Below are 143247 nucleotides of genomic sequence, written 5' to 3'. Positions count from 1 at the left end.
AGAATGAAGCTGTTCCAACATGTAATCAAGTAACTCCTGAGGGCCCCCAGCTGCTGTGTTAATACAGCCATACCTGCCACGGCGACGAGGTGGCTTTCATTGTCAGCCAAGCAGAACAATCTCCCTTTGGAGAACAGCAGCTTTGGAGCATAAATACATCTGGAGCTTTCTCCAACCTAGGGGGGAAGGGAATCCTCACACTATAAACAAATGCAGATTTTTATATCAATTTTTTGTGGCTTAATTATTGCAAGGAATAATTAAAAGCATGCAAGACGTCGTCTTTCACTCTGTGCTAGCAAGCTCAAGGTTTGTGATGATGAGAAAATACGTTGTTCTCCCATCTCTTAGGGGATTTAACGTAGATGTCATTAAGCCCATGATAACTGGGTGACACAGAGCACACCAGCTCTGTGCACATCTATATTTCATTACAGATGTCTGTCACATGCCTAGATCAAAATTAAAAGACACCGGTGCATAATCAAGGTCAGGCGACCCCAACCTCTGCTGACCCTGGGCAACAATGCTGTGCAAGTAATGCACAGCGATGACCAATGGTCCCTTGGTCCTTGGCCTTAGCTGAAACCTTCTATTAGTATTAATTATTATTATTATTATCTCCTGAGGTTACAAAGACTATAGGAGAGTTTAGCTGGCAATGTTTTTCAGATTTCCTGTGGCTGCCCTATTCAAAAAGCAATCTGTTAACTTCTAGCTTCTAACATCCCACCTTTTGCTATTAGGACCAAAGATTTTACCAAAGATTTTTACCCCAATCCACAAACAACAAAAGAACAGGGTCTCAAGGAGTTACCCAGTCCAGCCCTCTGCTCTGTGGTGAGATCAGCTTTACCTACATCACTCGTGATAGATCTTTGCCCAACCTTTTTTAATTATTTCCAAAACAAAAATGCTGAACAGCCACTCCAGATAATTTAGCCGGTGCTTGCCTCCTCTTACAGTTATGAAGTTTCTCCTTGTTCTTTAAGCTCAAGGTTTCTTGTAGTCTTGACAGTGTATTTTTTTCCCTAAGTTTTCTGCAGTCTTTTGTAAATTTTAATTCTTGTCTTTTCCTCTTAAATGCAATTCCTCCAGTTCTGTCCAGCTTCTGTTTGATGTCTAGGGACCTCAAGGATACTAGTTACGATTACGTTCTTCTGACATTTCCCTGACTGTTCCAAGTTGCCAAGTTGTTCTAAAGCATGGGAAAAGTACTTCAGTGGAAACCTTCCTTACTTCCTTTGCATGCCATGGTGGCTTTGCTGCTTATCTGGCCACTCTCTTAACAGTCATCTTCTCTGCCGCCCCAGATTGTTGGTGCTATAATCACTGCAGCTAATGTCCCACTATTTCTGATTCTGGTTATTGCAGTTAAAGTTGCAGAAATAACCTTTCTCTTTCCTGAAAACCATTCTGTTTTGCTAATCTGTCATGTACAGGTCCCTGCTATCCTTGGGGCTTTCACAAATTTTCCTGTTCCACACTCCGAGATATTAACAGAAATACCGAATGCAACTAGACCTTGAACCGGCCTTCAGGGTACCTACTCAATATATTCTTCCAATCTGACAATGATTTCTTTTAAAATACCCTGCTGCATAGTTTTTCAGCCTCTTGCATCCACTGCTGAGTTGCTTCGAGACCAAATTTCTTAGCCTCCCTAGAAGAATGTCTTGTGAGTCAGAGTCAAGAGACTTGCTTCAAACAAGCCATGACAACTGTTTCTCCTCTATCCTTGAGCCTCTTGTCCTGTCATGGAAAGAACTGAGCTTGGTTTGACATCATCTCTTCCCAGTAACTGCATGTTCGTGCTTACTCATTTTCTAGTTATCTTCTGTGGGTTTACACATGGTTTCATTCTTTTATTTCTGTATCCTTACGGAAGCTGAAATTTATCTGCCAGACAGTAATTTCCCAGTTCTTCATCTCCTGCTTTCCGGTGGGTGCTGTGCTGGTCTTGTATTCTGCCAGAACTCTGGCTCTTCGCTGTCCCTTAGGATTTCTCAAAAACGAGTGCTAACAACTCTGAGATTGCTCTAGCTTGTTTCCAAAGTACCTGAGGGTAAATGGTATCAAAACCAGCTGGGTGGAAAAGCCCGTATGAATACATAAAGATACAATAGCTGCTCTAAAGAGTGTGTGTCTGTAAATAGAAGTAGTAGAGGAAAAATAATATAAATACATGCAGGAGTGGGAAAGTGCATGGACAGGGAGAAATGGACAAGCTGGATATAGTCATTGGTTCATCTGATTTTATTTTAATTGTTATAAAAGGGAAATTCTTACTACTTACAATTTCTCAGATGAGGTTGGTTTTTTTTGGTCATGGTGCAGTGGTGGGGTGTAAAATAAATCTGTTCTAGCATGGAAAAATCTATGGTGCAGATTCACCCAGGTCCTCCTAAATCCAGTGAGGAGTCTCTCATTAACTGCAGTGATCTGAAGTGAGGTAAATCCCTGCTCTTGCACTCGTTTGCCCGTTCCTCTGAGTGCAGCTGCAGCGGTGTAGTTCATGTCAGAATGTACTTCCAAACTACCCTGAAGTTTAGTAAAAATCCATTAAGCACCAAGTTTCCTCCTCTCTTCAAAGTGAAATCAGTTTAGCCTAGTACATGCTGAACAGTGAATGCTCTCTTAACGTGTGCAGGGGCACCCATGCTCAGCGGGTGAGGAGCAGCTCCAGCTTTCTGTTGCTCTGACTTGTAAGGCTATGCAGAACTGTAAGGGGAAATATATGCTCTGAACCTAGGCCAAAGCTGACTTTAAAACTCTGTACTGGTCTGAAATAAAACACTAGACAACTAGGACATCAGTCATAAGTAGAAGAGGCTGCTCATTTCAGTAGATCACAAGATGGACAGAACCAAACTACGCACATGACAGAAACATCTCCACAGCTTCTGTATCTGTTTTGTAGTGGATTGGGGCATTTGAAAAATAAAAGAATGGCAAACACGGCTGAGATTGGGGAAAAAAAAAATCTTTTGAGTGTAGGAGACAGCAAGATGCCTACTGGGTTCACCAAGCCGTTCTCTTGTTTTCAGTACCCGTGTTTCCCACAGAAGTGCCATCATCTAGAGCCGTCCTCAGAGAGAAACGGCTGGAAGACCCCTCTTGGTGGGCTGTTGGGTGAACAGAGCTGTGTGGGTAAGGGCAAAACCTCACCTGGCTTCTGAGGTGCAAAGGAAAACCAGGTGACAAAAACACTGAAAAAGCTGGGGACAGGAGATTTTGGACATTTGTCTGCCTGCCATCTAAGTTCCCTACAATGAGTTACAGATGCCCTTGGCAATTTTGACTCTTGTGACCCCAGCTTGTCTCTGAATCATTGGGGCATTCTTGGGTTTTGAGCCTCCAAACAGCTCTTCAAAGCCATGAGTACCATGAGCCCAATGCTGGAGGCACCAAGCGGTCAGTGATCTTTGCTCTTATGGCTGATTTGAGTGCAGCACAAACGTGGAATCACACACATAAAAGGGACTGAAACAACATTTTTATTCTATCCTTCAACTTGTGCTCATTGTTTCATATCTGTGGGCCTCCTGAAGCCTGGAGTGACTGAGGGGGTTTGCTGTCATTGCAACTCAGTCCGCTCTTCATGCTGAGCACTTTATGTTTCTCTTCCTGGAAAATTTCGAATGAAATGTCAGTCTGTGCATCTCATTAATCGGCTAACAACTAAGTTAAAGGTCTGAATGCTTTAAAAATACAACATGGATTTTAAGTTCAAGGATACAGTTGAGGTTAGAATCCTTTGCTCCTATCCATCCATCCTTTTATCTGTCCATCCTATCTGCCAGCCGTCTTGCAGTTCGAATCCAAATAAGCCCAATGGAGAAAGGCATCGAGGTTACACTGGTTAGCTCCAAAGCAGAAAGGAAAGTAGTTGAAGCAAAATCAATACTTTTGAAAGACAAAAGAGTTATAAAGCCTTTTTCTTTGAAGACATCTGTCCATGTGTCACGAGAAACCACCACCACCTTTGATGTTCATTTGGCACCACTGCTGACAATTGCGGCTCAGGCTTCAGCCTACATAAGCCTAAGAGACTGAACTCCATCTTCTCCTTGAGGGGAGGGTCATTGGGTCAGATGAGTGAGAAGCTGACGTGGCTTTGAAAAGCCGAGATCAGCCTGTGCTGTGAATGGGCACTTGGTCCCTTGGGAAGCTGGATTAGCTTGGACAGATGCCTGCTCCACACACTGCGTGTCCTTTCAGTTCCTTAAGCACTCAAAAGACCCATGTATTTTCTTTTTCATAATCCTGTGTTTATAGATTCATGTGTGTGTTTGTGTACACTCCATACTATTATTTACAGCTAACTCTGTATCCCTTGGTACTTCCTTCTCCCTCTTTTGTTGCATTATATGCCATATTTTCATGCCATATGCCACTTAAGCTGCACCTTTATGTGTACAAAATGTGTACCTAATTTGCATGCTCAGTTACTACCATTGTAGACACAGGCACAGAGTGAGTAGGCATATTCGCATGCAATTAACTGATTTGCTTGCCCAATTGTGGTGATTTGCATATGCAGATTGTGTGCACAGTTGTACATTTACATTTTTTAAAAACTAGCCTCAATGGTTTATTAAAATAGCTTTAAGCTTCCTCTTATAAAATATTTAAGATTCTAGAACCCCTCTGGCTTTTCAGTATTATATCCCCTCAGTAAATGATCTCCACATTTTATATTCTCTCTCCCCCTCTCTCGTCCGGTACTCAAGAGAGATTTAGTCTGCACATTTATACATCCATTATTTCAAGGTATATTTGATCTTCTCCATATGCCTCTGTTAATCCACCTTAGCTGTAAGAAGAGAAAAAAAAATACCCTTGCTTAACTTTCGGAGGATATTCCACCTATCTGAGCCTGTGTTTTCCATTTATACTCAGATTTTTTTTCAATGAATTAATTCTGACAGAACTGAAAAGATTCTTTTCCTAATAGAGAATTCATCAGTTGCTGCGGGTAAATCCAAGACTCTAATGTGTGTTCTGGCACTACTTTAGCACGAAGGGACCAAATGTGTCTTTGAAAGCATATAGAAGTTTTTCTGAGAACAGACCCAGTAAGAGGAAAGTTGCCAATTTGGTTTCTGTGCCTTAAGTTCTTTTAGACATGAGATTTGTTTTAGCATAATTTCTCAATCATACTTCCAACACCCAGGGACTTAACTTCTCCCACCTGTGTGATTAGTAAAATCCTTGATAACTTGACTAGCTGGATCATATATCTAGCTTGGAATAAATGGTCCCGTAGTGCTGCACATACCTCTAATATCAGTGAACCATGTACTGATAAAGAATTCAGCTGAGCAATCTCCAGTTTTATCAGGCCACATTGAAACCTCAGATATCGCTTGTGCTCTAGACAATTATTCTATAATAAACATGAGAGAAAGCAAGGAGAAGTTGCCATCTCAACATATACCAAGAAAGCACAACAGGATTTTTTCATCATGTTTAAAGGGGAAGGGAATGAAACAAAAGTTCAACTGCAGGGGTGCTTTATAACTGATTATAATAACCCCGGCTAAAATTTGATTAGCAAAAGCCTGTGCATTTCACAATTATGGTTTTATCCATTAAAACATGAAGCAATCATCTGAGTTACCAGGAGTTCCCAGAAACAAGCTTGTATTTGCCTCACAATGGCAAGGCTGGTCCCTGCTTCCTAAAAATCATCTGAGAAAAAATTCTCCCACGTCTGGCCACTGTGAAAGGGGTAAAACATATTCATACTCTAAGTATTCCACAGCTCTGCTGTCCAATTATGGCTTCTGGAAAAAGGTTTTCTGCAAGGATTGCCCAGGAGAGAAGGGAACAGGAGACACAGCATAGTACCTGGCTGGAGGGAACAAGCAAGGGCTTTGAGGTTACGTATCCCATGGGAGCAACAGAAATTCACATTGAACTTTGATTCTCTCTCTGGTCCTTCACCTGTCACCCACCCAGAGGCTGCAGCTGCTGAGGCAGCACTGTGAGCCCACCGCTGCCACCTCGTCTTGTCCCCATGCTCAGTCGCCGGCATCCTTTCTTCTTGCCAAGAATTTATGGGAACAAAAATCGAAAACCAAAGGGAAAGCAATATTTTATTCCTACAATAACTAGCTGTCCCCTCTCTCTTCAGTGCCTGGCACACGGTGAATCACAGATATCAGTGCTAATACTTAGACCTGAAGGCTCAGAAGAGACAGAGGAGAGAGAAACAGAGGAAGAAAAGCCTGGAAATCACCACCGCCTTGCTGTGGCTGGGATGAGACAGTTGCTCACAGAGCCCACAGGTGGCCTGGGTGGGATGCTCTGGGTTCTGATCGTCCAGCCTTGTGCATTTAGTCCTGTTCTGCTCTATTTTAAGCTTTGCTTAGGCATAGTTTTGAGCCTTGTACAGTTCATAAAACACTGTCAGAAAATTCAGAAATACACCAGTGCATTCATCTAAAACTCTCTCAGGATTTAGAAAATACATCTACAGAGTTTTACCTCTCTATACTTGCAGGCTAACAAGTCCAGGCTGGTATTAAGGCCTCACACAAAAATGTAAATACTTCTTAGAAGGGACTAACACAGCTTTCAGGTAAGATGGTGAACCAGCTCTAATTTTGTGCACTCAGGTCATTCTGCAAATGTTCAGGAAATGGTTGAACAATGTGATTTCCGTGCTAAAGCATCTAGTAAAAGGATTCTTTGGCTCAAACTGGTACTTCTAGAATATCTTAAATAGAGAACTCTAATGCTAGTAATTGTAACACTATGCTGAGACAGTAAAGCTTAATTGCAGGAAACTGTCCAGTGTTTCAGAAGTCCTAGAGATGAGCAGCATCCACTCAACAGCTGAAGCTGATTGAGCTTCCACAGGGAAGAATCAGACCTTCTGACACTGTGGAGAAATGATAGTTTCTTTTAACAAACTCTCTGGGCTGCATGATGTGTGGGGATTGCATTCCTGAACCCAGCTGAGTCCGGGAACCCCAGACACACAAACTCACAAATAACTTTCGGTGCATTGCGCTGCCTTGGGAGCAACTTTCAACCAACGCCACACTGGGTAGATGTAAGTAGAAGCAGTCTGGTGTGACTAACCTGTGCCAGTATGTGCTTTTCTCTACTTAGGGTAGCTCACAAAAAGCTTGACAGGCCTTTGAGATGAGGTTTCACATTAGGGAAGTGGATTCCTTTGGAAGATCTTACAGATGTGCCTTGTCCTTATCTCACTACACAGGTCCCCCTGTGCACATCTTCCCAACAGAGCTATTCCAGCAGAAGGTCTGGAAAAATCTCCTTGGTTTCTGTTCCTTCCTCTAGTTTGATTTGCTTTAAAAGCGCCTGCCCTAACCTCAAATGCTAACAGAGGCACAGCCAGCATTATTCCTTGCTGTTGTTTCCCCTTTGCAGGCTTTTAACAGGTTCTTCCTTCCCAGGGAATCGGCGTCTGCTGTGCAGACAGCTGTTCTGTCACAGAATGGAGAGCAGCAGCTGCTTCTGCGTCAGGAGCGTTTTTATTCTTGGGGAGTATCATGACGCTGATGCTCCGTAGGTGCCATTTATCAGAGGGTGTGAGGAGAGGACTCCTTGCAGACCATGTGAGCAGGAGCTACATTATTTTTCCCAAAGTGACAGATTGGCTTTCCCTGCTCCCGGGTTCAGGTCCAAGCGGTGACATTGCTCACGCCTTCTCCTCTGCCCCACCTGAAGGGCTGCGCTGAGCGGGACTTACTTTGTCTTTACCATGTCACACAGTTTCAAAGTTCATTAAAATCAAATTTGAGGGTTTTTTTAATGCCCAAAATACAGTTTTTAAAGGCCAGTCAGAAATTGCTTGGAAATATCCCTCTTTGTGCAGGAAATTGTATATAATTACAGCATATTACTGCCAGTCCGTGCTTGCCACTTTGTGTTCCTTAGTCCCAGGGGGTTAGAAGACAGGGTTGGTTTATTTGAATTGAAACTCTGATTCTGAAACATCCAGAACCCCTAAATCTCTGCAGGCTACAAGAACAACAGAATGTTGATCATATTTTCCTGGAAGGCCTCTTTCCCAGTGCTCTGCACTTTGAACCATCATCTTTAAGCAAGTGTCTGGAATTCCCATGGATTTATCCCTAGGAAATGTACTAAGAATCTCCTGGCATCAGAACTAATCATACTGAACAAAGAAAAATCCATTTAGATCTGGCTCCAGCAGGGAACCTACTTTGGGATAAACTATGGATTCTAGTTTAACCAGCATCCTGCCTTGAAATCCCTGCTCCATCCCTAAAAATGAAACAGACTATAAAAAAAACCAGTGATTTTTATTGTCCAAGGTGAAACAAAAGTCTAAGTGGAAGGAATGAGAATACCCTGACTTAAATAGTGAAAGGTTTTGGAACCATGAGGGAATGGATAAAAACCAATTCCGGTAAACTCACATGTTCACAGACTGAGAATGCATAACCTATAATTAGAAGGATGTTTTTAAAACGCCTGGAATAAGTGATTAAGAGGGACCATTTGAATTCTGAAAGTGCCACTTCTTGACAGCAGGAGGCCTCGAATTCATATTCCCTAAGGAAAATAAGAATTATTACAGGACACAGGCATGAACTGGTACAAACAAGCATATATTTGTCAGGAATAGGCTTGAACTTAGAATGAAGAGACTAAAAATGTCTGACCACAAGACTATAAGAAGTGCTTTTCAGTAGGAACAGTCAGGGCTGAATCTCTAACTTGACAGGTTGGCAAAGGGGATTTTCGGGTATAGTTGTTTGTTGAGGGTCAGTGCTGTTTAAAGCTTTTGGCAACAGGTGGGACGCTGGGGGGGCCCAAACCGTCTGGATACATCCATCGTAGAGCAGAGCAGCACCAGAACAGGAGGGAAGGAAGGAAGGAAGGAAGGAAGGAAGGAAGGAAGGAAGGAAGGAAGGAAGGAAGGAAGGAAGGAAGGAAGGAAGGAAGGAAGGAAGGAAGGAAGGAAGGAAGGAAGGAAGGAAGGAAGGAAAAAAAGAAAGAAGGAAAGGAAGAAGGAAAGGAAGAAGGAAAGGAAGAAGGAAAGGAAGGAAAGAAAGAAGAAGGAAAGAAAGAAGGAAAGAAGGAAGGAAAGAAGGAAGGAAAGAAGGAAAGAAAGAAGGAAAGAAAGAAGGAAAGAAGGAAGGAAAGAAAGAAAAGAAAAGAAAAGAAAAGAAAAGAAAGAAAGAAAGAAAGAAAGAAAGAAAGAAAGAAAGAAAGAAAGAAAGAAAGAAGAAGGAAAGAAAGAAAGAAAGAAAGAAAGAAGAAGGAAAGAAAGAAGGAAAGAAAGAAAGAGAAAAGCAAGATGTTGTGGTTGTGCCTTTGGCTCAATGCGCTGTTTGTCTGAGTCTTCATCCACATGTCCGTGTCCCGCTTATGTCACCTTCCAGGAGAGGGTGACTCAGTGCCTTCTGGCTGTTCTAGGTAATCATTGCTGGGGAAGATGTGCTCAGTCAGAAGCCCACTGCATCACTGTCTCTTTGAAACAGAGACTTCCTGTTCTGCACCAGCATTTTAAAAAGCTTTTCTTTTCCCTTTCCTCTTGAAAACCCTTTCTCTCTCTACCACAGCTTGGGGGTCACATCTATCCTTGCTGTAACTCCACCAAGGCTAATTTGGCCCCTGTTTTTCCATATCTCTCAGCCAAAGACCCAATTAAAAGAGATCCTGACGACTCATGGAGCAAAGGGAGTTATTTCCTCACTAAATGCTCTCCCTGGGCTACATCCTTTATGTGAACTGCAGTCTTTTGGCAGCCCATGGGAAGCTGGTGGCAAACACATCTGATGTGTCTGCTTAGTCAGAAGACCTTCTTATTTCAGCAGGAAATATCTGGACCTACTTTTCCTTGCTATTGCTCCTAAATATCCCCTTGTGGGTATCTCAGCAGCCATTACATGGAGCCAGTTCTGAAAGCAGACTTTTTTCCTTTTTTATAATGGGAGAGTTCATTTATGCTGAGAATACAGTTTTTACCAGACTGCCTGCAGGACAATACAATAAAAGATTTATCCTTAATAGCATTTCACTGAAGTTTCACCACAGGAGACAGAGTTTTTTGTTGTGCTGTGTTGTTTTCCCCCCCCCTTCAGCTGCTATGAAAGTCTCTGCTCTTAGTTCTTTTTTACAGAACATAATCCCTAATGTCCTCTGCCACCTTCTCTCAACTGAATTTTTCTCCTCCCTTCAATCTTTTCTCATCTTTGACACAACTCTCTCCTTTTTGCTTTGCTTTTCTTCTCCTGTTCTACAGTAAAAGGAAATTAGTAAAGTAACTGGTTATGAGTACAGTAACTCTGAAGTTGGACCAGTTGTCTGTATGAAAATCAGCATGAAATAGGAACTGGCCTTTGCTCACCTGCAACTTCATGTTTGCTTTTCCCTCTAACTCTCAGTTTGACACGATCTGTTGATTTACAAGCTCCAAATTCCACCTCCGTGAGCGTTCTCCACTCCTCCCTCCAGGTCACTGCTGAGCTCAGTGTGCACACCCATCGTCTTGCCTTTTTGAAGGCGGTTCCCCTGCTCCAGGAGCTGTCTCATCTCTTGTCCAGGTGAGGTGCAGATCTGCATAGTCGTTCCCAAGTCCTCTGGAGTGCAGTGATGTCTAGTGTGTGCCTACTGGGTTGGCTGGAGGGAGACTTGGGATAATATCCCATCTCACACCCGTCCTCCCTTGTCTGTCTCTTGTTTCTTTGCCACTAAATAAGCAGGATGGTACCTACCATCTTCCTAAATTGCTGCAGAACTCAGGGTTGCAAAGAGCTGATTGAGCAGCATGTCTCATAATTAATTGTTATCCTAAGCTTCCTCAGGTGCCTGACTGCTTGAATATCTAAGAATTTATGGGCATTTGGTAACGTCTAAAAATGAAAAGAGTCTCTTTACTATGCTTATGATAAGTATTTGCACTATTTTAGAAAGCTATTTTCATTCCACTCAGACACTTGTTAAATAACTTTTTAGAACCTGAACATTTACTGCTCATTTTATATGTGAAATAAATCAATCAGATTTAACAAAGAAAAGAACCTGATTTGCCCACAGCCCTGTCTGAGCACAGAGGTGCCATTTTGCAATCTAATGAAGCTTTCAGTTAAAGAAATGAAAGGGGGGGGAGGCTTTGTTGCCTTATAAAAATGATTCAGCATCCTCATAACTTTGACAAGTAGTGTGACTTATGAACGTTCCAGTGGAGCAGTATAACAATAGAGTAAGAACTTACAAGTCTAGACCACAGACATCACCTACCAACAATGATGCACCCTTCCAAAATCCAAACGAGCTTTGAGAAATGAAAGGTCCACAGGCAAAGCAATGAATATAAACAGAATATAGTGCCATGAAGAAAACCCATGCCATGGATTTGGACTTATGGCAAGAAAGGATTTCTACATGCACTCGGCTTTCAGCAATCATGCTTGTCCAAGTTATTAAGAAGATACTGAGATTACAGACTTTTTAGGAAGGGGACTACTTTTCTGAGTTTGCATGTGCCTTGCACAAAAATGGGATACTACACCATGAAATGGGGCTTCTTTGTGGTTAATAACACATTCTGGAAGGAATAACACATTTTGAAACTGGTGCAGTTGTTTCAGACTCTGCCTTGCTCAAGGGCACGAGTGAATACAGTCCCGACCTCCTCTGGTGGCAAACACAGCCCCAGCCCAATCATAATGGCAGCTCTTCAGCTCCATGAAAGCGAAGCGCAAGATTTGCATAGGTGGACTTCACCTCGGGGACAGGATATCCAGACTTGCTAGTGTGGCCTGTCACTGCCTGTCTGGGCACTTGTGATGGTCGCTGACTGACAGGTAAGGTTAGTTACCATTTGCTTTGGCCTCGTGTGTGCTTAACTGAGAGCAGATCTGCAGGGCTACCCAGCACCGTGTGCGGCTCTAGCGTGGCTACGTTCTCTTCTTATGCATTGCTCAATTCTCTACTGGTTCTAAAACAATGCATTGTTTTTCCTTTTTTTTTTACCTGGTGCTTCATAGTTAATCAGTACAGAGTTTAAACAGGGATTTTTATATATACATATATAAAAGAAGAGTTCCTTAACACCTTTATAAATCATCCATACTTCACAGTCTGAGGTTATTACCAGATGGTTATCTGTCAAGGCCGGTCTGAAGAGACTATCTGTGACTTTTATGTATTTTTCCCATGCTACTAACAAATGGGTCACAGCCCAGTTATGTGATTATACAACATGTTTACAACGTCTGCCATACTCAAGATGCACAGAATATTGCTTGGCAGGAACCGAGACATGCATCTTGCATGATATAAGAAGTTCTGCCTCTCTCTTCCATCCCTCTGCATACACAAGGAGTCTCACACAGACAAAACTTCTGTCTTCTTGTATTTGAGAACGGTGGGGCTGAGTCTCACAGGCAGAAAGTCTCTCAATCTTTAATATGCTTTCAAGTTCGGCAACAAAAAAGGATTAAATTTGTACTGTGTGAAGGCTTCTGTGTTATGAAGTATCATCATCCAAACACTTTAAGTAGTATTCTATAACATATTCTACCATAAGTTCAATTTTTACTCAATCACTTGAAATGCACTTAGGAAAATTGCTTCTTTTGCTGTTTTCACAACAGCTCTGGAAGCCAGCCTCTGGTTTAATGATAACTGCTTTAATCACAGTTTGGCTTGTTTCATTTTGACAGCATTGATGTAACAAATTATTTATTTTCTGTATGTTAAATATACTGTCATCGCAGCTACCAGAATTTTGTTACTGGTGCACTAAATGCAAACAACAAGGTTTGCATCTCATTAAGGTAATTTGTGTGCGCATAATTTTCAGTAAACACAGTGAATGAAATCACATATCTTCTCTACCAAAAGTGTCATCTGAAACGATTGCTGCTTGGTTTAGTAGCAGAAGTTATTTGTTCAAGCCCCACTTTGTATAGCGAAACGTGTTTTCTCAAACAGCAGAGCCAGACTGTAAGGCGAACAGACCATCCTCAAGCAGGAATTGCATTAAAAAATATCGTTACATCATTACGCTGAACAACCCCCCTCTCATTTGCCTTGAATTGCTGCATTCTGCTCCAAGTGCAGATTCTGCAGGGTCTGCAAGGAGGACAAGATGTTTGTTCCTGCACCCGGAGCAAGGGGACGGGGGAATTTTGTCACTAATTTGTTCTCATCCTGCTGCCTCATTAGGGCAGTCTGTAAAAGATGGGAAATGTGCACCATGTCAGTGAATGTGAACTTTTTGCACGGAGCTGTTAACACAGTAAATAGCTCAGGAGGAGGGAGGGAGACAGCTGGAGTACATTGTGTTTCATAAAGACTATACCGGGGCCTTGAATCTTCATTTAACCCATCACTGAGGTGACAAATATCCACCGCTTTGCTGCTGTGTGATGCCGCTGCTGCTTGCCTGTTAATTTATCTGTTTTCAGGCTGTCTAGACATTGTTTGGGTCAAAAAGTGCTGTCTCTCCCCTGCCGTGGGATTTGCCTGCTCAGCTCTTGCTGCAGGCTTCTGTGCCAAACGGGCTTTCCAGAAGAATGCTCCCTCTGTCTGGATGGCTTATTAAACAGGACTCCAAATATATGGAGAGGTTTTCAATCGGGCTAAGGCTTCCTACAGATAAAGTTTATTTTAACCTCTTCTCTCTAAAAATACACTGTCGGGGATAAATAATTCAAATACTTTGGGTTTTTTCCCCCTTGTGATTTAAAGTCTGTCTAAAAGTGTCCTTGAAATGTTTTCTTAGGAGGTTCAAGCAGGTTTTGGATGGTCCAACTCCAGACTAAACTAAATGCCAACCTGGGGCCCATGCTGTGCGTTCCGCCGGAGCGGTACTGTGCCCAGCACAATGGAGACACTGGTGCTTATCAGGAGCCCTTGATGTTCCTGCCAAATAAAAATGGTTCTTCAGGTTAAGTAAAACTACTCGTGAGTGCTCTGGCCATATATTTCCTGGGAACGCTTGTAAAGATGTTGCCCTTCGGGCCACTCAGCTGCAGGGATGTTTTTTATGTGAAAATATAATCCAGCCACCTTACCCAAGTTGTTACCATGAGATTCTCAGTTTGGTTCAGTAAGAGATAACCAGAAGTTCCATAAAAGCCAAATTCCTGTTCACTATAAAATAATGTGGTATTGAATTGTATCTTCAATATGGGCATCGATTTCCTAATGTACCTGCTGCGATCTTAGACCATAGGAATAATGTCCTATCTGCAACTTAATGACAAATCTCTTTTTTTTTTTTCCTCTCCTTGTTTTGATCAGAAAAATGGGGTTTGGATTAATGGAAAGATTTTGCAAGGACTGCTAGGACTATGGAAAACATTTTTTGATATTTGAAGAAGCAAGGCTTAAGGAAAGGAAACCGTGGGGAGTGGGAGGGATGCTCAGCAAAATTAAGACTCCCAGTATAATTTGAACTCAGCTAAATTGCAACCTTCTATTGCATCACTTGAAGGTCTCCTTCTAGAGGCAACTCCCAGATCCTATTCCTATTGTGTGACAAACGTCATCCTTCTTTTTCCCTTCACTGTCCAGTTCAAAATGCGCCTCTGGCATTGTCTGAAATGGTGGAGGGCTCCGCAGCTCAGTGTTAACATGGGAGCCACCTGCACTGGCCACTCTTGGCTTATTTTCATGTCCGGTTTCTCTTGCTGTGCTCACAGCTGATCTACTGCAGTCATGATTTTAATGACCTTCCTCTCTCTAAATCAGATGCTAAGGGCAAAGGAGTATATTTAACTTCTCCAATTTGTAATTAGCAAGCAGCAAACCTAAGTCAGGCCATGGTTTTCTCTTGCCTTGGCAAAGATTGGGAGGTTCGGCCCTGTTCGCTTATAAGGGCACCCAACTGCACTCTGGACCCCTGAGCTCACCCGGCTCTGCCAGGGATCTGCAGGGTAGGTTTGGGACCGTCTCCCAAACATGTTTGTAACTCTAGAATATTCAGAGCCTGTAGGCATTACTGGCTTACACACAATCAAGCATAATGTCATATTTATAAAGCATAAGAGCAAGTGCCTCCCCTTACTCTGCTGTGATGTCTTGGGCAGCTCAGGAGTGTGGGCAGGCAACATGCCCTAATGCGGTCAGCCCCACAAGGTGCCCAGTGTCAGAATTGGACAAGATTAGATGTGGACTCACCACTCCTTGCTTTAGGTGCGTTTAAACACATACAGGATATTTCCAGTAGGTCTGTGGGGCGGTTTTCAGTTTGATAGCAACATTATGTTGCTTTTTAAGAACAATGTCTGTTGATGGCACCCAAGAAGTTACTCTTCCCTTATCTCAGCACTCAGAGGTTTTAGATCCATAGAGACTGCTGATCCCAGCTCAGCAGGTGATTTTGTTTGATTCATCTTGGGCTGCTTTGTCTGCTCAGGTTCCCTACAGCTTGCTGTCTAGCAAGTGCACAGAGACAGCTTACTGACTGTATTTGGGGTAGGTGGACTTGATGCCAAACATCTGTCATGGAGAAAGCATCTGTCGTCTCTGTTGGGCTTATTTTGAATTGGTAGCCCTCATGTGAAGAAAGCTGGCCTTCCAAGCTTGTTCCTTGGCATCTCAGATCAGTGCTATGATGGCCTTTACACCTGAGACAACATAGCGAGTTAACAATTCTATCAGAACATGGTGGAAGTTTGGGCAAGTGGAAATACACAGCAAGAAATGTTTGATTCTCTATCAGCCATTTCAAGTTCATAGAATAAAAAACCCAGCTGTGCAGACATGCAGACATTGCAGGGCACTGGTAAAAGCCCCACACCCATTGCCATATTCCACTTTGGTACTGTACTGGTCTTTCACAGATTGCAGCATGCCTCCCTCTTTTAAGTATTAGTTCCTTTTTCACTTTTTGAGATGAAGTTTCTTCATTATGCCCAGACACGCACTGAAATGAAATACAAATGCAAGTAGTTTTTAGGGGTATTTTCTACAAGTGTTCCCCAGTCTCATATAAACACTTTGTTTGCCTTGTAACCCTGGGATGGCCAGACAACAAACTTGAGCATGAAGTTGTTGATAATTTTGTTCTTTTGTTTATTCCATCTGAAATCAGTTTATAGTTCAGCCCACTTCTCTTCCCGTTGGAGTTTTTGCTCCATAAACTGTATGTCTCTCTGGCTGAAAAGTCAACAGTTACTGCACTTTCATTTCCTCCTGTGAGGGTGAATCATAACCAAGTAAGGGCTGTCAGACCAAAAGAAAAAAGAAAGGAGAGAGATGTCACGCAGTGGATCAGCTTCTCCGGGCTGTGTGAGCTCCGCAGGGTGCCCTTTACAAACGCAGTCCATGAACTGAACCTGAAATAGTTTCCTTCTCAATGGCTGGAGTAAACTGACCCTTGAAGGTCTGCCTGGCGATTCCAGTCTGCTGAACTCGAGCTGTCGAGGAGAACAGTCCCACAGTCTGCCCTCCCTGCTTCTTGAATGTGCCCTTTCGTACCCATCTATAGCGGCACCAGATGGGCTTGATGACTTAGGAGGACCTTCCAAGCCCACCTGCACGGCCTCTGAACGTTTAGAGATGTTCAAACACGGGGAAAACATGAGCCCTGGGCTGGGACTGTGAATGCCTGTGTGCAGTGTGGGTTTTTTGAATCCCTCCACTCTGAATCAGCCTCTACGCTGATTGAACGTATGTGGTCTTATTAGCAGCTTTTCTAAAAAGTCTCTTTGGAGGGCAAAACTGCCAAAGCAGCGGGGTTTGTGTGACTTTAGTATTTCCTTTTAACATAACTTATTTTGATAAACCACTTCCCCATGCCAGCAGGGTAAGGCTGTTGTGGAATATCATGCCAAGTTTGGCTTATACAGAAGATGGGAAGACAGAATATATGCTTAAATCAACAACATATATATGTGCGTGAGGAAAAGGAATATTTTCTCATCAGCTTCAGAGTTAGAAATAACCTGAAATTGATTTCACTGAGAAACTTGCTCTGCTTTTTCCCAGTGCAATTTAAAGAAAAACTACTAATAATAATAATAAAAAAAAACCAACAAGGTCAGAGATCTGGCATGGTTTTCAAAACAAATGGGTGTTCATCTGGGATTATGATCAAACAAAGGGAGCCCATGAAAGTATTAAATCATCAAACTGCATGGTGATGTGGGGGTTGCTCAAATGGACACACTGATGAAAATGCCAAACAAAATGCTCCATCCAAGGACGGCGAGGAATCACTCGTGTGTTTTCACTTAATCTAATGCAAAAAGGAAGCACTGTTAACCGTACTGCAAGTCAGATTGAGGGGAATGTCAGTCCAGAAATAATTTATACTGAAGGACTTCCAGTTTGGACCTTCAGGGGATGCCACCTTACTTGAATTTGCAGTTTCTCTGGATTTTCTACTGTAAGTTGGCCATGGCACACGTACTCCCTAAATGGAGGTATCGAAAACTTGGCGGGATTTGGGGAAAAGATGTTCTGCAGTTGTTGAGTTTTGCTCATATTTGAACCCTTTTGTGTCCTCTGCGGCTTGGTCCAACGCCCATCGGCGTTCATGGAAAACTCCAGTTGAACGGATGAGTTTTGCAGGCCCGGTTCTGTAATATGACAAGTTGCTTCCATTCGTGCTAGAAAGAACGGAAAGTGCTAAACAAACTGCAGGAGGTGGGGGACCCTTGTCTGTGCCTTTCCCCAGGTTCTGCCTCGGCATATTGAAAGACAAGACAGAAAAGCCAGTTTCTCTGCAATGCCTGATTTCTGACCCAAACCAACTGTTAGGCTCACGGAGGCTTTTGAAAAACCGTCATTTTTCTCTATGAATCACACGTGGGATTTGCATCTTACGTCACACACACATTGAATAGTGGAAAGAATATGACTCAGTTATATTATTTTTTTGTGAATTGCACTCTAAGACAAGATGTTTTGCGTTGTTTTGTCAAGAAGTCTCTGTTTTCCTCCTTTATACCTGCTCCAACGCCCACCCCCCAGCGGCGCACACACGTACACCCGCACGGTACCACACGCTCCCTCCGCTCCTGTGCCTTCACCCACCTCCTGGACGTTGTTTACCGCTACCTATTCCCTTCAGTGACAAGTCACTGCTGTTATTACCGTACAGTTATTATTATTTTTGTGCCAGTCACTCATCTGGACGGGAAAGCTTTAAGAACCTTAATTACTTTGTGGCCAGACATGGAGCTGTATTTCTAAAAGTAGCTTTTCTCTTTTGGATCAAGTTCATTTCCTACAGTGTCTGGTTTTATGAGTTTGCTAAAAGCTTTCAGGTTCTCAGGAACTCCTGTGCTTTCTTCTCAAACACACACACAAATATATATAAAGAGCTGAGAATCTGAAACAATTATTAATAAATTGACTTTACCTCCTGTCAATCATCCACATGGAGTCACTTGCAGTTTCACATACGTACTCTGCTTTCACTAATGGGGTAAATACCTCTCTAAAATGATCTTTGTGATTATTATGTATAGTTCAGGACCCTTCCAGCTGAAATAGTCTATAGAAAATATCAGTGTTATTCTTGAACTGTAATTTCTGGCACTCTCCAACAACTATGTTAATTTTTATATTTTTTAAGAGAAATGCAGCAGAACTGGCAGAGAGATAGTGAGTAATTCCCTTGAAGCTATGTCCCCACTGATTTGATTTTTCCTTGACAGCTTATCCATCACGCTATATGCTTATTTAGACAAATAAATAAGAGGGCTGTTATCTGCCAGCCTGGCCTGAGGGCTTTTAACACCACCAGAAAGTCTGCCGGCTTTCCTTTCAACATTCAACAAGACGATTAAAGAACCACATCATGGTAAACGTGGATACTACACGCTTGAGTGGGAAAAGAAGAGCTGGTCTGAAACTTGTGAATCCATGATAAATCCAGCGTTGATTGCACAGTAACGTACATCTGACCAGCAACTAAAAGAAAGACCCTCTGAGCAGGGTTCAGAGAGGTGGCTTAAGAAAACTTGAGCCTAATTCTGTGTGGTGAACAGAACAGTTCTGGGATTTATCGCTAGCACTGGGAGACATATTTTGATCAAACATCATGCTCTGGAGAAACAGATTGGGGTCGACTGAAACATTTTGTGAATTCATGTTCGACTTAACAAGTTGTTTCATTCTTAAAATTTAAGCAAGTCAAAAGGTTCCCTTTCAACATTTTTACATGAAACACTACATCTTTCAGAAGTATACCTGGTTTTGTTTTTTAAATGCTTACAAGTGAAATGATACCTTTTACTTCAAACTAAGCCACATATTTTACTCATCCTAAATGATTAATTTCATTTGTTTAAAACAAGGGGTGAGACTGGGGAGGGGGGAATACATTTATTTGTGAACCTACCCTAAAATGTTTTTTCTCCAATTTTTCAGTACAATTTTGCAAATAACTCCTTCCCCTTCATGAGAAACCCTTTAGTTCACCCACAGAAAGAGCCATTCCCCCACCTGCCCTCCAAGGGAAATTTCCTTTCCCTCTTCCACTGAGAATGAACCAGCTCTTCACCTCCCGGCTGCTGATAAACTGAGGGCAGACTGGGGGCTCAAGTGACCCTGCTCAGCTTTTTGCTGCTCAGTTGACAGCTGTGTCGTCTGAACACGGACCGGTCGGAGCTGCTCACAGTCAGAGAAGCTCCGGGTGAAACCACAAGCATCAATTTGTCCTCTCCTAAAACTGCAGGCTGGATTTTAAGAAGTTAGGCAAATAAATTCATGCAGCACTGTATGTCTATTTGCAAAGTAAAATTCTAGAAAAGCTGGCATGAAATTGTAATTCATGTGAAAGTCTCATTTGAGTCTAGCTCATTTGGTCCATATTGTATGTAAGCAACTCCCTTGCACGGGCAAAGAAGGCCCACATACACTGTCCCAGTTTTCTGCAAAATCTAGATTTTACTGCACACTTCACCCTGGAGGTTTTCGTAATGTGGGATAATGGGATAACTGGGAATTAGGTGGAAAATCAGCTCTGAGGCACAGCCTTAATATCTATGTGAAACTCTGCATCTTCACCCAGGCAATCATAAAAAATTCCAAGTTGAAATAAAGCATGGAGCTGTGTCTGTATGCGTATGGGTGTCTGGAGAAGACCTGATCTCATCTGACCTGATGAAACGTTGCCACCAACTTTATAAGGCTCTGATAAATAGTAACTTTCCAAGGATGACTTCATTTCTCTCTAAGCTGGGTTGGAAACCTGGAAAAACCCGCCTTAGAAAAGAGAATGGTCTCAACGAAATGAAGATCTCCCCAAGTTCAAAGACCTTAAGGAGTAACAAATTACATCTTCCCTTCGCTTTTTTAATAAATTCATTTCATTAGGGAAAGTTTAAAGTGACAGCTTTTAAAAATCACTTTCCGTTCTTTGCTTGCTCTCTCTTTCAACAACACAATCACACCCCAATTAACTAACCATACTGCTTACAATAAAGACTAATGATCCTCCACTGGCCCCCACCTCCATTAGCAGCTTCAGAATCCCACCAGAATCCCAATTAACACATTGATTTGCTTAAAAGGAAAATAGTGATCTTTGGCTGTCCGTTCCACCAGCTGTGTGTTCCACCACCCAGTCTCCAGCAAGTCCATTGATTTCCTTAAAATAAAACCAGCAAATGTCCATTAATTCCCCTCCCCTAACTGGAGGAGCCCACTCTGATTCTTCTTTTTTGCCAGAGTTCACCGGGACATTTTATCTAAGCAGCTCACAGACTAACGTGCCGTGTTTCTCTCCTGCTGACCCACCGGTTCATCAAGCTGATTTCAACTGACTGGCAGTGTGGGACCGAAGGCGAATGCTCAATGAGGATGTTAGCTGCGTGCTGCCAGTTCCAACTTGGTGAAGCATCCAGATAAACCGGGTAAAGAAAAGGGTCACAAAAGCCTCTATGTTAAGGTTGTGTCCTCTGCAATCACACTCTCATAATTAGACTTTGTAATGAGGGAGCCCTCATTAGCGGAAGCTATGCAAGGAGTCTGCAAATGTTATTCTTGGGGCTGGCTGGGGGTCAGGAGGGGGCACAGCAGGACGCTGACTTGCCCCCAGGCCCAGCGGTGGTTCCTGTGTGCCCAAGGGGACTCCGCTTAGGGACTCCTCGTGAGAGAAAACAGCGGAAGTTTGATGCCCAAGAAGTTTCCTGTTTGAGAATACTCATCATGCTGTGCAACACAGTGCACATAGAGGTTTTAAATAATTAGGAATGAGTGACACGATTTGGATAATAGAACCAACCTACCTGTAAGCTCTTTAGAGCACTTGCCTTCTGCCGGAGCTGTTAGAAACTTCTTCAGGACATTCAAGAAACAAGAATGCAGATGGCTTTTTGAGTAAACAGCACCAGGCATCTTTTGAGGTTTCATCACAATGCACAGATGGAAAATACCGACTTCCACTGGCCACCTCAGTACCTGTTTTTCACAGGCAGGCTGTAGCGACAGAAACCTGCTCTCCAACTGCTAACGCCGATACCCACAAGACTCCTGTAGTAAAAAGTGCAATAAAAACCACTGTGAAATAATAACCAAGTGGTAAAATTAGAAGTAGGAACACATAAAAAGAAATCACATGCACTGCAGGAACAATGATAAAAGCCTGCCTCTCAACCTGTCTAATCTCACACACAAACCACACCCTTGGGTATTGCCAACCAGTTGAAAGCAAGAGTAGGAGCAGAATAAGTGAAACCACATGAATATGTGATGGGTAGCAACCATTCGGAATCCGTACTATAGCATTTTACTGCATGTAGGAGATTTCTTGGGAAGTTTGCCTCCCCAGCTGGATTTGAGAAACAGAAGTCAATGGGACGTATGTAGACATCTCAAAGTATTCCACAAAATAGGCTTGAACATACTGTGGAGTTATTACTGATAGCTGTGCCAGAATACTTCTGCAAGAGACTGTGATACTTCTCTTAGGAAGGTTTAGGCTGTACTTTGACACGAGAAAGCTTCTGAAGGGGAGAGAACAGAAAGCATAGGAAGGGTCTACTTAACAGGTTCAAGGAATAAATACAGTCGTGATGGACACAAAGTATGTTCTATGGATTTTATTGTAAAATACATTTTTTTCTTGCCCAGTCAGAAATTAAGATCTGCGTTAGTCTTCAATCCGAGTTGAGTCAGTCTTAGCCTCTTGCTCTACATCTCCTGTGTCAGTATAACAGGTTAAGGCACAAATCGTCCAGCAGCGATATCTTCTTAATGAAGTCAACAAAAGGTTTGCTAATACCTTACGCAAAGTAAAGATTTCATTAGCCTCATCTTCCTGAATGCAAATTTCTCACCCTACAAGGGTGATTTGAATAATGTTCACTTTCAGTTTTTATGGAGAGAGCACATTGGGGCAGGCCAAACCACATGTAGTTATTGAATTCAAACCCCAAACTTGCATCTGTTTTATTTTAGTTTTGTGCTGGTTTTATGTTTTTCCTTTCCTAGCATTTACTGGACGTCAAATGCAAACATAGAAAAAATACATATAAAACCTTCTTGTATTCATCTTTTCAATTAGAGAGATCATTCTACATACTGAATGAGATTAACATGCTGCAACTTGAAAATCTATGCAGCTTTTAGGTTCACTACTGGATGCCGGCATACTACTAGAGATTCGGAGATAAAAACAGGGCATTAGACAGCCTCTAAATCACAGCAATTATTTTTGATGAGAATAAAATGAAGATAAAGCTGAAAATAGCATTGCACTTTCAAAAGAGGGATTACAGGGCCTAAAACCTGGGCAGCAAGGTATATGCACTTCAGCAATATGCAAACTGAATGCTAAGCAAAGCCTTGCACTTGTTATCATTGCAGCCAAGCCCCAAACCAAGCACCCATAGCACGCACGTTTTGAAACTCACTGTTAGCGGGATGGATATGATCCCAGCCACACCGAACCAAATGCAGCGTATTTTTGCTTGGTGGATGAAAGCGCAGCTTCTGCTTTCTCCATTCTTCTGTACACCCTCATGTCAAGCCTACGGATTCACCAAAGTGCCAACTCCAATTAGGAAGGCCCAGCCTACCTCAGAGTCTGCCAGCATACCTGGATCTGGGGCTGTTTCCTTCTCACTCTTCTTCCCCCCTCTTTAACACTAGAAAATTATTGCCAAGTGATTAGCATTTGCTGTAAGAAAATGGTTGGGTTAAACAATTCAAGTTTTAATTCTGTTCCGACACATGCGATCATTTGCAGAGCTTAAAGAGAATTACAGACACTAATTGAGTCTGACAGTGTGCGTGTGATGGCAGATAAGGAATATTAAACCCATTTCACTGATCGGTAAACAGAAGTAGGTAAAAGTAATACAACTTCCCTGAGGTCACACAGAAAATCGGTTATGAGGGTGAGACGAAAACTCAACATTTCAGATTGTCTGGTATCATGTCCCGTATAAAAGCTCTCCACGACATGGCAATTTCTAGTTATTAATTTCTGTACTGTGAGGACTTGGGATCTTGTTTTCAAAATAACATCTGCTAAAATACACGGGCTAATAGATACATCTGCATTCACAAGGAATAGTGTAGCTCCACATTCAGATTTCCACATGCAAATCTTGAATTAGTCTTCTAACAAGTTCATTATGTGAACGGTGTCTAATTTGCACATGCTGTTTTGGCAACTGTCTGTGCAATTTTCAACAAGCAGAACTGCATGCCTGCCCTTTGGAAACTGAAGCTCTTTAGCAACCCTTCATGTAAAATTCCCTATTTTTATTTCATTGAATTAAGCTGATCTGAGAACTGTGAGCTCACTCTTTTTTTTTTAATTATTTAGAGGGAACTAGTAGAGAATGTTACGAGCTACATCCTTAAAAATGAGTTAAGAGTGTCATTGACTTTGAAATCACTTTAGTCTTCTAGTTTTTAAAGAGGTTTATTCTGATTAACTGACCTGAATGCTAAGAGAACTGGAATTTTAATTTGTATTCAGACTGTAAGAATATCATCCACTCAGATGAGACAGTGTTGTTTAATTAGGTCTAGCAGTTAACTCAGAAGAAAGTAAATGTACTGCTAGAGGTTTGGAAGACTGCTACAGGCTCCTGGGATTTGCAGGAGTTTGGAGAAGCTTAAAACTAAGAAGTCAGTAGTTTTAGGAATTAGAAATGAGTGCTTAGAAGGTATCAGCAAGGTTCTGCAAAGTCTGTAGTCAGCATCTTTTAACCTTGTGCTTCCCATCAGCATAACGACCTTGAAATATTTAAAATTTTGCAATCAAGTAAATAAAGTAAATCATCTATATTTAAGGTCCAATGTCTGTGATTCCAAAGAAAGCCCTCAGACATTATGACAGATATGGTATCTACAGGATCTTCCACAGGATTCTTTGTGTTTCATTTATGATGTGAATGGGCTGTGAAAATTAGAAGTAATGTATAGACCACAGACACCTGCCATTAATGGTGATAGGATGTTATCTTCACAATTACAGTCTGAATCTTTGCAGTTTTCACTACAGTTGATAAATTATACATATTCTTTCCAATTACTGTGCTCACATAGTTTAATACATTGTTGAAACTTTGTTTCTGGCGTCTTTTTTGTTGTTATTTTGGGGCATTTTGGTTTTAATTGAAAGAAACACTGCAAATTACAGACTGATGTATTTTTGATGAAATGACAAGGCAAGCACAAAGCCATACAGAGTTGACAAAATTAGATAGAAAGCTGGAAATATTATTTAAAGTTATGAATGTGAAAATTGATTCAAGAACACTGGCTATTTTCAATTTTTTATTACCACATATTTTAAGGACACCCGTGTTCTTACAAACTGGAGTTCATGTCCTGATATGAAAATATAATTAACACTTAAATTGACACTTTATGTCCTGTAGAGTGGAATTTTTCTGCTCTCAAGCATGAGCAATTTGTAAAGAAACGTGGTGGCAGTAAAACATCTGAACATCTTAAATTGGGGTGTTCTCCTGTAGGAGTCACTGGGATGGGTGGTGGATGGGGTCTGCCCCAGTGTCCCGCTCATGGCTGGGCTGCCTGGAGCTGCCACGGAACTGCAGATGCTGGAGCCCCCCACAAGGCGCTTTGGGGACAGGGCTGGAGGGTGGCAAACACTGATGGGTTTGCACGTTCAGTTCACGTTGCTTTCAAAGTAGAACAAGTGCTTGGTAGTGCATTTTGAGCATCTGGTTGTCTGCTGGACATCCCTGTCACATCAGAAGGGTATTTGGAAATAGTCATATTTTCAAATTCCCGGTTCACTTTCATTCTCTATGTTCACGTATATTGCCTATAGTTCGCTTTAATGGCTGGCTTGTATGAAAGCCTGTACTGCAGAAGATACTTGCTTGACCAAATGCTCTTTCTCAAACTGCCTGAAGTAAATGGAAAGACTCCCTGTAGCAAAGCAGCACCAAAACCCCCTCCAAACACAGCTGTCCGTGTTATTACAGCAATGCTGAGAAGCTCCGCTGGCTGAAGTCGCAGGCGAGATGCATTGCTACAAAGCACACAGCAAACACCCTGCACAGCCAGACCTGAATTCTCTGCACAGAGAGTGTGCAGGGAGCGCAGGGGCTTCAGCACAGCGCGCTATTTGTCGCAACAGTAAATTTCCAAAGCCAACACAAAATGTCTCTTCAAGAGCTAGAAAGCTCTCCAACAGAAAAGGTATTCTTGCTGTTGCTTGTTGTAGAATCAAAGAATACGGACTTCATTGTTGTTACATTATAACATCACACGCTTCATTGTCAAAATCCTTGAACACTGTGTTAAAACAAATGACACAGTATGGCTTTTTAGATTCAATCATATGATTGTACAGTAGGTTTATCTTAATACCTCTGCTTAGGTAGTAGTGAAATGATGCACTGTTTCCATCAAGGTAGCAAACAAAGCCTCATTTTGCTCAGCAGAGCAAGGCAAGAAATCAGAAGTCATTGTTCTCTGGTGGCAACAAATTTCTACCAACTCAGTACAGATGACAGACAGGTTTCAACTGAGAAGAATGACCAAGGACAGACTGCATCCCACGCATTCAGAAGAATGAAATTAACTGGTCACACTTTACACAACCACAGACTGCACGGTACCAGAATAGTGCTCAACTGTGGTCTTCATTTCCCATAGGTTTCCATGGGTTGCTACAAAACCCCTCCCTTCCTTACCATGTTATGACAATAATCTGATCAACATTTACGAGATATTCTGGCCTCACCATGCTGGAAAGTCCGTACAAATGCGTAGGTAGGTGGTGGCACATGGAAAGTGCAGCTAAGTGCTGAGCTGTGGAAACTGGGCAAAATTACTGGAAATATTTCCTGCAGGGTACACTGTGCATCGTCACTCCTGAAGCTGAGGAGGTGTAATGTGTCTCAAACAGAGACACTTCTTTAACAAAACGTCACAGAGCAGGAGACCTTCACGGATGACATTTCCCTTCCTAGCTTCTTTTGGCCCATGTTTACAGAAGGAATCACTGCTCTCCTTGCCTGTGTTGATGAGCAGGGCGAGAGGATGCAGCAAGACTTTGGTCAGGAGCACAACATACTAGGTCCAGTTTTCAAAGCTTTCCAAAAAATAGAGACAGAATTGCAGAGAAGGAACAAGAGGAAATATCTGAAATTTAGATACCATGAGTGAGACAGAAAGACTGAAATAACTGGATTGGTTTTGTCTGGGGAAAAAAGATTAAAGAAGGGTATGATAATAGCCTAGTCCTATGAAGAAGGTTGATTTAAAGAGGATGAGGGTTAGTTATTTCCCTTCTCCACTGGAGGTAAGACATTAGTTTAAGAAGAAAACAGCTTAATTTGCAGCAAAAAAAAATTTAGATAGGATATCAGTGAAAGCTTTCTGCTTATTAGAGGAGCTCGGTGGTAGAACAGACTCTCCAGGCTAGTTTTAGATCTAGTTCTCAGAAAGGTTTTTAGGACTGTGTTACTGTCACACAAAGAAGACGATAGTACACCAGGGATAATCCGTGTGTACAAGTAACTTAGACTGTATGGCACAAGGGGAGGATGTGCGAAGTTGGCTTCAGTCCATCTTTGTGCTGTCCTTACCAGAAGAAGTGGAAGTAGTTTGGCCTAGGGAAGATGTGCATGGCTGTCCAAACACACCACTGACCTGGCCCAGTTTCACTGAGGCTTTTATTTCAGTCAAAAATGGGAAGCGATAGGAAAAGTTCCATTTCTGCAATGAATTCTTGCACTTTTAATTTTCTTTATAGTAAACCGTGTATTTTTCTATGTCTTTTCAAAAGTCTGCATCGAAACTAACATTGTGGTTTTACTGAAATAAAATTTAAAACCTAAGCAAAAAAAAATCATATTTACCCATCGTTTTTGGGGAATTTCAGGAATTAGGTTCTTGTTTGGAAAAGAAGCAAACCTCAGAAGCACTAAGTCGTTCGTATCTTGGAACGGCTCCGCTCTCCACAGCACTTGTGTGATCTCTGGCCTCTGGCAACTGGCCGGGCAATTCGGGGTGCCCAGGGGAAGTTGGGGAAAGTCAGCGGTTCCGAGCTGCAGAGATGTGTGTGCTGGACCCAGCTGCTGCTGCGACATCAGCATCTGCAGGGGACCCGTGGGGGACGCCTGCCAGCATCTTCTGCAGCTCCCATTTCCTCCTCCCTGGTTTGACAAAAGCTTTAATCGTCCCTGTGGGGTTTGTGAGACTGTTTCATTTAGGGGGCGATGAGAGAAAGGGATGAGAATCTCAGAGGATTCTGTGACTGAATCATGGCTGCAGTTCAAACAGGCTCCTTAGTGCACGGGGGTGGCCGGGCAGCTTCAGGAGCTGCAGCTGCATTCCTGCAAGTCCTGCAGCCTCAGAGCTTGGCAGGCGAAAGGCGACGTGTTCCTGGGCCGACCGGCATTGTGGTGGTTTACGCAGATTCCTCCAGGGCAAGCCCAGGCCGGAGAGGTCCGTTTAAGACATCATCAGGTATCTCCTCATGAAGTAATCAGCTAAAGAAATAAGACTGGGCAGATGAAAACCTGGGAAGGTAATAGAAGCTGGGGGAATGGAAGTTGGTGCCTGAAACAATTAAGAGTTCAGAGGTGAGTCAGAGAAAAAAACAACTGCTTTTTATTAAAAATTCATTTCAATTTCATGGGCAGGCTGGAGAAGTAATTCCAGCACAGTTTGACTTCAGAGAAATGCCTCCCAGATAGCAGGGTACGGAACAGCTAAACAGGACCAAGAAAACACAAGACAGAAGTGTTATCATTAGAACAAGCTTCTACCGGCTAGCTGCGTCCCAGCTGAAGAACACCAGAGAATTACAGCGAAATGTCCTTGGTGCGGGTAAATTTACAGTCTCTTCTGCAAAAAATCCTCTCACCAAACTCTCCAAAATCATATCAAGTCGAATATCTCCGGAACCAATGATGCAGCAGGTTTGCAGCATTACATCACCCGCACCGGCTCCATTGGCTGCGCCTGCCCTGAGGACAAGACATTCCTGCTTGTACCTTTGCAAAGCTGCTGCTTCTCAGGAATTAACTCTTCGAAGGGTGTCACCTACAGACAACTCTACATTTTTGACTGATACATATATACACATATTTAATACAAGCAGTTTCGTTAGCCACGGCTTGAAGCTCCAAAGGAACAGCCATGTCTCTTCAGTTTGTATTATTTCTCAACCTTTACCGCAGAAAAATGAACTATGTCTTTTGTGTCCTTCAGGAAAAAAAATCAAGTTGTCAGTGATATTATAAAAACCAGAATAGGCTGAATAAAGAATACTATGCAACCTTGGTAAATAGGGAATTTATAAGGGAAAGAGAAGGGCTGCTGCAGTTTGACAAAAAATCCCTCTAACTGGTTAACTGAATTAATTGGCAGTGCTGCAAAAAAGATGCTGCAGATGCAGGTTAGCTCTGCCTTGCTTGAATTCTTATTGCTCTATTTCAGTTTGCATCCAAAAATAGCTGATAGATGTAGACAGTGTTGCAGGAAAAAGAGTGGGGTACATCTGTGCGTGGATAGATTTTGCGTGCGTGCGTTCTTTCCCCTTTCCAAATTTCCAGTTTGCCTACTAAGTGTGAGAAATCAGTTTCATAAGATTACTGCCCAAAATCAGCTGATGAAACCCATTGCATTCTAAGTAATTTGGTTATATAACTTTTCCCAAAAAAAAAAAAAAATCACAGGAAAAAACCAAAATGAAGCCCCACACACAGAAAGATGCAAGGAAGTTTCTGGAAGATCGTTTCTTGCCTAACTTTATTTTTTTTTTCCTGAAGAAATGTTGTTCCAGGGAGTGTCTGACTAGTTCTGCAGCTTGGCAAAAAAGCCAGACGTTACCTCATAGCTGCGGCCAGACAGCCCATTTCTATGCCAGGCAACCACTGCAGAAGCGCACAGCACAGGGCCCTGCCTGATTAGCACTTCTGCTGTTTCAAGAGTCCTGGAGTGTTTTGTTCAAGGTGGGCTGGGCTGCTGAGAGGGGACTCGGTGTGCTTTTGTGCAAACGAGCCCGCAGGCAGGGGGAGGCATGTGGGGTGCGGGGGAAGCAGGGGGAAGGGAGGCAGAGGGACACAATAGAGGAGGGCTGCATTAATATTCCGCATTCATGTTATCTTTGGGAAACAGGATCTGTTTGATCTGACCTGGTCAAGAAAAAATTAAAACAAAAAATAAAACCAACCCGTGCAGCCCCGCATCCTAAAGGGCAGAGTAACAGAAAGACATGGGGAAACAAAGAGCTGTAATGACAGAGCAGGTCAAACTGAATTAAATGTTTAATTGTCTCCCTTGTGCCTCATCAAATAGCTTTCTTTAAAGCAAGAGGGATCTCTTCTTTCAGCAAAAAAATTACCAATTCATCAGTGAGATGGAAGGTGACGAGTGTTTGTAAACATTACAGTCAATATAATTTTCTCATCCTCTCCCTCATTGTTGATTTACCTTGTTTAACTGTGTCATTTACCTAGTAAAGCTGTGTCTATATGCACTATGCCATAAATGCTGGGGTCCCTGCACAGAATTACAGCTGCCCAGCATTACTCTGACGTGCGTTTTAGCAAACGGTACCATTTGCACAAGAGAAGGGCAAATCGCAGGGCACAGAGTGGGCAGAGATGCTCAGCCCTGTGCCGCCGCGGCTCCTCCTGGCAGTGTCCTGGGGTGACTCCTTCCAGCAGCTGGGATGTGGTTCAGTGCTCTGGAATGGAGACAGGCTGCGCAATGAGCTGGGGAATATGTCCGGGAATAGCCCAGCTTCACGTCCTTGTGTCACAGGTAGCTGTAGGGATGCTATAGGGCACGGGAGCTTCGTGACCCATCCCAGTGTATTGCCTTTGTTCTCATAAATAATGATAGAAATTTCTATTTGGAAGAGAAAAAACATATTTTGATAATTTTATTATTGTGTGACATGATAACTACTAATAAACTCACCCATCTATCTGAGAGTAATGCATGATTGTCAGCAAGTTCGATCTCAGAAAACGTATGGGTTTGGATTTTCTTCAGTAGCCAGTTTTAAAGGTGAGAAAAGTTTTGAAGACGTAAAACTAATTGGTTTTGGTCACATATAAAATCAGTGGTAGGATCAAACCCGTAACCACTCTTGACTCTGAGGTTTCTGTTTGACCCCTAATGCAAGATGGGAGGGATGAATCAGCCCTTGCTCGGGACAAATTCTGAAACATCTTCCAAGCCTTTTTTAATTTGTTGGGGCTTATGAAGAAAAGCAGATTCCCAGAGTTTAGGAACTTAAACTGGAAGTTGGAAGAGGATAGGGACTAAAATGTTCTTCTAATAAACTTAGGGTAAGAGTGGGATCCATCTGACTCGGTTAAGACTGAGACCAAGTGCTGTATTACAAGGCCCAATAAATTGTTACAACACCAGGGATAGGGAAACCACAGTGGGAGCTTTTCCAAGATTTATAAGAAGAGATGTGCCCTGGATCTTCCCAGACTCACACAAGCAGGCTAAGAGGCTGGGAATTCCAGTTGTCTCTCCAGTTACAGCACTGGAGTACAGTTGTTCCAGGCAAGTCCTTCTGCTCAGGATGTCACAGGGATCTCCTGGAGGGCTGTGCTCTACAGGTATCACCTCCGTTATGTGCTTGCTAGAAACATCACAAGCTCATTGGGGCCAGAAGAGAAGGAGATGGAGATCCCACCGTGACCAGCAGTTCTGTTATCACACAGCCAGACGTGCAGCTCCTGGGCAGTGGGTCTGTGGTGTGTTCGTAGGCAGCCTGGCAGGTTTGGATGTGGCCCAGTTTGCAAAACCAGCACCAATTACAGCTGGGAAACTGGAACTTCTCATGAGACAGAGGAGGACAGTGGACATTCGCTGCATTGGTCTTCTCGGGGATTTCCAAAGCTCCGTGTCACTGGCTGTCAGACCACGGCGTAGCTCAAAACCATCTGGTTGCTTGGCTGGGTGTATGTATAATAGCATGGCAGTGGTGTTGTGTGTGTCTGTATCAGTAATAACCACAGTGCTAACAGAGCCTTCCAGTGGTGCAGAATACAGCTGATTCCCTGGATGCTGGGGTGCCACATGGGGCTATGTGAAGGCTCCAGTCACAGGGCTGCAAAACAGGAAAAGAAGGAAATTGTTTTTCTTATCCTTTTTGTTAAATAAGAAGTTGGAGCAGTGAGCAGGTTGGATTGCTGGGTGCTGTGAACTGTGCTGGCTACATCCCTCTGCATGCCTCCCAAGCTCTTCTCCAGGTCACTAATATAAATACATTTACAATCCCATTTTACAGTCCCCATAAGAACAAATAATTTGGGGGCCAAATTTCCTTTTTAGCATATTTTAAGTTTAATGTAGAGTAAATTTCCTCAAAGTTTGGCCTTGTGCTTAAAACCACACCAGCAACCCTTGGCACATGGGAGTGAATCCTAAGCCACTCCTGTCTCCTCTGACGTTCTCCCTGGTGTGAGGGCATTTGCTGTTCCTTTCAGTTTCCCGAATCAATGATGACAAAGGAATATGGGTGCCGCAGCCTCCGGGGATGTTCTGAGTGTTATCTGAGTTGTTAATGGATGACTCCTTTGGCTACTTTAGCAAATGTTGCTCAGGACACCCCTGTGGAGGTGCTGACAGGCTAAACACGGGAGTGCATTTCGCAGCTCACGCTGAATTTGTGCTGCACGGTCCTTGCACAGGTTTAGCGTGGAAATGAGAAGGCCTTTGGTCACACCTCTCCATGGGGCACACGCTGGGGACCTGTGATGTAGTTGGGATATGGCGAGGCTTTGCTCAAAGCTGGGGCTGCCCTGAAACAGCTGCAGAGACCTGGCTGAGCAGAAGGACCTGGTGAGGTTCTCCCACTGCAGCGGAAACATGACGCTAAGAAAATGCAGTTGGAGCAATTTAAGGCATTGGAGGTGAAGGTAGACAGTGAAAACCTCAAGGACAGTTTCATCCCCAAGCACGACGTTCATCTTACCAGCCTACACCACAACATAGATAGAAGGACGGTTCTTGCCATGGGAGTGGGAAAAGCAAGTTAGATTTATTAGTATTGATGGGATACTGTAGAAGAAACGCATTAAAAAGTAGAAATTATTGACTCTAACCAGATTCTCCCTTCCAGACAAATTGGAAGCAGTTGGTGGAGACTTGCAGGATGATGGACAGAAATAAGAACCAGCCCTGCTTACCCTGAACAGGAACGGCAAAACCGTCGGTCCTGGATGCGGTCAGGAAGAGGCTCTGTTTGTACAGGGAAGGGGAGGAGGAGGATGCTATTGCTGTGTCTCGGTGTGGATGCGGGGCGTTTCGCTGTACACATAGGCATTGCCTATTGGGAAATAGGTATGGATGGAGCTGCAGTTTCCCTAGAAAATTACAGAGGTATTAACATTAAAGAGTAGAGATTGTTTAGATTGTTTGGGGAGGAAGAGAAGGGAATGAGAGGAGAGAGAGCTATTTGAGAAGGAAAAGGATTTATTAGCCTTTGAAAGAGGGGATCTGAGAGAGGCTGGAATGGGGCTGCTAAGTCATTATGGGCTGCAGTTGGAGATGTTTCAGAGAGTAAACTAGTAATAGAAATATTTTATAGGCCACCTGACCAGAAAGAACAACTGGACTGTGAAATGACTGTGCAAATAAAACAGGCATGTAAAAAGGAGCGGGTGGTAGGAACTGAAGATTTTAACTACCCAGGCATAGACTGGAATACATTAAGGGAAGGAAAATAAGGCTGGAGGTGTGTTTGCAGATCAGACGCAGGCCTGCTTTCTAATTCAGTCTGAGCATCAACTGCACAGCTTGGGTATTACAAAGGGACTGCATGAGGACATGCACAATAGGGGAGAGCCCTGGGGAGGCAGCTTTGACAGGCTCCAAGGGAAAAAAAGATTTAAAAAGTGGATTGTGAAGCAAAGGATAAAGGAAAAAAAAAAAAAAAAGAAATAGTGGTTTTGGTCTGAACGGCCTTAGAGCTTGAATTTCAAATATTCGGGTTTTATTGGGCTCACAGTTCTACAGCAGCAATCAGCGGTGTGTCTGCAGGTGTCAAATCCTGACCCACTAATGAGTTAAATCCTGCAATAACCCAGCTTTACCCCAGGTGAAGCTCTGTCTGCCATTAGTTTGGCCTGGGGAAACAGGGCCTATAATGAAATCCTGGTGCCACCACACCAATAGGAAAAATCAGACTTGATTTAACGAGGCCAGGATTGCATGCCTGATGCTCATCATGTCATTGGGCAGGAGCAGGATGAGGAGAAGTGAGAGCACAAAACTGGGTTGAGGAGCCAGGGTGGCTCCTCTGTGGGAAGATCTGGGGTTTCATTGCTTGCCATGCACACCTCTTAAAGAATCATCAAGGGGTGAGACCCACCATTAAAGGTAATGGTTTCAGATCACTAAGAGTGAAGCTTGAGATCATTAGTGTCTGCATCTCTGAGAGCACAACCGAGAGGATTTGACAAAGGTTCATTTCCAAAAATGCCTTGGGTGACCCCGTTCCAGGTCCTGGGCCATAAGCTCCTGTTGATGCAACCATCTCTGTGTGAAATTGAACCCCGAGTCTGGGGTTGGCTGGGGCTGGTTCCCCCAGTCTGTGCTGCTGAAGGGTCTCGTACCTTGCTGGGGAGCCCTGAAGTAACTCTGCAGGGACGGGGGGCACCAAACCTCAGTACTGCTGCCCATGCAACCCCCTGGTGATTAGAAATGAGAACTAACTATTGAACTAACTATGGTTTGGGGTTTTGTTTTCATAATTTTGGAGACTCTTGCCTTGTGAATTATTTTTGCTGGCTGATTCAAAGGTACTATTACAAGCTACATATGAACATAACTGATTTTTAATTTTTTTTTTTTTTAATTGGGGAAAAACAGATCTCTTCTAGGCAGGGTGCTGTGTCTGCACATGTATAAAATGGACAGGAAATAGCTAATTTTTGAATGTTGTAGCTGTCATGAATCACAAACTGCTTTCTTATGAGATGAAGTCAAGCATAGAGGCTATAATTCCTACCTAATGAAAAAAATAAATAGTATGGCAGATAGATTTAAGATGTTTTAGGAATTTGCAGATGGCCCTGCAATAGCTGCAGGTATGGCACATATTAAGATATGAATTTTACTACAATTGTGGAGCTACTGACAAAAATATCTTTTATTACTTTGTATTTATATATATGTATGTGTGTGCGTGTTTGGGGGAAGCAGAGGGTTGTAAAGAGTGAAAAGAAACCCCCAAGCCCCAGATACCAACAGGTGCCAATGAATCACAGCTCTCTTAGTTACCATTACTGGCTGCATGAATCAATTGAAGACTGACTATTAAGTAAAGATTCAGTCTTTGTATGAAATATTACCTGATAACCAGCCAGTCTGTGTTCAGTAAATGCCTCATGAAAGACTCAGACTGACACCTCCGAAGAGAGGCAGCTCTGTACCTAATCATTTAGCAGGAGAAGCAAAAGCCGAATTTTAAGAGTCTTTATTAAAAAAATCTGCTGTAATAACAGCAGATTTTTAAACAGCAGATTATTAAACATAATTTAAGTTTTTAATTGAATGAGAATGAACACTCCAGTTAAATTATTTGGAGCGCAAAGGCTACCGGAGAGAAAGGTAATTATTTTTGTTTGGAAATGTTTGCTTAGCGAAATGAGGCGTGCTGTGCCAGGGCCCAAACTTCGCGGGAGGCTGCGGGTTGTGCGGGGTCCGGGTGGCAGCGCAGGGTGACAGCGGAGCCAGGAACCCCTGACCGCGTGCAGCTCCGAACAACAGCAACCAGCAATCCAAAAGCAGCACTTTGCAAACCATGTGGGTTCGTATTTGTGCACAGCGATGGATGCTGCTGGTGTCCAGAGCCAAGGGCACATCCATTGCAACGGCTACTTGCAAAAATGTTGAATCCAAGACAAACACCCCTTTCCTCCTTTCCTGTCCCTGCCAAGCTTTTCAATTTGGCAGACAAAAGTCCCCTCCCTAAAATACCACTGAAACAGTGACTATTCAGACAGATTTTTCTTTCAGTTGGTAATATTTTTTGCAGGTGAGGAGGTGTGCATTTGTTCATTAAAAATGAGATTTATTTTTTTTTTTCCAGGAAGAACAAACACGATCTGTGACAATTGTCTCTGAATTGAGAATCCATTTTTCCACCTCCTTCTTTAACATTTGGTGGAGAGTTTTCATCCATTCTCCATGAAGACTACTTGCTTAATGACTCTCCTAGCAGAACTGGCAGGGTGAAATAAAGAGATTGTAATCCCTTTTTACTCCAAACAACATACGGGCAGCAGATATTTTCAGTTTGATTCACCTGGAGTTGTTGTGGGGGCTCTTAAAAATATGGTTGCATTTCTCAAATCTGCTCCAAGGATTTGAAGCAGCAGCTGATGTCCCAGTTTCTAAAATGTAATTTCTGACAATGCTTTTGAGATGCTGAAACTTCCTAAAAGGCTCCAGACTTGTAGTCGGAGAGAGGGGCAGCCCCGATCTGGCTGGCACGGGGGGACGATGCCATCGTGTGTGGTGTGACCGGGCTGAATGCCGTGCTGGCTGCTGCTCGCCGAGACCCAAATCCTCTTTGGCCTCTGCGGGGATGCTGCAGCCTGGGAGAGCACTGGGATTTGTTCTGCAAGAGCCAAGTGTTGGTCTGTACTGCTAATGCTTAGGATAATTAAACAATAGAAGCAAAATGATTAATAAGGTTCTTTTCTAAGGCGCGGAGAAGGCTAAAGGCCTGGAGAGGGGCCACTGAATTTGACTGAATAAACTAAGCAGAATAGGAAGATTTTCAGCAGTTACTGGCTCATTTTTTTTCCTTGGGCTTTCTAACCCGTCGCTTTAACTTATTGGCTTAAGACATTCCTTACACCCACATCACATTTTGCCTTGGGCCATTCTGCTGCCCTTGACAGCTGTCTGGGGCAAAAGGAAATCGCCTGACCACGAATGTTTTCTCGTAACTTTGTAACAAGGCGATCAGAAAAATCAAAACCTTGGCGGTTCAGACCCTGCTTTAAAAAGTGACATAAAATTAGGACCTGAAAACCAGGCATTGCCCTCTGCCACCCCAGCTGGATATCCAGCTGGGCTGCTGTGTACACAAATGAATAGCAATTAGCGGCAATTTGAAAATGGTTACCTGAATTGCTGAAGTCATGGTGGTAATTAGAACCCAAATCGCAGCATCTTGGTGCTGCTGTTTTGTACCTGGTTGGTGATGCAGGTCAGTGGGGAGGGGCTGGGATATGGCACACTTGAAAATGCAGAGTGGGTTTGGATTATTGTGGTGATGTTCAACCTGTGCTCCATCCTCTGCCCATCGTCCTTGTGGCAGGTGGATCAGGCAACAACTAGAAAATAATAAACACCTGCTGTGTTTTCCCACTCAGCCAAGCTATCAAACAAACTGCAGGAAAAGAGAAGCAAATTAATGAGGAGTGAGGGCTTAGAGTCTTTTGTTTTCCCTGCAAATGGGTGCAAGGGGGTCTCGGGACTGCTTCAGGAAGGTCTGGCATCCTTTAAACATCAAAAGCTTGAGGCATCCAGCTGCATCTCACTCAGATGCCCCTGTCTGAAGACAAAGCAGACAATGAGCTGTCTTTTAATTTCTTCATATTTTATTTAGACCTCTTCTTCCTTTGAATCTGCTTAGAAAAATGTGCTCTCAGTCATTCTTCCACACCCCTGTCCCCTTATGCAGAGAGGAGGAATGGGGAGGTTGTTGTGGTTTTAGCATGTGACTCTGCCTGTCTGAACCAGCAAGAGATTAAGCAACGTGCCCAAGGTCACAAATAATTCACTGACTTTCCCTGATAATTTTCAATGCTTGTGCCAAAGCACAAGTCCTCTTTGGAGAGTTTGTATTTCAGTGCCTACTTGTATATGGTGACTTTCCCTTTTTTTTGTACAATTACCAGTGCTCAACCTGAGAGCCTGATTTGAAGGGAAGTTTGTGTGTTGCTCCCAGGAATAAATCTGTCAGCAAATTTGATAATGGTTGAGGACTTGGGCCTTCCTGTCTTCACTGTCTTTTTTCTCCAGACTTGTGTTGGAAAATGTTGAAGGGATGTTCTTGTGGCTCTGAAATGTATTGCCCAGCTCTGATTTCAGTCTGCAGCTCTGATGTGTGGCTGACAGCTCATCTGGACACATCCTGACGCCCTCGCTCGCTGTCTGGTCAAACTCTCCAATCTTCTGGGAGGTTCCTGGTGCCTCTCCGTGGTGCAGGGACAGAAACAAAACTGCAAAGCAGTAGCTACCAGCTATTGAAAAGCATAATTAAAAACTTAATTACTTCTGAAAAGAGTAGTGTCACTGGCTAGGCATACAAATCCCACTGCAGACCAAGTAAGAAGTTCATGTTTCCAGGAGGACCTTTGGTGGGGTTGAGAATGGAGTGAGAGGATGAGATCCTGGTAAAACAGGCAATTGGTGCCATACCTGTCCCAGCTACACCACCATCCCAAGCTGCTTTCCTTCCCCAGCAGTCTGTCTGTCCTGCTGTTTGCCTCCCATTGCTGTACTTATCTGATGGTCAAAGCCACTCACTCTTATTTACATTGCCCACAGGGCACGTTGGGTTGGAGCACATTCCCTCTCTTGTTACAGTTGATGAATGCAGCCCTATTAAAATATCATCTCATCCTCACACTAGATTGCCGTCTAAGATAATGTGTTTTTTCTATATCGTTTATACAAGAAAGATTATGTTAAATGCCAGACCCAGTAAATATTTCAAGATCCACTGCATTGCTGAGAACAGTTTCTCCCCGGGCATATGTTTCAGAGCCAAAGAAAACACTTTAAAAATTTCCTTCCTGTTTAATTTTTTTAAAGGGCATTTTCCCTATATCTATTACTGAAATGACAAGTTGTCATGTTCCATGATCTTATTACAGTTGCAGATGTAACTCAGCAGGGAATCTGCCCAAGTTTACATTTAAAATCATAAGACCCTGATTCTGATCTTTTTATTTTTTTTAATCAGTTTAAATCTTTCTATGGTGTAGGACTTCCAGCTTTACCTCATTGTAATCAAGATCAGAATTGCTCCTAATTATAACACTTAACTCCTGTGTAGTGCTTTACACTTTCCAGGCTCTCTACCTTCATCAATTAATTAATCCCCGAAGCTGTATTACATCCACACTAGAAAGATGGGAAACCAAAGCACGAGGGTGAGAAGAACTTGCCAAAAGGCAGAGGTGACGGAGCTGGTGCTGACACCATGGGCACGGCAGCCCGGGCCCTTCCTGTGCTGGGTTCACACAAAACATCACCCAGAGGGTCCTGGAAGGATCCCACAGTAGGATCTGGGTTCCTCTGGATTAGGGGACTTAGGTGGGGGTTCAGAAAAACAAGAGTATAGAAAATCACCTGTCTCCAGAAGAGCTTGTAAGGTGTCTCACTGGCCATGGGCATTGCTGAGCTTTTATCAGGAGGGGCCAGAGGGTTGGCGAGGCACTAGAAATAAAACCTCAGACCACTGAAACTTCCCCTTAGAGAGAGATATCTCTTTGTGGAAAAGCACATTTAGGAGTAGCTGTATGTCTGAAAAGCTTACACAGAATACAAGCAAAGATGATGGTCTTTAACCTCAAGGGCACCAGATTTGTCCCATAGTTCAAGCATTTGCTCTATGCTCTAAAGATCTCGCTGTGCTTGATGTTAAGCAAGGCTCAGTGATGAGCAAAACAGCTCGGGGAGGAAAAGAACGGCCCCAGTTCTAATCCCCGTGTCTTTTTGCAGTTCATTCCCTCCCAGGTGCTCACTGGGCGGACCGTCCCTTCCCACGTGCCTGTGCAGGGACATCTCCTTGCGTAGCTGTGTCACAGCAGCTGCTCTGTGCAGGCTGCACCAGGACAAGTCCCTGCATGGGATCTGCAACAAAAGCTGTGGCTGCACAGGGATGTGCTTCCAGAGTAAGATAAACTTGATTCCAGAATAATATCCAGGCACCATATTTTACTGGCCTATCTGTGGTGGATTAATTTTTCTAGTATAGCTGTTCTGGCAAGGTATTTCCCTGTAGACAATCCCATGGAGGGTCAAGGGGAAATGCTGGGGGATTGGGCAGAGGGGTGGGATGTTTAAAGGTTTAGCTAAGCTTCAAATAAATGAGTTGAAACCTCTGGAGGTTGCTCCATTGCTTCTCATGGAGCTCAGATCACTTTTATCAAAGAGAGAATAAAAAAGACTGAGATGCAAATTTTTTCTTACTAAGCTGGTTAGTTGGAGGGGGAAAAAGAGAGAACTGGCTTCAAGAGGAAAAGCAGGTTACATGGACTTTAGATTCTGTGATTTTTGGAAGGTGTGGGTCATTAGGATAGAAGAGAGGGGGATAAAAATCATTTTCTCTGGTCGCTATGCCGTAACACAGTACAGTTGTTCCTGTGTTTATTTCTGTGTTTTCCAGCACAGAAATATTTGGCATGCACCTTGTGAGATAGGGATTGTGCAAACTCAAATAGTAGAGAAATATTCACCAATACAATAGCAGCCGACGCCAATTCTAACACCTGACGCAAATATGTTAAACATATTGGAGAAGGAGGGGTTATTAAACAACACAGTGTTCTTTTAACTTTCGTTTCCTGAAGGGTTTTTGATTTGTTTGGGTTTTTTTTTAAGAATAACTGGAACAACTGCCCTGGGCAGGAAGAGCCCTCCAAGTAAGGGATTTCTCCCTTTGTATTACTGATTCTGAAAACAGAGAAAAGTAATTCAGTAAAAATAGGGACAGCAGGAGATTGAATGGTTTAGTCTTCTTACAGTGTATTAATATTTTGATTTCATTAATATAATTCACTCTCACATGCCTTCCTACTTTTTCTTAAGACCAAGTGAAAATCAAATACAAGTAAAACCAGCTGTTGTTTGTGTTGCTCCTGAAGGTTCTTTCTCTTGTGCATGTGGGTGTTTGTCCCTTTCCCCCATTTTATTTTCTTTTTAAACCCCGCGGTTGATAAAAGTCAGATTATCAAATTGTTTATAATGTTGCCTACACTGAAGTCAGCCCTTTTCAAGGAAATTAACTTAAAAGCAGCCAAGTCTGCTGACATGGTATTGTCTGTCGAAAAAGCCTCTGGTCATGGCTGCTTTTCTCAGATTGGTTACAGGTGCATGAATCATTGCAGCATTTTTCTCTTGCTTTCTCTGACCTTGTCTTTTGTGGTTTTATGAGCATATTCGCAGAGCAGATTCACTCAGGAGGGGCTGCAGCATTAACCTGGGTTCTTCGTTCCGCACCTTGTACGCAGAGCGTTGTGTGCTGTGGCTGCTCTGGGCCCTGTTGATATTGTGATCATTGTTATTGCTGGTCCAGCAGCTCCTTGGCCCTTCTCCGCTGCTGTGCGAGGCTCCAGGCTCTCCAGAGCTGGAGCAACCTCAGCACGTAGCTAATGGTTTAGCCTGAGCAGCCCAACAGTGCCAGGGCAGAATCCCTGCCCAGGTTATTGCATCCTTGGTCTGTCCCTCTCATGGCATGTTACCCTCTACCCTGGCACGGATGTATTTGTTTGTCACTAGTCCTTCGATACCTGCGTTTCTTCTCTCCCAAAGTTTAACTCTTCCATAACAGAGGCTCAAATGTTTTCTGTATGTTCATGGTTAGGCTGGCAGAGCCATTCAGACAGGCTAAGAAAAGCCACCCAAGCAGGTCAGAGAAAAGAAAGCCTTCATATGCTTTGTGGATTGCTCTCATGGTTGGTGAAACCGGCAGGACAGAAAAGAAAACAACTGTGTTTGTCTCTGCGTGTGTGTGGAAATCTTTGTAGCTCCAGTCTAGACCTTCCCTGCTGTTCAGGGAATGAGGGAAACTGCAGCCGGAGCAGCAAGGCCGGGTGGAATCATAATAGTCCCATTGACATCCGCCTGCACTCGACGGACGTGCAGACCCAGCACCCTGTCAGAGAAGATGTCTCGCGCTTGTACTGACACTTGGTCGTGGCCGAGGGACCCTGGCTGACACCTGTAGCGCTGCTTTCTCATGCACCAGTCAAAATACCCATCAGAACGCTTCCTCTGAGCTTTCAGTAGATCCAGGAGAGCTGTAGACCAGATCCTGCATAAGTAAAGAGCACTTCAGCACCCCATTTATACAGGAACATGTATGAGGTTTGACAAGAGTGGCTTTTCCTTCTATGGTGCCATCAGTGCTCTCCGCTTCTGATGTGAGAAAATCACATACGCTACCCTGGAGACTGAAACACGTTGAGGTTGGCCAGAGATGGTGTGTTGAGCCGTATGTTGACCCAAATCATCAGACGATTCTGTGGGTTTTGCGTCCCAGCTTTGTTGCGTTCAGGCCCTCCCTCGTGTTTGTCAGCCTTCCAGGGACTGATGTCTGGCCATCCCACCCTGTCTGCCACCCGGGCCCAGCGAGCTTTTTGCTGGAACGGGAGCCTTTGAATTTTCATTTTGAAATAACTTCAGGGGTTGAAATTTCTTTCCTCGGTGTTATTTAAAATTTCAGATGAAAATAATAAAAGCGCCGTATCCAAAATAAAACCTTTTCTGCTGGGGGCAAATGAAATATTTCCCTTTTTTTCTTCTCCCCCCCTTTCCTTATTTCTAATTTGATAATTGTTTAAAACACAAACTGGAGTCTACCGGAAATGATGTTACAGTGCTATTATCTTTTTTCCTTCCTTCCCTTGGCACTGATGCGTCGCACTGCACTTCCCGGGAGCTTCTTTCTCCTTAGAACTCCGACCCCGGCTCCCCAGGTTGTTCCTGTATGTACCAGGTTAATGACATGAACACCACCAGTCTGTATTTGTGGCTGCAAAAACAGCAAGGTGGTGACTCAAAATGAAAAGTGCCTTCCAAGTGGTTATGTCGTACTTAGTATATTAACCACCACCCCTCAGAGGAGGCGGATGAATGTGGAGGAGGAAGAGGTTGTTTTGGAGATGTTGTGTGAAACTTCTTTTGACTGACAGCATTCTGTGACAGTTCCCAAAAGCGGTGCTTTTTACTGGCTCCTGAATTCACTTATCTTTTGGCAAATCTCCTCCCCAGCCGGCTGCCTCTCTTCCTTGGGATACTGACACTTTGCAAAGAAACAACAAAAGAAACACCCGGCAGGATGCCCCTGTGGCACGGGGACGTGGGATGAATGCGGCTCGAGGGTCGGGTCTCGGCTGATGGGCTGGGGACGGAGCGGCAGCTCCTGCAGCCGTCAGAGTCATTTTGGCCCCGGTGACCAGAATTTTGATCGTGTGTCCCTGATTGCGTTCTGAGCTGCTGCTGACTTTTAAGACCTACTGCATGGAAAATAAAACCTTTATAAGCGCTACCGGCAGCAAGGGCAGGGGAGTATCTTATTATGAAAGCCATATCCAGCACACTGGCCTATGCTATAACTGCGTGTTGCAATTGTGCTCTGCAAACTTTGCCCCTGCAGACTGATGGAAAATGGCTAGATGGAGCATGGATTCATTTTCTAAAGGAAATGAGGATATAAATTCATTTAAGAAATGACATGCCAATTTTTCTTGCTCCGTTTTCCTCTCATAATAAATGGTACAGCTGCCAGGAATTTTTGTGAAAATAACACTTGCTTTCTTCTTTTTTCTTCCCTCTCTTTTTAAATCCCGCTCAAATGCTATGAAAGACCCAGAGCCAGATATATTAGATTTAAGATCTCAACAGAGGTAAACCTCACTAAACAAATGAAGATCTGTCCCTGTACCCATTGACTGCTGACAATGACAGCGACATAGCCTGCAACATTACTTCCTCAAAACTTGGAGAAAATATACAACCCATTTACTTAATGGACTGAGCTATAATGTCATCAGCTAAGTGAATCCCGTGAATAAAGAACAAGATGAAGTAATTGTTTCCAAAACATTTCTGGAATGAAGTAAAACTTCGTAGTGACTGGTCTCCTGGGGTCTCGTTGATAACCTCTTTTGAGCAGAGTTTGTTCTTCTGCTATGCAGAGATTCTTTTTTGGGTGTTAAGGACTTAATTCACTAGCCAGCGTTAAAGGGGCTGCTTGATCTAACCCCACAGTGACTGGGTTTGGTTTAAAACACAGGAGCTGGAGTAAGAGCCCCCTCTAACCACACCGATTAAAATTGTTACAGAGGCATAGAGCCAAGTGCTGTTAAGTTTGTAAGGGGCTATAATAAAATCTTAATGCCTCCAAAATATGCTGGTCTAATGACCTGAGCACGGCTCCAGAAGTCAGGCTGCCTGCCCTGTGTCCCATGAGCGCTGTGCAGAGCTGGGAGGTCATTACTGGTTTGGGGAGCCCATGCTGGGTGGTGCGGGCTGAGACATGAGCACCTTCATGAGGTGGCACTGCTGGCAGTCTGGATCATCACTGGAAGAACCAGGGGCCACCACCACAAGTGGCTCTTTTGCCACTGTGCCTGGAGCGCATGTCCCTCTGCTGCCTTCAGCCTCTAACCCAGAGCTCTTTCATTTGCCTTTTTTCTTAAGAGGCAAATAAACTGGAGCAAAAGGGCTAGTGGGCCATCCCACAGCAAAAGCAGAGAATGAAAGGCTTACCTGTCACTGAGTAGCTTGGTCACCTGGCTGTAGAGACCTTCTCTTTGCTCTGGGATTTCATGGGGGCTGAGCACCTGAGATCAAGGTCTAGGTCTTTTTCCCATGATTAAAAGAAAATGCTATCGGAAACGGCATTTTTGCGGTCCACAGGATAGAAGACTTGTTTTCCTGACTCTTTGCAGCTTTTACTTATAACCTGTGGCAGAATCAGAAGATGAGGTTGGAAGGGCCATCTGGGGGTCTTCTAGTCCAAGTGTCTGCTCAGGGCAGGGCTATTTTCAAAATCAGATCAGGTCATATAAAATAATCAGTTTAGCCTTTGATTATCATTTTTTAGAGATTTCTGCCTCTGTAATCACACAAAGAGCTAATCTGGTACTTGGCACAATGAATTAGGCAGAAATTTCCAGCTCCGGAGCAAAAGCATGATAGAGAGGCAAGAAACGCTCAAGGTAGGTCAGCCACGGGCAGGACAGCTCATTTCTTTGTCTATGGCAGATCCATTTGCCAAGGTTCCCACCCCTGATTCCCATCTTTTCTCCTGTCCCCACTGTGGAAGGTCATGGGACCCTCACGGTTGTACAGTGTGTGAAATGAAGAGTCTGTGCCCCAGGGGTCAAAAACCTTGGGGAGCGGGGCCAGGAACAGGAGCGGTAATTGTTCACTGACTGTGCTTACAAAGTAAAATTAGCAGCCCTCCCTTGTCTCTAGCTCTCCTTCCTTATCCTGTGCATAATGTCTCTATCTGCCCTTCTCATGTAATTTTTCATGTAATTTTTCAGTAATATTATTTGCACAATGTTTTGGGGTTTTTTTTTCCCCACATGCTTATTTTTCTGGCTACTTCACATTGGCTGAAATGTTGAGTTCTTTCCATCTGACTTAGAGGTTTCTAGTCTTACAGTTGCTCTGGAAAAAACTAAGTGCTTAATTAACATAGAAGGGAAGAGAAGAAGGAAATACACAATCACATTCTTTTTGTTTGACAGAGGGGAGGGCCCTGTGGTACAACATGCACAAAACCAGGCTTCATCGAGAGATCTGGATTGTTTTCCCACCCTAGTGCCTTGTGTGATTTCCAGCCAGCACCTGATCTCTCTGAGCCTTCTTGCCTACCTCATGCTGCTGTGCCTTGCTTTCCTTTCCCATTCCCTTATTTTCTTACCCGTTGAGGCTGTGAGCAGCTTAGGGCAGGCATCAGCCAACCTCAAAACTCCCTGTGTTAGTGGGCAAAGCACCTGCCTCGTCATCCCTTTGCACCTGGGGAAGAGACACAGCTCAGAATGATTCAGATCTGAAGTGGGATAAATCACAGCCTTTAAAAAGCCTCAGACCCAACACCCTGTCAGAGAAAACGTCTCGCGCTTGTACTGACACTTGGTCGTGGCCGAGGGACCCTGGCTGACACCTGTAGCGCTGCTTTCTCATGCACCAGTCAAAATACCCATTAGAACGCTTCCTCGGAGCTTTCAGTAGATCCAGGAGAGCTGTAGACCAGATCCTGCATAAGTAAACAGCACTTCAGCACCCCATTTATATAGGAACATGTATGAGGTTTGACAAGAGTGGCTTTTCCTTCTATGGTGCCATCAGTGCTCTCCGCTTCTGATGTGATGTGCAGTGGGAACCTAAAACTGCTATGTTGCTAACCTGGACAAAGAAGAACTAGCGGGAACCTATGCAGGCTGGAGCATATGCAGCGTTTATCACAAGCAGCTCAGCTGAAAACTTTAACACTTAACTACAACAAATTATAATGCTGGGAAAAGCTCCTTTTCCTGGGTTTGTTTCACACAAAAAATCTCGTTACAGAATATCACTATCAAAGCAAGTAGAGCAGAAACTACTTGAGCTCTTTTTTCTGTAATAGCAGTGGGGGACTGTAAGCAAAATCAAGCACTGTTCTGGGAATAAATAAAAGAGCAGGATCTTGAGTAAGAGCGGCCCTTATGGAAACTTAGAGGAAACTTAAGGCCTGACACTTAGTTTGCAAGGCAAAGAAGAATAATGAAGATACAGTTATTGGAGTGGGGAGTTTGCCCTGTCGGGTCATTCTTTAGTGGAAGTGAATATTCTGTGTAGCTCTGCGTGATGAGCAGTTTGCCTCGTTATAGCTGATCTGGGTGGAAGAATTACTCTGAAGGGGAAACACACTGCATGGTGTTCAGCTACCTGGCATCTAAACAGAAAAACGTGTAGGATTAAGATAGCAAAATGTTGAACACCAACAAGAAGTCTTGCTGAAAAAAAATAAGTAACCACTTGCCCCAAACTTCTCAATAGGCCAAAGAGGTTTTTGAAATATGCTGTTTTATGTGAGAACTGCAATAGCAATGCGGCATGGAAGTAAGGAAGGAGTTTCTGAAGGCAGTTGCAGCTGCTGGGTGTGAGGACGGAAGCACAGGTCTGTGTTGGCTGATCTGGTGGAGTCACTGCTCTTTGTACAGCCTCATCATTTTCCATACATCCTCACTCTCCCTCCTTATCTTTGCTCCAATTACATCTCTTTCCACTTGGGTTATTTTTGATAGATACACCTTTTCCTCCAAAAAGCACATATAAAGATAATCTGCCATTTGCCACCGTTACTTTGTGTGCTTTGTTTCCCTTCCTGCTGGATGTCTGGGTCATCGTTGGTTTATCTCTGGAGGATGGGAGGGTTTCCTTCTTTTCGTGCTGCCCTGTGCTTGTGCAGTGCCCGACACCACAGAGCTCTCTGCTTATGCTGAGTTATAGGACTGGTCAACCAGCACATGGGTGACAGTCTCTACAGTAGCTAGCATAGCCACTGCTTAGGTAAAATAGCAATAAAATTCTATAATTAATTTTCTAAAGCCTTTTCTTGTGGACAGTTTTCCTGCTACAAAATTACAACTCAGGCATCATCACGTTCAGTGGCCCATTCTTCAAAGGAGGAATGTTTTTCACCCAAAAGGGTATTGCATCCATTCCCTAGGATGTGTTAGGTATTTGTGCAAGCACCCTGTCAAGGTGTTGTTGTTATGGTAACTCTTCTGTATTGGTCTTGATTCTGCATATAGTGCAATTATGAATGCCGTTGTTTGAAAATAATCCGAGCTACCTCCAGTCCAGAGAGCCAGCATTGCTCAGCAAGACCGCACATCCACACTCAGGCAGAGCAGCTTTACCATATGTTGTTAAAGTAAAAAGTTGATGAGGGAAAAGAAATAACACATGGGAAATATTTCTGTGGAAAATCAGTGGAGAAGTCCACACTTCCCTTGAACTTTTCTCCACGGCTATGAGACAGACACCTACTTTTTTTTTTTTCTTTAAATTAATTCAGCCTTAATTCTCAGGTAATCACATGAGACCAAATAAGCAAGACTGCACTGTACTGACTGAAATGATTAAATAAGCTGTGATACTCAAACAGGTGCTTTAGAAAAGCCCACTTCCCCCAAGATCCGTGAGGGTCCAGAAATTGTACACCCATGCTGGACTCTCCTCAGTATTTCCCATAAAAAAGCGAGGGGCGGGAGCTGGAAAGCAGAGGGAAAGAGATGGTGTCCCCAGCTGACTGCCCCAGGGGTGCGGTGACGACCTCCACAAGCTCAGCTCTGAACGGCTCCCTCAAACCCGGTCAGGGGACTGTGACCCTTTCCAGGTTTAATCGGCTTTTCACTCTTCCCGATGTGAAGCAGCTCAGATCTCAGTGCAGTGCTGAGGACACACAAACCCGCTGAGGACTTTGGCTCCGGCATCCACAATTTGCCTCAAGGCTCCAAAACATTGGATATTGCCCAGGGGACTATAAATCCACTTCTCTCTCTCCAGACTTTGAAGGACAGGCATTTTCTCTTACATAGACCTTCTCTGTTTTCATTCCTCTATTTATCTGGAGCTGACACTTTAACACAGTAGAAGCAGCCAAACACTAAAAACAAAGAGAAACTCAAGTCCTTGACTTCTTCTGAGTCTTGCAGCCTGTGCTGAAGAAGAAGAAGAAAAATCTAACAAAGAGCTTTTACAGATTTGCCTCTCTGGCTTTTCTAAACCATGAAATAGGCAGAGCAAAGATTAGTGGTTTCTTCACGAGATACTAAAAAAAAAAAAGAATAAACATTCACAGAATAGAAAAAGAAAGAAACAGAAGATTCAGTACACAAGGTGCTCCTTCGGTTTCTTGGGAAAATGTGCAGTGAGGCTCGAGATTGTTTGTCTGTGCTGCAAACCTCAACATTGAACTTTTGAAAAATGTTTCATTTAACTAGCTACTTGACCTTCTGTGTGGATAATGTGTCTCCAAGATGAAGGGAGGAAAGGAGGAGGGAAGGAAGAAGAAAGGAACTGTCTTTGCTCCTATTATCTTCAAAGACTGCGACATTTCCACAGGGTTTCTAGATAAACTGTGAAGGAGAGCTCTCCCATCCTTTCACGCTCCGGGAGACGTTGTCCTCCACCCCGTCTGGTGCAGGGCTGGCTCCGCTTCCGAACCGTTTGCTGTAGCATGTTTTACCAGGCCTCAGATGCAAACAAACCAGATTACCCAGCCGGGCTGGCCTCAGCAGAGTATTACCACTTCCAAAGACTGAATTTGAGGTTTTCCACTTCACGTTCAACTATTGAATAAGGCTGAAACCGGTAAGAGGGGACAATGCGAAAGTTGCCAAACAGCCAAAAGCACTCCAAGCTGCATGGGATAAATGCTATCTCTTACTATGGCTATTTCCCCTCCTTGGGCAGTTTTGGGTGGCAATGCCGCCTTTGCTTTTGCTGCTAACACAGTGATGATGGCTGTAGGCACGAGTGCTCTAAGTCCTGCCAGGATGTAGAGAGCGATTGTGCTGCTCTCAGGTTGGGCCCTGGGGTCAGAAATGAGGAGACTGGTGACCAGAGAGGGAGGCAGCTGCAAGGACATAATCTGGCCCAAAACAGTCTGGCTGTTGGTTTGGCAAACAGTGCACTAGTCACCCGAGCAGCTGCCTTGCCATTCCCTTCCTACATCAGTCTCTGTAAAACCTTACCGCTTATTGAATAACTCAGATAAGGACTTGGGGGAGTTGATATTTCAGACAGCCAGGTTTGCAGCTCTTGGCCTTGGTCTTGAAGAGGAAAATGAAGCTGGTCCTAAACACGAAGGATGGTTCTCACGTGGGTTTTTCTGTTGCCACCATGTGAAACTGGTGCGTGCATGCACCAGGCACCGAGCCACAGCCACCAAACACATCCAGACTGCCAGCTGGACTTCAACCAGACATCCAAAGGTGAAATCTTATCTCCATGCCTGAGAGAAAACAGGAGGAGATGCAGATGGTCCCAATAAACCATTGCAGGAAACAAAGTACACTTGATAAGGAGCAAGGGAAAAGGAGGACAAGAATTCCTAATGTCAGTGATTCTGTTAAAGACTTTGACCATGCCTTATGGGAAACTGCAAAGTTAAAGTATAAATAAACTGACTTTAAAACCTCAATATTGCAACAGTAGTGGCTGAGTTGAATTTCAATTACCTTCTGTAATTCTTGTAATGTCTAATGCTCTAAGAAAGTGTGATGTTTTTCTTACCTCTTGCATAACTTTTGTTTGGTCAAATTACTGAGGCAATGTATTGATTTCATTATTTTAAGGCAGGGATTATCAAGCCTGTCGTCAGCTGCTTACAAATAAGATGCAAGGCCTAGGCATAAGGAAGGGAACTAACAATTCAAAAAGCAGAGAATTCTTCTTGAAGTCTTGTCCATGGTTCCTAACCCTTTCCTCAAAAGTCCTCGAGTATCGAAGAAAGATATGGATGGAAGCATCATATTACTGGCTGTCATTCTATTTTATTTACTTGCTGAGCGCAGTGCAGAGAGGGAATAATTTCCAGGCTCTAAATTGCTCTATGTCTTGTCCACAAATAGGACCTAAGTGCTGCAGACTACATTGTGCCTCTGCTTTTTGCATTCTGAAAGACCCAGTGGCTTGAGAAAAAGGCAGTTGTGTATCTGCTCATAAACAGTGAAAACCAGACAGCCACATGCATAAGATCTAATTTGAAGGTTTAGTTTTGTCTTCACCATCTGAATAGGAATGAGTATTACATCAGCAAGAGCACAGTCTAGCCTCCTCAATGGCTCAGTGTTTGGGGATAAGTCTGTGCAGGCCTCAAATATTCTGTCTTATTGATTGGAATTAATTTCGTAATAATTTTACACCTCTACTGAACACAAAATGTGGGGTTTTTTCCCTTCTAAAATGGTGTATGAGACAAATAAATTTATGGGACACTCTTAGACTGACTGCTGATTCATTCCTGATTCATAAAAAAAACCAGATAGCAAGACATATGTCTGAGCCAAACAGCATTTACTCTGTGGGAACATGTAAATGTAATAACACTCTTTAACAGGGTTAAACAATATTAGCCCTCTGATTTGTCATTATTAGTGTCACTAATTCTAGTTTCATGAACATCACTGAAAATATATGGCACACAAAAAACAACTACCATAATGTGAGCACATCCATCTGTCTTTCCAGAAGAAAAACAGGCTTGGCAGGGACGGCAGTTCTGCAAGGATTTGAAACAACAACTTTTTATTCATTAAAATGTGGTTATGGTCTGAAAATGGACTTGGGGGAAAGGAGGAGGGAGGGGAAGAAATGATCTCTCACTACAGACAGCACTTAGCCATTCCAGCTTGTCTTCCATTGGCGATCCGCACCGACAGATACAATGGCTTATTGCTGCCCCCACTGAAGCCAACGGAAAAATTCCCTGTTGAGTTCAGTGGGAGAAAGACCAGACCCCAAATCTGGACTGCTGTCAACAGTGGGGAGCCAATGTCAGTCTAAACAGAGCAAATTTGGTTTCTTTTCTGCCCCATGTGTTTTCAGCGAATTGCCAGCTAAGTGTTGCATCCAGACGATAGCTCTTGAGGAGAGCGGCTGGTCGGGCTTTGCCAAGCTTGCGGAGTTTGAGGCTTTGCAAACCTCGTGAAATATTCACTAGCTTTGCAGAACATGACTGACTTTTGCGAGCCCGTTCTCCTCTGACTTCAGGTCAGGGCTCACCTCTTTCTCAGGACACCACCGTTTTCTCTGGGTGTCCGTGCGCCCGTGCACATAAAGGCACTGGTCAAAATGCGGCATCTGCCCAGGGCTGCGCTTCCCCGAACCCACCGCCTGGACCAAGTCCCTTCCCCAGCCTGTCCCTGCCTTGCTCTCCCCTCCTCGCCTGCTGCGCAGATTGTTTGTGCTGCGCCCACGAGTCTCCCTTTGTACAAAGCCTGACGCAGTGGGGCTCCCCTTCGAGCTGCGAGGGGCTAATACCAATAAATAACAGTACCCCGAGCGGAAGAAATGCCTCTGCTGCAAATGAAGGGCCAAGCTGTGATGAAGCACTGAGCCGGAGAGACTGACAGAGCCGTCTTGTGCCCCTGCACGTGCCAAATAGGCCGGTGATAACTGCAACTGCCTGAGAGCCCGCGGGTACGTGGGTACCCCGAATGGTAACCGTACCCCAATGGGCAGCGTGTCCCAACAGGAGCTCCAGCTTTTTCCTAACCCTGCCAGCAAGAGGACAGGCTGCTTGGGGGGAGACGATGGACACACACACCAGATGTCACCAGCAGCATCAGGCTGCAGGAGCTGAGCATGAAGAAGTACAAGATGGAACCAGAAGGGGGTTTCAGAGGGATGTGGCCTCTCCCTCATGAACCTCTTCTGAAAGCCACCAGTGCAGAGAAGGCACCAGAACTGCCCTACCCAGTCTGGTCCAGGATTTCCCTACTCCTGTATGTAGTTAAAAAGATCGTTTCCTAACATCAGTCATCACTGCTGTAAATAAGGTGATTTCGTAAGGAACAGGAAGAACAGTTGATCGCTGTCCTCTTTGTAATGAACTTCTGCATATTCAAAGACTTTTAGCATATCTTTCCTCATTATTTTATTTTCTAGACTAAACAAACCCAATTCCTACAGCTTTACCTTACAGGTCATGTTTTCCAAATCTCTTATCATTCTTATTTGCTCTTCTCCCACCTCTCACCAATAGATCTGTCTTTTCCAAATTATGGTGCCCAAGGCTGGACACCCTGTTTGTATTTTGCTCCTTTGGATATAGGAGGACAGTGAGGCAAACAGAATAGGTGTGAGATCAGGAGCTGAATTTTCATCCCCTCCAGAGCTGGGTAGCACTGCTGCAGGGTTTTAGGAGGAAAAAATAAAAGAGCCCAAGTGGGAGCTCACTGAAGCACACTGAACATCAAATTACATCAATTCCTAGTTATGACCAAGTCTTAAATTATGCCAAGTCCTAATTAGCCCCGAGGTTATTACTTTGCTGAGATAAATATTCACCTGTACGTTCACCTCCGACGGGGTTTCGGGGACAGCATGAGAAGTTTGCCTTGCTGTGGCTCAACCCCTGGCAGCCCCCCTGCCTCCCCGCAGTCCCAGGGCTGCTGGGTGGTGACAGATATCGCTGTGCCCACGGCGGGAGCAGGGGGAGGACGCTGTTGTCATGTCCATGTTCTATCTGTCATCTACTGGTAGCTATTTATACTGCGCTTATCGCTGCGGTGGGGATGAGCACGGGGTAATGGTAACGCATTAGAGAGCCTGTGAAGCAGAGAGCTGAAAAATAAAAGAAAGATGCTGTTGGTTTTTTAATGTGCCAGACTGAGCCTGGGAGGGAAGAGCTACCTGTCAGCGCACGGGCACCGCCGCGCAGGCACGCGTCGCAGGGCCACGGCCTTCCCGCCGTGCTGGGGGCTGAGCAATCACAGCCTGCTTCAGAAGAACGCAAATCCCTTCAGGACTGAGCTCCAGGGCTTTAACAGCAGCATGTTTTATTCAGCCTGTTTCCCCTGTGCTGTATGTTGTCCTTTATGTGTTTTCAATATTTAAAGCCTGGTTTTTATGACAGTGTTTCTTCTGGCATTTCCACTCAAAATTTCTCTTTTTCCATGCCTCTTCATTCCAGAAAAGGTGTGGTTTTGTGCACTATCCTACAGTTGGGAAATCTCTTCATGTCCATTAAGATGAAAAGAGTGACAGAAAACTAAATTACTGTTATATCTGTGTGGTGAAAAGGTGGGAGCCGTGTCTGCTCGGGCTGTGTGGCAGAGGCAGACCCAGAGAGCAGGGCACGGCAGCACCTGGATTATTCATTCTGATTTTTCCTTAATTCTTTTTTTCCCCTCAATTGATTTGTAAGGAACCATCATTGCCTTTTATTGTTATAAACTAAGCTGTGCAGGAGGTTTCAAATGAAACCATTTAATTTTTAAATCCTCCACTTCCTTCATGAAAAAAACATTCCCCAAACACTATGCATTTGGTGCCACTGGTGATGGAAAATCGAGGACCATTTTTAAATAGATTAATTTCTCCAGACAGTCCTGCTGTTAACAAATCCTGTTAATAATACTACACAATTTTAGAGAAGACAGAGAAATGTTATATCTACTCATTCACCCGCAGAATAACTTAACACTGCATGTCAGCATTTAAAGTGGATTGTCTGTAATTAGGCTGCAATAAAACATAAGTATAGTGGTCACAGACAATAAATTCCCAGGAAGTATCTTTGCAGTGTGTCTGGGCAGAGGCGGTTATACACGACAGTCTTTCACAAGACAGAAAAAGAATAACATGTATGTATGTATATGACTGTATGTATACACGAGCATACACACACTACAGGGGATAGGTCTATCGGTTCTATCAGTTATCTATTGCCTCTAGGGAAAATGGAACTTGGATTTGCGGAAATTTAGAGGAATTATTTTGAACTGAAGATTATTATGTTTCCTTCTGTGAGCCTGCAAGACACTGGGGTTTCTCTGTCTTCTGTGTTGTCTCTGGAGACCATGTAGGAAAATGAACAAAGCAGAAATGCAGAGATGTGGTGGCTGCTCTGGAGACAGAAGCAGTGTCTGTTACGGCATGGGAGAGCGGAGCCAACACGCTTCTTCCCATCGGGAACCCAGAGCTCCTTCATAAAGACACTGAGAACATCCTTTGAGGGCTCTGGAGTCACTTTGCAACCCCAGGTTGTTCTGCCACAAGAACAGGGCTGCTTATTCCCTCTGAAACTGGATATCGAGGGGTGGGGAGACCCGAATGGCAGGGGTGTCAGGACTCTTGGGTTATGTGTCCAACTGCACGGCCCCACCGGAGTGCTCCTGTCTCCGAGTCCTCTCCTTTGCCGTGCAGGGACCTGGCACGTGGGGGGCTGCAGAACCAAGGGCTGTATCGGTTCCTTTGGTGCCGCATGGCATGGCCCGGTGCAGAGGGGCTCACGGCCGTGCCCACGGGGCTCGTGCGACCCAAATGCTTAACCTGGCTCCAGACGAGTGGAGCTGCAGCTCAGCTACAGCGCTGGCTTCTCTCAGCTGCACGTTTAACGGCACCGCTCTCCGGAAAGATGAAATGTATGGTTGGGCAATAAAAGAAAAGCTGGAAAGAAAGATTTATAATTTTCCCCTTAAGCCTGTCATTCATGTCATTAATATGGATGTGATTTAGGAGGGCAACAACTTTTTCTTATTTTCTTTCTTCTTTTTTTTTTTGCTAAAAGCTTTGTGTATGTACCCACAGTGTGACAACCAAATGGGTCTGCCTTTCTTTTTTCCCCTCCAAGATGTGGATTGCTTCTAATTCTGTCAGTCAAATGGAGCAGCAGTTTGGGGAGGGGAGTGATTAAGGCTCCCTCCGAATAAAGGACTGCACGCTGTGTGCTGCTATTCATCAGAGCTGGAGATGGAAGAGCGATTCCGGGCTCCTGAATAACGGGATTTTTTCAAACATACAAAACACACCTTAGAAATACTGCACGAACAAAGCTCAAAGTCTCCAAATGCTGTGCTTATTTTCTGTTTATTTCTTTATGCTTTATTTTCACTTTGATCATGTGCTCCAGGACACCGCTCAGCCCGGGCGCTCGCGCGGTGCCTGACGGCAGCCTCGCTCAGCAAAGCACTTGGCAGCTCCTTGATTTAAGCCTGTGCTTAACTCACTACAGCCAAATGGATTTAATCTCATCCTTAAAGCAAAGCCTTTCATGATATGATTTGTTAAAAGAAGCTTCCCGATTGCATCTGTATGCATGGGTTTGGTCATTTTTTGGGAGGCCGGAAATGCAGAGTAGGTGACACTGTGGTGTTTCCCAAACCAGTGTCTGTTTACTCAACTACATGTGTAAGGAAAAGAAAAATATTTAGAAGTCGGAGTGGTTTTGAAGGTGTTTCTAAGCAGAACATTTCAGTTTTGTGCAGACTGTCATTTTGCAATTTCTTCCAGCATTATTTAGAAATGTTTAAAAAACACTTATAGTGATTTAAAAAACTCTTTTATTTTTAGTCAAAAATATATTTTATTTGACTTCAGATAATTTCTTTTTCATTTTTAACTTCTCAAAGATTTTTGACAAACATTCATTTCAAGTTCCCTCTGAAACAGAACTACTGTGTTGTTTTTAGACGAATATTTATCACCATGTATTTTAATTACTATTTACTCTTTGCTACCAGACAAGACTTTGTTTTCTTAGTTAAGCTGTTCTCTTAAAAAACAACATAAAAGCACTGGTGGACATGCTGAAGCAGGACCAGTGTCTGTGCGTCTCTGCGGGCCCCGGGGGGACAGCCCAGGTGTGCAGCTCTCCAGCTGTTGGCAGCTGTTGGAGGAGCTGCAGGTGGAGCCAGTGGGCACTGTGTGACCGGGAGCTGCAGCTCTCTCCAAAGCCCAGGAGACATTTCAGGCTGCATTTCAGGCTGGGAACACTGCAGCTTCCCAGCTCCACCTCCAGCAAACCTCCAATGGTGTTTTCCAGAGACCAGGGAGAAACGGGGAGCTACTTCTGGAAGACACAAATAAAAAAACCAAACAAAACAATAGAGTTGTCCTATACAATAGAATTAAAGTGGGAACACGGGCTGATATTTTTTGCTGTATTTTGCAATACCATTAAAAGATAAGCCCCGTCTCCATGTCATGAGACATGCTGTTGTCAATGAGGGGAACGAGGAGGAACCTGTCCTGGCAGCACCAGCAGCTTGTTCCACAGATGGGAAACCAAATGGCTGTGACTTATCAGAGGAGTCAGGGAGTCGCTTGCAGGGCTGGTAAGTGATCCACAGTCCCCCAGATATCAATCCCGCACCACTGTCATAGTGCTATCATCTCCATGCAGTTAAGATAAAAAATATAGACGACTAGAAATTGTACTCCTACATACCAAGTGTATCAAATGGATGGTGGAGGTCCTCAGGGACCGAGCATGTGTTGAAATGCAAGATATTGCTTCCTGATTCCCCACTATGTTTTATGGTGTGGCAAATTTATTATGGAGATAATATTCAATGCCCACACTTAACTGAATTTAAATCCAGGACAACATATCCAGGTCAGGTTTTTTTCTCATCACTTTTAATGGCTGCAAACATCCTGCACATGTGAGTGACTATAACAGCATGTCCGCTGTGTTTGCTAAGGTACAATGGAGTGAACACTTCGGTACGACATGGTAAATGTTTCATGAAAAGAGTATCAAATGGACTGTCTAAAACCCTCAGAGACTGTCTGCTCTGCATTCAAACGCAGGACATTATTTCATGATTCCCTGTGATCCCTTTGGCATTGTAATTCTAAACTGTGCAAAGAGAAGTGGATGAAGGCGGATTACAAATTCTAGTCCATATAAAGAACCTGTAATTATTTGTTAAACTGTTGTGTTTAGTCTCATGTTCTGCCCTCTTCAGACTGGGCTCTGCTGTAGTTTCCAGTTTAGCTCCCTGACTGTATTACTGGTTCGTAAGAACTATGTGTACTTCCTCCTATTTTCTCACAGGCCTCCAGATAAGATTTCTCCTTCAGATCCCACGCAATGGCCCGAGTGCGTCTGTGGGCAGAGGACGACTGTCTGTGGGACAGCAGCTCGGTCCCACGCTGCGCTGCTGGGACACTTTCTGCCCTGACAGCGGACATTTCTCTATCAGCGTTTTACATCCCCAGACATCTTCTTGTCCCTTTTTTCTTTCACTCTCGTTTCCCCTTGAACATGATAGGATTTGTTTTGCTTCGAGATAGAATTTCCTTAAATGGCAAGAAATTGTCTGCTTCTCCGTCCATCCTGCCTTTCTCAGGAGAAGTGTCCCCTGTGTCATCTGGAGCTGTGTATATGTCTATACCTATGTATATGTACCGATCTATATGTATATTCTTACCCCGTTCCACTGTGATCTAAAATAGCAACACTTTGCCAGTCTCTTCTCTCCCACCAGAGACAGGTAGGGTTATTTTGGTAGGTGCGAGGGCTGTTTGTTTTAATTTTTCTTTAAGTCACCAAAATGGTGTTAAATATAATTTTCATGAAATGCTCCAAACCCACTGCATTCGCCTGGGTGTATTGTTTTTCAGGCTCTCTCCCACCTCTAATTGCTATGATTCGGCACAGTTGGCAGTCTCCGCTCAGTAAGCAGACTGTCTGAATCACAACTCAGCCCTAGAAAGGATGGTCTTTCTAGGTCAGGGCTAAATATACTGAGTATGGGGGTGAGGATGCTGCTCTCCTGTACTGAGGCTGTGGGGATAAAACTCCCCACCTTGCCGGCACATTGGGAAGTTCATTCACTGGGATCTGCAAGGGGAAGAGGTGAAATCCGACAGTGTCCTGCCCCAGCAGAGGGGGGTGCCCTGGGGACATGGCATTCAGAGGTGGCTCAGAGCACCCTCGCCATGGCTCTGGGCTGGATGGAGAAACAGGGCATTGAAACAGCCACCGGCCACCTCGGCGTGAACCAGGTTTATGTCTGAACTTAACATGGCTCTTTCCTAGGACTCCTGGCTGTGGTGGGAGGACCAGGAGTTCAGGGTTCCCCTCCTCTCTGTGCTTGGCCGGGCAGGGTGCCCCACGAATGCACTGGCCTGCAGGATGCTGCTGCTTCCCCAGCAGCTGCCCATCCGCAGGCAGTGAGGGGCAGCTGCCAGATCAATTCCTGGTGTCAGGGATCCTTCCAGGATGGCTGCCTGGCAAGGACAGCAAGCTCAGGACAGCGTGCGGAGGCAGGGCAGTGCTGCGAGGGGAGGGCCGGGTGACACCAGCCGTGCCTGGACGGGGATGCCCCAGCGAGTCCATGAAGCACCTTGGCTGGCAGCGCAGGGAGAGCCGAGTGCTTTCTCCAGGGCTGATGTTTGCGTGATGCCTTCTGAAGCACGTCAGCTATGGAAAGAGAGCACTCACAAGATCTCCCTCCAGCCTGGTCCAGCCCATGGCTGAGCCTTGGCAATCTGGCTGGAAAAATGAGAGCACAAATCCATGTGCTGTTTGAAGTCAGTAATGAAACGGACACCCTTTTCCAGGAGTGGGGCTACATTTCCATTTGGCCCTTTCATATTAATTCTGTAATACCATCTTTCATTTTTATATAACACACTAGCCTTCTGCAAAAGTTTTCTTTCCTTTTAGAAGATGAGGCTTCAAGATTGTTAGTTGCTAGAGGCAACTATTCTGCAAAATCTTTTTATAAAATGTATTTATCTAATTAAAAATCTTTTTAACAGCACCATGCCTGTGGGATCAAATATTTCATTTACACTGTGCAGGGCTGGGCGAGTGTTTCCTGCTTCTGTAGGACCACAGATGAACAGGGACTGGAGGAGCATAAAATGGCTGCTCCAGCTCAGCTAATCCTAATGCACCTTTTCCCATTAAAAAAGTGGGATCTAAGATCTCTCCAGTTTATTACTGGAAGAAAAGTAATGGGGAGGGAGGAGGAGTACGCTTATAATGGAGTCAATTCAATGTAGTTGGCAACGAGAGTAGAACAGCCTTACATCAGTGACATTTTCCAGTGAAACAAACCTGTTGTACAGAGAACAATTTTTAATTAACTCTGTATCTCATGTGTTCAAGAACGTGAGCAAACTTCTTTATGACTTTACTTTTGGCTGCAAAGTATATCCCAGTTTTTATTCTCCAAGAATAGATTCATGAGGTGAGTGGCAGGGAAGAGAGGGTTTCTAAATATGCGTGTGAAACTCAGTACAAAGCAACTTTGCAAGCACTTTATTGATTTTTTTTATCTGCTTCTTTTACGTGATGTAGAGCACGGCAGATTAAACATTAAATGTTACTCAAGGGCTCTTTAAGAAGACAAAGGTTGGTCGAAGTTAGTGTGGAGTTTGGAGAAACCAAATGCTTGACACTCAGCCTTGGCAAGAAAGAGCCCAGGAGGCTGATGTGGCCTGGTCAGCCCCGCAGTGACGTGCCTGGGCATCTCCTGTGGCTCAAGGGACAGCCCAGGGGCTGATGGTGGCCTAGGGTGACCTCCTGCTGCCCTCCTGTCCCCACCGCCCTCTCTGCTGCAGAGCCCCCTCCGAACTCCCACCTAACAAGGGGTGAAAAGCATTTTCTTCCGGCATCGCCCTCTCCTGTGTGTTTGGCTTTTCCCTAACGGGGCGAGAAAGTTGCCTGGTAAAATGTGGGGGACAAAGGTCCGATGGGGTACCTGAGGGGTGACTCTTTTCAGGTGGAATCAGGAAGAAGCTGGAAGTGACTGTGCATGACAAGGTTTCTGCTGTAGTGTGGGAGCCACACTGGAGCACAGTACAATGTCTGGAGATGTTTCTCCAGAAACCAAAGCTACCGAATCACAAAGTTAAAACACTTTTCTCTGTGTTTTTTGTTTTTTGTTTTTTTTTTTTTTTATCTATCCTAGCAAAATAACTTCTGCTCTTAATTAACTTACCCAATCAACACCAGAAACCAATCATCGCTAGCTATTGGCATGTCTGGTTTGGCTGCATTTCTCCCCGTAGCTGAAGAAGTGCACAGAGCTTTGCAAGCAAGAAGGTGGCAGAAGTTTGCACTGACTACAATCTGAACCAGTGTCCAGACAAAAAAACTTAGAGAATGGGATTTTAAAAACACATGAGCATCTCTTTGGCATTGCACATCTTTTGACATTCCAGGAACATGGTTCAAAATATAGATTGCACTTACAGCCACAAAAGGAGGTTGACGATTTCCAGTCAAGCTGAAAAAAATAAAAGAGAATTCAAGGGGAGTTGAAAAGGAATTAAAAGGAACTGTCTATAAACCAACTGGTTTCAGTTGTGGCCCCCAGGCTGACCAGAGCTCAGGTATTTGTCTCAGTGGGGTTCCTTGCTTGGCCTGTACCCCCCATTGCTGCAGAAAGATGGGTCCAGAGAGCTTCTTGAAAACCAAACCAGAATAATAAACTCATCCAGAATTTACCTAATGGACAGAAGGAGAGATGGTTCTCAAATAATGGGCACATCCAATGAACCGAAGAGCATCTCAGGAAGAAGAAATATGATCATGTCCTGAGATGCTGGGGCCTGCAGTGGGACATGGAGGAACTTTGCAAATCGTAGCTGTGTTGGAGAAAGATGCCGATGAGTGGGTAGCAGAACCTCTCTCTTCAATAAGAGAGTCAAGGAAGTAATTTACGTATGGATGAATAATTGCTTTTGTGAGGTCAAGTCCTTCATTGAGGCTAATGGAAAATTTGTCATTGACTTCAATGGGATCAGCACTAGACCCATAACAAGAAAATAATAATGGTCTTGTCTGTGATGCAAAGCCCCAAAAACTCAAAACAAAAACCCAAACCCAACCATTTGCAGCAGCCAAGAGCCTTCTGCATGGATCTAGGAACACTGTGTGTGGTGAATCATTTCTCTGTTAGAGCATTTGCTCTGTTCCTGATTTATCTCCAAGCAAATTTAGACTGCTCAAAATTGATATGCTCATTATAATTTTTTCAATGCCTATGGGCAAACTCTTGGCTTCTGCTGTTTCCTATTGTTTTTCCTGCTGAGCAATTGGTTGCTTCTCTCACATGGATCGGCTCTTGCTCCCTGCCTGCGTGATGCAATGTTAGAAATGCAGGGCTGGTAAAATCACCACTGTCGGTGTCTCACAGAGACACGCGGGCTGGCGCGGCTCAGAAGGGCTCTGTTACACTACCTTTTACATGGTTAACCCCAAAATTCAGGGATTCTTTTGTAGAGTCATTTCAGAGCACCTGTTCTTAAAATGAACTAGGTGCACCTGTTAACAGGTGATACAGAAAGGCAAAGCACGTAAGGCAGTAGCCTTTATTGGGATCCTTTGTTCTGGCAGTACCTTATACCAAAGACAGTTTTTTTGGAAATGCTAAGAATTTGCATAATAAAATCCATGTTCCGTTGGGCTTCCCCCCCCCCCTTTTTTTTTTTTAAGAAATAGGACTCAGTTTTACTATTGTTAATTTTTTTCTTATATTTAAGCAAAATTTTCAGCCATTCAGTGCCTCTGTTGAGATTTTTTCTTTCATTACTTTATGGCAGATGAAAGTTAAGAGGTCCAATTACTAACATTTTATGATAGCACAGAATATTATTAAAGCACTTAAGAGGTTATTAACACCTTTTATGTACCTCGTTATTTAAAAGCCTGCCATATTTAATCATTTTAGCACCATTAAATTGGCATTAACAACAACCCTATGACTTATACACAGAAATGTCACCATTTGACAACACTAATGCAATAAAACATCTCGCAGAAACCTGGAGGCACCAGGTGAACCGCAACATTTCACAAAAGCTGGGCTTTTTTGTGCCCTGCAACCATGGAGAGCTGCAGGGGGTGCCCGGGGGTCCCCGTCTCACCCCGCAGGCACCAGCGCTGGGATGGAGCCGGAGCGGTGGGTTTGGCAGGAAAGCGGCGTTTGGTGAGGAGCATGAGGTTTGTAACATGGGCTCTCCATGAGCAGAGAAGCAGGAGCTAATCCGAATTCCATCCTCTCTGGTGTCCAAACACAGGGCACAGGTCTGGCCAGTGCACTGAGAGCCATTGGAACCCTTTTATTCCCGTGTACCTGATGATGGATGAGTAACTCTGAAGGATAAGCAAGGGAATAGTAGAGAAGCCCTTCATTCCCTGTCCTGCCAGGTCCCTGTGTTTATAGGAGCAGTTACACATGTGCTACTTCCTCTTGTAAAACTGTAAAATTATTTATCCCATGACCCTACTCTTGGGTCCCTTTCTGTTTTCCCCCCTTCGCTGCTGAGCCTGACGTACAACCCGGTGGTTTGCAATTACACACTCGTATCAGCCTCTACCCGTTGATTATCGAGGACAAGAAAACAACAGCCGCGGAGTGGCTAAGTGGAACATCAAGTTAATCAAGTCAGAAATATTATTTTTACAGCCTCCTGGTTATTTCTAGCAACCTGCTAAAAGCCAGTGGGACTGGGTGGGTCAGAACAGCTCTGGCGACACTGGGAGCATTCCAGCCCCTGCTCTTTGGGAGCGAGCTGCAGCTCCAGGGGCAACATCACTTCATACGGGACTTTTTTTCCAGTGAAATTTGGGTTGAATTGTGTTTTCTCTTTAAGGCTTACAAACAAACCCCTTTCCCATAATCATTTTCATAGATGATCACTACTAATGTATTTTTGCAATTTAAAGCACATCATTGAATTTACTCTGGCAACTGCTATACAGCTGAACACAGAATCAGGGGAGTCTATTCCATGACTTACCTGCCCAGACTTTGACAGCATTCCCTTTCTTTGTGACTAACAGGAAAAGAAAAAAAGAAAAAAAGATCCCAAATGCCTCAAGTTTGGAGCCATAAAAGGCCTCCTGAGTTATTTTTCAGATGCTGGCACTCAGACAAGTGACTATGTCAAAAGCCCCAACAGGTCTACGTACAAAACATATCAGTCCCATCTGCTGGAAGGATGCCATCACCACTGTCAGTGTATTAGCTGAGCCATTTGGGGAGAGTAGATGTCGGTATTTGTAATGCAGAAGGGTCACTGCGTTTGCTTTTAACAAAGCTGCCTGTCCACAGCCAAATCCCCCCTGTGTACGTGATCAGCGGGCGCTTCCCTACTCCCATTGCCCTGGGAGGGATGGATTAATATTCCAGCCCAGCCATGCATGGGGTTGTTTTGCTGTTTGTATCACATCTACCTCTGCAGCAGTTAAATGCTGGTAGGTCTTCAGGTCTGTTAAACAAATTATGGGAGCCTTTAAACCTCGTGTGCTGGGCATTATTCCCCACAGCCAGCACACAGATCGCTCAGGTGCGAGCAGAGAGAAGTGTATAAGGTTTTGTGCCAATCCCCCTCTCCAGCAGAACCAACTCCCTCGTTATCTGGAGAGGCAGGGGGTTAATTAGCATGTATTAGCATAGGGATGTATTAGCGTAGGGCTGAAAGCAGTGCCCGGCCCTGAGGACCGAGCTGTGTCTTGGTTTCTCCTCCAGGTCTAGTTCCTCTCTCCCCAAGTGCCTCCAATCTCTCTGGAGTTCCTGCCCCTCCTTCCTGCAGCCCCCACACCTTTTCTAAGGCCTTTTTTTTGGTGGTTGTAGTGTTCTTCACTACAACTCCTGATAACAAATGGACTGAAGCAAAAGAGGGGTGTAAGGTGCTTTAATTTTCAAAACAGCTTGGAAGTGAGCACAAATTGACTGAGATATGAGCTCTTTATTAATTTGGCTCTTCTGAGAAATGTCCTCGTGCTGCTCTTTGCACAGCCAAGGGGTTTATCGAGCCTTCCACCGTGCTGGCTTTGCCGTAACCTTCTCCCCTCTGCCTGTTCTGCGATTGCAGTGGGTGAGGGCTATATATTTACATATATTATGCTATATAATACTGTTCTTAAAATCGCAAAGCCCGGATCCTGCCTAAGTGAGCAAGTTTCATCTGTTACATTAATACAGTTGCAGCAGCATGTAACTGTATTCAACGCTGTAGAATATTAATAGCTCTCATGTGGCTCTTCCTACTCAGTCTTCATTGCCAAAACAGGTGTGATTTTTACTTTATGGGCAGATAGCTAATGTATATAACTATTTTGCAGTAAAATCTAGTGGTGATGAGACTCAAGAGCTAGTGTTGCTAGGTGAGGCCAGCCGTGGGCCACGTAATGTTGCACAAGTGAAATGGTTTAGTCCTTGTGGTTACTTCAGACTTGCTGTTGCTTTTTACCTGCTGAGTTAACTTTTGAACCTGTCTCAGCACTTGTTCTGCTTGTGCAAATGCACTTCCCTGGCACATTCATCCCAGCCCGTGCAGCCAAGCCAGCGGAATTTTCTAGTTGAGCCCGTCCTTCATCGGTTGAAGGGACCGTCCCCTCAGCAAGCGCAGCTAGGCAATTTGGCTGTGTTTTGCAGAGTATCAGCCCAGGCTGGTGCAAACCCAGGATCATTTATCATCTGGGTTTATGATGGATGAGGTGATATAAACTGGTGGCTTTGGTCCATTAGTGTTGGAACCAACTGATCTCCTTACTGGCAGCCTCAGCAGAAAGTCTGGGAAAGACTCCTCGTGCCCTGCGGCACCTTTTCCTCCTTGGAAGAAGCCGCTGTCCTTCTGCAGGGACTGAGCAACCAGCACAGAGACCCTTGGGATTTTGCTGCTTTCTGGAGCTCTTCCCTGCTCCGCCGGGGCTCGGCGGACACTCCAGAGCTGCAGCGAAGCCCGAAGACTGCTCCCCAGTGACTTATTGCCCAGGACCCCCAGGCAGGTGATGCAGAACCCACAGCTGCTTTCCAGTCTGAGATTTGCACGTCTGTTCAGTGGCTGGTTTGCAATACTGTGGTATTCATAATTGTGAATGTGTCTTTTTTTTCCTCACCTGATGCTTGCCACAGGTCTGGTATTTCACGGTAAAGTTAGCCCTGGGTTTTAAGGTCTATTCCAACCCATTTTTTTTGTGAAAAGATGGGAAATATAAAAGCTTATGTCAGCTCCTGTAACTCACAAAGTAAATGGCAAAGCTACAATAATTTACAATCAGAAAAAGAAGAGCTGTGCTTTACATAACGTCTCACTTTATTCAAAGGCAGCTTATTAGCACAGGATAATTTTAGGTGACAGTTGTTGCTGGGGTATTTTCTGCCGTTTTTTTAAATTATTACTACTTTTTTTGTTATACGGCATGATTCCTGAGCAGATAAACAAGCAAGATTGGCACGTCATTCCTCTTTATTTCCACATCATGCCACTTTGGAAGGGAAATGGCTTGGTAAAAGCCAGAGAGTTCAGATATGATGCTGGCAGATCGTTATGAAATATTCACAAGACATTTAGTTTAACTTGGTGCTAATTGAACACTGACAGCACAAGTTACTCCTGCCCGCAGCAACAGTCTATCACATTTAGGCAAGTGGCATTCCTTCCCCTTTGATGCTCTCTGGATAGGAGACGGAGGGAGCACCGTTAAAAACCAGAAGACACTTGGGCGAGCGGCATTAGGGACGGATCCTGCACTCACGTGCAGGGAGAATCCTCCGAAGCTGGTGAGGGTTTACATGCACAGGGGCTGCGGTGGGACTTCAACTCTATGAAAATACTCAGTATTATGTGAGGAGTGAATTGCAATTGGTACAGGTATTTTTATATCATCCTTAGTGAAGGCACTTGAAAGCAAGACTATTTGCAGATTAGCTAATGTCACTTTTTTGGAGCTGTGGTCCCAAAGCCCTCCTTGCTGAGAGGGCAGTGACAGCTATACTGGTACAACAGTGTATTTCTCTGCGGAGAAATGGCCTTATTTACTTCTTTCATTTTTATTTCTATAGCTCAACATACTGTTTGCTGATATTTGTGAATTTGTTTCGTATTTGTCAGTTCAGCTTCCCCGTGGGCATTTAATAACAGGAATTTTCCTACCATTTTAATTGTCTCTTATTCCAGAGCCAAGCAGAGTTTGAAACAGTATTAACACCATCATTTTAGTCATCAGACATGATGTATGGTCTAAATAGCTTGGATCCAAACTCAGTACCCAGCTCTGCCTGAAACCCTTGGGTGCCTCAGTTTCCCAGCTATGGAGAAAGGCCAAGTTGCTAATAAATGACTCTTCCCAGTTCCCATTTGGAGGTGTTTGCTCCAGGCTTGTCCTGCGCAGCGAGCACGTCAGTGTAGCTGAAGGACTAAGACTTTTATTTGTAGCCACACGTTAGGAAAGTGACCTAGAACATTTTTAATCCAGTGGGGGAGAATGTCTCCATCTGCCTAATTCACCTCTCCTGAGGAGTTAAACTGGAGCTGCACTCACATACAAGAAGGTGTTATTGAAACCGTAGCGAAATATTGAATTAATGTAATTTAAGTCACTGTCACCTCTTGCCAATGGTGTGTTAATTGTGAGCTCTGATGAGCTGTTTGAGTGAAACGGGGATCACCCAAAGGTGCTCCCGTGTGAGGTGGAGGGCACTCATCTGGCGTTGCGGAGAAGGGTGACCAGCTAAACGTAAGCACATAAGTAACCAGAACCTTCCAGTAGGTGTCTGCTTGGCCGTGAGAGAGCAAAGGGATATTTCTCAAAGGAGGGGCTAAAGATGTCTCAGTATTCAGAAAAATGAGAAACTGAACTGCATGAACAGACAGGGAAGGCCATATCTTGCATGCTATGAAGGATGACTCTGAAATGCTCTCGATATAAGGACGCAGCTGAGATGAAGGCCCTAGAAACTGAGCTTTTCTGCCCTGGAGTTTTATGCAAGGTGACTGATTGCTGTAGATAGCAATGTGCTGTAAAAATACACGTTCCTTTGAACAAAGACATGGTCTTAGACATTTTCAAAAGTCAAGGACCCAGTACTGGGCTAAGAGCTCCCAGACTTTCGGTCAGTGAGCTTCCCATTCTTGGATTGCTGAACGTCACCTCTTTGTAGTATTGTCCTTGGGAGGGCTGAATAAACTTAGAGAAACCCTGTGCCCGTGTTAAACATCCTCCCCAGGAGAAGTGGAAGGAGGGACATAAAATGTCTCATCCTCCACGGAGTTCTGCTTCAACTGCCTTCCATAAGCTTTGCTCTTCAGGAGGGAAAATAAATGAGGCTTTCAAAAGTGTTTTAGTTGATTCATTTCATTCTGGGCTAGAGCAAGGCAAATGCACAGTGGGAGGACTTCACTGATACAGTTTTTTGGTGGTATGGGGTTTTTTTTGTTGTTGTTGTTTTTCCCCAAAGCAGAGAATACCAAAAGATAACACAACAGCAAATTACTGCATATTTTAAACCCTTGTAGCTAAACATTCCCTTTTGGGGCTGGGCCAGGTATCTCATGGTGCCAGTGAAAATGGGATACAGATGTTCACTTGTTTGGATGGAGACACTGCAATAATTCATGCCTGCTACAAATGACAGGATGCCTCGTGCTCACAAAAGATCTTTTTGTCAATATTAAGAAAATATATTCTCTGTACCTATATTAAGGAAAATAAGGCCTGTAAAAACCCTGAAGCGCATTGTGGGTTTTTTTCTGGTTCCAGTCTGTAACTTCTGTTGTAGCAACTCAGCCTGTGTGGGTAAAAGTGCCACTGCCAGGACACCAACCCAGGGGTGTCAGCACTCACCGGGGAGTGAACGGGTGTCTGGGACAGGTAAATGGAGAGATAAACACCTCTGCTGAGTGGGTACGAACAGAGGGCCTGCGCTTGCGGAACAGTGGAGATTTGGGGTGTTATGTCTGAGACTTTTTTTTTTACAACTTTAGCTTTGAATATTTGCTGGGTTTTTTTGGTAAGATTAATTTAGGTGTTTTTAAAATGTTACCTCTGGGTTTGAACTCACTTGTGGTGAAATTAGTCTCATTAAACACCATGGTAACAGTGTTCAGGAACGTGATCTCTGTGTTTTAATGGACGTTTTTGAACTGGGAACTGTATACCCCCAAACCCACAGGGCTGGCATGGGGAGAAAGAGGAGCCGAGCCCATCGCGCTGCGGCAGAACAGCCGGGCTGACGCTCACCTTCTGCTTCCTCATGGGTAGCAGATCAGTGCAAAACTGGTATCTGCCAAAGGAATTTGTTAGCATAGCCAAATACTTGCACCGCTGGTTTCCCCGTTGTGCTCCTGTCAGGAGAGGTACAAACAGGTTCACGCCTGCTGTGGAGCTCCGGGTGGAAGGGATGTGCATGTGAACATTTGGCAGGTAGGAATCGCGCTCGCTAAATTAGACTCCACTTCTTGAAATCGGAGCTCTCTGCTTTCCCTGCCTGCTGTTCTATTTTTCACTTTCTTCTTGCAATTGCCCGTATTAAAATGAGGATTTTTTAATTTAAATTCACTTTCATGGTGGAGCTGTAACCAAATCCAAACCTCACACTTCTGGGAATCCAGCACCAATGTTGTATGAAGGCTTTAAAGGTGTGCAGTTTTTTTTCTCTCCCCTGAATTTTACTTTCTCAGTAATTTTTATGAAGTGGGTTTGGGCTTGACACAACTGGCACAGTTTGGGATGTAATGACTTGTTCTTCTGGTTTATTTGGGAGCTGTTTAACCATTTGCTCACCTTTCTCACGTTGTAGGCTGACTTTTAACTGAAAAATCTCATTTTGAAACAAAACAAAACCTGAAAACCTTTTGATTCAGTAGCACTGAAATGCAGTGCTTTATTTCCCTGGTTTATGTTTCAGCTGTTTTTCCTGGCTTAAACCACTCTCCAGATTTTTTTCCAATTTAATGAAAAGTTTTGGCATTCCGAAATGGCATCTTTTGCAGGACTGTTAACTGATTTTTTTCCCCGGTACTGTTTACTACATTGAATTTTTCACATCAGTGCAGACCACGAACAACCACAGCTACCCCTATATATTAGGGAAGTGATTTTTCATCAATATGCAGGCCATTCGAAACTTTAGAGAGAAAACGTGGATCCATGGGTATCCAATTTCAGGCTGCTAAGGGCTGAAACCTTTTCTCGTATCTCTGTGGACTCCCTGAGGTCTCCAGGCCCCCAGGAGTTCAGAGCACAGCTGAAAATCACTTCAGGTTTGCTCCCCCTTGCTCACATAATGTAGTAGTTTAGGAAATACGTGCTGCCCCGTTGGTGTTCCTTCAGTGGAGCTAGCCTCAGCCAGAAATAAAGGCAGGCTCTATTTTTTTCTTCTGTAAGTATGTTCAAAACATGAATTTCCATGAGTTTCCAACATAAGACCTATATCTGCATGGTAAGTAGAGTCACTTTCACTTGCAAATGAGGTTGGATCTGTTAAAAAATCTGCTAATTTGCAATAAAAATAGCATCCGTCTTTGCTCGACAAATATAGCCTATTTGAAAACTGTCCCATTTTCAGAACTGCAGCAGCTTGTAGGATGGGAGAAGGAGGAAGGAGGAAATACCTTGCATTTGAAGTCACTTCGCATTTCTCCAGGACTGTTTCACACACCTTTAGTCATTATGTTGCGTTTTGTGTTGTCACATTAATTTTCCCGGCAACAGATTGATATAAACAGTGTGACTGCACTGCAGGAGCAAGGGAAGCTGGAGTGACTGGGAGGGAGAAGGATTTGTTCAGACATAAATATCTCCTGCCATATTGAGGGGAGTTAAAAAATAGCCAGCCAAGAAATTGCTTTTTTGTAGGAACGTTCTGTTTCTCTATCTTTTTTTTCTTTCTTTTCTCTTTTTAATGTGTGCTTCAGTGTGAGAGACCAAGAACAAGGGGGAACCAAGTGGCTATTTAATGAGTCTGGGATGCAGAGTGCAGCTGCTCTTTCAGGAACTGCAAGGAGCGGAAGACAAGGCAGGTGAATGTGTGTGCAGAAGAGGGTGTGAAATAAGGAGGCCTGGTCATGTAAGGTCTTGTTGGGGAAACTGCTGACTTTCTTGCAGGTTAAATGCTTGAAGGAATTGCAGAGTCAGGCTCTAAGAAAACGAGGGCATGCACCAAAAAATCAGCACCTTGGAGCACAAACAGGTGAAAATACCAGGTGCAGAGAGGAAAGGCAGTGCTGAGGTGCTTCTGTCCCAACCTTCCTGCACCCAATGAAGGATGCAGAGAGAAGAGCAGCTATTGCTGTACCTAAAGAGCAACACCTACCTGCCCGTCCCTCTCTTTCCCTAGGTATTGCATGTCTCTAGGCCTCCAGACTTCCAGAAACCTCCCATGAGGGCTCAATGAGATTGATTTCTTGCTGTATAGTTTTTCACCCCACCTGTTGGTGACTTTTTCCTATGAGGAACTCAGTGCTTTGGGGGACTAGAAAACGCGTGGCATCAATCTAGGATGTAGCATAGAAAGTGTCAGTAGTATCTTCTGAGGTGACGTTTGTAGGACTAAGACCTTGCCTGTTCTAGTACCTCCATCTGCCAGGCTTGGCAATGCTGCTTGTGACACCCAGTGCGGGCTGGAAACTTGTCCTGTGCTCCTGTGGCTTTTCCTGTGAGCTGATGATTTGATGACTGAGCACCCATCAGTCCTTGACCGCTTTGGGGTAGAGCCTGTGGGCTGGTGCGAGAAAATGAATCAGTCAGTAAGTGATGGGTCACACCGGGCTTCACGCAGCATCTGAGCCTTGAATGGAGGTTTCCACGTGGTGTGTCCAAGATTCTGACACCAAGAGACTTGGGTGGAAACTTTTTTTATGTCTGGATGGTTTGCAGCAGGCAAAGCTCTTAAAAGAAGAACAGCTAATTGCATATTCATAATGGCATATACAGTACTTGAAAGAAGCCATTAATTTCTGCTGTGGTGGATCTTGAAATTCACCTCTGGCCACGCTCAGCAACATCTATCCCCAGTCTCTGAACAGGGTGGATCAAGAGGAGCTTTTTGGCCCTTTTTCCTCTGAGAAAGAACCACTAACTTCTTCAGTTTGAGCACATTATTTTTTTTAACAAAAGAGCATGATACAGCTCTATATACCAGTTGGGAGCAATGCGATTTGTGTCATGAATACTAATATGGGTTTGACGGTATCCTATAAATTCAACATGTTTTGAAGATCATTAACAAGAGTTGTAGGAACCATACCTAAATTATTCCCCTACGTTTTTTCAATTAAAAGAAAAGGAAGCTAGCAAGAGCCTGTATTTGTGTCCAAAGCAAATATGGCTTGGGTCACAGCAAGACTTCTGCATGTCGTGCTAGACCTGAGTCTACAGCACATTCATTGATTATTGTCTCCATGAATCACCCTAAAGCTATAGGCAACAAAAGCTGAAGCGATGTAGATGTGATTTCTAGTTCATTTGTTGTTCATTAGAAATATTTTCTCTCTCTTATTTGCGGCACCCCTGCTGCTGCGTGTTCATTAGGAGAATGGAATGTATTCCAAATATTTCCTAGCTCTGGCAGGGCAGATGGTGGAAAGTAATTTTCCAAACTCTTCTGAAAAAGGGGGGAAGAAACCACCCAAATAACCCCAAGTCACCCCTGCGCATCAGAAGAATTCGGTATTTGTGAGTGCAGACGTGCTGTACGCTTTCTGTCTCTCTGGTTGTACAGTGCGGTGTGTCAGGGTGGTGGGAAGTATGTATGAATGGGAATGTATCACGTTACATGGGGGATGTTCGCGAGGCTGGGATTTTTTCACAGGAAACGGCATTTGCAAAGAACACACGGCAACATGCAGTTCCCTGGAAGATGTGTGTGAAGGAGTGAGCAAGATTCATTTCTCTAAGTCTTCTGGGCACGACAGTGCCTCAGGGAGCCCCAGGGAGGGGGCACAGAGCCTGGGCCACACTCTGGTTCCTCTGTCCAGCCCTGCAGAAGCACCAGGCAAACTGGAAGCTCCTGGGCCGCCCCATTCCCTGCAGCAGCGCGGGCAGAGGATGTCCCAGTGCTCACACAATGGCGGAGGAAGCGGCTCTGGCTGCGTTTCTCTCCTGCTCCCTGGGGGATCGGGGGAGTGCACAAGCCAGGGCCAGATTTAGTTCTTGGATCCACATGAAAGGTCTCTGTGCCGACTGCTCCCTTCCTTCGTGCTCAGCCTCTTGTCACGGGAGTGGAAGTCGCGCACACACGCACACAAGGGGAACAGAAAAGCAGAGTCAATATGCGGCAGGCAGAGCTGGGAACACAATGTGGGTGAAACAAAGAGCGCGGCTGTATTTACTGCCTTCCTGGTGGCATTTGCTTCTCGTGCTTGGAGCCGCTTTCCTCTTTTCATGAGCCTCTTGACCTGCAGATCCCTCTCCTCAGCAGACAGACCCCAAAGCCCATAGCTGGATTCTTGTGCCTCTTCAGATCAAACCAGTAAACACTTTGGATACAGAGCCTGAACTGTGTGTTTGCATCCAGGCTTTAAGCTCCTTGGCGCTAGCATCCGGGGTTCCTATTTGTTTTCTGATTCCTGAGAACAATGCAAACAAACCAAGAGAGGCTTGGAGCAGCATGGCAGAGCTTCCCAAGTGCTGCCGGCTCCGGCCCGCGAAGGTGCCTCCGGTGCCGATCTCGCTGTTGGCTCAGGCCGGCACCCCCGAGATATCACACACACAGACCTGGCAGAACAAGGAGCTGCCTCAGAAAAATGGCATTGCTTGCCTTGTTTGTGCCAGCGAGACACCCAGCTTTGGAGGGAGGCATTTTGACAGCTGCTGTAAAACCCCATCAGATTTTCAAAACCCACTCGTAGCGATGGATTTTCAAGCCCCCCCTTTCTCCAGGCACTGTCGTGTTGCAGAGTGTGTGGGTGGAGGTGGTGGTGTTGGGACCTCTTATTTGATTAATTTCTATAGTTGGGCCTTTGGGTGCAGACATATGAGCAAGAGGTTCCCGAGACATTTAAAAAGGCACCGAGAAAGGGAGCCCGAGGCAGGAGACCCCTCTGAGCCTGCGTTCAGCTTTCAGGCAACTCAATCCCACGGCATCCGACCTTGGGGCAGGCTCGGTTAAGCGTTTGTACCGTAGGGCTGCGCACGCTGTGTGACGGCTTTGCGGAAGCGGGGTGGTGAGGCGGATGCCTTCGGTAGCCACCGTGACCTTAAAACCCGGCACTCGGTCACCCAGCGGAAAAAATGAGGCGAATTCCTTCCGAACAGCCGAGTGCCGGTGCTCTGCAGAGCGGGCTTTCCCTCTTGGGCCGGCGGGATCTGCCGCCAGCCGGGACCGTCTCACCGTGCTCTGCCTGCTGGCCTTCAGGAATCTGTCTGAACGACATCTCGTCCTAAACCTGCATTTTTCACAGCCCGATGGGGTTTTAAACTCCTCTCCATCAGCTACGGCCAGGAGCCTTCAGAGATGAGCAGTGGCTATAATTGATTCATCAAGACTCCTGTTAATTTGTTTTTGCTCAATTTTGCAATATATGTGATTCCCAGTTATTATGCTCTGGAGTGAGCTTCCTTTAGGCAATTTACAGTGAAGACTACATATGTGTAAAAAAATTATCACAATCGTGTTTTTAATTAAAATGCATATGATAATACCAAAAGGAGAGAAAGGGAGGAAGGAAGGGAACCCAGATTAAGTTTTTAATTGTTTTAACAGTGAGATTTGGTTCGGTAAGAACAGGGCATATTGGTTTCCTTGGAAACATTGGTGATGTATTAGCTGTATAAAATCTAGCATAAAAGATTTGTGAAAGTGAAGCCTTTAGGTTTTAACTGATATTATACTGATATTAGGAAAATCAGATTCACCCATGGCCCCTGGAGTCCCAAAAAGGTGTCATTTTTGTGTTTTCTCTTTAGCCTTAGAATTAATAATTTCACACATTATCAGAGTCATTAAGAATCTACAACTGCAATAACAACAACCAAAAAAAACCTTCAACAATTCGATAGCCGTAATTCATACTATTTAATTAGATGTGCCTGTAAATTCTCCTTGTGCCAAGGGGTACCAAGCTCAGGCGAGACTTCATGTGATTTGAGAAAGAAGTATAAAAATTTGGCTTTCAAAATGTTCCAATAAAACTAGAGATTATTGGTAATGGAGTAGTAGCCGATGTTGTATACACATCCCATGTTCAGCTATTTCGTTGTACGTGACTCTGATACCTGGATATACAATGTACTACGCTCTCTAGCCAGCTTCAAGTTCAGAGAGTTGCTGTAGCTGCTGCTCATGATCTGGCCTCACACAAAGTCAACGCCGCCTCTGTTTTTCCTGGCGTGTGTCTTTGGAAACAGGGCATCCCCGAAGAGCCTTGACCCCAGAGACAGCACACCGGGTTTGGGGCCACAGCACCCCAAGGCGCCACAGGAGGTCAAACGTACATTTTAAGGTTGTTCTCATCTGAAGTTAAAGCATTTTCTTTTCCTTCTCTTTGAAAATTGGGCTCTCAAATTGTCAATTTTGTCTCTTTCGTGTTAGAAAATAAAGCCTTGTGAGGGAGGATTCAACTCTCTGCAGTTGAGTGGGATTGAAACAACTGATTTTTATATCTGTGATTCACCTCTGAGCCCAAACTGTGATGATGATATCGTGCATCTGGGGATCAAATACTGCAGAAACTCTCTCTTTCAAACAAAAGGGAGGAAAAAAAGACTGCAGATAAAGTACCAGATGTAGGATTTTGGACTATCAGAGAAAAGAATGGATGGCTTGGTTTTAGCATGTAAGACTAATCACTCAGTTGAAATCATTTCAGCAGCTGAGTAAATAGACTTATGGAAAAGGCATTTATGGGAGCATTTGTATTCCAGGATCCTCCCTCTTTCCTAGTCCTCCTGTTTGTTTTTCTGTCTCTTTGGTGTTGAAGCTTCTCAGTTAACAGGTTTATTAGGTAGCAATGGATGTCAAATGTGCAGCTCAGGCAATCCGCATGGCCCCTGGACTGACTGCGCCGCAGCCGCGGGCTGAGCAAATGGAGTGCAAGTTCAACCGCCCGGCCAGGAACAATGGGCCTCTCTGCGGCAGCGGGGCCGCTCAGCTGCGCTTGGCTCAACGCCACCCAAAGCCGTGACCGCTCCAGCACAAGCTCAGCCTGCACCACACACACGAATCTCGCCGACTTTTTGTTTTCTGCCTCGGGGAGGTTCACACCCGCAGCACCGATGTCACTGTCCGTCCCAGGTGACGTTCCTCATCGGTGTTGTCCGGGGTGTCACAGAGAGATGCTTTGAGGGTGTAAAATAGCTAAAGCCTGAAGGAAAAGAGTTTAAGGGTATGGTAGCTGATGGCTGCGCGCAGAGAGGGCCCCGACAGAATCCCCTGAAAAGGGAATGTGTGAGTTCATGGCCAAAGTGGGTGCAAGCAGAACCCCGGCTGTCCTGCCTGCTGCTCGGCACAGTCACAGCTCCAGAGTCCCAGGGAGATGCCGGTGCCCACTGTGCGCTATGGACCTGCGAGCTGGATTTATCACCCTGTGCAGGGGGGTGCAGTGACATCCCCCTGCACACACAACGTTCGCCTTGCCCCCAGTGCGGGTGCGACAAACACCCCAGCTCTGCAGCTCCTGGCGACCGTGACAGCCCCGTCACCCCGCGGACCCGAGCGCCCCGGGTTCTGTCTGTGGGTGCGGGGCGCGCCACCACCCGCACTGGCCCTTTAAGGCGGCGCCGCGGGAAGGCGCGAGCTGCGCCTTTGTCATGGCACCGGGTCACCGCGCGGTCACGGCCCCGCCCCACGTGGAGTTGGAGCCCACATGGCCGGGCGCGCCCCGCCTCCCTCCGCTGATTGGCTGCCTCGCCCCCGGCGGCCGGGTCCTCCACTTCTGATTGGCTGACCTCGCGCGTCATTTACATGCGGTGGGCGGGGAAACGCCCGTCCGTGACACCGGGTGCCGTCTGGAGCCGCCCCCGCGACGTCTGGGGGGATTTAAAGAGCCAGAGCCCCGCATAGCGTGGGGCTCCTGTGGGGGGTGGTTTCGGTTCTGCGGGAGTGGGCTGCCAGGGGCGTGTTCTAGGTCGCTCCATTCCGCGGGTTTTCGGGGGGAGCCTCCATCTCAAGATCCCCCACGGGCACGGGGGGCTCTGCGGGGCGATCCTGGGGTGCGGGGCTGCAGTGACTGCAGAGCAATTGCAGCAGTTGGGTCTGATCGGAGCCGTCCCCGTGTCCCCCGCAGGGCAGGGCTGCCCGGCCTCCCCAGAGCTCCATTCGCCTGTGTCAAAGCAGAAAAATGCAAACCAGAGCCCTCTCTAATCACACCTTTTATGCAAGAACCAAAAGCGACTGAACGTAGGGCAATTGTTTTGACAAATACGAGTAAATTCATGTGTATGTTTGTATCTAACCACATACGTGGGTCTATATGGGCATCATACTGGGAGAAGTCAATCTATGACCTGTTTGCAGCTGCTCCACATCCAAACGGCCCTACAGAAGGATCCTGGCACCACGGGTGTTGTGAGGGGCTCAGAGCTGGTGTCCAAGTCACTCGTCTTCCTTGGATGGGCTCGAAGTCTTCAGTATGTCAGCTCTCTGCTCAGGAGTTCAGGGCCACCTTTGTTTGCTTTCCAAAGCCCCATTCCTCTCTCCAAAATGTCTCTTGTTCAATCAAAAAAAGTCAGGGATTGTTATGTTTATGCGTTTAAATCTCTTCCCTTAGCACTGCTTTATTTTACATTTGCCATCCTGGGTTTCCTAGCACAAGAAAATGTTTTCAGCTGGGGACCTGTGAATTCAGAGGGTGATTACTTTTTTGTTAGTGAAGTGATATATTTCCTACCAGTGCCTCCCATAAAATGTAAAGGTAGGGTGGAGTCATTGCAGTGATGTCAGCTGCAGTTATATCAGGCCCCAAAAGAGGCAGAATGGGTTGGAATAACATTCTGGTGGCTTCAGTAAAAAATTTCATTACAAACAAATACTCACTGACTTTTTAGCCTTCCTGGTTGGGAACAAAACCTCCTAAATGGGACCCAACCCAGCGCTGTGCAGAGATGGAAATAAAACCACTTGGGAGGCAGCAGCTCCTGCCCCAGGTCCTGGTCCCCAGGGAGCGGGGGGGCTGAGGAGGGGATTTCAGAGCCTTTTAGGTTAATATTGTTTGAGGGGTAGGTTATTATTAACACTTGGCAAAGGGGATGAAATCTCAGAAGGAAAGTGCTTCTGCAGTTCTAAATGAGGATTGGAGGTTGTCTATGGAAAACTTAATTCACAGCATCTCATAGAATTTAAATCATACCTGAGAGGGAGCTGTACTAACTTTCAAAGGCAAACGGAGAACATCTGCATCCCTGCTGGCAACGTTCTCCTCGGTCGTGGCAGAGACCTTGTTCAAATGGTCAGGGAGAAAACTTGAGTTTCTGGTACCAAGCAGTTAAAAAAAACCCCAACCCTAAGAGGTTAGTCACCAGAAAGTGGAAACCATGTCTGGAATTGTTAGAAATAAGGCTTGCTTGAAAATAAATATAGAATTATTCACCATGGTAACTATTTCCCTATTGCGTTAGTGCATATCGATTTAACATTAATCCAAAGACTAATGCTGTGAAATATTTGGTCTCTTTAATGGACAACTGTTTAGTTAACAAACCTTTAGGGAGTTGTGGAGTTTTTTGTTTTGTTCTTCCTTAGGTAGCCTCAACTGCTTTTGGAAGAAAATCATTTGACTCTTAGCGTTACTTATTTCTCACACGGACCTCTCTTTCCAATTACATTTTATGAATTTACCCTTAGTGTTGCATGATACTGATTACGTGGAGTCACTCAAATCTTTAACTAATGCTTTAACTAATGCAGTGAGGAATAAAAGAAAAGGTTTAAACATGACCGCATGGGCAATTGCCTGACTTCTGGTCTGGCTGTGAGTGAAGTTATGTTATAGTCCAAAACCAGACTGATGGTTCATGTAGTTCAGTTTATCCAGGCACCTCAGATATTGTCAAAGCTCGTGTGTGTCCTTTTCCATGGATGAAGAGCCTGAGGCCCAGTGAGCAGCCCCAGCTCACCCTGAAGTTTTGGGGCAAAACCAGGAAACAGAGAGAGTGCCAGACTCCTCCTGGAGCCGTCAGAGGGGTCTCCAGGCAAAACACACACATAAAATGAAAAAAGCTGATCAGCGACAGAATACAGAAGCCAAAACCAACCCAAGTGTATTCTGAAAGTGTCCCACCAGCCGACAGAAGCAGCGCTGACAAACGGCAGCGGGCTGGAGGGTGGATAGTGTTACTACGAAGAACAGGGTGAAGCATTTAAGGTTAGCTGATGTACTTCTAATTTTTACAAGCCCATCTGGGATGACTTTAATTGTTCTTAAATCATGGTGGAAAAATGCTGATTGTTCTTAAAGCCACATGAGTTGTTCAGATGAAATCGAGATGGCGGTAAACAGTGCGTTTTTAAACCAGCATCGACTTGCAAACAGTTACTTTTTTCTTTTAAGGATGGTTAGGAAGAGGTGTGAACTTGCAGCAGCCTGCATCTGAAACTGGAGCCTTTATCCACCAAAGCTTTGCAAACTTGCAAGAACTGCCCCTAGAACAAGCCCCTAGAACAAGCTGGCTGATCCCCCCCAGCAGAGCTGGCTCTTCCACAGCTCCGTTGCAACTTGGGCACCGGGTCCTTGCAGCTGGTGGTTGCTCCGCCACCAGCACATGGACCATTCTGGTCAGGGTACATGAGATACCTCCAGCAAGGCTCCTTCTGCCATAGCCCCCAGCCCCAGCACGTCTCTGCTTGTTGCAGCAGAGAAGGACTCTGGAACCCACCAGTGAAGGAACTGACCTGCCACAGAAGAATAATATATTACTTCAAGCTGCATTTAGTTGCTTAAGAAGGATGTAGCATGTCTGTGTCTTAAAATACAAGACTTCTGAATAAAACATGAACTATTGCTGCATCCCCACAGCTGATGAACTGGGAGGGCTGGTGCTGGTAGGTATCCCCTGCAATACGCGGACGTGTGCAGTGTTCACCATGACTGATTTATGGAGCTGCGATGTATTTTAAGTGCAAAGAACTGTTAGTTGGAAGCTTGTGGGCTGAGCTTAGCTTACAGGCACCTTTTCTACCCAGTGAAGTGAGGCCCATTAGAAAAGGGTCTCTAATATTCAGCTGCCAAATGTTTTAAAATAAATATATATATATATTTCTAGCTAAATAATGAAAGTGGGTTGATTGCTAAAGCTATCTGAACTGGCATTTGTGGTCATTTTTGACCATGCGTGTGCCTTGCTTTAACTTTCTGGCCTTTCTGGGGCTTGAAAGCTCAAGGCCCACGTTCCCATCACAGGGGTGATGTTGCTTCACATTTTTATGAATGCTTCTGACTTCAGTTCTAGAAACTTGCCTGGCACAAAGGAAACTGAAACTCCAGGACCAACCTGAAGGATTCAACCGACAGGCAGGTAAGAATTACCCCGTGTTACCAATGAGGAAACCAAGAGTGGGAACAAACCATAAAAACAGGGTTGGAAATGCTTTATTTCCAGTTCTGGCAGAACTTGTCTTCAGGTGATTGTCCCTCCTCTCCCAGCCCTGCACGCTAACCCACATCTCTGGTGTGTGTTGGGGGAACAGCACTGGTATGATAATTCATATCTGCTCAGCGCTGGGGAGCACAAACTTCTCCAAGCTCATTTCTGTCCGAGCCGCAAGATCCTCTTCCGTGTTTCCTTTGGATTAGTAATTGTTGGGAGTTACCATCTGTTGAGTGGCAAAGAGTAAAAGATTAAACAACCTGGCAATTCTTTATTCCTTCTCTTCGGGTATTTTCACAGGACTGGATGGGGGCCGCAGGAGTAAAGCACAGGCACATATATAATGTTAGTTTGTAAATAATCATGTAGAAATTCTTTTTTTTGGGGGGGCGTAAAGGCTAAACCTTGCCAGTGAGTGCCACCATGCTCAACCCAACCCTCGACACCATCTGTCTGGTGCCATTTCTACAGCTTTGTGTAAGATCTGGGGTCTCATGTGGCATTTGTCCCTGTCCCCTTCTCGGTGCCACCTTCCAGGCAGCACAGGCCCAGCTGGGGACTCTTCAGATACTTCCGAATCCTAGATCCGAGCTATTATGAGAAAATACGGTTTCTTATACGATAACTGAAGCTGTCTTTATCTCCCAGTAACAGGATTCACCAAGTATTATAACAGCTGCTTCGCACCACTATAGTTAAGCTTGTTTCAGCATTTTCATTATAAAACCTCTGTTTTCACGGGTTGATTTCCCAGGAAAAAAAAAAAAGGAGAAAAATCTGCCAAACCTGGCACACTGAGCACTCAGGGATGATGTTTTTTTCTTTTACCTGTCTAAAAAGTGAATGAGGTCGCTCCATTTCAAAGTGGGCGGTTTGAAACAAAGATGGGAATTCGTCTGAAATAATTTTTCAGCTTTGCAGAAGCAGCATCGTTGTTTGCAGTAGAACTGGAGCAAACAGAATTTGCAGAGGTCAGCCGTGGACAAATATCTTACAGGTTTTTCCCCACATTTCTCTTCCGATCTTCCCCATTTTTGTTTTGAAATGCTGCATTTGGGAACTCTCCGCAAAGAAAGCCAAAGGCTTTGTGGCTCCTGTGCTGTGGTACCTGGGGCTGGGCTGTGATTGGGACCAAAGGGGGTCTCAGGGCTGCGCTTGGGTGGGCGGCGTGGGCCTGACCTCGGCCTGCATGTGTTTTTTTTGGGGGGGAATGGCCAAATCCAGGCGCTTTTGGGGCCGATTTGCAGAACGACCGGGAGGTCCCAGCAGGACGGGGCGGCGGGCACTGCGAGCCCACGCACGCCGCAGCACAACCGTCAATGAAAACTCAACGTGAGCGCGACTGGGGCGGGCGAGACCCCCCCGCGCTTCCCGGGGAGCTGCCGCCGGGGTGACCGGGACCCGCTGAGCGCCGGCTCCGCTCCCCCCCCCGCCCCGGACAAAGGGGCCGCGATCGTCCCGACACCCCCCGGGGACACCGGCCCGGGGCGCGCGCCCGCCGAGCCCCCTCCAGCCCCCCCGCCCCGCGGCGGCGGCGGCGGCGCGAGGAAAGGGCAGTCCCCGTCTGGCGCTGACGTCACGGGCCCGCCCGCGGCTGGCGGCGGCGCGCGGCCGCGTCCCCGTGGCCGTGAATGAGCGCGGGGGGCGGGAGCGGAGCGGGAGCGGGCGGGCCGCGCTCCCACCGCACCGCACCGCGCTCCCACCGCGCCGCGCTCCCACCGCGCCGCGCTCCCATCGCACCGCACCGCGCTCCGCCGCGCCCCACAAAAGTGCGGGGCTGCCGCGGCCGGGCCCAGCACAGCCGCTTCCCCCGGGCCGGAGGGGGCGCGGAGCAGCCGCCGAGCGGAGCCGCTGCGGGGGGCGCTGCGCCGGGCTGGGTTTTTTATTTCCAATTTTTGATCGCAGCTGCATTTCCCTCCCCCTGCCTCCCCCCCCGCGCCGAGGAGGAGCCCCGGCTTTATGTGGTGCTGCCCGGAGAGCGCTCGGCGGCCGTGAAGTTCTTTGTGTCGCCGTCGATTTCTTTTTTTTTCTTTTCTTTTTTTTTTTTTTTTTAAATGTATAACTTCATGGGTCTGAACAGCACGGCCGTAGCTCTTCAGCCCAATGTGTCCTGCACATGCAACTGCAAAAGGTCTTTGTTCCAGAGCATGGAGATCAGTAAGTACTTGTCCTACTGCTGCCGGGGGGGCGGCCCGGGCTTCCCCGGCTGTGAGTGCGGGTGGGTGCGAGGGTGCGGGTGTGCGCGGCGGCTCCGGCACCTCCGCCGCGGGCAGGGAAGTTTCCGCGGGGGCTCCCGGCATCTCCGGGACCCTGCGCTGCGCTTTCTCACTGGTTCTATTTATTTTGTTTGTTTTGCCCCTCCGTGTGCTCTCTGATCTCTCATCTGTTGCTGTTGAGGTGTCCGGGGCGAGTGTGACACGGCGTGACAGTGAGCGGCACCGGGGGCGGGCGGGTCCCGGCGGGACGGGCTGGCGGGGCGGCCCGGGCGCAGCCTCCCCGGGGCTGCCCGCGGAGCGCGGCGTCTCCCGCGCTCTCCTCACCCCGCTCGCCCTCCCAGCATCGGGGTGGGAAATCCCGGCTCTTCCCCGCCTCGGCTCCATCCCTTCCCGCAGCTCGCCTCTTCCCCCGCCGATGCTCCGGCTGGTCCAGTGTCTGCCCCACGCGTTTCCCTCCCCTGATGCTGGGGGGCCCCGGCCCTTGAGCCTCCGCCCGGGGGTTTTCACCAACCCCGGTGTAAATCACCTTCCTCTCGGTACTGGGGGTGGCGGGAACACTGCGGTTCGGAGAGCCGAATAGGGCTTATATTTGGGAACCTGTTCCCCTGCCTCCAGCCCCTGGGGGATTTTTGTCGTGAAGGGCTATTTGCCTTTTTTTTTAATTAATATTTTTCAACTCTTGCAGAGTAGCAGTGAGTACAGTGCCTGACCTAAATATCCACTACTTTTCTGTTTTCTCTGTCTGTCTTGGAAATGAAGTGCATGGAGGTGAGAGAGAAAGGATATTTTTGCTGAGGAAAGAAAAATGAGTTGTTTTCTCTGGCAATTTAAAGCGAATGGTCTTTCCTGTGAAGGCTTTTCAAGGCATCCCAGGCTGGGCAGCTTGTCAGGATTGCATCCTGCTTGACACCTTGTTCTGTGCTGTGAAATCGAAACCTACACAAAGTAATGCAAAATGGCTCAGAAGGAAAACTTGGGAAAGAGTCTTAATTTTGCATATATTCCTGGCACTGCGATGGGGCAGGCTCGCGCTCCGTGCGTGTGGGGGAAAGTCAGCAGCGCTGTGCCTGTTTCTGCTGGCACAGGGTTTGCCCCGTTACCTCCAGCGGGGTTGCAGAGCAGTATTTTAGAGCCAGCATCATCTGTCCCTTGGTATTTTGAATGGCTTTTGTCCAGTGTCATCTGCCTTTGCCTTCTCCAGTTTCATCGTTGTTTAATTCAGGTGTCTGAGTCCTGGAGAAGGTCTGTAGGCATTTGTATACTGGGTACTAAAATGTGTTCATTCTGAATTTTGCCATAAACCATACCCTTTGTACTGCATGAACATTTAATCTTGATTTAATCTCATTCGTGTTCAGACAAAACTAAGCTGGATTTGCCTGATTTTATTAACACTACCGGTACTGAATAGACCATTATTCTTTCCTGACTTTAACAGGCCGGGCTAGATGTGCATACCAATAGCAGTGTATAAATAATGAAGATACAGTTCTTTTTTGTGCCAGCCTGTTAGCGAACATAAACTGAGTCCCACAGAATTACAACGATGAGAGACTTTACTTTGTGTCTGATCAAGGCTCATGGTTATGATAAAAGTTGTGAATTAAAATGTGTAATGTCTTTTGAAGAAAAAGCTTCCAGTGTAACTCTTGGCACGAGGTTTTGTTGGAGCAACTCAGGCATTTAGTTTAATTCCTTGACTTCTTAGAAATAGCATATTTTATATTTTTTTCCCCATTTTTTCAGGGTGTGAATGGCTTGGTAGGAGGCAGGTGCCAGTTATGGAAGGGGGAGGGTGGGAGGCTGGGGCTGGTGAAGTACACGGAGGACACCTTGCCCGAATCCAGCCGGGTGTTGTGGGAGCCCCGTGCCTGATGCCACACGGCTCCTGGGGACCTTCCCCAGCGTGTCCCCTGCCCTTGGCTCTGTGTCAGCTGCTCAGCCCTGGGGTCCTGACACTCAGGAACTCCGTTCCCATTAGCTCCTGGGAGCCTTGGATCGAGTTCTCTTAATGCTGCCCTTCCTCATTTCATTTTCAGATAGGTTTCTTTATTGCTAATGTTATTTATTTATTTCCTGGCGATGCCGGCGGCGTTGGCTCACCTCTGTGCTATGGGAGGGCTTTGGTTGCACTGCAGGGTTGTTACCTGATCGTTTCCTCCACCTGGGTTCGGTGGAAAGGACAGAGTTGAGCCTTCTCGAGATAAATTCATTATACAGCTTTTTCCTCTCTCCAATCACTTGATTTCATTTATCTTTCTAATACGACTTTGAGGGAACCTCAGAGCAGCTACCACCAGATGCTATTTAATTTTCTAGCCAAAAGTTACCACGCAGGAATGCTTTGGGAAAGTGGCATAGCTGTAAACTCTTTTAATTTCACCCTCTAATTAGGTTAACTGTACAACCGATCCCCAAAAATATTTCTTTGCAGGCTTTATTCCTTATGGCAGGCTGCGGCGCTGCGGTGGAGGAAGCAGCTGGTTTCTGTGTGTGGCGCTCCCAGATTAGGATTAGAAAAGGGCTTTTTGGGGGCGGGGGCGCGGAGTCTCGCCCGCCGCCGGGGCCGCAGTGCCAGCGTGCCGGGCGGCGTTAAGCAGCCAGACGTCTGTGGCAGCGCTCTCTAATCGCTTCGGCTGGGTGAAAGAGGTCAGGGGTGGTTGTCGTGGCGGAAGAGTCTGTAAATAACTAATTATTTGGCTCAGGGAGCGGAGCGGGGTGGTGTGCCTGCCTCCCTGCTTGCTCGCCCGGGGCAGCTCGGCTCCCACCGCCGGCTGGGCCAGCGCCAACCGCCCGCTCTGGCCAACTCCTGCCCATTCCTGCCCGCGCCGTGGCCCCGCAATAGGGGGGTCTGACGCCTGCACCAGGGCTGGGTCGCACCCCACGGAGGCTTCTCCCAAAGGGTTTGGGTGCCAGGGATCGGGATCTTGCCTCCGCGGGCATCCCTGTGAGAGGATGACTTCAGCCGTGGGGTATGAGGGCAGGTGTCTCGCTGGGCTGGGCGGCTGTCGGCAGAGGCTTTGCTGGTGCGGTGACCTTAGGTGAAGTGTTGGGCAGTTTAAGGGGTGTCGTTGCTTCTCACTGAGGAGACTGGGCCGTTCTTGGCTGGCAGCAGCGCTCGGTTGCTGGTTTCAGACTGCGTGCCCGGCTGGGGTGAGCGAACCGTGAGAGCGGGTTTCTGTCCAAGCGAGGACTTCTAGGTTTTCACATTCTTTGGTTTAATAGCAAACCAAATGCAGATGGCTCAACCAGGGATCGGTTCAGACTGCTCTTTTGGCAAGTACGTTTCTTTCCTGACACTGTGTCAACAGCAGTTATGGCTTCTTCCAGGGCAAAGACAATAATAACCATGTACTTCTTTATTCCCCCTCCAAATTTTCCTCCAGGAGACAGGGACGCAGAGGGACGCCAGAGCTGCTACCAGTGTTGTAACAAGCTAGAGAGTTTGCACAGAATGTGCTCAGTTTGTGGCACCTCAGTTTGACTTTAGCCAAGCTGAATAGGTCACCGTGTCTGGCTGTGCCCGTGTCTCCGTGACAAGCGCGGCTTTTTGCCAAGATCGGCGTCCCAAGGTATGACCCAGGAGGAGTGGAGCGTGGATGGCTTTTGCTTACAGTGGCGCAAGGACTGTGTGTGGGTGCCCTTGGCCATCCCCAGGGATGCTCATGGATGCGGTCCCAGCTCTGCGGGTCTCACCTCTCGTACCAAGGGCAGCAGGGAAAGTCCTAATTCCCTGAGCCTGGAGAGCACAGTGGTCTTAAAATTACCGCTTATTTTCTGCCCTCAGGCAGTGATTTTTAATCTTAGTATTTTATAATCGGTGTTGAATGGGAGAATGAAAAGACGCAGAGGAGGAAAATAGCCAAGCTCTTTTTTCCTCTGGCTGAGCACCTGGACTGCGTTGTGCTGCACAGTGGGACACACGGCACCAGAAGTCATCCCGTGTAATTGGAGGTGATCCCATGTAATGCAGAGTGAAGACTTCGCGTGGCTAATTCTTACTTTTCAATCAGGGTGTATTCAGAGCAGGACGTGTGACACATTAAGTCCTGTGGCCTCGTGCCATCCCTACCCTCTGAACAAGCCTTTGGATGCCTTCGTTTTATTTAGTAGTATGTTTTCAGATCCTGGTTGTGAGAGGACTTTCCTTAAAGCTGGGAATTCCCAAGGCAGGATCTGGGATCACCTCTGCATTTTCAGGATACTGAATCAGCTGAACTGCTGCTGCTTGCTTTGCAGATAAAGAGTACCTACAAATGTATATTCTCACTTATTTTCATTCACTGTTGTTCACCAAATATACTAAGGATTTTAGATTTCTCAGGCTGAAAGCTGGTGGCTAGTTAAATCCGGTTTTAGAATGAATTTGTAAACCTACATTATAAATGGATAGACATGAGGAAGCCTTTCAAGGGAAGTACCAAAATACATGGTGTCACTAATAGACAGTAATTACAATCCAACTCCTTTCCTGAGTAACTCATTGTACAGTCATTTCTATTGGTCCTCTTTTGGGTAATAGCAACTGTCAGAATTTGGTAACCCTAATTAGCTGAAAATGGTCATTTGTTTGCAGTGGTGTTGCATGTGAAGACTGCTAGCTTCCTTCCTGCAAGGAGATCCCATGCGTGATGTGCGGTTTGTCTTATCACATCCCTCAAGTTCTCCCATACACGGTGTGGCTGTTGTTGGCGTGTTCCATTGCAGTCACAAAACCTGGCTGGAAAGTTGTGAGGAGGGAGGTACAAGGGCCACTTTACTGCAATTAAGTGGAAACTTGGTTCACACCATGAGCACACTCCCAGATGTCCATAAAGCAAAGGAATCATTAATGTCGGCGGGGATGTTTTGTGCAGCACTTTTCCTGTCTGTGTGGCTAAATTGCTGGGTGATTATTTTATAATTATTTTCGGTAGGTCACTCGGTGAGAAAACACATCAGAGACCTGCTCTGGCTGCGAGTAGCGTGGCCACGGAGAGCAAGAGGGAGGATTTTCAGCACGAGACCCCGCGGGAGCAGGTCTGACCCATCGCCTCCGTCCTCCGGAGCTGATGGCGCGAGCGGCTGCGTTGCTGCTTCCTCGCCGTGAGGGGTCCGGGAGCTCCCACGCGAGCGCAGGGTGCGATGGAGCGGTGCAGGGGTGAGCCGCCCGAGCTGCCGCGGCGCTGGCGGGATGGGGACACACGCCTGGGCACCCTCAAAGCGTCGGGGTGCTGGCTGGGTGTGCATGCAGGCACATACACACTGTGGACATTGATGGGGTTAGTAATACAAGAAAGTAGTTCGAAATTAACTGGTTGATGGAGTAGTTGGTAACCAGAGGAAGGAGTTGTGAGCTTTGGGATCTTTTACCTTTTTTTTTTTCTTTTTTTTAAGCAGATAGATTTCAGCTGCAGGAGTTTATCATCCAAATCAGAGGATTTTGGGGAGCTACAGAGAGTAAAGAGAGCTTTGATGATTTGGCAAGGAATACAGCTTCTAAGGCAGCACTTTGATCTGCATTTTAAATGCTTCTTTGTAATGGCAGTTTCACAATTTCTTTTCTCATTCTAAGTCATTCTTGCAGAGGTATGTTTTGAGAGAAAATAGTAACAGCACACAGTATTCTTGTTGGCTTCAGAGCCAGCTAGAACTTGTAGTTCATCCCAGATCTTTTGGCTACTACAATAAATTTATGATTACACCAAAAAGGAAATTAGTAGAGATGTTAAATACTATGAAAGCTTTGCAGATCTTTTGAAATATCTCCAGTGTGAAACCTAAACTTGCATTAGCATTTTTGCTGTGGTATGTTGTACAGCATTTATCTAAGCATGTACCTAATATTGCAGGTTCCTGATTTAGCTGTTTTTTTTCCTTCTAAAGAACATGTGTAGCACATGCATCCTTTTAGTCTTATGTTGCACCTGAAGACCTTGATTCCAGTGACTCAAGCTTTCTGAAGGCAACTCGGTGCTGCTGTAGTGTTGCTCTTCGGAACGTTTTTATTCTCCTTCTGTCTGCAGCACATCCTTGGATAAACTCTTGCTGGAGGAAGGAGGTTGTTGTCACCTGTGTATTCTTATACAAGAGTAGTGTGGTTAGAGTAGGAGAGAGGGTAGGAACTGGGAATGCTTATCAGGGTTTTCACTTAAATCTTGCAAGGCATCTTTCCTTCCAGTTTGGGGTAGGGTTTATACCTCTCCTGGGAAATCAACAGCCTTAAGGGTGAGGACAAATAAACAAATTTTTTCAAATTGATTTAGAGCTGTGTGGTAGCTCTTCTGGTGCTGTTTTTGTCCTCTTCTGTACCAGGCTGGCAGCTGTCTGCTTGTGGACCAAGTTCAGCTGGTGCACACATTTCATTTGCAAGCTAAATTAGCCCGTGAAGTTGGGTCTTCGGTTACATGTAAAGGGTAGCATCACTGGAAGGCCTCAGACAAGAGCATTGTGTATGCATTTAACTTAAACTGTCAGTGACTTCATGCGGTTGGATGTTGTCCTTGTTATTCTGTGTATCTCCCTGTGCAGGATGCTGGCACTAGGACTCGTAAACCCAGCCGTCATGCTCAGAGATGCTACAACCGTTGCCCTGGTGCATATTTCAGGCTCACCTTTGTTTTTTTTAACTTAACACTACTTTTTCACTGCATTCAGCAAGGCGACATTGCTATGGTCGTAATCCACACGGTGTCCCCTTTTTTCTCCAGGTAGTCAGACTTCCAGTTTCTGATTGATACAAGATGAGGCTTATGCTCCATCTAGAAGAGGGTTTATCTCGTTTGTGTTGTCACAGGCTGTGGTGTTACATAAAGATACCGTGCACATCTTTGGAAACTGTCCTCACACATTGTCACTGTTGGTGGATGTCCACAGTGCTTTCGAATGGTTCACACATTTATGCTTGCGTATTTGGTCTCGCACATATCTTTAATAAAATGCCTCAGACTGGCTAATTTTTCGCTTGCAGTGTACATTCAAAAATGCGCATTTAGAAAGGCAGGTGCTTTTGCATGCGGCTGCGCTCTGATCCGTGTGCGGCTCCCGTGCCCGCGGTGCGGAGGAGTCGTGCCCGCGATGCTCTGCTGGCCCGAGGTGTGTGCGCTTCAGCAGGTGCAACAGGATCTCCCACATTCGCAGACTTGGGCTAAGCAACCCAGCAAAGCACAAGTGAGCCTTGGAGAAGGGAAGCTCATTAACCTCCATACCAAGAATGAAGAGAGGTACATGCACAAAAGTCAGTACTGCTTTTCAAGAATATATGCAGGACATAGTTTGGGGATTCTTTTCCATCTCTTCATTCTGTCCAATATGTTAAGTAGCTGGTTTGTTACTCTAACCCCCTACAAATGATTGTTAGTAATAATTCTGTAAAACTATGAATCAACGCTGCATGACTTTGTGCAAATAGACTGAGTAATTTCTTTGTTCTTTTCTTCTTTCTTTGTAATTGGAGTCTGTAAAAGCTCAAAGGTTTGGTCTTGTGGAAAGCATGATTCATTTATTGGTGTCTGTGCCGACTAGTTATCTTTCAGTAATTCCAGAGTGCTGCTACAAGCCAAGAGTGATTCATACATGGCTAAGTGCACAAACAAATGGGGTCATGGCCATCTGTGAAACTTTTCTAATCTATTTATGGTATCGGAGAAAGAAGTGGGTGTATTAAGGATGATGGAATAGGTGTCCATTACATTAGTGAATATAACCGGTTAAGTAACACTAACCATTACTCAAAACCACATCTGCTCATTGCTAAAGATCACGACAGTAGGTCCTATGTAAGTGTTAGCATAGGTCTGATATGAGAGATGGATTGAGCGTCTAGCTTTCCTCAGAAGGAGCTCGCCATCGTAACTGCTATGATAGTCTCTTCTACCTTCCTTGAGATTTAGATCTTAGCTTGCACTATAAGTATTTGTAGTAGCAAAGTCTGTCTCTTCGCTGTTGCAGACCTCAGTCATTATATGCTTTACATGCAGAATTTGACCTAATACTTTGTTAACTTGCTGTTCATGATCAGCCATAGCATTTCTCACTTGCACATCGGGCAGAATTGCTGTGTAACATCTCGGTAGAGACAGTGAGTCAGTTTTCCTTCCAAATGCATCTTCAGTGCTTTAACATCTCAGGGAGATGATGACCTGCATCTGATGAGGTAGCCTACCTCTAGCTCTGTCCCGTTTCACTAATTGAGAGAACTATTTTTCCTATTTGTAACTCTGCTAACAAAAGCAGCCCTGACTGCAGCTGTGTCCGAATTTCTCTGTTCAGATGTCAGCCTTTTGCTTTGGGGGAGGCCGTTGGCCCCTGCCGGGCCCCAGGGCTGGCACTTGGGTACCCGAGTTGAACGTGGGAAGGGGGGAGCTTGGGACTGGCGGTGGAAAATAGCAGGGACAAGAAGCGCTCCTGGGGCAGATGGATGCGGGCAGCTGCAGGCTCGTCCCAGCTCGCTGCAGCTGGCGTTTGTTTGCACCTGAGAGAAGCCCATCCAACAACATCTGGCACTTGCAGAGCACGTGGCGATCTCACGGTGACTTAGAAACATCCCGGGTCCGCAGGGTGGATGAGCGTTACTGCGGAGGTGAACTGGAGGCACAGGTGGACCAGCACCCTGAGGTTTGGAAGCAGCTGTGGCTCCATCTCCCCGAGCCCTGGGAGACCCGTGTGGTCACCGCTCGATTACGTTTGATTTCTAAAGGACTCGACTGGAGCACAGAGCTCGTGGACTCAAATTTCTGTAAATTGAATTTAAGCATCAGCTTTGGCCAAAAATATGGAAGAGTTTGGCAACATATCATTGCTGTTCTTCTACTGGCAATTTGAATGCTGTGACCACTGTGCTGCACTCTCACGAGAGGGGCTCTCCCGGAGGGAGATGGGGCCCTGGCTGACGCACAGAGCACGCTGCGCAGCGGGAAGTGACCCAGACTTTTGCCCAAAGGACTGATGAGCCTCTCCTGATGTCTGAACAGCTTTCTTCTTCTGCCTTTGCTTTATTTAAGTCAACAGATTGTGTAAGCCACATGCGAGATTTACCTGCAGGGCAAGTGGGAAGGAAGCAGTGCCATTTGGATGAATTCCCAAAAGACGTCTAACCGCTGAGTGTTGAGACTAACATTTCCAAGCCCGAGTCCCTACAGTCGTCCTCCTGAATCTGCTCGCTGTGAATCTCCATCCGTGTGTGATGCACCCGTGGCTTCAGCTGCCGAGGACGAGTCCCGGGGAAGCTGCTGCAGCCCCTCACCGGCGGGTCTGCTGCAGGCTGCGCTCTGTGCCGAGTGAGCTTGGAAACTCTCCCGCTTAGTGGTTTCTGGTTCATGTTGTGATTAATATTGTTATTTTTTATGAAAACAAAAAATCCCCCCCAAAGTGAAGCTGTGCCGAGCCTCCCGTCCTGCGTTTCCCATGGTGCTGGGGGTCCTGGCTGTTAGAGCCATGGGGATGAAACCACCGCTCAGCAGCTTAAATGGCCCTGGGCTGGGCTTACTCTTTGTGCACACTCCAGAGCTGAAACCTGGCTGGATTTACTTGTGCCCTTCACAAGCACTGGTGCCATGAGACCCAGTTCCTCCAGAGCTGGAGAGCATCCGTGTCCCCAGCGCTTGCCTGGGCTGCATGGGCTCATCTTTGCTGAAGGGAGATGTCTCTGCTGCTTTCCTGGAGGAGCAGATCCTGCTCTTCCCATGTTGTTTTTCATTCTTTCCACCATTATTCCACCTTACCAAGGGTGGTCTCTTGGTTTCAGTAGCTTAGACCAGCATATACAGATGAGGCTCTTTAGCGCTGAGCTCTGAAAGTACTTTGGCCTGTTAGATGCTGCCTTTAGGACACTTAAGGAGCAAAACGATTTATGGACACTTGCTTCACACAATTCTGAGTAAAATTATCTTAAATTCCAACAATTTCCTATATAATAAACAGGAATCTCACTTTTATTGTTACACTTACATTACTGTAATGGGACTTTGCTTGAATTGGAAGATGCATTTTTGAGTTCAGTGTCTCCCTCCCTGGCGTGCTCAGACACACACACACGAGGTGTGTAACTTACAACCGGTGTGTAATGCAGTGAATGTTTTACATGTCTCTAGTGTGACTTACTCCCAGCAGTATATACAAGTTGCACCTGCTCCCGCCTTGGCTGTGAGTGCAGGTGATGAGTGTCCTGTCGACTGACGTGCCAGAGATGGGCTCCGAAACAAGGGGTGGGGGCAGAGGTCTCTGACAGGGGTCCCACGTGCTCTGAGCGAGGCGCAGAGCAAACCATACAAATGGATTCTGTTTTACTCGCAGCTTTTAATCCTCATCATTCTCCTGGGCTTTCTTGATAAATACTTCTCAACATCCATTGACTTGCCATCCAGGCCTGAATTGTAAGGAACAATAAACGTAATGGACAGCCTCAATTTAATAGATTCACTACGAGCTTTTTATTAGTGCAGCTTTTTTTTTTTTTTTTTTTAAGATGACTGCGTTTATTTAATTTAAGTTGAGAAGGCAGCTCTTTCAGATCTGCGGGAAGCATGCCTGAGTGGGCTCAGTTCAGCTAATTTGGTTACGCGGCGAGGGAAGGATCCGTCCTGCCGTGCCGCCCGCGGGGCGCTGCCCGGGCTCGAGCGGGTTAACAGCCGCCAGCAGATGTTCGGGAATTTCTCTTTTGACTTGACCGTGGGGTTTTGCTGCTCTTCAGACCACAAGTGCACTCCAGTCACAGCAGGTTCGTGGCTCTGGAGATGCTTTTCATCCCCTCCTTTCTGTTTGCTGGGGACTGGATCGCGCTGTGTCTTGCAGCCATGTGTCTTCCTTGGTTACGCTTCTAGAGGTTTGCAGATCCATGTTAAGCATCTATTAAATTAAGCTAAATGGCCTTTAGAAATCTACACTTCAAGTGGAAGAAATGCTTTATGTAATGTAGGGGCATGTGAGGGGACCTAAATACAAGCTTAAATTGGCTGTTACGAAAATAGGTATAATTTGGTTTTTGCACAGTGATTTTACAGCTTCTGAGTTTAATGTCCTGATGGAATCCTGCATCCAGTCCACGTGCAGCCCAGGAGATGGGGGCGGAGGAGCCCAAGTAATGGGACCGGTTCTAGAAACAGCCTTGCCCTCGTTTGCGAAGTCAGACATACCTGTCGTTTGCTGAGGCTCTGGTTGTAGGGAAGGTGTGTGGAGCAGGGGTTTGCTCTCACCCGTGTTTGCCCTCCTGTCTCTCCCTGTGGCGCTCGGCTGCCCAGTGCTGGGGCTGGACGGGGAAAGGGGCCTCTCTTGCCTCTCTTACTATGGTTCTAACTACTCACAGGTGAAAAATGCAAAACTCTTGCAGCTATACCCCCCTAACTGTGCAGTTAAAGTCGTTGGGTAATTTAGTAGCTGGAGCTGGTTCTGTGGGCTTGGCATGAGAGTGGCTGCTGTGCTTCCCCTGCGGATGCGGCTGGGTAGGGTTTCCCTCTGAACCCCGGCTTCCCCAGTCCAAGCTGGGCCAGGCGACTCTGCGGGGCTGTCACCCAGCCCTTCTGGGATCGGGAGCCTCAGGAAGTGCAGGATATCGTGTTTTGACCTTACATCCTCGTATGAATCCAGATAGTCATTCCTGTTTCTATATTTAAAGCCTTTCCGTTCTGCCTGGAGAGACAGCATTGGTGAAGATTGACCCATGCTCTTCTGGAAAGCCTGGTCCCTAAGTAGCTTTTCCCCACAGCAAGTGAAGCCTCCTCCAAATCTTGTTGGGAGAATAGTTTTTTAATCTGGTGTATCTTCAACCAGTTGGGAGTTAGCATAGGTTTTCCTTCTAGCTTACCAAAGGTCTTGCAAGGATGAAAACTTGCTTTTCTGAGAGTGTCTTAGCCAACACATGGAGGAAAGCCTGGCACTGTGAGACAGGGCGGAAAAAGCTGAGACGGGATTTGCTGCTGCTTTGAAACTATCCCTTTTTAATTGTCCAAACAGCATTTCAAAGAAAATCTCTGCTTTTCTCTATCTTCTTCCAGCATTATAATTCTATATAATCACTTTTCTTTCTCAAAAAGAATAGGGCGTGATTTTTTTTTTTTCCAGAAGAAGGAAGGGATAAATTCCAGATGTTGCTGGGATACACTTTTTGCCTCTGTTTAATGTTTAGTGGTTTTCAGTAAATATGCTGTGAGAGGTGGGGCCGATGTTTTTATTCCAGCACAAATCATCTACAATAAATCCCATCTGCCGATGGGCGAGCGTATCTTGGGCGTGACTTGGTGCAGTTAGGAGCTGATCCTGGCTTTGCAGAAAGGCAGCAAAGGCTGAGGCTTTTGTAGGTGCTCCTTTGGGGTCTTTGCCCTCGGTCCTGTGGGGTATTTGCTCTTCCCACCTTGCTGCCGAGCTCCATGGGTGAGAAACGCTGCAGGGAAGGTCTGGTCCCTTGCATGGGAAGGGGAACTTGGCTCTAACCTGACTCAGTGCTTTTTTTGGAGCAGCTTTCATCTGCCTGGTCCTGTGTGCCGTCCCACTTGGGATGCTCGGTTCAGCAGGACTCTTCTGGCTGTGCTGCTGGCAAACCAGGCTTTTTGGTGCTGTTACAGCCCAGTAAAGATATCCATGTGTCCCGCACCACCCTGTGAGGCCAGATCCAGAGCTGGGTCTGGGGATGGGCAGTCCTCTTCCCTCCTCTCGCAGCAAAACCTCATCTTTGCAGTGCATGCAGTGCTTTAACCTGCTTTTGGAGCCTTCTTGCAGACTAAACCAAAAATCATTTTCCACCATGTGTTGCACACAGGTGTTGTGGGACAAACATGGCAGCGCCATTCGCTGTTTCATGTTTTCACCTGTTTAGACTAAGTACGTCTTTGTTTTGTTGGCAGCCTGTTTGGTTGCACAAACAGTGTAAGACAAAACCACGAGCAGGTGTTGGTCCAGCCAGTATAATTACTGGTTCCTCGCGCTGCTGACAGCGTTCCTGGGCAGACAGCGTGAGCCAGCCTTCACATGGAGTCGTCTGGCAGGACTGTGGCTGCAGAAGGGCTCCGGGCACTGATCCACAGGGAATATGCGCCGACTGCTCAGACGCTCCTGTATCTCTTCCCTGCTGCTGATTGCATAAAAAAACCCCAAAGTTATGCATGTATGAAGGAAGGGAGGAGAGCCGAGGGTGGCTCTGGTCAAGTTTAAAGCAGCGACTTTAAGTGCAAATTCTCATTTGCATTTAAAAGTTGGCAAAATGCATGGCTAAACCACAAGGCCAAATGTGAGCATGTGAGCGCCAGGTGAGCTCCGAGGGAGACGAGACACCCCGTCCTGAAATGCCCCCTGGCTCCAGAGGCTTCAGTCTCACTTCTCCCACACATCCCAGGCCATTGCAAATACACTGTGGGTGAGACATTGTGTGACGGGGCGATGTGTCCGTGTGTGCCCGGGTGTCATGCCTGGGCTGTGCGCAGCGCCGAGCACCGGCAGGGGCATTGCTGTTGCTTCCTACCCTTTTGGAAGTTTAACCGGGCAACAGCTGATCCTCAGCCGGTCAGCTGCAGGCATGGATGCCGTTCTCCTCAACCTCTTAACTTTCCACTGCACTCCTACACCTTTTGGGTCTTCCAAGCTTTTTGGGCACCCGCTTATTCTCAGCTTCTACTTTTCCCTTGGCCTCCCACCGCTTTTAGGGCTCTGTGCAGCAAGCTGGCTGTGGAGGAACAAGGAAGAGGAGGAGGAGGAGGAGGCCACAGCTTGTTGCCACACGTTGGTGTTTGGCTCGGCGGAATTCCTCCCTTTTCGTACCCGTCAGGACTGATGTCAGTGCCCGTTCCCGCGGGGTGGCCGTGCTGTGTCGGCTGCCCGTGCGAATGCAGGCGACGCTGCGTGTTTGCCTCGTCACTTCTTAATTCCTCCTGTGGGCGAAGCATTGATTTGTGGTACATCTGAACCTGTGCCTCTAAATCAACGTGACTTAGAATCAGGGAGCTGACTCTGAGCCTGTGTGTCCCGTGTTGCTTGGCTGCCGCAGTGACTTACAGCGACTCTCTGACCCTTCATCTTTTCCTGGGCTGAATAAGTTGGTTATCTCTGTCTTCTCAGGTGCTTGGAAAGTAACTTTTTAAAGCTTATTTGGGAGGAACGATGTGTTAACAGAACGTCTCCAGCCTCCCAGCCTGCTCTGCACCTGAACCAGCAGCCTGGGAGCAGCAGCCTGGGCTCAGTGTGGCTGGAGCCTCCTTTGCTCCTGGGTTAAGGGCCACTTTTATAGGCCAGTAGGACTCTTTCGGCATCAAACTGTGGCACGCACTAATTACTACCAATTAACCATTATCAGTGACAGACAGTTCTTTTGGGCTTCATAAAAGAACAGGTTTTCCCTGGTGAACTCCCCCGCGGGGCCGCAGAGCGCTCGCCCAGCCCGGCTTGCAGCTCGCCAGACGCTGAGGTTGTGCTGCAGGGCTGGGGGGACCCGTGTCCCGTCATCCCATCAGTTTCCCAGATGATGATGCACTGCTCACTGGTGGGTGAGAGAGAAGGCACAAGTTGTCTTGTATTCCCGACTTCTTGCTGCTTTATTTCTTCTTTAAAAACACTTCTGCTGGGCATTGCAGCTGGGGCTTTGCACAAGGCGTTGCTGTGGGTTTTCCTCACTGTTGGCTTGGGGGGGCCTCTTCAAGAATGAGTCCCCAGGAGGGGACAGAGCCAGTTGGAGGTGACTCCTATCACTGATGGATGCTTTCTGTTTTTCTTTCAAATGTCTCCAGGCACTGAATGTTTAGGTCGCACCTTTCCAGGTAAACTGGGTAAGTGAAGTATTTCAAGAGTTGCCAAGATCTAATTACGAAGGCTGATTGCATGATTGCAGCTGCTGAACTATAAACACGGGGGTTCCTGGCGTGGTGGAGCGGGTGGTGCGGTGCCTTGCCCTGAGATCTGCGGTACCCACTGTTCGGGGGAGGATGCTGCAGCATCTTCGGTGCCTGATTGTGCAAGCCCAGCGTTTGTCTACCGATAGCTGGCTGCACCTTGCTAATCTTGGGTGGGATGTTTTCTGTTGCTGTTCAATGTAGGAGCATCTTCAAAAGCTGAATGTCTTTTTAATCGCAAGTGTTCTTCCATTCTCTGTTGCTCTAGCGAACTGATGAGCAGTGTTACATCGAAGAAAGCAACTTTCAGTGTATTTTATGGAAGTAGTTTGACCACCTGAATTTTTTTTAAGTCATGGTGTGTCAGATTTCTGTTGAGTGTAGCAGGAGCTGCTCGTGCTCAGGACACAAAACCAGGTGTGAGGAGCCCTGTTGAACCAGGCTGATGGATTTGAGCTGAACCTGTTTGCAAAAGAGCGTTTTCTGGTTTAAAAAGTCATTGTTTTGACATTTATGGGTCTCTCTCTCAATTTAGAATTGAATTTATGAGAGTGTCTGGAAAGTGAGGCGTCTTTGCTCACATGTGGTGTCCCAAGCCTGCTGGGGAAGAACTGGCTGAATAAAGTATTAACAAGTGGTGAATAAATGATTTTAATAAATGTCTAATCAATTGTTATAGAGCCTGGGAAGTCAATAGAACTTATGACTTTGGCTTACAACCACGCTCAAATCTTAAATGTGCTTATAATACCTACAAATCCTTAGGCTTTTATCAAGCATCTATTAGTAAAAGTCATAATCTAAAGTAAGACAAAAAAAGAATTATTTCAGTTGCTTTGTTTCAAGCCTGATGGCACAATTCAGTTGCACAGTAAAATAATATTTTCTTATGCAAAAAAGACACCACCAGTCCCACCAGCAGCGTTTGTGGGGTCAACACCGGGCAGGGGAGCAGCCGGAGCCTGAGGCCCGGGCAGACACAGCCCTGGGGTTGCGACACTCACATAGGGAAACTGTACTTCAGCAGTCAGTCATTTATTTATATTGGTTTCATATTAATGCCTTAAAACAACAGATTTCAGCAGATAAGCAAGGTGGGTGGAGGGAGCCCCAGTGTCGCGCTGCGCTGAGCAGTGTAGCTCGGGGCGTTTTCACTCGAGTAAAAAGTGTTTGCGGTTGCTTGACTGTTGTAAAACTTGCACCCGTTTTCTTGTCCTGTGATTTAGGAAGGCGTGTGAGCAGGGATGTGTTCTAGCTGTGCTGCTCTTCTTGCTTTCCCTGGTCTTCCCTGTCCCATTTTGTATATACGTTTGTACTTCAGGGAGGCAAAGATGCAAGTGAAAACGTGGTTTTCTTAGAATGTAATTAACAGCAAATTAAATATATTTTTGTTGTTGTTGTAGAGTTGTTCCCTGCAGTCTCCAGTTGCTTGCTCCCTTGTTACACACTTGTACTCTTTGGGGATTTTTGATCTCGATAGATGGATATTTGGAATGCAGCGCAGGACACTTTAGTGATCTTGCTGCTGGTTTGTGTGCCCAGCGAGGAGCTGCGTTTGCAGACATCAGCGTGTGCCCAGAGAGACGGGAACGGCTTCCCAGGCCTCTGAACGCCGGGTCTGCCAGACGCGGCCGCCTCTCTGGGATGGCTTCTCGCCTCTCTTTGTTGTCTGGGTCCTTGTCTGCAGCTACAGCCAGACGGGTATCGCCAGACATCCCCACCTCCCACAGCCGCTTGCGCCGGGGCCCTCGGGAGAGATGCCCGTGCCCGTCCCCAGGCTAAAGCTCTGGAAACCGGGGTCAAACACAAACCCTGGGCAGGGAGCATCACCTGAGACTGACCCAAGGGAGGTGTAGCTTTCATTGTTGTGTTTGGTTTTTGTTTATTTGTTTTTTTCCTTGGGTTTTTAAACTCTTTCACTGTCTTGTGCTAACTTCTGGGTGCCTCTGGTGTGGATGGCAGCTTATTGGAGTTTCTGTGAACGGGTTGTGGATCTCTGTCACATACTGAGATGGGGTGGGCCCTGCACAAAGGGGTGCAGCAGTTTCTTGTTGGGTCTTGTGTCTGCCGTCCTGCCTCTCACAGAGGGTGACTAGGAATGGGTATGGAGGGTATGGGAAGAGGAGACTCATCAGATCTAGGAGGAGATGCAGTCCTTGCACTCCTTAAAATCAAAGGGGAGGGTGGAGCGTTTGCACAAAAAAATCACAAAGAAAAATATTTAAGTAGATGAAAATGCGGTGTCTACTGATTTCTTAGAGGTCTGGGAGAATTCCATCCAAGTGGACACACAGACCTCCCGTGTTTTGCAGAAGGTTGGTCACGCTCTGTACTGGCTGCAATGCTCTCCTGTGAAAATGCCAGTGTGCATCGTTCTTTATTTTATTGTTGTGGATTTGGACATTTTGTTATATTAGTCTAGATGGGTTTGTTTCCATAGCTGCACACAGCTGATAAAAAGCCCAGTGCAGGATCTCTCAGTCTCCCTGTGCACGTGTACCAAAAATAAATCACACGCAGTTGTCAGCAGAGGAGCTGCTGCCATGGCAGGTGCCACCTGCGAGGGAGGTTGTGCTGGACCTCGCTGAGACAGCAGGTACATGGCATCTCTCCCAGTGCCACCACGCACGGTCCTGCAGCAGCTCCCAGCTCTGCAGGCAGTGTCGGTGCCCCGGTGGCCCTGGGGACCCAGAGCACCCAGGGATGGAGTTGCTGCAGGAGGGATGATGTTTTGGAAATGGGGAAAGCAGTGATGGAGGCAGGCTGAGAAGAAACTTCCTGGCCTCACCTTTTCTCTAGGTCAAAAGGGATAGATGCAGTATGGTGTGCTAATGAAGGATTGGCACCAGGTGACTACCAGGATAATTAAACTTCAGCTGTTAATATTTCACTTCCCATCAGAAGGAGGTAGGCTTTTAATGACTAAATAAACCATCTCAGTTGTTGGGGCTGGTTTTGCTTGGCTTTAGGCTGTAAGGCCTGAAGGTCCAGCCTGGGAGGGGACCCTGCAGCTGGTTGTACCCTGGGTTGCAGGTCCCAGTGTGCCCAGGCCAGCAGCACTGCCGATGCCCAGGGTGCTGCCCTCCCCTCTGTGCATGTGCGTTCCTCTGGTTCCAGCATCCGTGCAGCTGGTGTGGAACACATCTTCTGGCAGAAAACCCAGTTTCTAAGAGGTGATCTTTCCTTTGGGAAGGGTGAAACTAGTGATTTTTGCTTCCCATCGGTTTTGCTGGAAGCTCTGCTCTGCTGGCTTATGATGGCACGTTTCGGTGTGGGACCAGTCCTGCTCCTGCTCCCTACAGTAGCACGGCCAGGGCCTGGGGACAGCCCTGTCCTGGGACACATAAAGGGTGGCTGCTTGGGGTCTGCTTCCCCTCACTGCTCTGCCAGGGGTGTCCCTAAAAACCCTGGCTGCTCTCTCACGTTTAATGCATCTCTTGAAGTACTGAGTAAGAGTGTTTTCTTTCTGGCAGAGATGAAGGAGGACTTTTAATAGATCTTTTGTTTTCTCTGTGTGTGGTTCCCTGGCAGTAACCTGCCATTAGCTCCGGGGTTTATTTAGGGTATTTGTATTTTTGTATGTGGGGACCTACAACACAAAGAAGCCAAAGGGCTTGTCCTGGGTCACACAAGCAATATGTGACAGAGCTGGGTCTCCAATTCAGCGTTTGTAATGTTGTGCTGATCTCCAGGTCTGGTGGAGAGGAAAATCTTGGTTTGTCCCCTTTTAACTGAGATGGACAGGGAAAGCAAAACATAAAGGGTCTGGGAAAGGAAACACTTTTTTTGTTTTCTCCTGCTGGTGATCTGTGCGGAGCCGAAATGCAGGGTGGTTGAGTTTGGGAGTGTGAAGATGGTGTGTGTGAAATACACAGAGGGGAAAGGAAACCCAGGCTGGAAATCCATTGAGCTCCTCCATCTCCACTGGGTCCAGCTGTGCTGGGAACCGAGAGCTCCAGCGAGGAAGGGTGGGCTGTGCCTGGGCTCCCTGCCTCCACACCCGGCTGCGTTTTGGGGCGATGCCCGCGGGTGCCTGCAGCTGGGGTTTGCGTCGCTCCCGTCCCGCGGCCCGCGCGGTGCCGTGTCTGCGGCAGCACAATGCTGCCCTTCAGTCCCGGCAGACTGCAGGTCTAGACGCTCTCCCTGCCTTTTGTTAGCGGGGTCACAGGTTAGGGAGTGTTCCCAGCTCCTTTTCCATCCGCCGGTCAGGAATGCTTCCCAGAATCAGGCGCTCTGCTGTGGGCTGAAATGGGGACCCCTCGGAGGGAGTCACCCCGCTACCCAAACACGCCCAGGCTTAAAATTATTGTGACAGCTCCCAAAAAAGAAATGCGCTTTTGAAATGTGGTTGGGATCACCCCCACTCCAGTTTTTGCAGGCACAGATGCTCAGCTGACACCAGCTAAACAGAAACCTTTTAGCCCTTGCCAGTAAGTCTGGAGCGAACTGCCAAAAAGCTTCGAGGACCAAGATACAAAACGAAGTCAGGCCTGAGCAAAGCACTTACAAATGAGGGATAGAACTGATTTATTCTGTCTCTTGATTTTTAGCACACGAGATGCTTCAGTCTCGGGGTTTTGTTAAAATATAGTGGTGGAATTTTAAAGGTTCTTAGCAGATACAAAGCAAATAAGTCCCCTAGCAACAAGGGAAGGGTTTTTTTAATGCAGAATTTTTTTGACATGAAGCATTTGTGAAATTTACTCTCCCCCAATTTAAATCAAAGGTGAGTTTTGCTGAAGGAGACATTTTTAATGGCTTTTAGCCATATTCAGAGATAGGACTCGAACCTTTGATGTGCATCTGTTTGTTCCCCTGCCCCAGCCCACCCTGGCTGGCTGGAGTCCCTGGGTGCTGCGGGGTGGGTAAGGAGCAGTTTGATAAAGAAGTTCATAGCAAGTTTCTTGCATGGTTTCTTTTTTTTTTTTCTTTCTCCTTCCCTGGCAAGAAGACCTAACAAAAAATTGGCAGGTGTATACTCTTTCATTATTGAATTAAAATCTATTAAATAATAACAGTGCGCCAAAACCTGAAATCCCTATTGGGCAGCGCTCTTGGTGAAGTGAAATCCTTCTGGATCTGGCTCACTTTTGTGTATATGTGCATGTGTATTATGTGTGAAGAATGAGTGTATGGAGCTCAAATAGAGGTTTTAAATAGAAATAACACTGGCAGCTATTTCTCCATGAATCCAAGGCAGTTATATGTCTGGCTCTCGCCAACAAGAATTGCAGAGGAAGTTCATGTGAACTCCATGGCTGATTTGATAGCTGCACAACGATGGTGGGTTCGAAGCCTGGATGCTGCTGAGCAGAAGCGATGGTGTTTTTCTGTGTCTGGTGATTTATCTCTTTGCAGAGGGTCAGGGGGGACCAACGGCGCCTGTTTCCCACCCCAGTGGTGGGATGGGCACCAGCCTTGGGGGAGCGGTGGCGTCGCCTCCTGCCCCGCCGGGGTTGGTGCTTCCTCAGCACGTCTGCAGCCCCTGAGAGCACATACACACTTTTTACCCCTGCAGGAACCCTGGTGCGGCCTGGGGAGCAAAGTGCACCTGTATGCACTGTAGCAGCAGGGGCAATTTGGGGTTAATTCCTCTGTGAACCCACAGCGATGGGGGAAATAATGCTAAATTAAACTCTCCGTAAGGGAAGAAAAGCATCCAGCCCCATTCTTTACTGCTCATTTTAGTAATTTCTTCCAGATAACCTACACATCTGTGTCAGTGCAATTAAGGCAGAAATTCTGTCTAATGAACAGTTGTAGCCCTTGGGCTATTGCAGAATGAGCAGTGGAGTTGGAAACAGTCTTATTAAAATAATAATTAAGAAAGAAGGGTGGGGAGGCAGAGGGAGGTGCAGATGAGGTGATGGCGGTGGGATGCTGTCGGGCGAGGAGCGGGGAGGAACTGCAGTTAACCTGGCGTTGAACTTCCAGGGCTGACTCCCCACGGTGTCCGCCCCCAGAGGTGACCGTGTGGCGCGGCTGGGCCCGCTGTGGGCACGGCCCGGCCCCTGCCGCGCCAGGGCCTCCTGCTCCTGTCACAACACAACGGGCTCCGTCAGAGTCAGTCTTGCATTTTGTTAACAGTGGAGCCTGCAGGGTGCCCATGGGTGCTGGCTCCGCCATGGGCAGCGTGAGCCGTCCTGCTAAGCCACATCAGCTATATTGCATTTTTTTGTTCGGGTTTTTCTTTTTTTTTTTTCGAGATTTTGTTTCTCCAGCAGCTGATAAAGCTCAGGATGGGAGGAGAATGTTTCTTGTCTTAGGCAAGATTTTATCTGTTTTCCCCTTTTTCCAGAAAACAGCCCTTTCTCAGTAAAAAACCCCATGTTGCACACACCCACATGGTTTGTTTTAACTTCTCTTTCTCTGTTGCTCTCCTGAGGACGGTGACCGCCCAGGCCGAGCTCCATCAGTGGTGGAGACCGGCCAGTTCCTCTCATGTGAGATACAGTTTATTTTTTTGCTTTTAAGTAAGTTTAAAAAAAATTATTTTCAAATGTTAACCCCGCAAGTCTTCATTTTATAGCAATAAATCAATTAATACTCGGAGCTGGCTTTTTCAAACATAATACACTCCTATTTAGAAATGCATGTGCTGCGGAAAGCTAGTGACATCTCAGATTAACAAAATTTAAAAACCCAAACAGGCAAATGCTATTTAAAAAAAAAAGGCCAAACAAATCCCACTGGAAGGATACATTGGAATGATTTTAGTGGGATTTACATCTATGAGCTGTGGGGTTTTTGTGGTTTTTTTCTTTTGAAATGGTTGTGAACCAGAGTGATTACTTATCATTTTCATTTTAACTCCATCTGACAAATCGTTTTAGATGGAGAAAGCAATACTGCATCTTTAAATGGCTACTCTGTCAGCGCATCTTGCAGGGCTTTAAATGCCCTTTGTTATCACAGTCTAGACAGGACGCAGGCGGAATATTTGATATGTTATAAGGCAAAGATTTGACAAGGTTGAATTAATTTACTGGCTTATTTAAAGCTGAATTTCAAAACATTTTTTCCCTTACAAACTTGTCTTTCTCTCTCTATCCTGTATTTTTTTTTCGAAGTTAGTACAGTATGTTTCAACTGTTTAGACTGGGAGAGTAGACATTAGCTTACTGCAGCCTGCAGTACTTTAATTGCCCTTTTTATGACTGTCTAGACATCATGCAGATGCATGTTTGTGGTGAGAAGACATTTCCCCCTCTGGTTATACGATAGTCTGAAACCTTTACATTGCCTATCTCCTTACCCCCTCTGTCTTGAAATGTGCTTTACTCCCTCCATCTCTGAAAAAAATAACTTTTTCCCTTTATTTCTTTTTTTTTGAAGGATGCTTCAGCCCCTATTTTTTGGTTCTTTGCTTCAGACTTATTAGCAAATGCTGATGCTTTCTGGGGAAATAAAGGTATGTGGAGCAGATCTGTCCTGGAGCTCGGGGCAGGTCGGGCTGCGGGAGCGATGGCTCCGTGCCCCGGTTGTGCGCCGTGTCCCGTCGGTACCTGCGGCTCTGCGTGTGCAGCGGCACAGCCGTGTGGCTCTGTTTGTTTGGGTTCCCCTCGCCATAAGAGCGCAGCCTTGCAGGCCGGGTTTAAGAATGAAAATATCAGCAAGGTTTGAATGGGTTCAGAGTTTTAGTTATGCAAATGGGATGCATTAATTAACCCCGTTGCTATAGCTACTGTTTTATTGTTAAATGCAGTGAAAAGAGGACAAGCTGTGTCCATGGATAATCCTCCTCTCCCTGCTCTTCCCCCTTCCCCAAGTCACCCTGTGTCCCAGTGCAGGGGCAGCTGCCGCGCTCCCCCTGCCCGGGCTGCCACCCGCCACCGACTGTCCCTGTCCCCGCGGGCAGGTGGCGAGTGGCTTGAAATCGCCTCTGCCGAGGGGGCGGGCGAGCTGGAGGGCTCCGGGCCTCCAACCGCCCCCAAAACCCATTGTCAAGGCTGACCCGGCAGGTCGTCTCACCACCACCGCTCCCTGTCATCAGTCTGGGGGTGCTGGGGACAATGGGGCGGGCAGGAGGGTGCAGATGGGATGGGGATGGGGATAGCAAGGGAACCCAGCCCTGTTCTCCACGCCGAAAACCATCTCTGCTGAGCAAGCGTTGCTGGGTTTTGCATGGGGGAACAGCTTCTCGTTTTGTGCGTGCTTAAAAACTCACAAGTGCAAAACATTGCAGCAAAACTTAGACTTTCCAGCATATCTACTGTAGGAGTTAAAGCCTTTTGCAGGCTGTTGCTACAGCTGAGGTGGAAGTAAATTTATTACCTTTAATTTTGTCAAATTTGGGGCGTTTTTACTCACCTCCCCCATTCGTTCTGGGGTGTGTGTTTCTATATTTAAACACAATTTTTTTTCGCATCTCTGTGTGAGAGTATGCACATGCATTCTCTCCCATCTGGTGGTGTTCAGACCCGTTCAAGAACTGAACTCGAATATTGCAGTGACCAAACGCAGTGTGCGTGTCTGGGCATTTGCATGCATTTTGCATATTTTTTTTCTGCACTGCATAATTATGCCTGTAACTTAAGATTGTCCTTGTTCCATGGGAATAGCTTACCTTGTGAAGGTCACTCCTTTTGGAAGCAAAAGCTGCAAAACGATATAGACGATTACAGCACCTAAGAACAGAGAAGGGAGAGGTGTCCTGCTGAATGGCCCTGGGCAGGACTGAGGAAATCCGGTCGCAGTTACAGCCCTGTTGTGACCCGTGTGGCTTTGGCCAGCTTGCCCAATCCATATTTCGACACTTGTCTGCGAGCTGTGCGTTTGGGCAGCCTGGGGACAGGGCACGGCGGGTTCCTGGCACCGCTCACAAATGCCGATGGGCCGTGCTGGTGGCGTGGGGGCAGCAATGCTGGTTCACACAGGAAAAATGCTGGAGGATCTAAGGTTCGCCAGCCGCGGCTTTGGGTGTCTCCTGGCTTCTCTGTGCCTCTGCCACATCCCCGGGCCAGGCACAGGGTGCGAGTTGCTGGGTGCTGTGCAGCAGGGAGGCACAGGCATTGCTGCTTGTCCCCGTGTCCCTCTTGGGATGTCTCTGCTCGAGCGCTGGTCCCACAGGACTTGCTGGGCACTGTGTTGACAGCTGAGCCTGTTGGGAATCAGCTGATGAATGGTTTTCCCAGGAATAAATGGAATTGAAAGCTTTCTAGAGGACAGCCAGGGTGGAGAGGAGTGGAAAGGGGGAGAGATACCTAGTAAAAGCTGGTGTATACAGCGTTCAGCTGGGAGAGGCTGCGGTCCGTGCCGGTGACAGCCATAAACCTCCATCTCCACGCCCTGTTTTGCAGTGGGGCGTCCCACACGGAGCAGGAGAGCCTGTGCAACCTCGCTGGTTTGCGGGCCAGGAGAATGCGTCGCTGCTGCCTTCCTTGCTGTGCAATCAACAGATGCAGCATACGGGATCCTTGTGACCTGCAGAATGGAAGTTGCCTTGTCTTGATGGGCTCTGTGCTTAATGAAACGCGTGTTTCTTGGTGTCTCCAGCAGCAGGAGCAGGGACCGTGCTGCGCATGGCGGCAGCGCTCGGTGACCCGCGCCAGGTGGCTGTGAAGCTCCGGGTGTCCCGCTGGTGCGAGGCAGCTCAGCCACAGCGAGACATGGGGCTGAAACGACGGCGGAATTGTGAACCCGATTCCTTTAATTGCTGCTGGCTTTGTGGAGGTGGCGGCAAAGCCCTCCCTGGATGGAGAGCTCGCTCTCCTTGGAGCGTCCGTGACTGGCATTTTGTCTGTCGAAACAGATGTGGGCAGCAACAAACATCTATTTCTATAACTAGAAACAAATTTGGTAATTGCCTCTTTCAACAGGACTTGCTCAAGCAGGAAATGAAATTCCTAAATGGCAGTTAGCAAAAGTATTTATAGCTAAGTTCATAAATGAGATGTGCTTTCCTTTGTCATGAGTTTCTGCTGGGTGGAAGGGAAAAAAAAGGCTATGGTAGCGAGCCACATATTGATCATGAGTGTTTCCAGGGTATACCAAAATACTTATCTATTAATGTGTTTATTTTTACTAGCTGTAGAGATAGCCCTGACAAACAAACCTCTCCGGTCTTTCAGGGTCAGCTGGCAGGCTTTGATCCTGATATTGTGTACTGTGGTTTTTTCACTCGTTCTTAGGTAGATTGTATTTTTTTTCTGGTTCATGCTATTTATGATTGCAGACTGTAAACTCTTGTTCCTGTGTCCCTCTCCGGATGCTCGTGTTCAAGGGGGTGAGGTGACGCGCTGCCCTGTCCCAGACATCATCCGGGCCTCATGCCATTGTGCCACCTCTTGCAGAGCAGGCGATGCTCTGGTTCTTCTCAGCTTGGTGGGGGCCATGAGCCTTGCCCAACGTTTTCTAGCGAGCAAGCAAATTTACCTATCTTTTAAGTGCAAAATCAAAATTACTTTATTCTTTTAATCCAGTTTAGCTGTCCTTACCCTTGGGAGTAACTTCAAAAGCAATGTATGCCTTCCAGTCACCTCGGTAGGCTGGGATCAGGCTGACTGTGTGTAAAATGTCTCAAGACCCTGGAAAAGAGCAGGGCGAGAGAAATGGGCACAACAAAAGAAGGGAAGGGGTTGACCTATGCAAGATTTCAGAGGGTCGGAGTGTCCCAAAGAACGCGGTTAGTTCTCATCGCTATGAGGGAGGTAGGTAGTGTCTTGTGCAGTTTCTCTAAACAAGTCTCCAGTTGACGGGTCTCTGCTCAGAGCCAGGAGGTGTCCCAGCTAAAGCTGCTGGCCCCGGCGCTCTGGTTTGCAATGTCCATGCCCATCCTGCTCCCCACGGCTGCTGCCGTGCCCGTGCTAGCTTGGGATGGTCGCCTTTTATAAACGGGCACAGCGGTGTGATCGGTACAGTTGCTGCTTTATAAGGACTAAAAAGTTTTCTGAACAGTCTGATGCTTCCATGGCTATAATCATGCAATGGAGCCATTTCCTTTAAAACAAACAAAAAAAGGGGCCGGGGGGGTGCAGGATGAGGCCATCCTTTGTCAGTGACTCAGAGGATGTGATTCTTGATTACCCCGGGTGACAAATGAAGAAAATGAGCTATATTAACCACACAGTTATGGCCAGAGGATTGACACTGTGAACATGGCTTCTTGGGGCCCTATCACCTGTTTTCCAGTGATGGTTTTTCTCAGTCCCGCGTGCTCTCTGCCCTCCTGCACCGTTCTCAGCCGGCCATGCCCAGCTCACACAGTGTTAGTTCTGCTTTGTACATCAGAACTGGCCGTGTTGAATCTAGAAATGCAGTTTAGCTGTTAACTGTCCTGATGATGCATGAAGCAGGACTGAATCCCCCTGGCTCTTTCCAGCTGTCCTGCCTGTTGTCACGGGCCTGATCCTGCTCTCTTTGATGCCTCAGTGTTCCTGCTGCAACTCTGGCTTCACAACTTCGCTGATCCGTGCCAGCAGCGGCAATATCAAAATCACACTCTGTATTTATCTCCAGTGCTTCCTGTGCTGCCTTGTAAACAAATGCGATTGTTGACAACCTGATGGGCCCTTTGTATGCAGTTTTATGGAGGTATTATTTAGAAGGTAAATGTAGCAGATAAATGCTAATACACAAATATTGCAGTAATGACTTTGCCTGGTCTGATTGTTTCTAAGATGACCTAACAGATGAGCAGTGAAGAGTGAGTAATCTGCCATCTGAAGTTCTTTGTTCTTTCATCTCTTTTGCATCCGTGGTCTCCGAGAGGGAGGACATTGGTCTCTTTAAGGAGTGGAGCTCAGCGTCTGCTGGGTGAAATGGCCTCTGTAAACCAGGAGCAGCGTTTAGTGCTGCACCCTCTCTGACAGCCTTTGGATTCCAGCTGTTGCCTGGAGCTGTTTTGGTTCTTGCTTAAATTAGAGCAGTTCGAATGTGATGTTTAGCATAATGGGCATGTCTCCTTTCCAGGCAGGGCTGGGACCATGGGCCAGGGCAGAGCTGCTTGCATTGGGCAGTGTTGCTGGCGTGCCAGGGTATTTTGCTCCATGCCATATGATGAACAGGGGAGGGCAAGGAGCCGTGGTCAGACATGGTCCCGGCAGTGACCCTGCTGCCTCTCCTGGGGGATGCTATGAAGTCCAACCCCCACAGCTGCTTGTTGAGGAGTTTATTCCCTGCTAAAATCGTAGCTCTGGTGGGTGACTAGATTCGGATGGCTCTTCTCAAATTCACATTCTTTTGCCTTGAGTAGAAAAAATGAGGTCTACTCTTTGGCTACATTGCTTAACCCACATCCTTTTACAGAGGCTTTGATGAGCATCTGGCATAACAACTGCACTTCTGCCGAGTTTAACCCTCCGGTCCTTGCAGGGAACCATGTGCTGGTCCAGCGTGTGCCCAAATTGTGGTATAACGTCTGTCCCCTGCTCTCCAAAAGTAAGCTGCAGCCAGCAGGTACAGATGCAAGGTCTTGTGGCAGACATAAAACCTGCTCTAAACCGAGCCCAGGTAGGTGTGCACAGGGACTGGGAAGACCTCAGGCCAGCTCTGTGGACCCCTCTTTGGTCCAGGTCTGCTGCAGACCAGTATTGTCAGCTGCTGGCCCTTCTGGTTCTCTGCTTGCGAAAGACGGCGTGTTGGTATGTGTGAGGCAAGACTGTACAGGGTGTCCTCAGCTTTCGTTTTCCGAAAGTGATTAGGACTTGCTTTATGCCCTAATTACTGGGGCATGCATGGTGGCGGTAGGCTCTCAGCTGTTCGTGGCAAGGACTGTCCTTGCACGTCTCCTTGTTCTCGCCGGTGCCTCTGGGCACCGCTGGAGCTGCGTGTGGTGCTCTGAAATGTCAGCGGAGACCGGGGAGGGAGTGGGTTGGGCTGTCAGATAGCTGACAGAATGGATAAGGGTGTCTCTCCTCCTCTGCAGCCTGCTGCTGCCCAAGCCCCTGCTCTTGCCGCTGCCTTCAGCCGGAGATGTGGGTGCTGAGAGCAGCTGAAAGTCAGACCCATCACTTCCAGTTTAGGGCAGCGCCTCTGCCTGCCCATTGGCAATAAGTTTCGTGCGAAGACGGCAGCCCAGGTCTGTTGGAGAAAATGCTGGGTCATGTCCTTCTTCTGCCTGTCAAACCCATGAGCGGGTAGAGGAGCAGGCAGGGACCTCTGGACCAGCAGCCGAAAAGGTTGCTTGCTGTGGGATGGTGATGGAGCAGCCCAGGCTTTGGGTGCTGACAGGCACTGACTGATGCTGGAAAAGGGGGAACTTTGCTCCTATTCCTTGACTTTTTTCCATTTGCTCTTTGAGGAGCTGCACGAGCTTGTAAAGAAGTCTTTAAGGTTCCTGGCCTTAAACTGCTCTTGGCAACTTTGCTTGGCCTCCCACAAAGCTTGTAAGTGCAGAATTTGGGGAGTCACAGATAGAAAGGAAGGAAGGATGAATGGATGCTCTTCAGCTCCAAGCTTCAAATTATTGCTAGTACCAGTCTGATTTGGACTTTCATTTCTCCACACCACCTTCCTGATTACTCTTGAATAGCCTCATGTGCACATGCTCAGTTGAGAAGTAACTGTACCTTTATTTATGTCTTTTACATGCCTTTTCTTTTAATGTAACTAGAGCGCTGCCATCAAGGGCTATAAGGAACCTGTTCAAACAGAAGATGCCCAAGGGTGGGGGTGGATGAAAAGATGAGAAAATTGGGAGGAGAGGGAGCTGCTGTCAGGACTGTGCACATCTCTGCTGCGTCTTGCTCGGAGTCACGCAGCCAGGGCAGCTCTGTGGATATCGGAGGTGTTAATGGAAAACGAGGGATGAAAGTGCTTGCTGCAGATTTGTCAACACTTTTCATTAATTCAACCAGTTAATTTTGCCACGTCTGGAAAGACTCTCTGTGTTTGTGTGTGTGTAAGTGTAAAGACCTTCCTTTCTGGGATACAGGGGGGTTGCATAGGGACGGGGCATTGCAGTCAGTTGATCTTACCCCAAATCCCCAAGGATTATGGAAGAAGCCGGGACATGCGGTGTGACATTACAGTGCCACTCTATTTAGCCGACAGTAGGCAGCAATTCATTTACGGATTTCCTAACCTTCAGGACCAGACGTGACTCGACTGTCTGTGATCCCCAGGGGCTGTGCCTGAGGGCTGCGGTGGGACGGTCCCCACCGAGGTGCCCAGCTCCATGTCACTGTGGGCTCTTGGCTGGGATCTCTTGAGTCACGGTGCTGTCACCTGCGTGAACCTCTGTAAATAACAGTAGGTGATCCACAAAGTCGCCACCCACAACAAGGAGCGGAAAGTCCTGCTTTCTAGTTAGAGCAAGGGCTACAGGGGCAGAAAGCGAGATGCTCCTCTTGACTCTGCCAGCACCTCTCTGTAAGTGTCACGTTGGTCTTCGGCTTTGTGTTCCTTCTGCAGTTCCTGGAGGGACCAGGCTCTGCAGTGAGGCTGAGTCTGAGCTGAATCTCCATCCTGGGCTGGCGTGACCCAGGGAAGGTGTTGTCCCTGTGCGGTGGATGGGCTGGGAGCCTTGGCTTCCCGCTTGGCAGCAGGTGTAGGTGCCCAGGGTCAGGGTGGGCGCTGGAGGAATCGCTGTACAAAGCCACCCCGTTCAGTCTCAGTGTAAAAATTCTTGTGTGTCAGAGCAAGTGAGACCACCAGTGAAGGCGCAGTACACAGTGGGGTTCCTTGGTTCTTGCTTTAGGTGCTCACAGGATGTTTCTCTGGGAAAACAAGTGACATGTAATTAAAAATAGTCCCTGTGTACGATGGAAAATGGCCAGTCTAGAGATCTCCGTACAGCTGGATTATGGAGTCACCTCCCAATGTAGATGGGGGCTCTTTATCTCAGATTGCAGCTGTTTGCAGAGGGTCTTCAGGTCAGTCCTTGCATTGCCCCGGGCTCAAACCCAAGGCTGGGTCCAGCCCCCTCTGCCCAGCGAGCGGCAGTGATGGCACAGCGGTGATTCAGAGGGAAATGCCATTTCCACCGTTCTCTGAAACTTGAAACAGCCAAGTCTGCGTTGTTCCCAACTGCTTTTTAGTCGCCCCAGCTCTTACTCACTTCCTTTTGGGTTTTTCTGCTACTCAAATTCACATCAGTTTCTCGATTAGGGGAAGCCACTGCAGTTGTGCTTTCATTTTAAATCCGCTTTTTTTTCCCCCCTTTTCTGTGACCTGCGCTATTGCAGATGTCAGGGCAACGCTGGAAGTTTCCCCATAGCGACGGGGCTGTGCCCAAGGCTGTGAAGGCTTTGCCTGCCTCAGCTTCCAGCTCTTTCTGTCAGGCACGTGGAACAACCTCAAAACACAGTTTTAGATGTGTTTTCCCAGATAATGCTGACAAAATCAGTGATGATGGTTCCTCAGCATCAGAGGAGGGAGCACCCAGCAGCTGAGGTGTATATCCCATCCACCCTGGGTAAAAATTAACTGGTGGTTCGTTAACTTTTATTAGCGAGGCTTGCTCGGGAGGCATCTCGTGTCTGGCTTGAAGAGGGCGTTGGGTTCCCTCACAGCGGGCAGTGTCCACCAGAAGATGAAATCAGCAGCAGGAGTGTTTTCTCCACGCCCTTAAGTGCATATTTTCAATCCTCTGTGTGAGCTTGTGCTAGGACTCATTGTGCTTGAACTGTCCCAGCAATCTGTTTCAAGTCAGAAAGAAGGGGTTTCTAATGATAAAAATACCCAGAGGAAGTGAAAGCGAGCACAGGAGAAGCAGAGTATTCTGCAGGGGATTCTCTGCTTGCTTTAGTTTTGTCTCAGCAAAACAGCCTTGAGTTTTCTGTGCACCACAGCATTTATGATGACTGGCATTGTTTTTTGAAAAACTCTTTTTTTCCTTAGGAATTGTGCCTAGTGCAGCTGCATTTCTTCAGCTTGCCCGTTATCTCTTGGGTAATTTCACTTCTCCTTCTCATCACTTCTCACACGATACACAATTCCAATATATGTAGGAATCTTAGTTGAAGCTTACAGATAACTGGTTTGACCTACAGATGTGTATTATACCTGACTGAAAGCAGAGGGCATCTTGGCTGAGACCCTGTCTGGAAGCTGTTCTGTTCACATGTAAATGATAGCTGGAGCACCCGCAATTATTGCAGGAAAATGCAGGTGTAATTTTTCTTCCCTCTTTGTATTTCAGGACGTTGATGTTCAGCAGCGATACTCTGTGGAAGGATGAGCATTAATAAAGTTTATAGTAAGCATTTTATGAACTGTAGAATAGCTTTAAAAAGTAAGGAAGCGCTTTTAAAGTCGATGGTATCCTGGTGTCCCCTGCGGCTGCTGTGAACCCCGCGTTGTGCGTGCAGAGACCCGGCACTCCCAGCGTCACCCTTGACTCGAATAGCGCTCCCTCCTTGCAAGAATAATAATACATTCAAAACCTGTGGGTGCTGAGCAGTTTGTTCTTAGGCGCTCAAGGAAACTCCGACACGCACATTTCTGCAGCCGCTTTTATTGAGCTGTAAATGTGTCTTTGGAGGGAGGAGTGGGGCTGTGCCGGTGAGGTGCCCCCCGTGTCAGCACCATCTTCCATTTTCTTAAATTTCTGATGCTTTAGAACCTTCTCACCTCCGTGTCCAGGCAGCAAGATGTTGCCATCCTCCACAAAGCCTTCCGAGCAGAGCAGCCACAGCCTGCGTGTTGTGGGGCCTGCCGGCTTTGGGAAGCGGTGGATGCTCCCATCATTTATTAATATAACGCTATAATCTACTGTGAAACCCTTATTTAAGGCCACATGGGATTTAAAGTGGCAAACGAGTAACGAGCTTGAAGAATGAGACGTGACAAGCGATTTTTACTTGATCACGAATATCCAGTTTCAGGATGGTGAGAATTGGGGGAAAAATGCTTAGTTGCAGAACGGTTGCACGCATGGTTACTGACTCCCAAAGCTGCAGCGTCTAGACAGAATATACAGAAAAGCAGGTTGTGTCACTTAAATGTGATGTCTGAACCTGTTAGTTTGAAACGTATTCTGGAGTAGAAATTATGCGAAATTAAATTAGTGTGACCTTACTTTGCATTTGGAGGCTGAATATGCCCATCTCGTAAAGCCTAGTGCATTTATAACACTTCCCCTGGGGAAAATTACAGAGAAAAATGGAATGAGGTCTCTTCTAATTGAAAAGTGACAATGATTAGGAAGCCAAATACAAAATGTGTTGAGTATTTTTTTTCTTGATTTGTTGTGTGTGTGTTTTTAAGAATACCAGTAGAATTTAAAATTATGTGCTTTGCAGTTTGGCTTGGTTTTCATTCCCCAAAGTCTTTTTATTAGCATAGCAGCTGAATTGCACTTGTATAATAATGTATTAACTCAAAGTTTGGGTTTTTAATGATCTTTCTTCATTAGTTGGACTGAGCTGCTTGGATAAAGTCTTACCAAGTATATCCAGCTTTCCAGTGGTTGGTTGGTTGGTTTTTCTTCCCTTTCTGCAAACGAAGCCCACGAAGACAAGTTAAAACAGGGAGAGCTGGCAGAAACCTTGGTGCCTCGAGTGGGTATGAGTCTCTTGAAACTTGAAAAGCACAAATTAAGTGTGTAGGGCTTCTTTATTTTCTTCTTCTCCGAAGGCCACGTTGGGCAACATGAGCATTCTTGGGATTAAAGCTCCTATCAGTGTACCTGCTGTGTTTGCTCTGAGGCTGTGCTGGTCCTCACGGGCTGGGACGCTGTGGATGAGATGCTGGTGTGTTGTCCCGGAACCTGACGGGATCTTCTGCTTCAGGCTCCGCTTCTTGTGTGTGCAGGACACTTGGCTTAGGTCGTTTGGGAATGGCACATCCTGTGTGTCTCCTTCCTCGGAAGGAATTCGGACAGCGCTTCGCAATGGCCAAAAATTGACCTGGTCACCAACGTACCGTGACCAGTTTAGCAAGGTTTGGTTTGTATATGGGACCTCTCATCCTAGGAAAGTAACTTTCCTTTACAACTACCTTGATCTTGTTTTTCTTCAGAAACATAACCTCTTCTAATGGCATTTTCTTACCGTAGCCAAAGCACAGGCTGTGTTTTGAGGGTAAATTCTTCCTGAAACCTTTGGTTGTGTTTTATTGTTTGTCTTTTCTGTGATGAATTGTGCCAGAAGCAAGCGCGGCACCTGAGCTGGGCGGCCGCTCTGGGGCTGCTGGGCTGTGTCCGTGTGTCCGTGGGGCACAGGGCTTGGGGGCCCTGGGGGATCTGGCTCTTTGTGGGAGACCTGGAGAACACCCTGGGGAGGTCTGTGGGGCCGATAAGGTTCCTGCTTTCAAGGCATAATTCTGCTTTTTGGAGGTGGTTGGCAGAGCTAGTTCAGCATTTTGGGCAACAGCAGAAATAGCTGCTGTTTAGCAGAACGAGCTCCGAGGTAACTGGCAGCACTTACCACCTGGAGTCTTTTCTTGACATTTATTTCCTTTTACTGGCACTTAAATGCCACATGCCAGGAGAAAACTTTCCACGAAAAAAGAAAATGAAATTTGCCTGACTCAGCAGGAGCCACCCCAGCTGGCACGAGCGGTGGGATGCTGGCCTTTGAGGCAGAGCGGATCTTCCTGTGTATGCATAGATATATACGTGTGTCTGTATAGATAAAATACAGATGGCAGCATCTGTGATACCTTAGGGCACAGCTTTCCAAAACTGGATTATATAGGTGTCCCTACTGAGAAGCAAACAAAGTTTAAATCCCGAGAACGATGGAATTTTGCTGCTCTGGCCCCTGCTTTGCGATGGGACGGGAGTTGCTGCTGCCTGGTCCTGGGCACGAGGAGCCCAGGGCAGGGGTGAGGGGGCTCAGGGGGAGCAGCTGAGCAGTTTGGGGTGGCATCTGCTCTCGGGGTTTCAAACCCATGGAAATAATGACCCCAGTGCTGTTTCCCTCCGGTGCTCAATTTTCCTTAGCCTCAGAGAGGTGTGAGGAATTATTTCCTTAGGAAATTTTAGGAGCGGCTTCTTACTGCCTCCTGCCAAATGTCTCCGGAGTTAACCAGATAGTCTGTTGTTTGCTTGTTCTTGTTTGTTTGGAGGATTTTTGGCAGGTTTCCTTTATGGCAGTTCAAGCCACTCAAGCTGCCGCTGTCAGCTGGCAGAGCCCCGAGCCCAGGGCTGTCTGGAGCTCCGGCATCGCGCCCGGCTGCCGTCTCACCAGAAAGCACGGGGTCCCCCCGCCTGTGCCCTGTGGTGGATGGGCCGGTGCCGGGGAGCAGGGGGCTGCCCTCTTCGAAGTAGCCTCTTTGAGCTTCTTTTGTGACACTGAAAAAGTGAATTAATGAGTTTTTATTATTAAGTAGCTGGACTCAAAGCATGCAGAGCCCACGAACACGTGTATAAGAGCTTTATGGGGGAAGGATGCGGCGGTGTCACTGGTGTCTTGGCCATGTTAGTTTTTTTGCACTCAGTTGCCTGCTGCTTTTTCACAGTGGCTTAAAGTCTGTCTGTCTCTCTTGCAGCGGAGTTGGAGTTTGTACAGATAATCATAATCGTGGTGGTGATGATGGTGATGGTGGTGGTGATCACGTGTCTGCTGAACCACTACAAACTCTCTGCGCGATCCTTCATCAGCCGGCACAGCCAGGGGAGGCGGAGAGACGAGAACCTCTCATCAGTAAGTCATGTCCTGCTCTTCCAACCCGGGTCCTGCGCTGTTTGCCGAATGATGTGATATTTGGGAAGTGTTAAAGCCAAAAGCATTCATCTGGGTCGCGTTTGCCCACGTGCCATTTGGCACTGCGTGAAGAAACACCCTCCAGGTTGGGTCTTGGCATCATCTTCTGTCTCTCGATTATGCAGGGACCTTTTAGGGATGCCTCTGCTCTTTAGGGTGCTGTGTGTTGGGATACATGGGCAGCTGTAGCCTTGTGTTTTTGCCCTGAGCTTTGCAATTTGGACTTCACATCAGTCAGGTTAACTGCACAAGGCTGTTTTTGGTGTGTCCTGTTCCTGAAGCCACCACGTACCCTCAGTCAGTTGGGTTGCACATGCCTTGCCTTTGACAGCCCCAAACTGTGTCCTTTGCAAGCTCCAGGTGGAGAGTCTCAAATGACTGTATAAAAATGACTGCTTGCCTCGAAGAGAGTAGGAAATCCTGAGAGGTTTTGTACAGTTTTCAATAGTACCTCTGACCAAGACTCGAGGAGGAGCCTCTCCAGCCTCGGGCAGATGTTGTTTTATGCACAGCTGGAGGGTTTCCTCAAATACAGCAGCTCAGAGAGACTTAAGAGAACATACAAAGACAGCACATTTTCTTGGAGAGTGAACATGTATTATATACTATTCACTGCTGCTTGCATGGCTCTGTCTTCAGTGCAGTGTATCTTGTACTGATACTTCTATTTTTCGTGTTCACCCTTAAAATCTTAAAGCTCTTTAAACAATAGGGCTTCCTCAAGGTTGCACGCTCTCCTTTGCAGGTTTCCAGGGCTGAGCACATCGCTGCTGCCTTGTGCTGGTCTGTGTGGGGCTGCAGGGTAAAAATCAAATACTGGGATTGCTGGGTTTTGTTTTAAAGGGAGAGATATCTAACATGTTTTATTTAACAAGTCTCCAGTACAGCGCTGTTGCTCAAGCAGCCACCAGCTCTGGGGTCAGCCCTAAACTCGTGGGGTTACAGAAATCTCACGTCTCCATCACCCCGTGTACCTGCTTTCAACAGTGGCAAAATGTGGGCACCTGAGCCTGTGAGTTTTTAAACACGGCAGAAAGATTGTTTTCCCATTTTCCATTTTTTTTTCTCTATTCTGTTTTATTCAGAATGTTTTACTTGAACAATACCAAAATGTTTCATTTTACATTTTCAAAGCAAATATCAGATCCAGTCTTTTAATATACTAGTTTCCATTTTGTTAAATGGCCTCGTTGTTTATTTTCTTTAAGAAGAGGAAAGAAGGCTGACGTGGAAAGAGAAAATCACATGGAGATGGAAGAGAAATTTTGGGTTGATGCAGTCCCTGCACCAAACCAGCTCTGCTATTTAGTAGCATTCAGTCACATCAGTGATGAAATGGCTTTTTAGCGAAGGTTTACCTGCACACCTGCGCTAGGCCTGAGGGAGGATGCAGAGTCTTCAAAACCTTTCTCCGAGCTAAGGAAAGAAATGCGAATGTACCTGTTTGGGTTCTCCCCCTGCCCCTGTATGATTCTTCCCCTTCCCTGCCCAGCCCCAGTCTAAACGAACGTTCCAACCAGCAGACGGGCTGTGCTGGACTGGATACCACTTTACTTAATTCATTAAACTTGCACCGAACTGGTGTTGGGCTTTTTTAGATCTCAAACTAGATCTTGCTGTCGTGACCACAGACGAGCACTGGAGCCGTGTCCATGCTTTTCACCTCCTGCAATATTAAAGTAACTCAACCCATGACAGGATGCTTCTGAGTCTGCTGGAGTTGTCCTCCTTCATTGTAGCTCAAAAATTACAACTGAAGGAGAAATCAATTTCCCTAAAGGTTGTTCGTTTTGTTTTGTTGGTGGTTGTTGGTGGTGGTGGGTTTTTTTTAATGTGTTTCTTGCTAGCAACGAATTCTTGTATTACATGTGTGTTTCTCCATCACCATTCTTGCTGTACTTAAACTCTGTCTCCTTATAACAAAGAACTTGTATTTTTCCAGAACTAAAAATGTTTAAGAAATGCTACTGAAGAGTTTTTTGCACTAAGAATGCCGCTGTTCTTGCACCTTTGAAACAGTGATGTCCCTCTCCACCAAGAAAACTGAGTTTAAGGGCAATTTCCCAATTACCTTTGTACCTCAAAATGGAAAATATAAGTCCTCTTGAAGGCTTGGAGACTTAATCCACACCATGCAGCTTTACAGAGAAAATTCTCTGACATTACTAAAAAAAAGTGGCTCTATGAAAGTAGAAGATCGATTTCTAAAAACAAATCTAAACATAATTTTAGGTTCTGCAGTGAGTCCTGGAATACTTGCAAAGGCTTTTACAGCCACGTTGCTCAATGGACATCGGAATCTCAGCTTTTGTTTCAGAAAACCGTAGTTTTTTAGGCTCAGCTATTGTTGAGATGAATTCAAGTCCTAAATATTCCAAAAATGAGAGGTGAGTGAGGATAGCCCCAAGGACAAGGATTTACAGGGGCGATGCTCCCCTGGGGCCGCGCAGTTTTGCTCAGCTCGGTGGGGCTGTGCGCCTGTCCCATGGCCAAAACACGAAGGCTACAAATGTGTATGTTTTCTGTCTCTGAGGCACTATCTCACTGCTGTTTGCTTTCCAGCCATTTTAATCCCCCTGCTGAGTTTTTAGGAGAGATGAGCCGTGACCCAGGTGGGCTCACAGTGGTGTGTGAGACGAAGGGTCCGTGTCGGTCAGCTCAGCGCAGGCTGAGCGCTGGAGTCCCAGGAAAAGTGGTTAATAACAACTGCAGAGATCCGGCTCCTACAGAAAATGGGTCTCCTGTCTGCTCCTTCTCCCTCTGTGGATCCAGTTTTAATGGTGTTTCTACCCATTTACTATTCTTGCAACCCTGTGTTGTGCCTGGGGCGTCTGTACAAACAGATGAGTTAATCTGTGAGCTTTTCATTTGAGCACCTGGGTGGGATACTGGGTGCAGGCTTTGGGTAAGTGGGTACTTAGGGGTAGGGGATGTTTTGGGGTGCAGCAGCTTGCACAGGGGTGTGCACGTGCCCTCCCCACCGGCTGCCGCAGCGGGAAGCCCTCGGGGAGCCGGCTGACATCACTCCCGGGAGCGGGGGAAGCAGATGGGATATTGCCATGGCGCTGCCCACCGCCAAGTTAAATATAAAACATCTAGCAGAAGGCAGCGGGGTACTCGCTGCTCAGGAAGTCTGCCACGGGGACATGGCAAAGTAAACACCGTTTTTTAAGTCCTTTCCTCTCCTGCCCGCTGCTTTGGCGTCCTTCGGCGTGAGGGGAAAGGCTGACAGTGCTGGAAACACTCCGCGTGCCCTTTGGTGTCAGCGCTGTGGCTGAGCAGGGGTGTTAGAGGCGAGGATTTGATCTGTGGCAGATGCAATTCCTCTTGGGTCTTTTGGCTGCTGGGGAATTTGACTGTAGACTATCCCTGCAGGCAAGAAATACATGTAAAATGGACCAGACTAAACAGTTGATGCCTGTGTAAACTGTTGTGTATTGAGGTCTCGAGGTCCGTATAAAACACGGTGTTGTCTTGCTCGGGAAGGGCTGTCTGGACACCGCTCAACCATCAGCTACGCTGGGGAAGATGCTGGTGCTGCGGCACTTGACCTCTGCTCCAAGGAGATGCTCCCTAAAAACACCAAGAAATGGGAAGAATCTGGGCCGTCTCATCTCCATATAAATCACTTTTCCTTGCACTGGCAACTGCTGCCTAGAGGTTTGTGTGCAGAGCTTCAAAAACAGGAACCTGATAACACATGCAATGCAACGAGAGAAAATACACTCTGAAGCTGGGGGAAAATAAGAAAAAGGCAAGGGGAGAGAGCCAGAGGGGTGGAGGTGTAACTGGTGACATCTTTGGAGATCTTAACGCGGTGCTGGTGCTGTGTTTTGGGCAGTGGGATGTGTGGTGTGGGACGGCTGGGTGCTGAGGCTCCTGCCGTGGGGCTTGGGGCTGGCTCTGCCCATGGGGACACCCCTGCTCTGTCCCCTGTCCAAGGCGCTTCTGGGGGGAGCGGAGATGCTGCTCAGCTGCGTGCTGGGCTGTCTGCAAAGGTATGCAGTGATGTTTTGCCTTGCATGCTGCAGCCTGGGGTTAGGCCAGATGTGCTTCACAGCTGGGTGAGTTCCAGGGAGCATCAGACGTGCAGGATTCCTTCTGACTTCGTCAGCAAAGGTGTCTGTGGTGCTGCAGCATGCTGCGGATCTTCCCAGGCTTTTACCGGGCTGCCCTGACCGCCGCCATGGTGGTTGTAAAAATAGTATTTTTCACAGCAGGGAAGCTTGTGGTTTGCTCACCCTGGATGGGACACCTTAAAGGGGAAAAAGAGACATATTTGGCATTTTCTTTCCACTGGTGGGAAATACTCCTGCCTGTGCCAGAACTGGGGATTCACCTGCAAGGAACTGAGAGGTGCCAGCTCTTGCAGGTTATAATTAAGAGCCTTCTGGCTTGTGTTCCTCCAGCCCTGCCTGCCAGAGGGATGTTGCTATATGTGAATATTAGCAATATTTAAATATTTTAGTTCTTAAGGCAAAAGTGTCTGGGGTGAACTGTGTATGCTCAGAGTATCACCAGCAAATGGGAAGAGCCTTTGTTTGTGTGTTTTGATCATGAATTGTAAACTAATCTCATGGTTTGGGAGAAATTGGCTTGTGGCTTTATCATGCCTGGGGTTGTTGGCGCCTGGGTTTGGATTGCAGGATCGGGGTGATGCTTGCAGTGTACGGAAGCCTCTGGATCACAGTTCCTCAGTCTGTTTAAACCAAGGCCCACTTATTCTCTTGGGGGAAAAAATACTCCAGAACCATCCTGTTGCTACAGATTTCTGTGTTTTTAGCCAAATCAAAATTAGGCTTAACATTTGGTTATTCACTTATTATCTTTATTTTCCCATGATTTCCTTGATTGTGTGCATCAGGATGTGGGTGTGAGGTTTTTCTTTAAAAAAATAATCTTGTCATTATTTCGTGGAGCATTTTCTGCTGTCTTGTGAATCACCCACGGCTCATGGATCACAAATTGAAAAATAATCCTCTGGCATGGTTGAACCAGGGAGAGGAACATGCTGGGTGGGTGTGGGCAGGAGGGGGAAGTCTGCACATGGGAGAACGTGGTGTTTGCTGGTGTCGTTCTCATCATTCATTCTGCAAGTGGTCTATGGAGGTGAAAACGGACATAAATTTTAATCAGAAGTGGTTTTGGGTGGTAATACTCTAATACTTTAGCATATATCCATATGATACCCAGTATATATGCTAATAGCTAATACTCCTACCAGAGCTGGTTGCCTGTTTTGAAGAACCGTAAAATACCAGATTGGAAGGGACCACAGGGATCGTCCGGTGCAGCCTTTCTTGGCAAAAGCACGGTCTGGACCCCGTGCCGCCGAAGGGCTTGGTGCTGCGCGTGGCTGCGGCGGCGGCAGCGTCGTACCTGGGACGAAACCTGGCACAGGCCGTTGGCAGAGGGAGTGTAACCGCCGCGGGGGGTCAGACTCACCGCTCTCTCTTCTCCTTTCCAATGCAGGAGGGAAGCCTGTGGCCTTCGGAAAGCACCGTGTCGGGGAACGGCATCACAGAGGTGAGGGCCACGCGGGTGCCGCTGCCTTTCCCACCGTCCCGTCCTGCAGCGTCTCACGCCTCTCGCCCTCTTCCCTTTTTGTCTTCCCTCCAGCAGCAAATCTACACCCCGAGACCCAGCGACCGCCTGGCCGTGCCATCCTTTCTGCAGAGGGACCGCTTCAACAGGTTCCAGCCAACCTACCCCTACATGCAGCATGAGATCGACCTGCCGCCCACCATCTCGCTGTCGGACGGCGAGGAGCCCCCCCCGTACCAGGGGCCCTGCACCCTGCAGCTGCGGGACCCCGAGCAGCAAATGGAGCTCAACAGAGAGTCGGTGCGGGCCCCCCCCAACAGAACCATCTTCGACAGTGACTTGATAGATAACTCCGTGTACGGGGGGCCGTGCCCCCCCAGCAGTAACTCTGGCATCAGCGCGACCTGTTATGGGAGCAACGGGAGGATGGAGGGACCACCGCCGACCTACAGCGAGGTGATCGGGCACTACCCCGGGTCCACGTTTTACCAGCACCAGCAGAACAACAACGGGATGCCCTCGATCTTGGAGGGCAGCAGACTCCATCATTCACAACTCAATGGCCTTGAGAGCACAACCGCGTGGAACAAAGAGAAAGAGAAACAAAAAGGGCACCCCTTTTAAAAAAAAAAAAAAGAAAAAAAAAAGAAAAAATTAAAAAAAAAAGGAAAAAAATAGAAAATAACAAAGTAAATGAAACACTCTGCACTTCTCATTAAAAGAAAAAGGAGAGAGTGAGTTGAGGAAGATGAGCAAAGAAAAAGAAAAAGCCCTTCCCCATCTCTCCATGTATAAATATTTACTTGTTATGTCTGGTCTGAATGCACAAGCCTACCAAGCTTGCAGAAACATTTCTTTATTGAGCTGTGTCTAGACGTTTAAAAAAGGAAAAAAAATCAACCCTAGTCCATTATTTTTGTTTCTAGTTGAGCTGTGTGTGAATGCTTTTTTTTGTTTGTTTATTTCACTTATCTTTAAAGACAAAATATTTGCACAAAAAACATTTTGTTTAAAGATCTGCAATATAAATATATAAATATATATTAAAAATAAGAGAAAGTGTATGTGTAAGGAGCAGGAGTATTTTTGTATTAGAAGAGGCCTATTCAAAAAAAAAAAAAAAAAACAAAAGTTGTTTTCTGAACTAGAAGAAAAATGGCAATTTTTTGAGTGCCAACTCAAAAAGCGTGTATTACATTGTAAAAAAAAGAAAAAAAATCAAAAAAAAAATCAAAAGCAGGGGTTTAGAGTTATTTATATAAATGTTGAAATTTTGCACTATTTTTTAATATAAATATGTCAGTGCTTGTGTTGGTCAAAGCCTCTATCATGTCTACCATGAACCTGTCAAGGGATCCGTGTGGAAGTGAAGAACAAAGTAGCTGGAAGGGGGTGGCAGGCGCTGCAGCGGAGCCGCCGGCCCTGGCGGAGCGCCCAGCGGGGCCGCGGCTCCTGCAAACCCTTCATGTCCAGAGTCCCCGCCGGCGGTCACGGCTTCATACATTCCCTACAAAGCAAGAGCAGTTGGTGTGTGTCTGTGTGTCACCCGGTAAGAGTTTTTTGGAGTAAAAAGGTAAAATGCAAAGCCTCCCCGCTTCTGAGGGTCAGTAACGACAGAAGCAGACAAAAATTACTTGATTTTTTTATTTTGGACAAGCTCTGGCTTCTTGGAGGGGAGTGGTGGGGGTGAGAATAAACTTCTGTGTCTGAAGGAACAAAAGTGTTTTTTGGTTTATTTCTTTCCATGTTCAACTGAAGGGGCTCTGTTGGGAGCCAAAGCGTTATTACGGAAGTTACGGGGAGTAAACGGTAACGGCCCCACGGGCTGCCTCTCAGCTGGGGTTTAAATCTCGCATTGAAAGTAAGAGCTGAGAAGCGTGGTGGTGGTGAAAGTAATTTTCATTTTGTATTAGGCTCCCAAGGCTCTGTTTGGAATTGCGGGGCGCAGCCGTCTCGCAGCTCTGCCGTCCCCCGGGCTGCCTCTGCTCATCGCTGGTTTTTACTTTATTATCCTGGCTAAAGAGGCGTCGGATACAGTAGATGGAAATGAACCTGCTCCTGTGATGTATTAATTAAAGGCTAAAGAAATACGCTTAACGCTTTAGAAGCAAAACCCCCTTTACCTCTTCTGAAGACGTCCCCATCCACAGCAGCACGGTCCCTCCCGCCCGGCCTTGTGCGTCTTTTATTTGTCTTGGTTTTGGAAGCGTTTTTGTCTTACTGTGCTATTGTTTACATTTTTTTATATCGCGTAGGTGTCTGGTAGGTGTTTGCCCTCGTGGTGAATTTGTATGTGGTGGAGCGAGCGAGTGGGAAACCTGAGAGCGTGAGAGAGAAAGGAAAAGGGAAATAAACCCCATTTTTGGTCCCGTCTCCCCGGCCGGGAGAGCATCTCTCCGAGTGAGGAAGGGTTGGTAGGAGAACCATAGAGAGCGAAGATTTGACAAGGAGGCGTGATTTAATTTTCTGCAGGATGCTATCTAGTAGAGTGACATAAATGAAAGATATAAAGGCAATAACTATTGTATTTAAGCAACTTTTCTATTACTTGAAAAACAAAAATAACCATGAGAACGGTTTTGAAGTTCTGACCATTTGAACAATATTTATATATATTTTAAAGAAGATGATGAATAGCTGAACTTGAAGTTTGGTCATTACTTTTTGCCTTTTTTTTTTTTATTTTTGCCTAGAAATAGTCCTGTACCTTCTCAATATTGCAGACTGCTTTTCCACAGCTCTTGAAATCTTCATAGCTTTACAGTCGTGTAACCTAAATTTTGATGACCTAAAAAAAAAAAGCCACAAAAAAAATCAACCACACAAAGGAATAAATCTAGTTTGTCATGAAAGGTACAAAAATGATGAATTTATACAAGTTTTTAAAATGTATCTTTCCTTTATGTAACATGTCTATTTAGTGCCTTATTAAAGAAACAGTAACCCTCCCTTTTTAGAGAGGGGGAAGCAAACTCATTATTAGCATCACAAGTAACCAGCGTCTGGTCTCTTGCTCCTTTGGACCTTGCAGTTGAGTTTTTCCAGCCCCTTCTTTCCTGCGGTCTGTAAGGGAACTTGAATGCATTTATGCACATTTTCTTACCCGGGGAGATAGGAAACTCCGGTGGATGTTGTAAATGAGATACCAACCAAAAGAGAAACCGAAATATAATATCTACTGCCCTCTTGAGCCAAAATGTGTGAATAGTGTTGTTGGGGTTTTTTTGTTTGTTTGTTTTTTGGTTTGTTGTTTGTGTTTTTGGGGGGTGGTGGTGTTCTGTGATCTGAACTAATTTGTTTGCTACAAAAAACCCTGGTTACCTCAGCAGGTTTTGGGTGGAATATGCATCACACACCTGAGCCTGAGCAGCGCACAGGGCCGTGTGGTGGGGAGCAGGGCTGGCTGGGTGACAGGGTTGTCTTGTCACCTGCCACCAAAGCCCAGGGAGGTGGGCAGGGTCTGGAGAGGTGTGGATGGAGGGGGAGTGGGAGAGGGTCTAAAACCCAGTGCAATTAACCCAGCTCTCATGCTTTGAAGTCCTCAAAATTTCAACTGATCCTCCTTTTTTCTCCCCTCATTTTTGTTTGTTTTGTTCTGTTTTTCTCTCCCCAATCCACTCCCAGTGTGAGCTTTTATTTCATAAACATCACCCCAAGCATCTGCAGCCGCATGGTCCATTTATTGAGTTCCTGGGTCGGGTTTTATTTACCTCTGTCTCTCGTTTGGGGAATTCAGTGAGTGTGAAACGGCATGGCTCAGCATCACCAAATTTCTGTTGCAAATGATGCCTTTTCAGTCCATGCCCTGCACAAAGAAAGCCCGAGCTGCCCCCATCCCCGCTGCTCCTGTGGGTCCCTGGGGAGCGGCTGCAGACGGGGGGAGCCCCGAGTCCCAGGCAGCGGGTGCAACTCGAGTCCGTCTGGACAGAGCCACGTTGTCGCTTTCTGTCCTTTCTTCTGTCCCTCTGTCCTTTCTTCTGTCCCTCTGCTTTGCAGTCCCGAGAACTGTGTGTTGCAAGTGCAGATACCAGATCAGGGGCTCAGATCAACTCCAAGTTCTGAATGGGTGTTTAGAAATGATGGTCTGTTCTTTTTGTTATTATTATTGTTGTTGTTGTTGTTCTCATTACTATTTAATGTTACTTTTTGCCTCGGGGTCCATTTCTTCCCAGTTCCCACATCCCGTACTGCCACCAAGGCAGACAATTTGCTTTGCACACCCTTGCTGATGTCTCCACTTGTTTCCTTCTGACCTTTGTGTGGCTCAGGAGAGACTTGTACCAGAAGCTGGACCCTGGTCCTGCTCTGTAGGAGTTTCTAGCATCTTGCAGCTGTCAGCAGGGAGGTTCAGGCCCCTTAAGAATGATTTATTTTTAAACAAATACAGAAGAAACACAGCATTGCTAATGCTTAGCAACCTCTTGTCCTAGCCTGCCTTTTTGCTCGGAGTTTTAAGAATCACGTTAGCTTTAAAAGAGGTTGTTAATCTTGGAGAGTTTCTTAGCTTACGGTATGGCAACCAGCATCCTGAAAGTGCCCCCAATTCTTACTGGTCTGGAGTGGGAACGTGGTTGTGTCAATCAGGATGGTGAGGAAGGATGGGTTTTGTTTGAGTTTGGCACTGGTAAAACTTGTGTTCACAGCCCTTGGTCTCACTGGTTTGAAGATTCAGCTTTACTAATCCAGTACATTGTTTCCATTAGTGTTACGAAATTCATTCTATCTTAAGGGGGGGTATAAGGAAATCCAGTTGCTTTCTGGAGAATCACCCTTTTTTATGTGTATTGAACTACAAAATTGCACTAACTGCTATATTAAAAAATAAAGAAAAAAAAGCCCAATGTTTTTCCTAGGGATCGGGAAAAGACTGAATCCAGATGTGTAGCATTAACAGTGCTAGGTGAGAACAGAATGAATTTTTAATCTCTTCTGTCTCTCTATCGCTCAGAGATTTTCTATGTACAACACATAGCTACAAAAATCAAACAGAAGTTTTCCAGAAACTCTGCATCAAATTTTTGCTGTACTATAGAAGCTCATGAAGGACACAATTGAAGTCCTAATTTGCCTGCCTTATAGACACATTTCATTGTATTAATATTTTCTTAAACTTCCAGTTGCATTGCTTTGCCTTTGGAGTTTGTTATAGGCAGTCCTGTATCCTGAGTTCTGTTCGAGTTTAAACTTATGTAAACTATTGACAGCACATGCAATGCAGTACTTATCTATATTTTGCTGTTTTAGTATGAATATGTACTCTGATGCCAATTTACAAAAATCTGTTGTAAACGCTTATTGTGTAACAGTAACCGATAGTGGCAATTATATGTCATTCTAAAAGCTGCAATACTTATACAATAAATTTTACAATACTTTGGAAAATTTGCCTTCACCTTTTGCTTTGTTACCCAAAAATCAGGGTTTGCCAACACCGTGTAATTTCTAAAGCTCTTCCTATTCTCAAATATTGGAAAATGAATATTCTCAGTCCTTGACATTTGTGTGGTTTTTTTTCCCCCTTCCTTGTTAAGTAGCCTTCTGAATAACGGGCCAACCTCTGTATTGCCATGATGTGTCTTTTCCCATGAAGCTGTAGCTGGTTCCCGTGTATTTGCATGCTCGGTCTGTGTGTGCGTGCACAATTCTGTTTTCCTTTTGAGTAGATCAGGTGTCGCAGCTTTAATCCCAGAAGAAGCATTCCTGGTTTGCACCAGTATGTCCACCACTTGCGATCCTGCCTTTCAGCCAAGAACATCACTGATGGTCAGAAGGTCTTAACTTGAATAACCGTCAATCGACAAGAACTGTGTAGATTGACTCAAATCCTAAGCACAGATAATTTATGTAACTTTCTCCTTTCTGAGACTGTGGTCAAATTGCAGTGATCACATTAAAATGATTGAAAACTTTACTGTTTGAAGGGGTTTTTCTTTTTGTGTTTCTGAAGGATGTCCTGTAGGTTCACCTGTCCTGGCCAGACCTTGGATTCCCTCTTGGGACTAAGGAGTGCGTAGTAGTAAATCCTTGTGCTTTGCCTGGAGGCGGTCAGCCCTGCCTAAGCCCTCGGTCTCCCCAGCCCTGCTCTCTCGCTCGTCACAGACCTTTGTTCAAGGTGGCAACGTTTTTGAAGGTGGTCGCTGAGTTTTCCAAGCGTCCCCTCCGGCTGATTTGGATGGGCAAGTGGTGGAAACTTGGTCTTAATTTGAGGGAGCCATGAGCGTGAGCTGCTCCTGTGGACTTGAGCCAGATGCCTGGACGCTCCGCACAGCCCCGAGCTGACAGCCACTTTGGAAAATGTCACTGGTAATGCCTGAAAGCAGCTTAATTTAGCCCAGGAATGAGAATCCCATATCCAACCCTCTGGCTCTGATCCCGGGACTGTGCCACTTGCCTCCCGCTTAGGGTTTATTTTTACGGATTGCTGCTGGAAAGACAACGTAGTGATACGAGACTGGAAAGCAGCTGCCTTGGGGGGATGGGGGAGCACTTTTATTTTTCCTCGTGGCAAGCAATCGGCTGCTTTCCACAGCGTGCCGTTGCTGACCGTCAGCAGGGCTCTCCTGGCTCCGGGGAGCGCTCACCAGTGACTGACCACAGGCTCCCATGGGCCAAATACCCAAATGAGCCCAGGTTGGAGCCCTTCTACCTTTACAGCCAAATCACTCAAAATACCCTGGTATGAAGAGCTGTAGCGTGGCTGGGGGGTGGTACAGGACTGGCCCCACATGCTCTCAGGACTCTGACAAGCAGTGGGGCTTCAAGCATGGCACTGTCTCCATGCCCAGAGGGATCCAGAGGTTCCGAAGAGCTGAGGTGCTGTCAGAAGAAGAGCACGGTGCCGTGCAGGTGAGGTTTGTGAGCAGCACTGTGGGTTAAATTGCTCTTGCTGCCATTTTAGGCTGTGGGACGCTGGGCTCAGCAGTCTGGGCTCCGGGATGAATCGCTGTGTGGTGATGTGGAGGTGCAGGTGGGCTTCTCAAGGCATCACGGAGCACCTGAGGTGGTGTGTCGGTGCTGGAGAGCATGCTGTACACAGTGCTGCTCTGTGCTGCCAGCATTCCCTGCCTTCCAGTCCATTTACAAACCACCGGCTGTTAGCCAGGCAGCCTTTTATTTCCTCTAAATCATGTGTTAAATGAGCAGAACCCTGACCAACTTCCACATGAATGTTTGGAGCTATAATTTTTAACCTGTTTGCAATCAAGGTGTGATGCTTTGTCCCGAGCTGGGCTCTCCAGGGCTGGATTCCTCCTTTCCTTTGGGACGGTACCTTTGCAGCCCAACCAGGCTCACGAGGAGGCCGGTGGCAGCGGCTGGGGTCTGTGCTGTGGGATAGCTTTTAGGGAGCAAAATCTGCATTTCAGCATGAGCGCATGGACCAAAACAAGCAACTCTGCCTGTTGTGTGTGTTTGAGCAGGTAAAGACAAGAGTTTTGTCTTCGTTTCAGTCTTCATCAGCCCTGCTCCTCCTCACCCTCGATACGGTGGGAGCTCCGCGGGAGCCGACACGGCTCACGGAAACCCAGGCCCCATCCTGAACAGACACAGATGTCTCGTTTTATGCACTGTGAATAACACAGATAAAAATTCAAATGGCTTACTCAGTGTATTACAGTGCGCACGGGAGTCTTGTGGGATCAGGGCCGGCGGGAAGAAACGAGGCGAAAACCCAGGGTGGGGATGAGCTGACTTGCGTTACCAGCACAGAGCTTTGATGAAGGAGCGCGATGCCGTGGGCTGCACGAGGAGCTCGGTGACCGTGGTGGGATCCTGGTGGCCCCGGTGTTGGCTCAAGCAGCTCCAAACACACTTTTCTGTCCTGCATGCAAAGGAACACCAAACCACCACATTTCTGAGAGGTGGCAATGTCCCTGCCCCAGCCTCGGGTCACACATCCAAATGGGAAACATCCACTTTAGTCCAGGTGCGGCGAGGCGGGGGAAAGGGCAAGGTTTGCTTCGAGTCACTGTTCCAAAATGACATTTTTCATTTTTGGATTCATGGCTGAAACCTACATCTTCCCACAGAAAAATGAGAACTCAGCTGAAACCACATTTTCCAAAATGGAATTTTTTGAAAATTAAAAAAAAATAATAATAAAAAAAGGGCCAAGTTCAACCACCACAGTGCGTGGGAATGGGCAGAGAAATGTTGTTGCTAAGCTGTCTTTCCATGGCTAATGAGGTGATCTGGGGACACTGCGGTGCAGCTGATTGGCAAAAGATTATTTTTAATCGTTTTTATTTTTTTTCCTCGCAACTCCAGTGGAAGAAACAATTTTGTGACTTTCGGAAACCACGAGTGGCAAAGCCTTTGATTTTAAACAGATTTCTGTGCTGCAAATGGAATAGGACTTCAGAAATCAGATTCAGCTTTCCCCTGTGCTTCCAGCGTGGAAACCCTTTTTTGCAGCAGTTCTGGCCCTCCCTGGCTGCGCTCGCTGGAAGGTATAAATTCCAACTTCAAAGTATCTGAACTTCACAAGAGCTTTTTTTTTCTTTTCCACTTTTTGTCTCCGTATTTCATCTGCTTGTCCTAACGCAAACTCTTCCCCTCTGTCTGCCGGTGCCCCCTCCACCAGCGCCTCCTCGGGAGCCGCGTTGATCCCCGTTCCTGCTCATCCCAGCAGACGATTCCTTTCTCGTCCAGTCTCGTCGCTGCCTGCGACTGCATTTCATCTGGTTTGTGCCTGGAGGGCACGAAACAAAACCTCCCCAGGGCTTGTTCAGCTCCAGCCCCAGCGCTCAGGGATGGTCCCTCCAAGTAAATGTGAATGAGCTGGCTTGGGGTGAGGTGGGAAAGGTGTGAAACCTGGAGTCAGCCTCTTGCTTTTTAACCCAGTCAGGCTGCTTTTCCCTTGGACTGATTTATTGGAGGGTTTTTTCGCTATGCTGCAGGCTGAGACCTGCCTCACTGTCGAGGGAGGAGAAGCCTTGACCAGGGACAGAAACCCCTGAGTAAGATGCCTGGAAATACAAATTCTCCCTCCTGGCGAGTGTTGCAGTGATGGGTTATACTGAGATTTACTAAGAAAGCAACGTGGTCTCACAGGAATCCTTGCTGTTGACTATCCTGACTGTAATGGGAATTTACTCCAAACACTTGCTACTATCCTTTTTTTTGCTTAAAAAAAAGAGTGTCTAGACACTCCCACTGCTTTGACATGAAACAGGACTATATAACGGTGTTAACAGCAAAAGCAAAAACCTGGATGGGAGAGAAGAGGAAATAATTCTTGCCTTGCGCTTCTAGACATGATCAGGCTGGAAGAGCACTACTCAAGATTCGCTTCATTTAAAGTCTGATGGGGTCAAAACTGGTTCCTCCTGCCTCTTTACCCTGCAGACAGCTCACCCCTCTCCTTTGAACCCAGTGCAGAAGACTTGTGTGTTTTGCTCAGTGAGCAGGCAGAGCAGCTGGCAGCTTTGACCCAGGTGGGCACAATCCTGCCGTGGTCCAGGAGGCAAATTTAGGCAGCTCCGGGGAGAGTGGTGATTGGCTGGGGGTTTTTCTCTGCTCTTCTGTTGAGAGGGTTTTGAAGGGGGTGTTTCCTGACCACCCTTTGCAGCTGTGCGTGGTGGGGCTGGGTTTTTGTTCAGCGATGCCCCAGGTTTCTGAAGCTGCCTGGGTGATGTGAATGAAAGACAAATCCTCTGAAAGAGCAGACACTTCGGTGCTTGCTCTTTTTGAGGTGAGACTGAGATTTGTGGCACTTTTTCAGGGTAGCCAAAACTGGACTTCAGGGTGTCCTAGAGCCGCGTGCTGCAGGAGCTGTAGATGTGCCTTTTCTGCCTCTGTGGCTGGAAGTTCATGAATCACTGCAGCTTGGGGGCCTCTTCCCTGGTTGCTTCCCCGCTTGGGGAGCACAACCTGCTGCTCCCCATGTGAGCAGGGCTGGCTGCTGCTGGAGAGCATCGCTGGCTGCTCCCTCCCTGCCCTGTGCATGGAGAGCCTGTTGTCAGGTAAGATTAAAGGGTGCATAAATGGAATTTAGAGCTCTGGCTGACCAGACTGATGGCTCTGGACTAGGCAGAGGAGAGGTGACACGAAGCACTCTACGCAGTGTACTTGGAATGGGTTTTGCAATGCAGAAAAGTGGGAGAGTGTTGACTCCTGGTCAGGATTCATTAGTTGTCAGCTCTTGATGGGTGTTTGTTCCCCCTGTGCAGTCCTGACTCTCAGTTCAAACGCACACAGTTGCCTTAAGATTGATTGTTAGCAGCAGCAATAAATCACAATCACAGCAGCCGGTGGTGCGTTTTGGATGCCAGTCAAAATGCAGCTCCTTGGAGTATTTATCTCTTGCAAAGTCAGAGAACCTGGACATTGAACAATTAGATCAGTGTGGCTCTGTGAAGTTGCATTTGATTAAGAGAGTAACTCTGAAGTACAAAGCTATTGCTTTGGTGTTGATGTGCATTGCTTAGAAGCCTATTTTAAAAAAAAGAGACCAGACACTTAAGTATAGATCGCCCCTGCAGCATCGCTCACCAAGTGACGCGCTGCACCGAGGCGGGTGGCTTTGTACCAGGCTCCCACCTTCACTTTTCTGCTGTGGCTTTGCTGTTGTCAAAATGGAGAGAAAAAGGTGGCTTTTGCTGCACTGGAAGCTTGGCTCAGACATCATATCTTGTTTCCCAATACAGCAGAAGTTACTGGGATACTTTAAAAGACCTTTAAGATGGATATAGCTGTCCCTGTGAGGGAATGGCTGGGCTGCTCTGGGGATCACAGCAGCTCTGCAGGGTCACAGCAGCAGGACATGGCACTGGCTGCATGTCCCAGGTAGATGCTGTAGTGTCACAGGTGATTGTCCTCAGTTTGCTTCGCTATGTCCCCTCTGTGTCACCAACAGAGGATGGGCTGATGTTGTAGTGTTAATACCTTCAGTACCAACTGCAGTCAGCTGCTTTTTTGCAAGAGATGTTTACGGCATTTTAGTACTTGGGCCCATTAAGATGAGTAAGAATTAGGCATCCAAAACATTTCAGGAGCTCTGAAATAGTCACGCAAGCATGCAGTCATGCAAGACCAACCCCTTCGGGATGCTTTGTGGTGTTTTGAGGAGAGGCTGTGTAGGCCTGGGCTTGTCAGCAGAGCTGGTGTGAGCGTGAGGAGGGAGCTGGGTTGGGTTTTACCTCGGTGCGAGTGCACACCGACGGCTTTCCCGGGGATGATGACAAGCCGTAAGCACATGTTCACTCCAAACAACTTATTAATGTACTTGTCCATCATAGTGAACACAGAGAGTTGTGGGGGTTTATTTATTTGTTTTTATTCCTCTCAGATCTCAAACCAAGGCTCTGCAAGAATCAGGTTAAAAACCAAATGATGCACGACCCTGACAGGCCCCCCTGCTTTCTTTTTCTCATCTCTATTTTTTCCCCTTGTGAGATCTGCTGTTTCCCTCTGTTCTGCTGAGCAGGTCTGTCAAATTTCTGTTCTAAGGAGGAAAGCTGGAGGTTCCCCAAGAGCCTGGCGCGGGTGCTCTGCCTCCCCGCTCCCAGGGCCCTCCCATGGGGATGGAGGAGCCAGAGCTAAATATAAGCTGGGGAGGGAAAAAATGGGGCGTGGGGGAGGGCGAGCAAGAGGATCTGTTTATTTTCCCTCTGATCTCTGAGCCCTGTTATGTTTTATTGCTTTGCAAACAGGAGGTCTGGAAAGCTTCCTTTCCTCCTGTGCCAGTGCAAGGTCAGCTGGGTGCATAATTCCTGCACTTGGAGGAAAAAATACTAAATATGACTAGATTTACAGTAATATTGTAAAAGTAGCATGAAACTGGAACTCTGTTTCTGCTCTCCAGGCCAGATTTTACTGTGAATGTCCAAATAAACTATTTATATAAACAATTTCTGCAAATCTGCACGGTGCCTGGATGCACTTGCACCCTGCTGCTGAGAATTCCGATCCGATGAGTAACCTGTGGCAGAAGAGCAACTTTTATTGCAGAAAACCCCTGCGGAAGGTGATGCAGACAGGTGCTTGATGTGCAGCAGATGTTGAGGAAGGCAAGGCACCTCCAGCACATTTGCTTTTTATGTGAGCCCAAGGATGTGGTCGCCGTTGCCTATAGCCTGGCGATGCTTCAAAGGAAACTCTTCCGTTTCGGGGTGCGTGGTGTTTGAGTAGCTGTGTCAGAGAACAAAGAGAGAGTATTAAGGAATATAATCGAGACTGTTTGTGGTGTAGAAAAGCACAATACGAAGCAAAGCTTTAAGGAAGTAGACTAACTTAAAAAAAATGTTCAGGTTTATTCAGCTTTTCCGATTCGTCAGAAGGTGCCCGACTCCTCGGTGAGGCTTCTGGGCTGAATCAAGGTCTTCTTGGACTGAGTCATGAATAAATGTAACTGGTTGTGAGTAATTGCTGGAACCAAAAGTAAGCATGGAAAATGGGCTTTGTATTTTCTCCTAAAGTCCTGGTTTATGGGAAAAGGCATTGGTTTTTCATTCCTGCTCTGTCTTTCAGCGCTGTGTGTGGGTAAAAGCTGCGAGCTGCTGCTTCTGTGTGTACTGCCTGTACGTGGGGGTTTCTGACACCCCCAGGAGACCGTGCCCATCCCTTACTTTCTCTCTTGGTCTTCAGATTCTGGACTGACTTTAGGACTTGGGCAAATGGCACAGATGTCAGCCAGCACACATACATGTCACTTTTAAAGAAATTCTGCATTGTGTGTCCTACACATTTAAAAAAAAAATCCTATTCAGGGTCTGCATCATATTGTCCTCCATCTTCATGTGCTGTGTGTGCTGTCCTCCTTTCTGTTTCTGGGTTCCTGTTAACCCAGGACTTGTTCATGGCTTGAGGAACAAGGTTCAGCTGCAGAAACAGCCCGGTCCCCCAGCCCTGTCCTTCTATACATCTCAACATCCTCATAGCAAAACAAGGGGTGGCACTTCCCACCACTGTGACCCCGCATCTGCCTTTTCTGGAGACTCATTTCTCCTCCGGATCTGGCTGAGATAGAGGATAGCAGTATAGGACTTGAGTGGAATCAAAATTGCATTATAATTGTAAACATTTGTCCAGAAATTAATGTTTCTGAACTAATGTTTCTCTCCAACCAATGCGTTAGGAAACAAATTACTCTTGCTAATTGATTTTTTTTTTTCTTTTCAATATATAACGGGAAGTCTACATGTAGAAAATCAGCCGTGTATAGTTGAAAATCCCCCTCTTTCAGCAGCTATCGGTGTAATCACTCAACTGATGTATTTGCTTGTTCTCTGTCAGTTATCACCCAGGAGCTGCATTTCTGTCTGGAGGGGGTTAACTTTTCTCATTTTTGTTTCTTGAGCTGAATCAAGTGTTGACAATCACCATAAACAGACTCCCATGTCTAATAAGTTTGCTTATAGTCCCAAAGAAGTGTATCCAGAGGGGCAATGTTATTGATGGCTTCCTCTTTTGGTGGGAAGGGTAGATTTGATGTCTTCACACCTCTGAGATTGTTAATTCAACCATTTGTCCCAATATGTAAAACAGTTTAAGCAATATCCAGGGGGCTTTTAGCAGCTGATTGATGGCTTCTCTGCTGTGAAGGTACTTGGCTCCAAAGCCTTTGTCTCTGCTGTGCCAAATCAACTGCCCCAAACCCCTGGAAACCTAACACAGAGAACTGATAGTCTGAGCGGGAGCAGAGTATAAAAAGATAAGTGTAAAATAAGTTGCAAGGCTGAAAAGCTGTGATTCATTGTCTCTCATATAAGGAAGGTGACATCTTGTCCTGCTGCAAACTAGGTCTCAAAGGTGACAACAGATTTCAGTTGCTTTAGGAGGGTAAAAAAGGAGAGCTGCAAGGGTCAGTGTCCTGCCCAGGAGCATCCCTTGCCTCCCTTTGCTGTTTTGGGTGCCTTAGCCCAGCAATGCATGGAGCTCTTCTGCCAGTAGAGAGGGATTTCCTCTAGGAATTGTAGGAAATTGTCAAAACGCAACAGCTAGGCTTTGTTTTGCACCATGTAGATGCCAAGGGGAAGGCAGGAAAGCCTGACTGGAGGGGCAGCCAAGACAAAAGGAGCAAACTGGCTTGACCATGTCCCTGAAGGAGGGAAGCAGCAGCTCCTGTGGAGCCGAGCGCATGGTTTGGCCCTTCCAAAGGGGCTTGTGGCCAAAAAGACCCCACCAGAATGGCACCTAGCCAGTGCATTTTGGAAAGCAGGGTTTGCATGTGGGCAAGTCAGCTGTTTACAGGAGCTGGGTCTAGCTTCTGGTGTGATGGAAAAGATTACTTGTGAAAGGTGCTGTGAAATCCAAATTCTACCCGTATGAGACTCATAAGTGGCCATGAGATTACAGGGCTCAACTTGTACCAGCAGTGACCACACAAATGAGGTTTTTGGCCCCTTTGAAAGCTGGAGACCACATGGAGCAACTTCCCAGCCACTGACAATTGCTGAGCCTTGGAAAGGCTGAGATCCAGGAGTGCGGAAAAGGGACCACGGCCAAGGGCAGCTCAGGGTGAGTAGGATGGAGATACCTCCTGCAAGTGTCTGGCAGCAGCTGCCCCTGTCCACGATGGCGTTAGTCAGCTTTGCTTCCTACAGCGTTCTCACTGCACACCTTCAGTAACAGCCGGTGATGGGTCCTAGCACTCCTTTAGTATTTTACAGTGATTTCCCTGTGTTGATTTGACTTCGCTTACTATCAGCCTAAACAGACAAAAAGTAATCGAAATTTGTTCAGAAGTGATTTTTCATTAGAGTTTCTCTTGAGGAGCAGATGATCTGGGGTTTTTAGTTGTTGTTTTTAATAAACCTGCATAACAGAGGATTTCATCATTGCTGCAATACTGAATGTAATGCGCTTGCAATAATTATTGCCACTGCTAATGGTGGATTGGAATTTTGCCTTAATTATATCATTAAGATACATTTCATGCATTTAATTGTTTTTGTAAAATGACAGCTAAGCTCTCCTGCCTCACATTCCCCATTTCCTGATTCAATTACTTCACATGCAAGGGCAACCTGCTAGTAATGGCCTTTCACAGCTTTTGCTTTCCAGGGGAAATCAAGTGGTTTTTGGTTAGATATGCCAATACATTTCAGGTTAGCAAAGCTTTTCTGTGCTGTTTGTCAATGTTAGTGGTGAACAGATGCACTGAACTCCCTCTTCTTCCTTGCTGGCCTAGATTTCATGAAAAATAGTAGGGGGGAAAAAAGTGTCAAGACAAGCCTGGGAAGAACAAGAAGGTTAAAAATTGATCTGCAGGCCTTAGCACATGCCTTGCTGCACCAACGGGGAGTTAAATTTGGGTAAAACAACCATGTCTGGCCCAAAGGCAGGAGCCTGGGGACCAGGGGCTCCAGCCTCAGGGGGATCACATGCTGATACAGGGATTCACTGGCAAAAGTTCCTGGGTGTTGATCATGTGAAATGCAGCTGCCGGAGAGGAGCTGGGCAGTCCAGACAGGTCCATCCTCTGCCACCGGGAGCAGACAGAGCTCAGCTATGCCAAACGGGAGAGGATCTTCTCTGTGACCCCAGCTTCCAAGCCAATACAAGGTAGTGTGGCCACACAGGATATCACGTTTGGGAAGGGACGTTTTTGTAGGAAGACCTGGGAGATCTGCGCTTTTCCTGGTTTGTTCTTGTGTGGTAGTGCTGATTTGTTAACCATGACGGTGCTGACCTCCGGGAGCAGGTCACTGGTGGGAGATGGAGCTGAGACTCTGATTCTTCTTATGGGGCAGCACCAGCCGGGAGGCTCAGGGCTTCCCTTCTGGACACATGCAAAGTTTCCTGCTTGCTCTTTGAAATGAAGTTGGCTTGTGCCTTTGCAAGGCCAGAACCAGTCACCCACAGCAAGCCCAGCCTTCTGGCAAGGCAACTAGGAAGCATATGAATCAGTGTGATCCATTGTGGTCCAAAATAAGACCTAGAGCCCTTGGCGATGATGATGTACATGGATTTGGTTTGCATGAGTAAATACAGTTTTCACTGGACAGGAATTTGTAGTTATGTTTGCAATTCCCAGCTGCTTGGAGGGATGGGAGTGGTGTGTACTCCCTACTTTGTGCCTTTTCTGACTGCAGCTCCCTCCCAAATCTAGAATCGTTGCTACGTGACTACACAGAAGCAAAATTCAGGAGGAGAGTTAAGAAACAGGGGAATCTCTGGCTGCAGTAATCACTACAGAAAATATCATTAAGTTGCCTTGAGGGTTAGATAGCTTTTTGCTTGTTTTTAGCATCACTGCTGGATTTTGGGCTGAGGGCGGTCAAAACGACCCCAAAGGCCATCCAGGTCACTAGTACTGTTTGCGTTGCAAAGCCAGAAGCCCACAGCGTTAGACACGGGATGTAATGAAAAGCGGGTAAAGCAACTGCAGAAATGCAAGTGGATTTGTGCAGATGACAGAGTGGGAACTTCCATGGCAGGCGACAGACACAGCAACTGGTAAATACTTTGAAAACCTTTCCAAATTGTTGCTGCAACACTGACCGTGGGAAGCATTTGGGAGCAGGCTTTTGTTCTCAAGACTATAACCATGCTGCTGACTCAGCAAGTCCTTGGCCTCAGTTAGTTGTGTTCGTTATTTGGAGTCCAGCAGGGATGGAGTCAATTGCCTCTTCTTTCTCTTCTTTCTGCCCTTCCTTTCTTGCTTGCTGTATGACAGAGCTGAAACTGGGCTAAGGCACAAATCCCATTCCACACTTGATGGGTTTTGCCCGAACGGTGTCCTGGGGGATCTGCAGTAGAGGCAGAAGAACTCTCTGGGCTCTGTAGAGAGTCCTACATTAGCAATGTCCTGCTGGAAAGGCTGCATGTCTGCTTTGCTAGTGACCTGCTGCAAGCCTCGAGCAAGAAGCTTCACAGGTCTCTTGCTCATATATTTTTAAAGTAATGGAAAACACTTATGCACTATGTCCTAGTCACACGAAGCTTGTTAGGGATAATAACTCAGTTACCACCTAGAAAAATATGGTATTCATGGTATTCATCTACCCTGAATAGTTTCAAGCCACTACAACATTAGAACACCATGACCTGTATCTGCTGAAACAGGGTCTATGCTGTATTGCCAGGCTCTGGAGATCAATAATCTTCATGCTGTTTCTCAGGTGAAACAATTGCCCGTGTTTCTACATCCAAACAGACCTCAATGGGCTTTAGGTGCTGCTTGTTGGAAAGATAATGCAGAGGAATGTCAATCCACATTATGTAAACTCCAACAAAAAGTACCTTCCCAATTCTCTTTGGGTTAGAGAGCACTGACTACTCAATTTTCTGATGCTTTTTGCGTTAACCACTGCCCGCTCTGTGATAGGGAAGAGGGCAGCAGGTGAAAGGAGATGGAAAAACCACTGAGCTGCTCCTCCTTTCCACCCTTGGTAAAGCAGCGCTAAGTTTGAGACACTGTGTGTTTTTTGGCTCTATATAGGGATGAGGTATTACGAAAATACTGACTTACATCAGAAAAAAAATCCAGAATTAACTAGAACTTCCTTCTGTCACCAATAAGTTGCATTTGTTGTCAGCGCCTTCCCACTGATGCTTGGACAAATGGCATTCTGAGGCATTAGAGACACCACTAGATACCAAAAAGAACTGAATAAGAGGTGTGGGGAGGACTGATTTCCACTATATGAAGCAGTGAAATACCATCTCGCATCTTTCTACTAGGAAGCTGAATTTCCAGTTTGATTTTGCCGATAGATTCTCTTTCTAGACCATTTAATCAATAAATACCATCCCCCAACTCCCCTCCTTGCTGTCATCATTAGAAACAAATTTATGTTGTCATTTATTTCAGGTTGTCCAACAAATTTTGGAAAAATCTGAGCATCATTAATTCTTGTTCTTGGAATAAACCAACACCATGATTTAACTATGTGGCAATAACAGTAATGTTTGTATTTCCCAGTCTTTAAATACTTGCATTGGAAATGGCAACATCATAGTTGAGGATTCTGATAGTTATCTCTCTGCAAAGGTGTTCTGTTGCTACACTCAATATCTTATTTGAAACCAGCCATGAACAGAAGTCACCATAAGCAACAATAAACAATAAAAATTCATCTTCCTAGAGATTGTTGCACTGCATCTGTTGTGTGGGAAATAACAACTCTGATTTTTGTTTTGTTTGGGATTTCAAAATGGTTTGTGGATGGGAAATTTCAAACCCATACCATCAGGAAAAATGAACTGCTTCTATTTAGCTAAATTTGAAATGTTATATGATAATATGGTTGTTTTTTAATGCAATGTGTGTATGTATATATATGTATGTACACCCTGAGATCAATATTAATGTGGAAACAAGACATTTCTGTATCAAAATGAGAAGGAAACATCAACATAGTTCTTCACGCTTTTTTTTTTTTAACAGAAAAATGCCAAATGTTGCATTTTGTCAAACTGGGGGCAACATGGTGAGTTGAGTTTGGTTGAGTTGAGCGTTGCCTGAGCTCAACTGAACCGTGTTTTCTCCTGGAGCCGGGACCCTCGACACCACTCGCACCTGCCTTTGAAATGGACCATGGGCCGTGGGTTCATGGGGTCTCTTGCCTGGCTCCAGCATATTTGGGTTGGTTGGCCCAGAGCAGGTTTAAACTTCAACTACTGAAATGCATTCACAGCCCTTCACGAGAAAGTAACGTCCCAGTGCAGGATGGGTTTAGATTGTACTTTAAACTTATGCCTCCCTTTTTAATTGCTCATTTCAAGTGACACCAACCTTCAGCATTGCTGCAGAGCCAGGCGTGACACCCCTGCCCCAGCTCCTCCTTTCCAGAAGGGGACAGGGACCTCCTGGGAGGAGACGCTGAGCAGTGGCTCTGAAGAGCATCATCAGTGGAAATGAGAATGAAATGAGCGTTTTGGACGTTTCCAATCTGGATGCGTGGCCGCAGGAGGCAGGCAGGAGCTTTGAAGGTGAGGTGGCACACACAGCAGGACACGGGGGAAGGACACCTGCTCTCAGGGTGGGGGCCAGCACCAGCTCCATGCAGACATTTAATTGCCTTCTCAGATCTTCATGTCACCTTAATCTATTGAAATGGTTTCCTTATGAAATAGTTCCTGATGTCCTTATTAACCAAGGATTAATTAATTATTAATTAAGCAGCTCAGGCTACTTATTAATTCAACTTGTTAATTAAGTATAGGAAGCTAATGAGGCAGCTTGTTAATTGAGTCGTTGGGGGAAGGTGAGGATGGGGGGGAGGATCTCTGCCTGGTTCCTGCAGCAGAGATGGGAATGTGGTTCCTCATAGGGCCATTGGTTTGGGGAGCTTTCTGAGCTGGTTTGTGCAGTCACAACTTGGGAGAAGCTCTATTTGTGTTTATTCTTGTTGTCAGCTCAAAGCAACCTGCTGAGAAGAGCCTTCAAGACTTGCAGGCCAATATTTCAACTAAGCTGTGCAAGCACTGGGACAGGACCACCATGACCATGGGATGAAGGTGAGGAGGATGACTCGCAGGTGATGAGGAGCAGTGACCTCCTGCTTTTGTCAGCCTTCATGTGATTCACAAATGGGAATTGTGCTCCTTGAAATGACTTTTGCCCAAGACGAGAAAGATCCACGATTTACAGACAATAATGAGAGAAAGGGACAAAGAGGAGTCCTCTGCTTCGCCAAAGCCTTTGCAGTGAGCAAGAGCCACATATCAATTTGTGGTACGTTAGAGCTACCTGTGGTCTGCCCCAGCTCTGCTCCTTCTTCTGTTTGCAGGGTCAGGCCAGGTGTCATTAGAGGATGGAGCTGCTGAGCTGAGCTCCTGTGTATCCTCAGAGCTGCAAGGACAAGCTCCTTCCATGTTAAAGCTTTATGAGATAACCCCATGCCAGCATCTTACTATGCATTAGCATCAGGTAGTCAGGAGGAATATGGTAATTTCAGGAGGTTTTCTCTGAAAAGTTTGCTGATGGGCTATTTCTTGTTGCCAGCAAGACTCTAACGTCATTGGATTGTTCCACTGCTAATGCCATTCCCCAGGCGAGTTGAAAATAAAACCGTTTCTAATCACTTCTGAAAGTTTCTGAAAAGAACTGGGGGAGGGAGAGAGCTAATGAGGAAAACACACAGCTTCAGAAACAGAAGTGCGTTCCCTGAAGTCAACAGCCTAAAAAAAAATGGGTTTTGAATATTCATTTCTACTCAGATTTTTCTATCGCTATAATTAATTTGTCACGAATACACTGACAAAGCATTTCTGGTGGTGTGATGGAGGCTACGGGCAGAGGTTTACTTAGTCTCTTTTGAAGAAAAATAACTAGCTATCAAATAACTTTAAACTCTTAAAGCTTTGCTGGCCTGACCCTGCTTTCAGTGAAGAATGCTAGTTGGCTTTGAAGACAGCTAAAGCTACTGAATAAAGTGTTATATGGATTTATTTTTTGTTAATTCAGTCTTCTTTTGTTGTATTGGTATATTATCCATGGATACTTTGACTGGCACTGGATTTTTGGAGAGGGAAGAGAACAAAGCCTTTAAAACATCCTCAGAGTCATTCAGGGCTCAGTTCTGCTGGTTTTAGCTTTCCTTTTGCAGTAATGTTGGGGTCCTTGAGACCCTTACCCAGAGTAAAAGATTTGACAGCAGCCAAACCACAAATTGATGCCGAATGTCTGAAATGACTGACACATAACGACATCTGCCTCATTAGATCAGCTCACGGCTCCATGCCGGGCAGCGGTCAGGTTGGGGAATCAGAGTCTTCAAGGTTTCCTCCTTTCTCGTTCTACCTCCAAAGTAATTGCTGCGTGAGTCACGGACAGGACATCGTTGCAGGATCCAGCGACTGACTCGAATCAGTGGGAATATTTTTCCGATGGGAGAAGGATCAGAGCTGCTTCTGTAACCATTACTCACCCCAAGCAGCACTAGTTCAATCAGTCTGTTCGTGTAAGTAAGCCTTCGCTGACGTGAGTGATGGTGGCAGATTCTGGCCCTGAGTTATTACATGAAACCATCTCGGGCTCAGGAGAAAGCTGCATGACTCAGATCTAGCTTTAAAAATAAAAGTTTTAAATCCTAAGTTATAATGTGCCATTTGGCTCCTGCTGAAGTTGTTCTTAAAAGGCTGTGCTGAATAATAAAAAAGATCAAGCTTTTGATGTTATGTTGCATGTTCAAGTGTAAAATCCAGCCTTGATGATGAAGCTTAGCCTGGTTTATTTCACTCAGGCAAAGACACTGAACAAGAACCTTACACTATTTCTCACTTAGAGGAAATGTCTGTGCATTAAAAAAAAAGAAAGTTTTGACAGATAAGTAATTAGGAAACATCTGGCCAAACCGAAGGCAACAGAAGTGATTCCAATCAAAGGTGGTTCATTGAAAGCTTTTCATCTCGGCTCCAACAGAAACAGCAAACTTAGCACTTAAAAAAAAAAAATCCGGCTTTCTGATGAAGTGTTAAAAAGTCAGACAGCGAAAAGTGCTTATACATCCACCCAGCACAAGAGGCTGAAAGGAGGAGGAGAGAAAATAGTGGGCTGTGTATATGCAGAGGTGTGTGCCAGGGGCCCAGAGGCAGGGCCAGCGTTTTGACACTGTCGCGGTGTTTTTGATCACCTGCCCTGCAGCTGCCTGGCTGCAGGAATGACACGTTATTGTGAAGGCCGGTGATGGGATGGTGCTGTGGTTGCTTCATGAGTCGCTGGTACCCATCTTCAGCGGTGCCTCCTGCACCGGCTGCTCCCCATGCCCTTGCCCATGGGCATTGCTGGGGCCAGGGTGGCTGGCACGAGCCAGCTGGGGGTTCCTGCAGCCCCGACAGCCCCAGCACCATTCCTCCTTTTCCAAGGTTTGTCAGAGCTGTGCACAAACAATGGCATGTTCTTACTGGGGATTTGGGGTGAGCAATGCTCCCTTTCAATGGGCTCTGTTTTGCTTGGCACAGTGTTTTGAAGATCCTTCCCCACATTTAGTGAATGCTGGTGGTTTGGAGGCTCTATTAAAAGAAATCCTGGAGCCATTTGGGTGCTTCCCTCAACTAATTGCACTGGAAGGACTTTGATCCGCTCCTTAAGAGGTGGTGTTTGCTTGTCGTGTTTCAACTGTTGCAGCTCCTACTAGAGATGGTCCTCCAACTTTTTAAAATTTCAAATAACTTTTATTTTGAGTTTTTTGGGCAAAGATTTAGATGCATTTTTTTTTCTCCACGCTGGCAGGTTTGCATATGTCCAACCTCTTCAGCCTCCGTGGCCCTTCCTTCGTGGTATTCACATGTAATCT

General features: G+C 46.3%; 1 protein-coding gene across 5 annotated transcripts; it reads left to right on the top strand.

Moving 5' to 3' along the window:
• Positions 1-80767: 80767 nt before the first annotated feature.
• On the top strand, positions 80768-126972 carry PMEPA1 (prostate transmembrane protein, androgen induced 1). 5 transcript variants are annotated; one of them, XM_065849601.2, is made up of 5 exons: positions 80768-81082; positions 95829-95867; positions 115305-115459; positions 120992-121045; positions 121142-126972. In XM_065849601.2, exons 1-5 carry the CDS (start codon positions 80980-80982, stop codon positions 121685-121687), a joined length of 897 nt encoding a protein of 298 aa, XP_065705673.2. In that variant the 5' UTR covers positions 80768-80979; the 3' UTR covers positions 121688-126972. The 5 variants fall into 5 exon arrangements, with proteins under 5 accessions (XP_065705673.2, XP_065705672.2, XP_071671537.1 ...); XM_065849600.2 differs by having other exon boundaries at positions 121139-126972; XM_071815436.1 differs by lacking the exon at positions 120992-121045 and having other exon boundaries at positions 121139-126972.
• The last annotated feature ends 16275 nt before the right edge of the window (positions 126973-143247 follow it).

This window comes from Patagioenas fasciata, chromosome 16 (assembly GCF_037038585.1).
Source record: "Patagioenas fasciata isolate bPatFas1 chromosome 16, bPatFas1.hap1, whole genome shotgun sequence".
Classification (NCBI taxonomy): Eukaryota; Metazoa; Chordata; class Aves; order Columbiformes; family Columbidae; genus Patagioenas; species Patagioenas fasciata.
This window is presented reverse-complemented; position numbering and strand designations above follow the sequence as displayed.

Coding starts and splice junctions, on each gene's coding strand:
- PMEPA1 (XM_065849600.2), top strand. CDS start 80,980: ATGTATAACTTCATGGGTCTGAACAGCACGGCCGTAGCTCTTCAGCCC. Junction 81,083..95,828: donor GTTCCAGAGCATGGAGATCA/GTAAGTACTTGT, acceptor AAATGTCTCCAG/GCACTGAATGTTTAGGTCGC. Junction 121,046..121,138: donor CGGGGAACGGCATCACAGAG/GTGAGGGCCACG, acceptor TCTTCCCTCCAG/CAGCAAATCTACACCCCGAG.